This window comes from Nilaparvata lugens, chromosome 11 (assembly GCF_014356525.2).
Source record: "Nilaparvata lugens isolate BPH chromosome 11, ASM1435652v1, whole genome shotgun sequence".
NCBI lineage: Eukaryota > Metazoa > Arthropoda > Insecta > Hemiptera > Delphacidae > Nilaparvata > Nilaparvata lugens.
Window position 1 is genome coordinate 39,938,462 of NC_052514.1, and position 121,896 is coordinate 40,060,357.

A 121,896-nucleotide genomic window follows, 5' to 3' on the forward strand; every position below is an offset into this window, starting at 1 on the left:
GGCGAAGACATTATTCATCTGCTCCAATTTAATCTCGGTAATACGAGAATCTCGTGATTTGAAAACTGAACAAATGGTTTTTTCTAGAGTAGGATTCACTTTAAACTGTCCAAATTAGTTGAATGGTAAGTACAGTATTAATGTAATTTATAAGGAATGCTGACTGTTCGACTGAGATAAGCCACGTACTGATAAATTACCATGTGTAATTCCATTCACAAAAATGAGCAATTATATTGCTATCAATTGCTGCAATTTTGTTAGATAAATATTTGGCTGACTTTGAATTTTTATTTGCAGAATTCAATTACATGATATGGTTGAAATTTGCTTAACAAAGTGTGCAATGCAATTACAAATTGTTACGGAAAAAATTTGATTATGATAGAACATATTTAAAAAGTCACTTGTGAATTTTCAAGATGGTGAAGGAAGATTGACTTATTCTATAACACTGACGACTAACTATAATAATAACACATTTCAACCAAATACAATGAAATTCCAAGTCTTTTCTATTTCTAATACCTTAATCTATTCTCAATGATAAAACTGAGTAAAGAAATCATTGATAAATTCATTTCGAAACTGAAACCACATGGACTACAAAAAAGCTTCAAGGTTACAGAAAATAAAATATTTTAAACAATCTAAAGCAGGAAACACACAACCTCTAGCTATTCCCTCTCATACCGATAAGTGCAAAAATCTTGACATAGACTGCAACTGTGACAGAATGGAGGAGTCTGAGTCTGTAAAATACTTAGGTGTAATAATCGATTCCAAGCTCAGCTGGGCACACCAAATACAAAAATTGAGAAAAGAGTTAAGGGTGACATGTAGAAAATTATATTTCATCCGCAAACTCTGCCCTAAGCACTTGCTGAGAACGCTATATTTTGCACTTGTCGAGAGCAGACTGCAATACGGAATAACGGTTTGGGGAGGTGCATACTTTTCTGTTTTAAAACCAATCTTAACTGAGCAAAAATACATAATTCGCACTATAGCAAACAAACCTCGCTTAACAAGTTCACTGCCGCTGTTCAGGGAATGGGGCCTTTTGCCTTTGAGATACCTGTACTTCTATAAAGTATTACTAACTTTTTACAATAGGAGTGGACACCTTGTCAATCCACGGCGGGAAACTTGTGGACTCCGTTCAGCGGGAAGTCTACTTCCCCCAAAACCAAACAAAGAATGCTTTCGTAGATTTTATTCCTATGTAGCCCCTAAAATATTCAACAACATACCAATCGTAGCAAGAAAGCAAACATGCTATCTAAAACTCAAAAAAGAAATTAAAAAATGGCTGTTAACAATGGATGAGATCGAAGACCTATTTAAAAAAAAATAGTTCAATTCACAAGCTAAGATTGCACCCATAAGCCACAATACACAAACATAATTATAATTAAATAATAAAAGCTTGAAAGGTACGGAACGAACTATTTTCTTTTCTTTCTTTCTTACGCTTGCTTTTGTTTTTGACAATAACTGGCAAAGCTGCTTTTCATCATTCATCTCTCTCTTTTCATTTTCAACATAGATTAATGTTCATTGTCATAACCTCATTCTTCATCTTCTCTTGAAAAAAAAACTTCTAGTTTTACACTACAATATCTTTTAGACATAAGGTAGTACTGTCTCCATTATTCACTTTCTTTTTTTATTAAAATATTAATAACTTTTGTAAAAATTCCGACTGTAAGCTCTTTTGTTAGAATATTTACATTTCATGGTTTAATTTAATTTATTTTTAATTGATTGCATCAAATAAATTATACAAATGGACTTTGATGGCAACTCCCAAAATAGAATTTTTCTCGGGAGTGTCTTCTCAATAGAATAATTATTTCTAGTAGTAATGTTGTGTTTGTAATGAATGCTTATTGAGAAATAAAATTATTATTATTATTATAATTACTTACCAAGATAGACAAATATACAAATGTGAGGAAACGTACCTGAAAAATACAATGCGAAAATTAATATTACTTGAAAAGAAATGAAAATCGAAAACAATATTATTATTAGAATTGAAATACTGAAAAAATGTAAAACATACTCTACACACTTAGGCCTGGTCGCACAAACGCCGGTTAAATGTAAATCGTGATTAATTTCACGAGAACCAATCAGAGAAGAAGCCTTATGGCTTCTCTGATTGGCTCTCGTGGGATTAATCACGATTAAAATTGAATAGGCTTTTGTACAACCGGCAATTACTGTATTGAATGAAACGAGACTTGATATATTGTCAGGAACAATGATTTATTGAAGCAATTCTAGATGATAGTTTCGGCTGCTACACCGTTATCAATATCTAGTTAACTGAAAACTTGAAAATTGAGCAACAGAATATGAAAGTGTGATTGAAGGCAGCCCTACGATTGGCCATTAGCTGTTGACCAATGAGGATTGAGCTCTAATCGTTACTTGCTTACGATTAAAAACAGTTTGCACCCATTTGATTATCAATTGTTTTGTTTGTCCTGTTTGTTTAGTTTCGTAGTACTCCTTTTCATTTCTCCTTTTTTTAGTTAACTTGTTCATAGTATCATAGTTGTAGTACCGTAATGTAATTAAATATAATTATTGTCATCGTTGGTAATTGCAAAACCATTAGGTTCCATAAGCATAACTTTTAAATAGCTATGCGAACTTTGTTGTTCAATTAGTCTAATGCTTGTTTTATTCATAATCTTGCTTTCTTCTTTATAATTATAATCTCTTTCACCTCATCTCTGGAAAGTTTCCACTTTTATTTTTTTAGGTACCTACCTAAGTTAGTTACAATTATTATCAACTCGTTTGTAATTTTCTTTGTGTCTTTGTTTGATCTTTTTTTAATAACCTACCTCCGCACAGGTTTTAAACCTATGCAGGTATCATTTTCCCTCAAATATTACCCGTCATTTTTTATAATAGACATTATATTTATATATATTTATATATAATATATATATATATATATATTAATATATATATTATATATATTTATATATAATATTTATATTTATTATATTTATTCTAGCAGTAATGTTACTTTCTTATTAATAAACTATAAATATATAGCTACATTTAGCATCAACTTGCTAATGCAATAAGTAAGTTCCCTTATTGTTTTTCGTTTTCTTTGTTTGTAATGTTTTTTGGAAAATAAAGTTCAAAGATTTTCTAATGTAACTGGACGAGATCAAAACTCTTCACGCCAAGTTGACCTAAAAATCGTCACGGCTAGCCTACCTCTATATATATACTGTTACTCTCACATATATACTTTCAAGGTAGTTTGAGCTTCGTAAAGCTCCTCTCATATTATCCCCAAGTCAAAGCCTATCGTGAAAGTAATACTAGGATAGAAAAACATCGTGACACATTTACACACACTGTTTCTTCTCCAAAGAATGACGGTGTGGAAGGGAAAGGATCGGAGGGAAACAAAGATAGATGGATGAAGAGGATGAAACAGAGTGTGTGTGTATGACAGTGACAGAGAGAGAGAGAGAGTGAGAGAGACAGAGTTAAAGCAGAAATAGAGCAAGCTTATCTAGAGAACGTCATCCCCTTATACAGTATCTTTACTCATCCCAACCATCTTTCTTGACAACTACTGAGGATATCTGTTTATTTCACTTATCCTATAACTGATATTCTTTTGCCTTTACTGGTTGCACTATTTTTCTCACAGAATTTTCTCTAGAATTCACAGCATGAATCTTTCTCTGCATCGGTTCAGATGCTGCGGAGGCTCTTCTACATTCTCCATATAGATGAATATTTCTAGTTCTGAACACAGAATAACATTCAAATATTACACACAGTACCACGCTAATAAAGCTATATTACTCCCAACTCAGCCCTTTAAACGCCGTCGAGCTGACACTTTTATTTTATTTATTTATTGTTTTTTTTCTATCCTTAGTTTTAAAATTTATTATTAAAATAAACTCTCTTATTATTCTTTCAAATTTATTTATTATTCATAGTTTGTAATTTATTTTATTATTGCTAGTGTTTGCCCTCTGTCTGATAATTTGCGACTCCTCCCTGCACACGGACAAATCATCCAGGCAGGGAGAATTTATTCATGTCATTTATAACACTTTTATATTTTGTGAATATGTAATATTTTATGAATAAAACAATTTGATTTGATTTGATTTTGATTTGATATCTCTCAACAAATCTATGCTCCAATTATTGTTATAGTTTTGGGTTTATCCTGTTGATTCTCTCCCAATCATTAATTTATATTGTGATTGTGGAATGTAATAAATAAATAATACGAGTTCAACTTTATGCTACAACCAACCCGGAAGAAGTTTCTCGACTTCTAAGAAAATAGCACGACCACAATGAAATCCTCCTACAGTGGGGTCCACGTTATAATGACAGTGTTTGATTAGCAAATGGTATTGCTATCCTTGTCTATCATTCAACAAAGAAGATAGCGCTATCTCTTTCTCGCTTTTCTCCATTGCCAGATCGTCTATTAACAATGTAGAATTAATAATTAATCAACAAAATATTTCATCTTCTTATGAAATTGAAATTATTATATTGAAAAATATAATTTCTCGCTTAATAAAATATTATTGATTATTTTAAACGAGAATGAACCGTTAATATTACATCAATAAACCAATCAGCTACCGTCTATAGAAGGCATTGACAAGACAGAGGTTCGGCAACGTTGTTCTGCTATCTTTCTTCACTGCCATTATACGTGGACCTCATTGTACTCAAGACTCGCAAGAATGTTCCAAAAAATTCAAACAATTGAAGATAAATGTAAATTAATGCAATTTTTAAATGACTAAAATATGGATAACTCGGCAAAAAATGTTTCATGACTTCAATCAATTGACACGTTCGAAAAAAATCAATTATCCATTATTATTATTGAAAGAAAATCCAAATTAAATGCTGTAATTTCCATCTGTAATCAATTATGCAATTACCTGACAGTACAATTCAACCAGAAACCGTCAGGAAGAAATTATTTAACAAAAAATCCGACCTAACTAGCTAACCAATCTACAAATCGCTAGCACAAAAATATGAATAACTCTACAAAAATGTTTTAAGACTTCAAACAATTGAAGACACATTCAAATAATTTCAATTTTCCAATTACATGATAGCTGTATAGCAAAATTCAACGAAAAACCGTCAGGGGTAATTAATTCAACCAAAAATCAGACCTAACTTGCTAACTAAAGGGCACGCCACACCAAGCTCGCTACCGCGGCGGTAGCGAAGTTTTAAAAATCGCTAGCCATGTATTCAGGTTGAGCGCGCCACACCGAGCTCGCTACCGCGACGGTAGTACGGCGCACTACCACCTACGACCGCCTGCTAGGCGATTCAACAAAACTTCGCTGAGAGGTAGTACGGCGGACAAAGCGAGCTCAGTGTGGCGCGCTCAACCTGAATACATGGCAGGCGATTCGAAGAGGTAGCGCATGCGCACCTCTCCTCCTTGCAACACAACGCAACTAGTACGTCTCACCCCCCACTACTAGACTCACTACTCGGAGACTACCACTAGCAGACGTTTTTCGGTGTGGCGTGCTCAGCCGAGAAAACTACCACCAGCGGTACTACCTCGGCGGTACTGGCGAGCTTGGTGTGGCGAGTCCTTAACTAATCCACAAATCGCTAGCACTCAAGACTCAAAATCCCAAAAATATTCCAAAAATTCAAAAAAATGAAGAAAAATTTGAATAAATTCAATTTTTCGATTATCTGATGCTATTACAGCACAATTTGAAAAAAGTCCGTCAGGAGACAATTCAACACAAAATCCGACCTAACTAGCTAACCAATCTACAAATCTCTAGCACAAAAATATGAATAACTCTACCAAAATGTTTTAGGACTTCATACAATTGAAGACAAATTCAAATTTCAATTACCTGATATAGTTACAGCACAATTCGACCAAAAACCGACCTAACCGTCAGGAGTGAATTATTTAACAAAACATCCAACCTAACTAGCTAACCAATCTACAAATCGCTAGCACAAAAATATGAATAACTCTACAAAAATGTTTCAAGACTTCAAACAATTGCAGACAAATTCAAATAAATTCAATATTTCGATTATCTGATAGCTATTACAGCACAATTCGACCAAAAACCGTCAGGAGTAATTAATTTAACCAAAAATCCGACCTAACAAATCTACAAATCTTTAGCACTGAAATATGAATAACTCTACAAAAACGTTTCAGGACTTCAAACAATTGAAGACAAATTCAAATTTCAATTACCTGATATAGTTACAGCACAATTCGACCAAAAACCGTCCTAACTGATAGGAGTAATTAATTCAAACAAATACGACCTAACTATTTAACTAATCGACAAATGGCTAGCACTCAATTATGTATAACTGTAAACAAGGTGGTGTGAATGTGTGACACTGGCACTGGCACTGGAATGCTAACCAAGAGGCAGTGGTCCGGGACGCTGGCTGCTGGCTTCCGGTTACCATGGCAACGAGGCGTCACCGTTGCCATGACAACCACGGAGCAACCGAGAATCAAGATCTCGTTGCTACGCGAGAGGTGATCACAACAGGCAAGTGTGCGTTTTGAGAGAGGGATTCTGGAGGTGGTGGCTGAGGAGGAGTGGGAAAGGAAGAGAGTGAGGAGGAGGAGGAGAAGGATTGGGAGAAAGTGGACGATGATGAGGTGGAAGAAGGAGAAAGAGGAGGGGGTGGAAAAAGTGTAGGATTTATAAGGATGATTAGATGAGAAGGGAGGGATGGGAAAGGGTGTAGAGTTGAGTGGATTGAGAGAGGAGAGGAGGAGGAGGAGGAGGAGGAGGAGGAGGAGTAGGAGGAGGAATTGATAAAGTGGAATTGAACCTAGGAATTGATAAAGTGGAACAGCGAGAAGGATAGAGGAGGAGGAAGTAGAAGAGAAGATAGAAGAGGAGAAGAGAGTAAGAAGGAAGTGGAGGTGAACATGGAACGAGAAAGAAAGGAGGATGAGAAGAATCAGAGGACGTAGTAGGAAAAGGAGGAGAATCAGGATGTGAAGGAAGATGTGGAGGTAGAGAATAAGAATGGTGGGTGAAGAAAATGAGGAGACGGAGGTGGAGAAAAAGTAGAGGGAGAACAATGTGTAGGAGGAGAAGTATGAGAATGCGGAGGTGTTAGTGGAGGATAATGGGACGAGGAGGAGGAAGAGAGAAAGAATAGTAGGATGAGAAGGATATAAATAGTGAGGAGGAAGAGGAGAAGGAGGTGGAAGAAGAAAAGTAAAGGAAGATGAATAGATGTAAAGCTGCAGAACAGTTCTCACTTCGGTTTCCACTTTCTCTGAAACGATTTCTCACTCAAACCGTTCCCTCTCATTTGCTTAACGTTTTGCGAGATGCGCACTTTCGCTTGACCGACCAACCAATTGTCCAACATACAAGTTGCTCGAAATAAGTGCGATTGGTTGGTCAAATGCTGGGGTTTCATTCAGAAAGTAGGTAATTGTAATACTGCAAAATGCCAATTTTATAGTCAAGATTTTTCTCAGTAAATCAGTTGCATTTCAAATAACTGAGATCCCTTTGAACGGCACCTTCACAATATTTCCCGGTGATTCGGAACCCACCCAAAGCTTAATTATCATTCCTATTATCCAAGCATAAGAACTCGAATGTTCATCAGTCTTGGAAAGTGCAACAATAAGACCCGGTTGCACAAAAGCCGGTTAAATTTGAACCGTGATTAATTTTACGAGAACAAATCAGAGTTTTTTTCTTGAAAAGACGGCTTCTCTGATTGGTTCTCGTGAATTAAACACGGTTCAAATTTAACCGGCTTTTATGCAACCGGCACTGAGGCTAGCAATACAGCAGATAAAGTACTTTTATAATTATTATTAATCATCATCTTATTCTTCTGCTTCATCTTCTTCTTCCTCGTCTTCTTCTACTCCTTCTAATTCTTCATCTTACTATCCAACTTCTCCTTCCTCTTCCTATTGTTGTTATTCTTCCTCTCCTGTTGTTGTTCTCCCTCTTTTTCTTCTGCGTTTTCTTCTTCCCCTTCTCTTCTACTCCTTCTCCCTCTTCTTCTCCTCCTTCCTCTTCTTCACCACCACCCTCTTCTCCTTCATCACCTCCCTCTACTTCACCATTTTCTCCCTCTTCTCGTTCTTCCCCTTTTTCTTCAACTCTTCATCTTCACCACTACCTCTTTCCCAACTCGTTGTCTTTCAACCGAACTGAAGACATCGTTGTCTTTTCACTGTTTGCTAGCGGATAGCAAAGCAAAGCCCGTCAAGTTCCAAAGACTCGAAACTTTTCAAATAGGATTAACGCTTCCTCGCTTGCTTAAATAGTTCCCCTTATTCATTCCCTCCTCTTCCCTACCAACTCACATTTTCTCACACACTTCTCACTCACTCTGTCTCACTCTCTCTTTATCTCTCACCACACACCCCTCTCACTCATTCACTCTCTCACTCACTCTCTCTCTCACCACACACCCCTCTCACTCATTTATTCTCTCACACTCTCTCTCTCTCTCCCTCTTTATCTCTCACTCCACCAGACGTCACACCAAGGAATGGAGTGAGAGGGGAAATTAATAGATTTCCTTCGTCGTGTTTGTTAGCCTTGTTTTTGTACCAAGAGTCTTTCGCTAGCTGTGAAAACTCGCTGGTTGAATAAGATTGAAAATATTTCCCGGATATTCAGAGCTGTAGGCCCATTAATAATCTCATACCATCACCTACGCACAAGTCTAGGACTCGCCTAGGCATCATCTTAATTTCTAATTACTGGAGGTTATGGTATGTTATTAACATTTGTTCCAACTACGAATAAATGGGAAATATTTCAAGTCTATGTGCCGGTTGCATAAAAGCCGGTTAAGTTTCAACCGTGATTAATTCCATGAGAACCAATCAAAGAAGCCGTCTTTTCAAAAACGTCTTCTCTGTTTGGTTCTCGTATAGTTAATCACGGTTAAAATTTAACCGGCTTTTGTGCAACCAGGCCTTTATGTACTTTATTATTAATTTACAAAGGATTTTCTGACTAACAAAATAGAATAATCAATGTAACGAGAAATTGATAGTTGAATTGGAGGTCAAGGGAATAAATAAAATTATGTTTTTTGAAGCTTCAATTCTTCTTGCTCTTTTTGTCAATAGGCTTATTAAATTTTTGTTTATATCTTTTCCTACAGTTACGTTGAAAAGTGGCCATTGCTGCACTGATTACAGAACGCAAAGAATCACTTTTCCGCTCTAGTGCGGGAAAAATTTTTCTGCACTCCAGATTTGCAACATGGCAACGCGAAATACTTAGTAGGTTATATGGAGCAACAGTGCAGCAAAATCAAAATGAAGTTGGTAACAGTGACTGGGCTGCTATAGTGAGCAGACGTGCAACGAAGCACAACGCGCTAATTATTAGTATTAGATATTATAACCAAGGACAACATTTTTATTCAATTTGACAATAAATTAAGGTTTTTATCAATAATAAAATTACACAGAAAAAACATTTGATGGATTTCAGGCAATTTTACCCATAATTACCCACTTTTCATATTCAATGGTAACTGTAGGAAAAACTTAATGTGAAATACGTGCGCAAAGTTCCTCTGCTGCACTCAAGAAACCATTCCGCCCTCGCCTACGGCTCGGGCGTAAACGTTTCTTTCGTTGCAGCAAACTGTCACTTTGCGCACTAGTTGCACAAATAACTATTTTGTCATAGTCATTCAATTTCAGCTGTTTTACATCCATGAAATCAAGCCGGTAAACAGCTGATTGTAGAACAAATAAACATATGATTCTCATTACAGCATACTATACTGTAATAAAATCATATGTTTTCTTTACAGTCGAGTATGTTTCCTAGTTCCGAATTTGGAACAGCAAAACTGCCGCCTTTTAGCGCTCCAGGTGGATGTTTTGTCAACTACAATCAAGAAATTCCTGATTCGAAACTTGTAAACTAGGTTATGTTTATAAAATGCTTGTAGTAATGTCAGCACAAGCAGGTAATGTTTTCTGTTTCTGAATTATTGTTACTTGGACATGAATGTCTTAACGGCCCTTTCCGTCCTTGTAACTTAAGATACTATAAAATTTATAATTAGAACAGTAAATACATGCTCTGTGAACAAGTGAATAAAAAAATCAGTAGAAACCTAGATTTAATACATATAAAACATAAAATAAAAGTGTGTTTCAAACTAATCCTATACTAATACAAAACTAAATAAACTAATCAATATGCTTAGTTTAGTGGTGAATCGATTAAGGTTGCTGATCGTCTTTAGGGAGGTTACAATGTAACAGGTTACACCTGTGCAGAGTTACACTAATGTCTTATCTTAGCATCTCCATTACTTCCGGGTCGGTTTCCGGTTAAGGGTCTCCAGTCTCCTCTGCAACTTATGGCTTTCGGAAATAGCTTCCCAGCTCCCTACTGCACCCTACATGTATATATAATGTGGTATATAGTAGGTTCAATATAATATAATATATTATACATATCATGTATTCTGTTGTTGCTCAAGAGTTGTATCGATAGGTTATACCTTTATAAAAAGCAAATTATCAATTCTCTACTATGGTCAACCGTATGAAAATAGTCCGATGATGAGTGAACCGTTGTCAAATAAGAGTTGTTCAACATTGTCAACAACTAATTATAAATCAGAATTAATTGACCGAGCGAAGTATGGTCTAAGATTCAAGTCGATGGATTGGCATTTCTCTTTATGTTTAAATGTTGCGCGAAAACAACATCGTTGTTTACGGCGAAAATGCGGTAATAGATTTTCATGAAATTTGACAAGTATGTTCCTTTTTAAATTGCGCGTCGACGTATATACAAGGTTTTTGGAAATTTGCATTTTAAGGATAATATAAAAGGAAAGAGGAGCCTCCTTCATACGCCAATATTACCGTAAAAATCAGACATTGAACATCTCGAAAATGTATCTTTCCATCAACGTTAGTAGATAGTTGTCTACTAACTTTGTCTTTCCATAAGCTGAGGCCATGATTCTAGTTTAGAGTTTGGAGAATTCATTTTTTTTACATTTTTCTTTTTTAATCTGATGATCAAAATTGCAACAAATATTATTGAAAAGAAATTGATTTCTAAAATCATGAAAAGTGAGAAATGAAGTTTGTAGGAAATCAGCATTATGGTAGTTTATTTTGTTAATTTCAGCACACCGATTTTTCGCCAACACGACAACACAGAATGTTCTTTGTTGGGTTTATTGGATTGGCGTATCGACCGCAGCCAGACCTGATAACAGCGCTCACACTCACATTCCGGGAAGACACGTCACGGTACGATAGGACAGAAAGCTCTATGTTTATTTAGGATTTTTTCTAGACCTTTTAAATTGATGAATTATTTATTGTACTATTATACTATTTAAATTATTTTTGAGAAAACATAACAACAGGGTCAATGGAACTTACTGAGAGCGAGGTCTACTGTTCACAGAACTACTAGTATTTTTATAATAAACCTGACGATCTGTCAACATATTTGGGTACGGGTGGTGAGGAAGTACTCGGCCGTTTCTATTTCCATCGGACTACTTTTGTACGGTTGACTATAGTTGCTTCATTGCATATCACAGAAATTTCGGAATTTAATAAAATTATTTCCATTCATTTCCATTTCTATTCATCATATCAATTCTTTGAATAATTTTATGATACTATTTCTTCCTCTTCTTCTTCTTCTTCTTCTTCTTCAATCAATCAAGCAAGCTTCTTCTTCTTCTACTTCAATCAATCAATCAATCAATACATCTTCTTCATCATCATCATCATCATCATCATCTTCTTCTTCTTCTTCTTCTTCTTCTTCTACTTCAATCAATCAATACATCTTCATCATCATCATCATCATCATCATCATCATCATCATCATCATCATCATCATCATCTTCTTCTTCTTCTTCTTCTTCTTCTTCTTCTTCTTCTTCTTCTTCCTGGTTGAATAAACCAGGAATGAATATTACAATACTGAAATATTCGTGGTTTAGCTAACAGAAAGTCTGTCCATTTTATGCAGTAATGTCGATATTATTATATTGTGCAGAAGTTCCCAGGAACCTTGTACCGTAGTACACCTCACCTGTCACAATAAAGGTTAAGGATCAAAAGGTTCTTATATGGTGTATTCGATAGTCACGTCTAGTATCACATAGCCCTGTTAAACTAGTAGTTCTGTGAACAGTAGACCTCACTCAGTATTCTCATTCACAAGTACCTGATTGAAACTATAGACCTCATGGAAATACAGCAATAGACTGGCTTGTCCACACATCTGTGTAATCACTTGTCAGCTGATTTATGATGAATAATTCTATAGTCTGATATTTACTCTAATATTGGCGTATGAAGGAGGCTACTTTTTCCTTCTATATTATCCTTGAAATGCAAAATTTCCAAAAACCTTGTATATACGTCGACGCGCAATTTAAAAAGGAACATACCTTTCAAATTTCATGAAAATCTATTATCGCGTTTCGTTGTAAATGCGCAACATATAAACATTCAAGCATTTAAACAGAGAAATGCCAAACCGTCGACTTGAATCTTAGACCTCACTTCGTTCGGTCAATTATATTATAAGTATTCCTAGTTTCCCAGTAAGCATGGCCAATCATGAAAACGACTAAAACAAGTACCATGTTTAGAATTACTTTTTAATGATATATTTGGCTGCATTTTATAGAACGAATGTTTTTAAATTTAGAAGTCGGGTTGTCTCGATTAGAGGAATTAAAATTACTTGATCAATTCTGAAAATATATTGTTTGATGATTAAAATAGTTATTTGTATATCTAGAGTGAAAAGTGCTGTTTTTTCTCCCTGAGGGAAAAGTTTGAAGCCCGAGGCGAAGCCGAGGGCAACAATTTTCCTCCACCTACATCTTTATAAAAACTGCAAATAAAAATAATTTTTAAAAACGTATGTGACCAAACAATGTGTTACAACATAATCTAAAAAGTAAACAGAAACAGCTGGCTTGTAATCACAGTTCTCCTCCGACAGCACTATCTGTCGGCTAAAGTTGTAACAACAATGACAGCCAAAACTACAGCTATCATGAAGTTCCCGTTTCAAATTTGATTAGTTAATAAGTAATATTCGTTGGCTGATATTTTGAATAACATGGAATAAAAGAAAAAAATTTATAAATTTTTTTTAGTATAGTGATATGAAGTTTGTAATAATAATTTCAGCATACAAACATAAATTTTATATATCGATCAAATGTCTGGTTGAGGTATTGAAGTTGGTTTAATGACTACTCTATATGCTTCCTCATCTGAGCTTAGACCTTCTGACCTATTCCAAATGTACGTTTTTAAAATAGAGATGCTTCCCATGTTATTTAAATGGAGTCACTTTTACTCCCTAGGGAGTTTTTCTGTTTCTTAGTACCGAGAGCGAAAAAGTGACACTTTAGTATCATGTTTCAGGGAGTAAAGTAAGTACTTTTGACAGTAGGTGGAGGAAAAATATATTTTTGTCATAGTCATTCAATATCAGCTGTTTTCCATGCATGAAATCAAGCCGGTAAACAGCTGTTTGCAGAACAAATAAACATATGATTCTCATTACAGCATACTCTACTGTATCGAAACCATATGTTTTCTTTACAGTCGGGTATGTTTCCTAGTTCCGAAATAGGAACAGCAAAACTGCTACAAAAAAACGACTTTCAGCGCTCCAGGTGGAAGTTTTGTCAACTTCCACAAAATTCCTGATTCAGAATTTGTAAACTAGATTATGTTCACAGAATCCATGAAGAAGTTCAGCACAAGCAGGTAATGTTTTCTATTTCTCAATTATTCTTCTTTAGATTATTATGACAAAAAATAGTGTAAGTTACTTGGACTTGAATGTCTTTTGTAGTGCTCGAATGAAATTCTAGTCTCGGCTAACACCTCGACTAGAATCATCATTCTCGTAAAAGACCCCTTCCCGTCCTTGTGACGTAAGATACTATTTCCTAACGAATAAAATATAATTGAATATTTCTAACGAGAAAGGACGGTAGTTAATATTACATCAGATATACCGAGAAATCAGCCACCTCTTTTATAGAAGTTAGTGACACGGCAGAAAATCGGCAAACCGATATAACGTGGACCTCACTATAGTGTAAGTTAGTGTACTTGACAGATTCAAAACTCAATGAAAATGATAGGACGACATAGTTGCCACGTTTCTTTCTATACCTCTTTATTTTTTCTCCACCGCCTCCTATATAAATAGATGTTAATCCATTGAATAGACTATTAAATAGTAAATAGCTGTGATGTCTGGGTGAAGAATTAAATTAAATAATATAATTGTCCACCGCCTCCTATATAAATAGTAAATGTTGATCTATTAATTTCTCATCAAAACGCAGTAAGATAGGAATGTTAATTAGACCAACTCTCTCTAAAGCAGGAAACTGCTACCTAAGCTTAATATAACGAAAATTTTCAACCGACCTAATGAAGTAGAAACGCTAATATGCAAATATTGAATACGACCTGCGTATCGCTGAAATTACAAATTGGCGAATTAGAGAAACGCGAATGGCAGCTTCACCCTCTAGTACCACATATTAAAGGGCCGCTTTTCCAATCAATGAATCAGTCGTGTATGTATTTGACGGGGATACATTGGTCTAAAGTTGTAAGGTTGTACTTTTCTCCTATACCTGTACAGGTATATCTGAGAGTATACGTTGTAACAAGTATACCTGTGCGTATAAACACATATACGTTGTAACCTGTAATAGGGGTTCATCAGTGCAGTACTGTATCCACGTAGGGAAATCGCTTATTTTAATTAATTCCTTCAATTTATTCACTTGTTTACTCTCCGAAATTAGTTTGTACTCTCATCAATCTAAGCTTTCCTCTCTCACCATCCCACCCTGTGTCTCTCTCTCTCTGTCACTCGACCCACCCCCCTTCCCAGAAGTACGGTTAACTTTCTGTAATCACTGTTCTTCTTCAAATCATTATGTGTGTTTTCGTTTTCTCCCTTTTGGTATTTACTGTCTTGCTCCCACTTAATACTTCTAATACAAATAAGAGTCTGTCTTTCAACGTTTCCTAGTAGTTTTATTATTTCTCCCAAAAAGTTACTTGATTTCTAAACTACTTACTTACTTTTGTTACTTACTACTATATTTTTACTTATTACTTTACAGTTTTAGAGGTTTAAAGCTACTCTAGAACATGATACGCCATAGTAGGTAAATTTCCACACAGAAAACACTAAGGCCCGCCGCAAAGTAGACCCACGCTAATCCACGAAAAGCAACCCACGCCGTGGAATGTTTTGTAAACCATTGCTATAGAATTATTAATAATCAATCAGCTGACGAGTGGATTATTCATTGCATGTATTACACAGATGTCTAGAGAAGCCTAGCAATGGTTTACAAAACATCCCACGGCGTGGGTTGCTTTTCGTGGGTCTACTTTGCGTCGGGCCTTAGGGCCGGTTTTTGAGCTCGGGATTTAGCTTTAGGGAAAAGTTCTAGACTTTGAACAGCTGGAGTCAGAAAATTTGGCTTTCCAAAATGGGGCATAGTCGCAGTCTACGTTTAAATTATCGAAAAACTATAAAATTGAACACAAAAAAAATAAAGAGAAAATAGTGTATAAAGTTTCGGCTATTTTGAATTATTTAGGAATGTTTCATTTCGTCAAGGAAAAACGTTTCCAATTATAGAAATGAGAAAATGAAGATTATCATAAAAGTTCTCGAAGATTATCACAAAAAATCGAGGTTGAATGTGTAGAATATGTACTATATCAAATGTCTGAGACTAGTAGTTCTGTGAACAGTAGACCTCACGCAGTATTCTCATCCACAAGTACCTGATTGAAACTTTAGACCTTATGGAAATACAGCAATAGACTGGCTCCTCCACACATCTGTGTAATCACTTGTCAGCTGATTTATGATGAATAATTCTATAGTCTGATTTTACTCTAATATTGGCGTATGAAGGAGGCTCCTTTTTCCTTTTATATTAGCCTTGAAATAGAAAATTTCCAAAAACCTTGTATATACGTCAACGCGCAATTAATATACCTGTCAAATTCCATGAAAATCTATTACTGCGTTCCGCCGTGAATGCGCAACATATGAACATATAAACATTAAAATGAAATATGCCAAACCGTCGACTTGAATCTTAGACCTCACTTCGCTCGGTCAATAAAAATGTATAATAACGGGGTATCATTCGTGAGAAATGTGCCTTCTACTCAAGCCGAGTTCATACTGAACAAATGTTCGACAAACATGTTTGTTGAAAAAGTTTGTGCAAATTTTATTATGTTTGCCCGTGGCCAGTGTGGACGCGTCACCAAACAAAATATTTGTAAGTGGGAAGAACAGGTTTTATGTTTTACAGCTGTCAACACTGAAAATTGGAAAACAGTAATTTTTACTTTCCTTGCCCTATTACCATAGGTAAGGAAAGTATTGCTTTCCGAAAAAAAATTAAGGTACCCCAATTTCTAAATTTCTATACGTTTCAAGGTCCCCTGAGTCCAAAAAACTGGTTTTTGGGTATTGGTCTGTATGTGTGTGTGTGTGTGTGTGTGTATGAGTGTATGTGCGTCTGTGTACTTTCACTATAAGGATCCGACACGAAAAATTTCGATCAAATGCAATTCAAGATGGCGGCTAAAGTGGCGAAAATGTTGTCAAAAAAAAGGGTTTTTCGTGATTTTCTCGGAAACGGCTCCAACGATTTTGATCAAGTTCATACCTAAAATAGTCATCGATAAGCTCTATCAACTACCACAAGTCCCATATCTGTAAAAATTTCAGGAGCTCCGCCCCATCAATGCAGATAGATTCCCAATTATCAGGCTTCAGATACAATTTAAGCGAAACAAATCAAGTGGAGTAGATTGAGCATGAAAATCTCTACAATTAATGTTCAGTAACATTTTCACCTGAAATTGAAAATAAGCTTTAAATTCGAGAAAATGTGATTATTCAATTGCAAATTATTGTTGATTCTATTAAATCATTCACTATGAAGAGATAGCAGACCTCATGTGTGTCTCCAGCGTTATTGCCCTGTCACCAGCTGGCTCAAATATTTGAATAATAGACTTGAGATGCGCGAGAACACTAGCGTCAGGTGATCAATTTTCATAACGGCAAGGAAAGTTGTGTGAGTGCGCCACACCAGATTTTTGTTTGACAAATAATGATTGTCCAAACTTTTTAAAATGTTTGTCCCTGAGTTCCTCAACAAACATGTTTGCCGGACATGTATGTCGAACATTTATTCAGTTTGGACACGGCTTTAGGGGGTTTGAGTACTATTACGGGGTTCTGCAAACTTGAAATGTACTATTACGGTTTTTTTTCTTCCAGACTTTGCAACAATTAGGGGCCAAAATAAAGCACTATCACAGACGATAGTCTATGATTGCTACTATGTAGTACTTAAAGGCTCAAGTACTTATGTAGTAGGCCTACCATAGAGAAACAATAGCGTAAGTAGATATCCCATGATATAGGGTGTTTATGTCGCAACTTTTACTGTTATCTCAAGCCGATAGTCCACATAGTTATATCCCGTGAAGCTGTGTGACACTGGTAGTCTCTCATATTGTGCCGTTCATACACTCTCACCCCAACAAAACAGTAGAATTCGACAATAATCAACAGTAATCGGCTTGAGATAACAGTAAAAGTTGCAACATAAACACCCTATATCATGGGATATCTACTTACGCTATTGTTTCTCTATGGTAGTACTTAGTGGCTTAAATCTGTGGTATTATATAGGGGTCTTAGAAACGTTTCAAGAGACTGCAAACAAAATATACTATAACGGGGTGTACAATATCGAGGTTTCACTGTATTATAAGATCCACGTTATAAATTTAGTGGAAATAATAGGACAGCAGAGTTGCAATTTTTTGAGAATACAGATATTTGAGATTTTCTTTCAGTTACAAGAAAGAAAAGAGGTTTCTAGAGGGCACCGAAATTTGCACAAGATTTCAATTTTAGAAATTTCAGAGATAGGAGATTTTCTACCAGTTCCGAAAGAGAAAAGAGGTTTCTAGAGGGCACCGAAATTTGCACAAGATTTCAATTTCAGAGATTGGAGATTTTCTACCAGTTCCGAAAGAGAAAAGAGGTTTCTAGAGGGCACCGAAATTTGCACAAGATTTCAATTTTAGAGATTTAAGAGATTGGAGATTTTCTACCAGTTCCGAAAGAGAAAAGAGGTTTCTAGAGGGCACCGAAATTTGCACAAGATTTCAATTTCAGAGATTGGAGATTTTCTACCAGTTCCGAAATAGAAAAGAGGTTTCTAGAGGGCACCGAAATTTGCACAAGATTTCAATTTTAGAAATTTCAGAGATTGGATATTTTCTACCAGTTCCGAAAGAGAAAAGAGGTTTCTAGAAGCCACCGAAATTATCACGAGATTCAGATTTTAGAGATTGGAGATATTCTTCCAGTTCCAAGAAAGAAAAGCGATTACTAGAAGCCGCCATAATTTGCACAAGATTTAAATTTTAGAAATTTCAGAGATTTGCGATTTTCTACCAGTTCCAAGAAAGAAAAGCGATTTCTAGAAGGCACCGAAATTTGCAGGTTCCTGACACTGCTTGGAACAGAGGCCACCTCACATAGCCACCACTAGCCTACTCCAATTTCCTTTCCTTGCACACAACTCGAAAATTGTTGCCTTCCAAGAGTGCTGACTAGACTAATTTCCAGCGCCCCAGTCAATAAACCCTTCCTCTACCCCGTTTGCCATCTAAAGGCACCTCTCTCCCCACCACAACTATTATCGAAGGCATTCACATCTCTCTCTCCCACTCTTCTAATCTTTCTCTCTGATCTAAACTAATCTCTCTCTCTCTAACACTCTCTGATCTAAACTAATCTCTCTATCACTCACTTTTTCTGATCTAAACTAATCGCTCGCTCTCTCCCTCTCTCTCTGATCTAAACTAATCTCTCTCTGTTCTAAACGAGTCACTCTCTCTCACTCACTTACTCTCTCTGATCTAAACTAATCTTTCAATCTCTCCCTCTCTAACAATTAGAAGGTATCAACCTTCTCCTCTTACCACAATCATTGGTGAAGGCATTTACATCTCTTACACTCTCTCGACCCTTCCCCTCTCACAGTCACACTCTCAGACATATAAATAAGCATAATTTACATTAAATGTCAGTATTTCTAATTATTCAACGAATTTTGCAAAGTATGAAAAATTAATTAATCAGAATGAAGATTGAATGCAATTTGAATAAAGACAATTAACCGAACGTAGTAAGGTCTATGTTTTAACACGGATTTTCTTTTGTCTGTCTGTATGTAACGCGATTACGTCCAAACGCGTTGATAGACTTCGATAAGATATTGCAGGAATATTCCTTTTTCAACTGCGCGTCGATGTATATACAAGGTTTTTTTTTGAAATTTTGCACTTTAAGGATAATATGAAAAGAAAAGGAATTCCTCCATACTCTGATATCACTATATTTACTTTGAAGATAAGATCAATCAGACTATAGAATTATTTATAATCAAAGATAGGATCAATCGGACTATAGAATTATTTATAATCAAAGATAGGATCAATCGGACCATAGAATTATTTATAATCAAAGATAGGATGAATCGGACTATAGAATTATTTATAATCAAAGATAGGATCAATCGGACTATAGAATTATTTATAGTCAAAGATAGGATCAATCGGACTATAGAATTATTTATAATCAAAGATAGGATCAATCGGACTATAGAATTATTTATAATCAAAGATAGGATCAATCGGACTATAGAATTATTTATAATCAAAGATAGGATCAATCGGACCATAGAATTATTTATAATCAAAGATAGGATGAATCGGACTATAGAATTATTTATAATCAAAGATAGGATCAATCGGACCATAGAATTATTTATAATCAAAGATAGGATGAATCGGACTATAGAATTATTTATAATCAAAGATAGGATCAATCGGACTATAGAATTATTTATAATCAAAGATAGGATCAATCGGACTATAGAATTATTTATAATCAAAGATAGGATCAATCGGACTATAGAATTATTTATAATCAAAGATAGGATCAATCGGACCATAGAATTATTTATAATCAAAGATAGGATGAATCGGACTATAGAATTATTTATAATCAAAGATAGGATCAATCGGACTATAGAATTATTTATAATCAAAGATAGGATCAATCGGACTATAGAATTATTTATAATCAAAGATAGGATCAATCGGACCATAGAATTATTTATAATCAAAGATAGGATGAATCGGACTATAGAATTATTTATAATCAAAGATAGGATCAATCGGACTATAGAATTATTTATAATCAAAGATAGGATCAATCGGACTATAGAATTATTTATATCAAAGATAGGATCAATCGGACTATAGAATTATTTATAATCAAAGATAGGATCAATCGGACCATAGAATTATTTATAATCAAAGATAGATCAATCGGACTATAGAATTATTTATAATCAAAGATAGGATCAATCGGACCATAGAATTATTTATAATCAAAGATAGGATCAATCGGACTATAGAATTATTTATAATCAAAGATAGGATCAATCGGACCATAGAATTATTTATAATCAAAGATAGGATCAATCGGACTATAGAATTATTTATAATCAAAGATAGGATCAATTGGACCATAGAATTATTTATAATCAAAGATAGGATCAATCGGACTATAGAATTATTTATAATCAAAGATAGGATCAATCGGACCATAGAATTATTTATAATCAAAGATAGGATCAATCGGACTATAGAATTATTATAATCAAAGATAGGATCAATCGGACCATAGAATTATTTATAATCAAAGATAGGATCAATCGGACTATAGAATTATTTATAATCAAAGATAGGATCAATCGGACCATAGAATTATTTATAATCAAAGATAGGATCAATCGGACTATAGAATTATTTATATCAAAGATAGGATCAATCGGACCATAGAATATTTATAATCAAAGATAGGATCAATCGGACTATAGAATTATTTATAATCAAGATAGGATCAATCGGACCATAGAATTATTTATAATCAAAGATAGGATCAATCGGACTATAGAATTATTTATAATCAAAGATAGGATCAATCGGACTATAGAATTATTTATAATCAAAGATAGGATCAATCGGACTATAGAATTATTTATAATCAAAGATAGGATCAATCGGACTATAGAATTATTTATAATCAATCAGCTGACAAGTGGATTAGACAGGTGTTCTAGAGAAGCCGTGTCTATTTCTATAAGGTCTATAGTTTCAATCTCAGACCTTGAAGAGTTATGCATCTTCAAGGCATTCAGTTTCAATATTTTGTTTTGCATGGTATTATTATGCGTGCCCATCAGTATCAATATTCTTACATTTGAAAGAAAACTAATTTGATAGGTAATTGAAAATAATCAAATGAACTAAATAATGCTAAAGAAATTATAATATTTTTGATTGTAAAAAATTAATTTTCATCAGATGGAAAGATTATCACGGAACTGGATGAATTATAATTATCATATGGAATACAAATTCAAAGTTTTCAACAGGTGACATCAGATACTTGTGGATGAGAGAAAACTGCGTGAGGTCTACTGTTCACAGAACTGCTAGTATAATATTGCGATGTAACTACATGAATCAGCGGTGTTTCAACAAATGAAAATGATATGAAATTTCCCATTAAGATAAGACTAAGTTGTTGCACTCTTCAGTCTACCATCACTAACTTGTTGTGGGTTCGAATCCCACCAGTATGCATGGACGTTTGATCATCTCATCAAATCACCCTCTCACTTTTAAATACCCACGCACTAGCAAAACTCTCATTTGGGCATCGTCCGCAGTGAAAAAAAATTATTACTATGTGAATGAACTGATGGTCAGTTACTTTGTGATAGAATAAGTACATAGAGAGCTCGTACCAAGAATAGAGGGGCTAAGCTATTTTATACAGGCAGTCAATTCTTTCCTGTCTGAGTTCTCTCTCACTCCCTCTCAATCACTCTCACTCACTCTTCCTCTCTCTCACACTCACTCTCTCTCCCTCACTCAAACCCCCCATCGCTCTCTCTCTCTCTCTCTCTCACACACTCTCTCTCTCTCACGCTCTCTCTCGGTTGTTAAATTCCTAGTTGGCTTCCTTTGAGACTAGTCGTCAGTGAGATCTGATACCTATATTTGACTCCGTAAATACATTGTAGGCCTAGTGTTTTACAAATAGATATGATACATATATATATATATATATATATATATATATATATATATATATCTAATCGCCTTGTATTTACTTCTCTTTCTTCACTTCTTTATCTGCTAATTCTCATTTCAACATCCCTCTTCTTCTTCTCTTCTTCTTCTCTTCTTCTTCTTCTTCTTCTTCTTCTATCTTCTACTTCTTCTCCAGTCTTCTCCTTCTTTATCTTCTTCTTCTTCTTCTTCTTCTTCTTCTTCTTCTTCTTCTTCTTCTTCTTCTTCTTCTTCTTCCTCTTGTCTTTTTCTTGTTCTTGCTGTTGTTCTTCTTCTTCTTCCTCCCTATTTGTTTTTTCAAGACTCTACCCCTCTTTCTCCTCCCTCAGACAAAAGAAGGCACATTTGAATTTTGAAGCTTAAATGAGAGTGAACCAGAGAAAAATTTAAATTATCTTCATCTTCGTATAAATTATATTCATATCAGTTTATTATACCTATATTCTTCTCCTCCTTCTCCTTTTTCTTGTTCTTCTTCTTTTCCTTCTCCTTTACCTCCTCCTTCTTCTTTCTCCATATGTTCTTTTTTCCAACACTCTACCTCTCTTTCTCCTCCCTCAGACAAAAGAAGGCAAATTTGAATTTTGAAGCTTAAATGATAGTGTATCAAAGAAAAAGTAAAATTATCTTCATTTTCGTATAATTATATTCATATCAGTTTATTATACCTATATTCTTCTTCTTCTTCTCCTTCTCCTTTTTCCTGTTCTTCGTCTTCTTCTTTTCCTTCTCCTTTACCTTCTTCTTCTTCTTCTTTCTTCTTCTTCTTCTCCTTCTTTCTCCATAAGTTCTTTTTTCCAACCCTCTACCCCTCTTCCTTATCCCTCAGACAAAAGAAGGCACATTTGAATTTTGAAGCTTAAATGAGAGTGTACCAAAGAAAAAGTAAAACTAACTTCATCTTCGTATAATTATATTCATATCAGTTTATTAGGCCTGTAAAAAATTACCGTTCATGATTTTGTAAAAATTTTGATGATATCTGTGTTGAAAATTTGGCGGTTTGACATTGGTGAGGTCAAGGACTAGACGGCAGTTCAAAGAAAGATGTTAAGTTGGAGAAAGAGAGAGAGAGAACGAAGAAGGTTGTGGGGGGTTTGTTTGTTCGATGACTTGGTTTTTGCCTTGCAACAAGTACTTTAGCAACCCAGGTAACGTACGACGAGAAGGTCCCTTGCTGCCATTAGGGAACAATGAAAAGCCGGGACCTTCCCGTTGGGTGCTACCTATATAGATTATTTGAAGGCGGCTATACTGACTAGCATTTCTGACGCCCGTTTTTCATAGTAGAGTAAATTGAGTCTTGTTTCGATGTATTACTCCCTGAATGTCTGTTATGAGTTGAAATAAAAAATCAGAAGTTTTCCATCTTAATCACAGCACTTCCAACTCATCAAGGGACAAAATCTATGAGAAGGAATTTTGTAAAAAGATTTACAGCCATCTACAGTAGAATACCATGTCCAACTAGCTGGCAGTTGGCAATGTTTTAGTACTATAGTGAGGTCCTCGATAATTGACCGAGCGAAGTGAGGTCTAAGATTCAAGTCGACGGTTTGGCATTTCTCTTAATGTTTAAATGTTTATATGTTGCGCATTTACGGCGAAACGCGGTAATAGATTTTCATGAAATTTGAAAGGAATGTTCCTTTTTTAATTGCGCGTCGACGTATATACAAGGTTTTTGGAAATTTTGCATTTCAAGGATAATATATAAAAAGGAGCCTCCTTCATACGCCAATATTGGAGTAAAAATCAGACTATAGAATTATTCATCATAAATCAGCTGACAAGTGATTACACAGATGTGTGGAGAAGCCAGTCTATTGCTGTATTTCCATAAGGTCTATAGTTTCAATCAGGTACTTGTGGATGAGAATACTGGGGTGGGGTCTACTGTTCACAGAACTACTAGTATAATAGCAGTATTTGATTACCATTGGTGTTGCTATCCTTGTCTTCCATTCTACAAAGCAGATAGCGATAACCTTTTCCAGTTCCAAAACGTTGCCAGATCGGCTTTAACAATGTAGAAATATAATTGATCAACAAAATATTTAGTATCAATTATAAAAATGTATTATTTCATCATTAGAAAAAAACAAAATATAAAAAACAAATAGAACATAATATACGTTTATGTTGAGCCAGGACCTCCTATATATACTATATAGGAAGTCCTGGTTGAGCATACTAACCTGTTACTGGTGAAATACTCATACCATTTATCAGTTAAAAAATCTGGAGTGGCGCATTCACACAACTTTCCTTGTCGTTATGAAAATTGATCACCTGACGCTAGTGTTCACGTGCATCTCAAGTCTACTATTCCAAGATCTGAGCCAGCTGGTGACAGGACAATAACGCTGGAGACACACGAGGTCTGCTATCTCTTCATAGTGAATCATTTAATAGAATCTACAGTTGCCAACAGTTTGCAATTGTATAATCACATTTTCTCGAATTCCGAGCTTATTTTCAATTTTAGGTGAAAATGTTACTGAACATAATTTGTAGAGATTTTCATGCTCAATCTTTTCCACTTGAAAGTTTTTGTTTAAATTGTATCTGAAGCCTGATAATTGGGAATCTAAAATCAAGCTTTGCATTGATCGGGCGGAGCTCCTGAAATTTTTACAGATATGGGACTTGTGGCAGTTGATAGAGCTTATCAATGAATATTTTAGGTATAAATTTAATCAAAATCGTTGGAGCCGTTTTTGAGAAAATCGCGAAAACCCCTGTTTTTGACAACATTTTCGCCATTTTAGCCGCGATCTTGTATTGCATTTGATCGATATTGAATTGTTCGTGTCGGATCCTTATAGTGTAAGGATCTTAAGTTCCAAATTTCAAGTTATTCCGTTAATTGGGAGATGAGATATTGTGGACACAGACGCAGTTGAAAGTTGTGTGTATATTTTTGGCTTCAAAATTTTCTGGAATAACTTAATTTATTCAAAGTGCGGTGATATTAAGTGCAATATTTGACTATAATTTGGTATTTTAATCATTCTAAATTCAAAATTTCTAGCTAATATATATTCTTGGACAGAACTTTAAACTTTAAATTTCCTCAGTAAGAACATAACCTATTTTTTCGGACATTTCATTATTTATCAAAATTTGGGAACAGAATCGTTTTGGGCTATGCCCGTTGTTCTATCCCGATCATATTCATATGATTTGTAATTATTATATCAACGAATAAATAAATACACTCATACACACACACACACCTACAGACCAATACCCAAAATCACTTTTTGGACTCAGGGGACCTTGAAACGTACAGAAATTTGGAAATTGGGGTACCTTAATTTTTTCCGGAAAGCAATACTTTCCTTACCTACGGTAATAGGGCAAGGAAAGTAATATATTTTCCTTGACGAATAAAATATAATTGTTGAAACAGTTAATATAACATCATGCATACCGGTATATCCTCTATGGAAGGCAGTGGCAAAGTAGAGAATCGGCAATGTGCTTCGCCTATCTTTCTTCACTGCCATTGTAACGTGGACCTCACTATAGATCTATACTCAGCTGTCAGCAGCAAAATGTTTCTCAGTATGTTTTAAGCTGGTTTCTTCATAAATCTACTAGATTCTCACTGCTTACAAAAAGCCTACTAGTAGGCTGGATACAAAAATACTTAAGACTTGGAAGGATATGCGGAGTAGAGAAATGGAGGGAGATCAGCCAATTACAGTGATGAATAGAGGCATAGAAAGAAGCGCAGTTGCCAATTTGTCGATCAGAATCAGTGCTTTCAGAGAGAAAACTACGTAGGTTATGTGTATGTGTAGTTATACTTTATGTGCAGTGTGCAGAGAACATGATTGTAGTATTTGAATAACATGACTTGACAATAATAATATCGAGTAACCTGGCTGGCTCAGGTCTGGTGTCAGAGTTTTCAGGTCGCAAATGATCAATTTCAGGGCCTCTGAAATGACCTAACGACTGCTTTTTAGGAAGCCGGGACCGACGACTTAACGTGTCCATTGAGTTAATAAAAAAACTGCATTCTATTTACTTTAAGTAATGCATTCAATTCTGTCCACCTAAACTTAATATAGAATAGGATACAACAGAGAAGACCAACTCCAACATAGCATAGAAGTAACTTGCTTGATAATTTTTCTTTATTCAAACTCATCTGTTTACAACATTTAATTTAGGCTTAATAAAATAGTATCTAATGTTGTCTTGTCATATTCTTCAAGACCAAGGTGAGCAGAAAAATTTATCTACTGTATCTTGCTTCTTCAGAACAGCTCGTCAGATTCAAAAGCGACAGTATACAAACATAAATCCGAAAATATTTCCTGAAAGATCTATTGCCATGTTGATAGCATTCATGTTTTTAAATACAGTAATGTTTATCGAAGTCGAAAAATCAAATAACTTAGATTATTTGCCATGCTTGTTATTCCAAGCATAGCCTTTATGCAAATATATGGTACCTACTGCAAGAGTAAGTTATAAATAATGTTCAAAATTAAAAGATGAAAGGTAGTATACATGATGCATTGGATTCTACACAATTGGAATCATGAAAAGATGCAACAAAATCATAGATGAGAAAAAGACTAACAATCAACAAGGTCACTTTACGTCATGTGACGAAGTTGGTATAAAAAATTCTATACACATATACAATTCATTACCACAGCAAATATGACATGCTATAGAAAGGAATGCAACGTGTTCATAATTTTCTAATTTCTAGTTCTCTTCCAAACCAAACTGCAATTAGGTAGTACTTACTATTAAAAAATAACAAAATAAGTGCTACAGAATGTTAATTCAAATAAAACTCTAGTTAAATGTCTAGAAAATCTAGGTCAAGATAATGAAGGAGAATCATCCAGCTCAGGTTCAAATCATCTTCAACATAACCAATATTGTAAACAACAAAATGGAGTAGATTTTCTGTGACGATTGAGTTTTGAGCTTACCTTGTTTTAAGTTAATCCTATCCGGTATTGAACACACATTAGCAGCAATCACACATTATCCGAATTTACAAACATACTTTATCGGCATTAAAAGAAAACTAGAACCTCACTAATTGCTAATCACCCTACCACAAACAGAGATGCATGCATGTTGAAAACAAGAGGCGTGATGGGACATTGGAATGGGAAAACTACTCAAGATCAGAACTAAAACATGACTTGTTGTTTTGAAACAATTTTTAAAGCAATTCTTCTTCTTAAAAATCTAATTTTTGGAAGAAATCGCAAATTTGAAATCTTAGATAAGAATCAAAGCGGTAAACCGATTTTTTAATAATCAAAAACCAAAATGCATTTCAGTTGTTGTGTTGACTAACACAAGCATACCAGCTGTTTTTAGCAGACTACTCATCTTACATGTATACCAGATATTTATATGCAAAATGACGTAAATCTAAAATCGGATAATATTTGTTTCTTATGGAATAAAATATAGGGATTGTTGATTTATATCATAATTCCATTAAGATATCTTAATAACAAATAATATTATTTTTTCACTTTTTCACTACTAATGAAACGAATGTTTGACAGCATGTAACGCGGGTTTTTCAAAACCAATTTCTGGTACTTGATTTAAAGCTTGACAATATTTTGTTCTTTTTTTATTTTATTTTGACTTAATCCAATGATTTTTTTAGTCTTTAATGAATTACAACAAAAATAAGACTATATAAATGTAGCCTTTCACCAATTAGTGAGTTACTCTGTCAAAAATTAAAAGTTCAAATAAAAGAGAAGCCAATGAATTCCAAGAGATTCATTTTACAATGTAACAAAACATATTCTTAGCTATTTTAACCTTATCATGAAGTAGTGTATAATTATTCATCTATAAATTGAGAGCTTCATAGCTATAGGCCAAGTCCAAGCGCCAGTAATACCACTTATTTTAAATCATATATACGGTATCCGGTACGTTACCTATATAGCCTACATAATATGAATGAATATTATTGCATCATAAAATTTATTGATGAAATTATTTATTAGATAGCCTACATTAGGCTACTCAAAAGGTACCTATACTTCCTTAAGAATGATCCATTTGAATTTCCAGGACAAACTTTCAATTTCAGATTGCATTTTTTGATCCAATAAACGCAGCTCCTTTTGCAAGATGCAAGTAGCAGGACAGTTTTACACAACGTTACCTAGCAGTGTATGTACCTTACATATCAATTTTATTTATATTTTCTAGCCTTGGGTTTGACTCACTTGCAATTTGCAAAATTTGAGGTCTGAAACTAATATTCAGTAGTATTGGAGACAAGAAATGGCAATAGCTAGGGTCAGAAAAATATGTTGCAAAGTCTTGGAGTAGGCCTACGGTAATGCTGCGCTTTAAACTCTCCTGGAGACCTTATTTTGGACTACTTGAAAAACAAATTCAATCGACAGTATTATTATTTTTTCTTTTTAAAACCTTCAAGAAATTGATAGACTGCTGATGAATGGAACTCCAAAGTTTTGACATTATTTTTCTATTCCATCAACTTCTATCATACCGTACAGGGTTGCAGGCCTATACTTTGGGGAAATTCAAGTCATGCGATACATTAACACGCCATAAAACATTAGTGGGAAGGGCAAAAATGATTCTATTCAAACTAATGTAAAGTTCAAGACTTGCCATTCGAGAGCTACTATTAATAACATCTATCACTTTTTGACAATTACTTCTTTAAGATGACATTATCCTCCTGAACGAATACACTCTTGGAATCTGTGTTAACGATTCCTCATTGATTGCTGCAACATTTGCGTTTCATGGTCCCATGATCTGTCCACCTGCGATTTTCTGTTTGTGGAGCTATCTCAAATCAAACGTTTTCACAACTTGGCCAATAACTATGATTGAATCATAATAACAGACAATTCAAAATGAAATTAACAATATCCCAGCTGAAATGTTGCAGCAATCGTTCAGGAATCTCAAAACAGACTTCAACAGTGTATTTGTGCAGGAGGAATCCATCTTGAAGAAGCAATTGTCAAAAAGTGATAGATGTTATTAATAATTCTCAAATGGAAAGTCTTGAACTTTATATTAGTTTGAATAAAATCATTTTTGTCCTTCCCACTAATGGCGATGTTTTATGGCGTTTTCAAATGTTCCCGTTATTCTGGGTCACCCCGGTATATAGGATTCAAAAATGGCCAATGAGAGTGATAGTAAGCGTGTATCTATTAGAGCAAGTTGTGAAAAATATAAAAATGATTTACATATTCTCCCACTCCCAGGTCTATATGCCTACATTTTAGAGGCTCTTTGTTTCATTGATAGGAATGAAGATAAGTTCAACACAGGGGGTTGTTCCACTCTTACAATACTATAAATAGACAATCCCTTACAGATGACACCCATCAAACTAATATGTATGAGAGGTGAGTGAAAATAGAAGGAAGTCGCCATTACAACTCATTGCTTTCACAGGTGAGATTAGAGTTAAGCTGCGTCTACACCAAAGTTATTAGCAAAATGTTAATAACTTAATCCTTATAGATTCTATTAGATTGAACATAACTTATCATACACATATGTTCATCATGTGACCTCAGCAAGACATTCGATTGTGTTGACCACACAATCCTGCTGAATAAACTTGGTCTCTACGGTATGAACAGTGTAAGCCTCATGTTAATTGGGTCATACTTATTTGACCGTAAGCAAATAGTCTATGTAGGTCATACTAAATCTAAGGTAAAAATGATCAAGTTTGGTGTTCCTCAGGGCTCTATCCTTGGACCTGTACTGTTCACCCTGATGATAAATGATCTTGCATTATCAGTGACAACTCAGTCAATGCTTTACGCAGATGATACCACTTTTTTCAATTCAGACTCAATTCAGTTTTCAAAAACTCGCTTTTACGATGGAACATACTTTAAACCAAGCAAGCATATGGTTCAGGGCAAATGGTTTCCTATTGAATAATAATAAGACTCAACAAATGATTTTTAGCTTAAGAGAGATTCCAACAGATAATAGTGTAAATAATGTCAAGTTTCTAGGTATATATATTGACGAAAAATTAATATGGAAGCCACATATTGAGTATGTAAATAGTAAATTGTCTAGGGTTATTTATTTGTTGAAGCAATTAAAAAATTATGTACCGGTACCTGATAGCTATGTAAGGTCAGCCTATTTTGCATTTTTTCAAAGTATTCTTTTATATGGCGTGTTGTTTTGGGGTAATTGTAGCCATGTTAGCAGTGTACTTTTACTTCAGAAAAAAGCCATCAGGATATTAGCAGATGCGCGTAATAGTACTGAGCATTGTAGACCTTTGTTTATTAAGTTGAGAATCTTGACAATCATAAATCTTTATATATATATATATATATATATATATATATATATATATATATATATATATATACTGCTCTAATACATGTAAAAACAAAGGTAGAGAAAATTCCAAGACATACCATACATTCTTATGCAACAAGAAATAAGAATAGACTGAATATACCATTTCAAAGGCTTTCAAAGTCAATGAATAGCTACAATATTATTGGTCTGAAACTGTACAATAAGTTACCTCTAAGCTTAATAAATGAGTCTACAGATAGATTTAAAATGAAACTTTTCAACTGGTTAGTGAAAACACCAATGTATTCTATACAAGAGTTCTTGGATTCCGATATGATTATTGATGTTTGATTCCTTGATTGCTTAAAGCTTTTCTTTCTTGTTTTAACATTTTGACAGGGCCTTGTTTGTACGGTTGTTTGTATAGTGATGAATATTTGAATTCTTCTGGGCTTACTTTAGATGTAGTTATGTTTATGTGTTTATATATGTATATCGTATATACTTTCAATTACATTAACTTATAACCTTCTGACTTGCATAATGTTAGTATAGTTTTGACTTTGTCAATTGCCAATGTTGCTTAATGACAATAAAAAATTATTTATTTATTTATGTGTATGATAAGTTATATTCAATCTAATATAATCTATAAGGATTAAGTTATTAACATTTTGTTAATAACTTTGGTGTAAACGCAGCTTTACAGTTACTTGTTGAATGTGTATGTGCCCTTATTCCACTGAGGAATTCTTTTTGCATTGTGAAATTCACAGAAGTACGAGATTGATAAATTAGGACTTGGAGATCATTGACAAATCCATATAGGCCTACCCCTTATTATCAAAGCGGTTAGTAGGACACTGAAAAATGTAATGAAAAGAAATAGACAGCATAGAATAAGGCTTTGCTGCTTTTGTAGCTTGAAAATTTTCTAGCAAAAGGGATGTTGGTAAACTCACTTCATCTTACACTCTTTTCAAATCTCCGTTTTTTTCTAATTAAACGAATAATATAAATATAGTCCTTCCTGATAAGAGTTTCAAGAAGTTTCCAGCGGAAATATTTTGGATTCTACGTGTGAGAAGTTAGTTGATCAAAATTGCTTCCACTCAAAACGCTTCATCCTCTTCTTGATTTCCAATGTTCGAAACAGGCGCAACAAAATATACGTTTATGTTGAGCCAGGACCTCCTATATATACTAGTAGTTCTGTGAACAGTAGACCTCGCGCAGTTATAACGACGTTCCAAACCATAAGCACTTCCACACTGATACACTAACTATTTATTTGATCAGATCATGCTTACACAAGATTTAATTATCATATAACGTTTTCCAGAATTTAGCGCGAGAAAACCAGAAGACATCTGGAGCCCAGACGAGCTTTTGTTCTTAGCATCCTATTTAATAGTGCATAAAAATTGCATTCGATGAGGCATGCAATTTATAGTCTACACAGCTGTTAATTTTTTACCAAGTTACATTGAGATATTGTATTGCATGCAATTTATAGTTAACTCGACAGCTGATTTATGATGAATGATTCTATAGTCTGATTTTTACGGTAATATTGGCATATGAAGGAGGCTCCTTTTTTCTTTATATTATCCTTGAAATGCAAAATTTCCAAAAAACCTTGTATATACGTCGACGCGCAATTTAAAAAGGAACATACCTGTCAAATTTCATGAAAATCTATTACCGCGTTTCGCCGTAAATGCGCAACATAAAAATTTTTTTTTTCTATTGGTCAATACTATAGCCATCTAGTCTAAAGACTAATAAGCTATTTTTTTCTATCCTAAATTACTACTTGAAAAATTGAACAGTGAATTTCTCATTAGAAACTCTTACTGCTATTGTTTAATTAATATGTACACTTATTGACTGCACTATAGAAGCTAGATTCACTCAATCACTGCTCTGCTCTTTCACTGGACACTACTTGAACAAGCACTACACTAGTTCAAACGGTTTCCTCCTTTTGAGCCTCTATATATAAAAATATATAAACATATCAACATTTAAACATTAAGAGAAATGCCAAACCGTCGACTCGAGTCTTAGACCTCACTTCGCTCGGTCAACTATATAGGAAGTCCTGGTTGAGCATACTAACCTGTTACTGGTGAAATACTCATACCATTATTATTAGTTAAAAAGCGCTTCCCGGTGGTTTGGAACCAACCTACAGTTGTAAGTCCACTCATCTCCCATCATCATCCGTCTCATTACCCACGAACAAGCCTAGAGATCAAGTGGGCATCATCCTCAACAAAAAATCTCATTTTAAACCACTAATGTTGATGTTGTGGAATTTTTCAATAGTTGAAGAGACTTGAAATGTTAATTAAATAATAATTTTTATTGAAATAAAGTGGATTTTTTGACATTTCAAATCTCTTCAATCACTATTAATATAATTTCAAACACATACAAAACTTTGCTTTGAGAAAATTTATTTATTCATAATCCAAATATAATAACAAATGACATGATACATTTATATGGTTTTGCATTTACAGTATAATTCAATTATGAAGTAAATCCACAAAAATGTATTACAAATAAATAATAGTAAGCATATAAAGTATTTTGTAAACCATAACCAGATTTTTGAATTTGGGAATTTATCCATATACTATTAACATAGAGAAACAATAGCGTAAATAGATATCCCATGGTATAGGGCGTGTATGTCACAACTTTTACTGTTATCTCAAGCCGATAACTGTTGACTATTGTCGAATATTACTGTTTTGTTGGGGTGAAAGAGTAAGAACGGCACAATATGAGAGACTTCCAGTGTCACACAGCTTCACGGGAAATAATTAAATGAGCTATCGGCTTGAGATAACAGTAAAGTTGCGACATAAACGCCCTATACCCTGGGATATCTACTTATGCTATTGTTTCTCTATGCTATTAACTAACTATTGAAACAAATGTTACTAAACTTTTTTTAAATATAGTCACAGCCACTATGGTTGGTTCAATACAGTTTTTCAAATTCTCCAATGTCTGGCCCAAGTGTAATATTTTTTATCTTACATCTTATTTGATCAGTCAAAAGGGGTTAGGCAAAAGGTTTCGCGTGTGCACTGTAAAAAAGGATGGGGTCTCACATAGAAATACGATTGAAACTCATAAGTTCCGCTATGTTAAATTTTGACTGCTCAAATTAAGACATAATCTGCGTTTACACCAAAGTTATTAACAAAATGTTAATAATTTAATCGTGATAGATTCTATTAGATTGAACATAACTTATCATACACATGATAAACATATGTGTTCGTCAAGTTCCGTTCAATCAAATAGAATCTATAAGGATTAAGTTATAAACATTTTGTTAATAACTTTGGTGTAAACCAAAGACCTTAAAATGCATAGACTCACATACAGCGCTAGTGTCGTACTTGGAATTGAAATCCGCCATTGAGGGGGCAACCCATAAGATTATTACATACCAATGCCTTTGTGATCTATTGTATTACAAATATATATAGATATAATACTCGTGCTAAAATACCCCAATGGCGGCCTTCAATTTCAAGTAAGAGCTATCATTGGGAAGGCATAGGCATTGTGGGTCTATATCTCTTCAAGGTATTTGGTGTAAACCCAGCTATAAAGATAAGATGTTACGTCTGGTCTGGTCATAAGGGCACCATTACACCTACATACACTTTGATAATGTAAAGGTGCGTACAGATTTACGCGCCGCGAACATAAGCAATTCACTTTCAATCAACTGATGCCAAGCTTTTAATATCTGTATCTTACCGTTTCTGTAAAAATACAGACATAATAAGCTGATTAAAAGTGAATTGTTCATGTTCGCGGCGCTTATATCTGTACGCACCTTTAGATAAATAATATTATGTACTCTGTCCAGATATCGTACATATTGTTAAAAAGTATATGGAATTGCAAATATGGCACTCTGGTGTTTCTTTATTCATTCATTTGTATACAACAAGCACTCATCATCAAAATGATCTGTGATAATATTACAGTATGATATGAGAATAAACCTGACAGTGATTCACCTTAACGCTTTCTAATTTGTGAAACAATCGTAATTTGAATCATTTTGGTTTTATTTTTGCTGAGGGTGATGCCCTCATGAGCTCTAGGCTTGTGCGAGGGTAATTTGACGGATAAGTGAGATGAGATGATCTAAAGCCTCAGGTAGGTCCACTCAACAGTATTTATTATTTATTTTAATATTTATAATCTGGATTCAATGTTATTTGTGAATTATTTAAATATATAAATGTAATATTTTAAAGGAGAATAAACATGACTTCAAATCCTTCAATCTTGGCTAGATAGATCCATATTTAGATGAACGATTAGCGTCAAGATACGTGAAATCGCATATCGCAAGATATCGTAGTACATAGGTTGATTGAAGAAAAGCTAGCAATTGCTAATCCAAGTCATTTTCAAGCAAATTCTAGGATTCGAGTCAGCTGTATAATCGTATTTGTATAGCTAGAACTAATGGTTAGTTGCTACCATAGAGAAACAATAGCATAAGTAGATATCCCATGGTATAGGGCGTTTATGTCGCAACTTTTACTGGTATTCCAAGCCGATAATTCACATAGTTCTTTCTTATGCAGCTATATGACGCCGGTGGTCTCTCAAATTGTACCGTTCATACACTATCACCCCAACAAAACAGTAAAAATTGACAATAATCGACCGTAATCGGCTTGAGATAACAGTAAAAGTTGCGACATAAATTCCCTATACCATGGGATATCTACTTATGCTATTGTTTCTCTATTTTGCTACTCACTAGATCCTAGTTTCTATTCAATTGACCCATTATCAAAATATATGTAGGATATAGGTGTAATGAGGCCCTAACACTGGAAAACAGAGAACTAATTAAGAATTGAATATATATATGAAGTGAAAAATGATATTCCAATCAAATAACCACACCACTAATTTACATCTATTCAAAATAGTCAAATCTTGTTATTGTAATAAAAATTACAAATTTCACTTTGCGTTGATTTCACAGTTTACTACAGTAGTAATTTTGTTTATTTTGTGCAAATTTCTTATCAATTTTTACAGTTAACAGTACATTACTAACATTCTATCTAAAAATATTTACATGAATTCATTGAATATGAAGACAACTAGAGAAGATCCCAAATTAGAAGCAGTAAATGTAGGCCTCCTGAATATTTTATTCCAGTAAACTAGATTCCAAAATGTATACTTGCAGCACAATAAGAAAATTATAATCTGGGAAACAATAATGCAATCAGATATAAAACAATTTTACACTTTTCCCTTTATAGTGCTAATACAAGTATTACTCAAATGTAACATGTTGTGAATTAATATATAATACAAATAGAGCACTTGATAAATTTTATTTCATTTCAATAACTTGAAAAGTTTTGAGTAAAATCTATAAAATTGATAAATCAATATAAATAGAGCACTTGATAAACTTTATTTCATTTCAATAGATAACTTGAAAAGTTTTGAGTAAAATCTATGAAATTGATAAATCAATAAAGTAACCCATTTTTTATAATTATAAAATATTCATTATTACTTCAAAAATGTCCTCAATATTTCAATGATACAATACATTCAAATTCAGTTACATTCTATCCCAGATAATTTAAAATACATACATTTTATCAACGCTATTCTACCTCGACAAACATTTCCTACCTGTCTCAAGGGTGCTACTATTTTTAAAATAAATAGGGAAAATTAATTCCACCAATCTATAAACTTCAGTCTATTATAATACCCGACTCTCCCATCATTTCCAATATCACAATATATTTTGCAATGCGATTGACATTCTACAATTCCATACTATGTTCAATACTTATTTGATACTATTAAAAATCTTTTTTTTTTAAATATTCAAAATTTTTATTATTATCAAATGAAAATCCAAATAAATGCTGTAATTCACCCCGAAGACTTCTGCTACTGCAAATATTGACAACAGGGTAAAAAGCTAGATGGAAATTCGATGAGCGCTACTATACAAATCCGATAGTAGCGCTCATCGGATTTGTCGATAGTCAAATAGCTCATCGGATTTGATCGCGCTCATCGATAGTAGCGCTAATAGCGTATCGGATTTGTATAGTAGCGCTCATCGAATTTCCATCTAGCTGTTTACCCTGTTGTCAATATTTGCAGTAGCAGAAGTCTTCGGGGTGATTTACAGCATTTAATTTGGGTTTTCGTTTAATAATTAATTCATTAGCATTTGAATAATTGCAATATCTCAATAATTTCCATCTGTAATTATTCAAAACCCCACACTAGACTTTAGATCATCAAAATAGCGCCCAGTTAATCAATCGCCAATCAAGATTTGATCTCTCATCAAATATAATCTGAGATCAATTTGGTTAACAGGCTGCACAAATGATATTTGAAAATTAAGTCCCGAATTGAAATAACAAATTATTATAATTGAATAATGTCTGGATTGGAAAAAATTGAAAATTAAAATCAACTCAGGTTTCATAACTAATTGACTAGCATGGAAATCTTGTCTCAATAGTTCAAACACTGACTAAATAAAATTAATTCCCATAACCATTCTATACAATAAAGTCTAGTGAATATTATGTGCGATATACAAAAACTCTATTCACCAGTTGCACAGAATCCGGTTGAATCTAAATCGTGTTTTATTTCACGAGAACCAATCATAGAAGCCTTCTGCTTGGAAAAACCTTCTGTTATTAGTTCTCGTAGAATTAATTACGATTAAAATTTAACCGGGTTTTGTGCGACCGGGCCTATAGTTTTTAGTGAGCATACAAATACTAAAACTCAATTTTACTATAAATCTACAATTTATTGAAAGTAATAATAATAGTAACTAATAATAATAATTATGGTTCAACTATCAACTCAATATTCTATTCATGATACTTGATACTAGGGCCAGGTTTGTATCACACGTCTTATTAAATCTAATGGACCATTGAACAAATAGATTGAATGAGTAATCTAGAAACCGGGCCCAAATGACACATTACGTACAGATTGAATGAGTAATCTAGAAACAGGGCCCAAATGACACATTACGCACAGATTGAATAAGTGACCTAGAATCCGGGCCCAAATGACACATTACGTACAGATTGAATGAGTAATCTAGAAACAGGGCCCAAATGACACATTACGCACAGATTGAATAAGTGACCTAGAATCCGGGCCCAAATGACACGTTACGTACAGATTGAATAAGTGATCTAGAAACTGGGCCCAAATGACACATTACGTACAGATTGAATAAGTGACCTAGAATCCGGGCCCAAATGACACATTACGTACAGATTGAATACGTGACCTAGAATCCGGGCCCAAATGACACATTACGTACAGATTGAATAAGTGACCTAGAAACCGGGCCCAAATGACACATTATAGTTTATATAGTATAAAAATTTAGCGATATGAGAGTCATGCAACCCAAATTATAACACTGTTTTAAGTTTTTGGTTTCGTGACTTTTGAATCACTCAGTATAGTATATAAAATATATATAAATTTAATATAGAAAATATACAAATCGTATCACACAAATATGCATGACTGTCCATTACCTACCTCCCTTTGGTTTAGGGTTCGATTCAATGCTAGATTAGAGAATTTTCATTTGTCATTGAACAAAATCGTATCACACAAATATGCATGACTGTCCATTACCTATCTCCCTTTGGTTTAGGGTTCGATTCAAGGCTAGATTAGAGAATTTTCATTTGTCATTCAACAAAATCGGCCTATTTTCAAGATATCTATTCCTATTACAGAGTGAAACCGAAAAAATGTATTTAATTTGAAAAGAAAAAAATAAGTTGCTGAAGTTCAGAAGAACTTGTCAGTAGCAAAAACAGAGGAGTTATAGAATAAACGCCATAGAATTATGTCCTAAAACTTATATAATAATCTCTACACTCTACCAAGTTATGGGGAATCGCATTTTTATTGTAAATTAGAAAAGAACTTGAACAGGGATAAAATCAAATTTTAGAAGATAAAAACCATTTAGTATTTAGTATTTATTTATAGGTGATGTGGGAAAAAGTTGAAACGAGTTAAATCAAATTCAAGAATATAAAAACCAAGCTTCAAAAACCTTAAACAGGAATAAAATCAAAGTTTAGAAGATGAAAACCATGCAAGTTTTTAATATTGTAAAAAACTATCAAATCTGTTTGCTGAATTTCGCAGCAATTGTCGGATAATTACTTACTTCAACTTTACTACATACATACTTTTAAATAGTATTTATTTATAGGTGATGGGGAAAAAAGTTGAAACGAATTAAATCAAATTCAAGAATATAAAAACCAAGCTTAAAAAAACTTCAACAGGAATAAAATCAAAGTTTAGAAGATGGAAACCATGCAAGTGTGCGAGAGACCTAATATTGTAAAAAACTATTTATAACATTCATTTACTCAATTTTTTAGCAATTCTACAATAATTCACACAATATAAAAACAGGACTACTTTTAACCCTAGATAACAACATTCTTAAAACTTCATTTATCCTGGAAAAACTCATTCATTCATAAAAAAGTTAGAATTTTATTTTATATTATAGGAAAGAGTAGATTATTTGAAAATAATTAATGTATAAATAGGGGGATACAATTCACTATTTCTTACCAAGAATACAGAAAAATTATGATTACATTTATTTGAATAAGTTTGGTCTACAGCAAATTACATATTACCAATTTTCATTCAAAGCTTTACCTTCAAGCCTATTATTTTAGTAACTGAACGCGTCATTTTATATTTTCAAGGAGTTGAAGTATTCATCAGAAGTTACGTCTATAGAGATCAAAGATTGAGCTGGAAAATAAAAACTTCTTGTGTAATGTAGATATGTCAAAGCATCAATATTATTACTTATAGATCACCGACGCTACTTGTGTGAATTTGCTCCAAATGTCATACAATTATAAAACTAATTTCATTCTTGATATTTGATAAACTCAAACATTAAAATCCCTGATATAATCGAGAGATGTTGCTCTTTACTATAATTTACCATCGAAATTCATACTAATTTGATATAGTCTAATGAATTACTGGAATGCACTGTTAAACATCATACATTACTTTAAACATTCTGAGGCACTAAATTCTATTCTGCTTTTAAGAAAATCTGTATTTATTTTCAAACATTTTAGGATGAGATGCCTTCTTATTTTTAGCAAAATATTGTTCCGTCCTGTCATACTGGTTTCTGGTATTCACTATGGATATTCTAAACTTTTTTTAGGTACTAGATTAAGAATTGAATGAAAAAGACTAAGAAATTGTCAAAACCTCAGATTTATTGATACTTAGAAAGACCGGTTTCGGTTATTACACCATTGTCAATCTCTGATAAACTGAGTTTATCAGAGATTGGCAATGGTGTAATAACCGAAACTTCTTTCCAAGTCTTTCTAAGTATCAATAAATCTGTGTTTTTTGACAATTTCTTAGTCTTTTTCATTCAAAATAATTACCACAATATGAACTTCTCAATTACACAAGAAGTACTAGATTAAGGATTATCACAGTAAAATATAAATATTAACTTTCTTGATCAAATTATATATTTCTGCAGGTTGATCTTACATGAAGACAATTTCTAAAAAATTCTGATTTCATACGATTTGAAACGTCTTTTCTGTGCACAATAGTAGTTAAGGGTGGTACTGTGATACATGTTGATAGCTCTAAGAAATATTCTGAATTTATTTAATATGTGTATAGTAGTGGAGATGATACTGCGATAGATATCCATACTATTAAATAAAAATATACTGTCTTAGATAAAAAGGTTGTCACCAACTCTTATTTATTGAAATAACGGCCAACTAGTTCCGACTGTTACCCCATCTGTCAAGACTGATACTTCCATCTTATTCTGATACATCTATCTAGGACTGAATGCTGATTACTGGAGATTGGAGCAACCAATTTTTAGGGATTTTGGCAAACTTCTATTGCCCGTCACTCTTATTCTACTGAAACCTTAGGCCAGCCAATGACCATTATCACACTTTCCGATTCCGGGACGACACGACACGACACGACACGACAGGAAGCTCTCTGATTGGCTGATTGAATAATGGAGAAGAGAAACAGCCAATAGGAGAGCTTCCGATAGCTGATCAGTTAAGGCTGTGCAAAGGCTAAAAATAAACTTTCTACTGGTGATATTTTTCAAAAGTTTTTCGATTTGTATATCATCAAGCTATCAAAATAAAATAGTTTTCTCAGGAAACATTTTTTTCCTATCATTACTTTCTGAGATATAAGCGCCTAAAGTTTAAATATTTGGGACAGAACATTTCAAATTCGGTAAGAGATAAATCCATGAGATTTAGAGGATTGATTCTTCATGGTAATTTTTATGAAATAAAACAAAAAAATTCTGAAAAAATGAATTTTTAAGAAAGTTATTCAATTTACTAAAAATTACCAAAAATAACTTTTATTTATTTATTTATTCGTTGATATAATTACAAATCATATGAATATGATCGGGATAGAACATCAGGCATATCCCAAAACTATTCTGTTCCCAAATTTTGATAAATAATAAAATGTCCGAAAAAATAGGATATGTTCTTACTGAGGAAATTTAAAGTTCAAAGTTCTGTCCAAGAATATAATATTAGCTAGAAATTTTGTATTTAGAATGATTAAAATACCAATTTGAATACCAATAGTGATTTTATTCTATATTTTGTGAATATTTGAAGTTTAGTTTTTGTTTTAACGGAAGTTTCATTATCAATTTATCTAAATTTGAAATTCTTTGTTTTATTCTGATTCATAGTTTCAGATTGAAGATTTGGTGTTGAAATTGAAGTGAACATAACCTACATAATATTTGGACGATTTGTGACAAAATCAGGAAATTGAAGAAGTTTTGGGCAATAGCCTGTTTTTTTCTTTTCCGACTATTGTATTGTTCGCTCTATCTAATAAATAAATAAATAAATTAATTAATTATAGTCAAATTTTGCACTTAATATCACCGCACTTTGAATAAATTAAGTCATTAAGTTTTAGTTTAGTTATTCTTGGTCATTTTTGGTAAATTAAAATTAATATTTTTAAAAGATTTTTGTTTTATTCAATCAACCGTGAAGAATTTATCCTCTAAATCTCATGAGTTTGACTCTTACCGAATTTGAAATGATCTGTCCCAAAAATTTAAACTTTAGGCGCTCATATTTCAGAAAGTAATGATCGGAAAAAATGTTTTCCTGAGAAAACTTTTCCATTTTCATAGATTGATGATAAACAAATCGAATAACTTTGAAAAATATCACCAGTTTAAGGTTCATTTTTAGCCTTTGCCCAGACTTAACTGATTGATTGACATATCGAGAAGAGAATCAGCCAATCAGAGAGCGTCCTCTCGTGCCGTGCCTTGACGTTCCGGAACCGGTAAGTGTGAAAACGACAATCGGCTGGCTACACTCTCATTCTATTCAAACCTCACGTTCATGTCACTAAAACCTCGAGCACCTTGCACACTGGGATAATAATGGCCTCCACTAGACCTGGCCACTAGTGCCGGCTACTAAAATTACATTTATTGTCGATACTACAAACACCTTCTCAAAGGGATAATAGAGGGGTTTTACTAGCCGGCACTATTGCCTCTAAGGGCCGTTTGTACAGTATAGATTGCTACCTAAAACTTGTGTCACTAGTTCAAAGCCCTTCTTAAACCATTAAGAAATCCCATTCATTATAGAAATGTTTGTCCATTATGGGATTCATAACCATTCAATATGGGAGTTTTAGGTTTCCCCATAATCTGATCCCAGGATCCCATCAATAAACTTCAAGGGCTGGTTTCCGAGCTCGGGATTTAGATAAGTTCTAGCCTTTAAACAGGTGGAGTCAGAAATTTGGCTTTCCGAAACGGGGCGTAGTCGCAGATTTTATAAAAATCTTTATTTTCTCATTTCTATAATTGAAAACGTTTTTCCTTAATGAAATTAAATATTCCTAAATAATTCAAAATACGAACTAGTTGAGATTTTACACTATTTTCTCTTTGTTTTATTTTGTGCTCAATTTTCTAGTTTTTCGAAATTGTTCAAACGTGACTATGACTACACCCCGTTTCGGAAATCCAATTTTCTGACTCCAGCTGTTTAAAGTCTAGAACTTGGCCAAATCCTGATCTTGGAAACCGGCCCTAAAGGGACATTTAGTAGGGAAATTCCCTTCAAAAACGCGAATTTTAGTAGCCGGCACTATAGCCAGGTCTAGTGGACACCAATGTTGTCTCTGGTCCGGTTGCACAAAAGCCAGTTAAATTTTAACCATGATTAATTTCACGATAACCAATCAGAGAAACCGTCTTTTCAATAAAGCCTTCTCTGGTTGGTTCTCATGGAATTAATTACGGTTAAAATTTAACCGGCTTTTGTGCAACCGGCACTCTGTGTACAGGGGACTCTACTTTCACTTACAATATGCATCTCTGTAGTCTGTCTCTACATGCTGCTCCATGTTCTGTATCACTTCCGCTTTACTTCCGGTCTACTTCCGGTCTACTTCCGGTTCACTTCCGGTCTACGCCCGCCTGTCCGCAAAGCAGTTGTCGCAGACGCGGACCGGCTGGTCCCAGTTGCGGTGCGGCACCGGTCGCCGCTGCTGGCTGCACTTGTCGCAGACGCCCTGACCGCAGTCGCGGCAGTGGTGGAACGCCGGCCGACCACCGACTGCCAGAACGCCGGCCGCCAGCGACTCCTGGCACACACAGCACGCCTTCACGTCGCAGTCACGCACCCAGTACGCCGGTCGCGCCGACTCTTTGATCCACGCTGCACAAACACATCACAAATTCAATCAAACCTTTCACAGAAAGCATATTAGAAGCCATTAAAATCATACTAACATCCAATCATTTCCTGTTATGAAGAACATGTTAACTCGGATGTTGAAATGTAACCATACACATAACCTAGCTACATTTGGACTGTTGTATAAATTAGAATTGGAACCGTTTTGGGCGTAAGTTAGCCTGTGGTACTTTTCTGTAAGTTATCTAATTCTGAATGATTAAATAAATAAATGTTTGAATGTACTGAATTTGTTTCATAGATGTATTAGTATGTTATTTCATGGATAAATATTAATTTATTTCAATTTAAATTAAAAAATAATCGACATATTTATGACATACAACATGCAACTCAAATTTCAGTTTGTGATGAGATAAATATATAGTGAGGTCTATGTCATAATGGCAGTGGAGTTGTGATGAGATAAATCTATAGTGATATACACGTTATAATGACAGTGGAGAAAGATAGGAGACCATTGTTGCCGATTCTCTGCCTTGCCACTGCCTTCTATAGAGGATAGTTGATACCAGTAAATCTGTTGTAATATCAACTATTCTATCAGATGAAATATCCACATTGTTAAAAAACCATCTGGCAACGTTAGGTGCTGCCTGCAAAACCGAAGTTTGAGTGCTGGCAGCGAGTATCGATATTAATTTTCAATATAAAAAATTTCAATGAAGAAATGAATAGATGAAACAAGAATGAATATACATATGAAAGGAAATATAAATAAACATAGTATAAATGAAAAGGAAAAGTAAATTCAAAAGTGTAATTTGAAGCACTAAAATATATAAGTAGCCTAATTACTGAATGATGAATTCCATTATGTGGCTTAGAAAATAAATATTACAATATTATTATATTTGTGGTCAGAAGAATAAATTAAAAATCTCAGAGTAGAAGACAGAGAATGAATCTGAGAAAATTTATTTTAGTTTTGGAAGAAAAATAAAAAGGTAACTGCAATAAAAGAAATATAGGATAATTAAGTGAAGGTAGAATTTACTAGTGCATTATGTGTGAATGAATTGCGAGATATTCACTGACTTTATCCATTCTGCTATCTTTTTAATACTAGTTTTTGCTATTAAGTTATCTGGTATGAGGTTGATCAGTCTGTTGCTTATGTAAGGGAATTGTCTCCGGCATACAGTCATGTCTGTTCTATTGATTTGGAAATTACCCTGTATACGGAAATCGTAAGTTCTAATTTGTGGTGTAAATTGATTTATATTTTTAATTATATATAGTATTATATTCTTAACAAATAACTGTCTAACTGTTAATACTGGAAATTCAATGAAAAGGAGATGTGTAGGGTATCGTCTAGGTCGGCCAAGTGCTGCTTTTATTATGTGCTTTTGAATAAGATAGATTTTATTGAAATGTGTGTCCAATGCTCCACCCCATACCCTAATACCATATTGCAAAACCGACTGGGCATAAGCGTAGTATATTAACAGCAGGATATCTAGATCACCCAGCCCGTTTAATCTATGAAATTTATGGATCACATGTTTCATTTTTTTGCAAGTATTATTTATGTGAGCATTCCATTTGAGTTGTGAATCCAACATGACTCCAAGGTATTTTGTCTCTCTTACTCTCTCCAGTTTCTGACAATCACAGCCTCCATCTCTCTCCCGCAAGCCTACCCACTCACCACAATTGTTATTATGAGTGCAGTCTGAGTAGTGGATTTTTATTCCACTTCGAAATGCATCAGTAGGGATAGCCCTTTCTGATGGAGAGAAAAGCATGAATACACTTTTTTTCACATTAAGTGTCAGCGTATGATGATCAAGCCATGACTTCACTTTGGTCAGACCAGACTCAGTCAAACGCTTAGTCTCTTGCCAGCTGGATCCAGTGAAAATCAAGGCCGTATCATCTGCAAAGGAGATTGCATGACATCCGTTTATGTGGATTTTCAAGAGTTCATTGATATAGACTAAAAATAATATCGGCGAGAGAACAGTACCTTGAGGAAGACCATATTCAGACAATGTCACTTTGTTGGTTTCAAGGATCTGTACTCTTTTATGCAAGTAACCCTTAAATAAATTTAACACATTTCCCCGGAAACCTATTCTCTCCAGTTTATACAGAAGGACACTATGAGGAATGTTATCATAGGCCTTAGCCAGGTCTAAAAAAACTGCCAGAGTTTTTCTACTGTTTTGGAAATTTTGCGTTATAATTCTTACCAACTCAGTCATTGCGTCTTCGGTGGATTTTCCCTCTTGGAAACCGTATTGGTTAGCAGCAATAAATTTATATTTTTTAAAGTATACCAATATACGTTTCTTAATTATCTTCTCAAAAATTTTTGATAGATTGCTAATAAGACTGATGGGTCGGTAATTCTCGGGCGCCTTCCTGTCACCAGATTTATAAAGTGGAATTATTTTTGCAATTTTAAAATGAGATGGAAAATGGCCAAATTCGAAACACTTATTAAATAACATTGACAAGGGCTTAGCTATGTACTCAGCAATATTCTTCAAGCATATGTTGCCTATTCCATCCATCCCTGGAGAGGCATTACTTTTCAAGTTCTTGATACAAAGTAATACCTCATCATAACTCGATGGGTGCAAAAAGAATGAATTCGGAGAGTTGGCCGCTGAACAAGGTGAGTACTGTGAGTTTAAAAAACTCTGTGTAGACCTATCCTGGATTTTCTCTGCATAATTTCTTCCTACTTCCGAAAAATATTTATTCATAATAGCGGGGTCAATTTCCGGTGGTTTATAATTACGTTGCATCTCTAGAATCTCCTCTATGCAGTTCCAAGTCTTTTTACTATTTCCTTTGGAGTTTGTTATTTTAGTTCTGTAATAGTCAAGTTTAGTTTTTTTAATAAGCTTGTTCAACATATTTCTATAGATTTTATAAGTATTTTGTAATTGGACATTGAAGGGTTCACTGTTCAATTTTTTATGCATCTTGTCTCGTTCCCTGATGGATCTTATCAACCCTGGAGTTATCCATTTTTTTAGTGGTTTATTTCTGTTTTTAATTTTGATTTGAACAGTAGCGGATTTTATGTACCGCATCAGTTTACAGTAAAATTCATTATTTTTATAAGTAATAAGACATTTTAAAGGGTTAGTAACATAAATCAATGAATCAAGTACCTTCATGACAAATTTTAAAGAAATTAAACCAAAAACAATTAATTCAAATTTTTTCGATAGTCTATACTATTTTCATCAAATCCGTCTCATCCCGAACCTGCAGCACATTTCCTCCCTCAACTCTCCTCACCAGAATCTTCCCGTCCCTGATCCAAACAAATTTGTAGCCCTTGATTGTAGCTATATTTAATAATAAATAAATTTTATTTCACTTGCTCAAAATGCAATACAATATGAATATATAGTACATAGTATATATTTATGCATTATACAATATTATTACAAAGTATTTAAAAATAAATAAATAAAAAGTATATAATACATAACTAGCATATTACCTATTTGTTTATAAATAATAAACTGTAAATTTTAAAATTTGAAGGGAATTTTGTATTATAACCAAATGAATATAAAATATATCTTCTCGAAAATACAAATATATTATATTAATTGACATTGTACAACCAAAAAATAATGTATAATATGCATATTGATGAGGAGCTTCTTTGAGTTCCTCTTTAGTATCCGTTATGCAACTCCCTACACTTAAGCTGCGTACACATATTCGCGCTTCCAACCCGCACCGAGCACGCTCCTCCCTCGTACCGCCCTCGTACCACCATCGAACCACAGTCGCTCCGCCCACGCACCCATCATGAACGTTACGGAAGATGTTAGATCTTCTCGCGTTCCCCGGTCGAACCACTGTTGCTCGCCGGTCGATCATCAATCGCTCTGCTGGAGTGACGTTCGGTTGCGGAGCAGAGCGACAGTCTGTACGCACCTTTACATGCACTTACATTTAGCATAATCTTACAACTTCCCAGTCAATAGACTGTGACGAAGAATAAACAACTAAATGACCAATAGTGATATTTTAGTTGCCACAGATGAAAAATTAATGAATAAACCCCAATAATTTAATTTATTCTTCCACATGACCATGACCAATAAAACGAACAAAAAGTAACACACTTACATTTTGGATGTTCGAGCACAGAGACAACAGAGCTGATAGTATTGACGACCACTTCTCCACACTTGCGGGGAATCGTGTCATTAGCATCGTCCAAACTCAGCTCACTCGACACTGACGACTCATTCCCATTCACTACAACAAAACAAAGAAACAATACATGAGTAAAACACAACTCGACAACAGTATGATATCTTTTTTTAGTTGAATGTATTCTATAGATGAAAGCAAAATGGTACTGATATACTCAAAAGTCAACATCGTATCAGGAAAATGCCCACCCACTTGACCATGCTGATTGATAGAGTAATTTGTCAATGAAGTAAAAAATCTTAAAAAGATCTGCACACCCCAAATATTATTTAAATATTTACCTCTCCAATCTTGGTAACATTACCCCAGAAGACCAGACCATACCTTAAAACTGACTGGAACAAAGCATAGTATGAAGATTTCACATATTCAAAAGGTACACTTGACATCAAACCATAGAGAAACAATAGCATAAGTAGATATCCCATGGTATAGGGCGTTTATGTCGCAACTTTTACTGTTATCTCAAGCCGATAGTCCACGTAGTTCTTTCCTGTGAAGCTTTATGACGCTGGTAGTCTCTCATATTGTGCTGTTCATACACTATCACCCAACAAAACAGTAAAAATCGACAATAATCAACAGTAATCGGCTTGAGATAACAGTAAAAGTTGCGACATAAAAGCCCTATACCATAGGATATCTACTTATGCTATTGTTTCTCTATGATCAAACGCAGTTAGAGGAAGTTCAATCGAGACAACCTGTCAAAACTATATCAATATGAGGAGTCCACGATAGATCCTTATCCACAATCAATTCCAGAAATTTGGCCTTATTAGAAATATTATGCACACTCACATATTAATCATGCATGCTTTGTCATCAGCGAGAGGGTTCGAACATAATATATAAACAATAAATAAACTGGTGAATTACAAATTATTGACCGAACGGAATGAGGTCCAAGATTCAAGTAGATTATTTTGCATTTCTCTTTATGTTTATATTCATGTTCCGCATTTACGGCAGAACGCAGCAATAGATTTAATGAAATTTGACAGGCATGTTCCTTTTTGAATTTCACGTCGACGTGTATATAAGATTTTTTTTAAATTTTGATTTTAAGGAGAATACAAAAGGAAAAGGAGCCTCCTTCAAACGCCAATATTACCGTAAAAATCAGACTATAGAATTATTCATCATAAATCAGCTGTCGAGTGGATTATCAATAATTGCATGCAATGACGCATGCAATTAATATCTCAATGTAACTTGATAAAAAATCAGCTGTCGTGTGGACTATTTATTGCAAGCAATGAGGCATGCAATTGATAACTCGTATTAGCTCCCGATTATAGTATTTTCTCTGCTTTCAACTCAGTAAGCTGTTGATGATAGAAGCATAGTTGTTGAAGTTATTTATACACAGATATCTCGCCAACAAGTCAGCGCAGGACATAAATTCACTCTGATGGACAGTACTAGAGGAGGCTGTAATTTTTAACTGCGCGAGGTCTACTGTTCACAGAACTACTAGTAATGATAGAGGAATAATTTATTTAACCTCAAATCGAGCAGTGGAGGAAAACTAACAACAAAAAATTGGAGATACAAAGACCAACATAAAAACATTGTTTGAAGCCTTTCGCTGTGATGACACAAAAATGTATGAGGACATGACATGTCCATACACATTGTGTATCATGCATGTTCTAAAGTTAGTGGCCAGCCTTATGGACAAACGTGAACTACATTGAGTGCACAGTTTTTCTAAAACAACAAATCTAAATCTATAATTGACCGAGCGAAGTGAGGTCTTAGATTCAAGTCGACGGTTTGGCATTTCTCTTAATGTTTAAATGTTCATATGTTGCGCATTTACGGCGAAACGTGGAAATAGATTTTCATGAAATTTGACAGGTATGTTCCTTTTTTAATTGCGCGTCGACGTATATACAAGGTTTTTGGAAATTTTGCATTTCAAGGATGATATAAGAGGAAAAAGGAGCCTCATCATACGCCAATATTAGAGTAAAAATCAGACTATAGAATTATTCATCATAAATCAGCTGACAAGTGATTACACAGATGTGTGGAGAAGCCAGTCTATTGCTGTATTTCCATAAGGTCTATAGTTCCAATCAGGTACTTGTGGATGAGAAGTCTGCGTGGGGTCTACTGTTCACAGAACTACTAGTACTCACAGCAATCACTGTTGGCATCACTGGCAGCGGCAGTGGAAGTGAGTTGTGACGGAGGCCGAGACTCGTAGCAGATGTCGCACACTCTCACCGGTTCGGGCCAGCCTCGTTCGGGCACGGCACGCGCACGCGTGCTGCAGACGCCGCATACGCCGTCGCCGCACTGCCGACAGTGGTGGATGCGCTCTGAAGTGCCAAAGTACTTCCTACACACCACGCACACCTGCAAACAATCATGAGTTATTATTACATGTGTTGTTTGTTTCGCATGTGTTCATTTTGAATTTAATATCGGGGGACCGAGCTTTGCTCTGCAGTGCAAAAGCATAGAAAATTTGTAACGAAAGATTGAATTTATAGTTTATATTTATTTATTCATTTTCTCAGTCGTACAATTATTTTTACAGTTATATGAGGAGGCACAACAGGCTTATGCCCAAAACTGTCCCTTTTCAAATTTATACTACGGTCCAAGTCAAAATCTAGGTTAAGCTACTATCACTCATCAAAATAACAATTTATTCACACTTCAAAAAACAAACACATCATCAATTACAAATAGATATACTATGAAATCGATTTAGAATGATATACTATGTTTGCTACAATTTTGTATTAACTATTATTTTTGTATTAAGTGTATTTTGTAATGTACTATTCTACACTAACATCATCTATTTACTATTTTGGACTTTCTGAAGTAAACATGCTTTCTAAAAAAAAGGGAAATAAACGAAAATAAGTTTCTCTTGCTGAATTTTTCTTCTCGTGAGATCAGCTGGATGATCCCACAAACATGCACTCGTTCACCCTCTTCCATTACGGTATCGACAGACGACCAAATTTCCAGCTGTTTTTCCAAGGACGTATTTATCCTTATAATGTCCTTCAGCGAGATATCCAAGGGTTGAGACCTAGTGCAATCGAATCTTCATATCATAAACCTACTTTGTTCCAAATTTCGTGAAAATCGTTAGAGCCGTTTTCGAGATCCGTTGAACATAAATAACTACATAACCATATAAATAGATAAATATATATATATATATATATATTATATATATATATATATATATATATATATATATATATATATATATATACAGAAATTGCTCGCTTAATATAACCTTGATTTCGTGGTTGGGCTTCCAGTACTTGGGCGCAATGTAGTCGGCACACATGGCCGAGATGGCGCGGGTGGGAGGCGAGCCGAGACTGGCCACTGCGTCGGCCAAGTAGTTGACACTGTCCAGCACCCGTTGCGCCGAGTTGTGCGTGCTCTGGTTGGGCATACTCACCTACAACACACAATCAACAATTCAACATCACATCATTCCAATAGATAGACAAACAATTAAAAGAATGAATTCGAAGAAAGTTATTGCTATATAAACACACAATCATGTTTCAATTCAATTTCCTCAAGGCGATCCACCTGCTAGATAATGGAGTGTTGGTTTGGGGGTTCAAAAGAAGGAAACCATTTGAACTACACCTTTTCCAATTGTATTTGAGAAAGTATCAGTTAATTTGAGAAGGTATCAATTGTATTTGAGAATAGTCAATTGTATTTGGGAAGTCATCACATGTAATTGAGAATAGTGAATTGTATTTGTGAAATCGTCAAATGTAAATGAGAAGATATCAATTGAAAATGAGAAAATTTCTAATTGACATGTCGTGACTCTTCTGTAGCCTACAGTACAGGTTTGATTTGAGCAGGAAAGGATACTGTACTATGTACTCAGGATTCCAATTACTACCATAGGCTTTGCATGGGGGCAAATTAATATTTTCAATGGTGAAAGTATTTACTCTGTACTGTTCACGAATGATTAATGAGTATCACTTCTATGTATGTATTGGCAACGCGACTTTTGTCTCCAAACATTTTGTGAGATATTGCACTTGATGAAGATCAAATTCTCTATGTTCAAGGCGCAATTTAACTTTATCATCAATCAATTGAATCTCTTGATCAAGCAATTCGGCAATACTTCAATGGATTTTGAGGCTTCAAAATCATTTTTTTTCGAAAAAGTTTTAATGGAATATTAAATATATTATATTATTATTTTCATATGAGTCCAGTTATGAAAAATATAAGTACTGGAAGTAAACATTAAAAAAAATGCTATTCCTTATCCTGTACACCACAGTATCTAATTCTATATTTAATGTAGCTAGCTGATCATCATACATAAATACAAGTTGAAACTCACAGCTAAGATATATTTAAAATCATTTCCCAATTACAACTGACATCTTCTCGATTTCAAATCGTATGTTCTCAAATTTAAATGATACTTTCTCAAATGAAATTCACTATTCTCAATTACAAGTGATATAAAATACTTCTGAAATAAAATTGACTATTCTCATTTACATCTGAAGTTTTCTCAAATACCAATTCCCAATTACAATTTATACTTTCTCAAAGACAGTGGGAAAAGGTGCAGTGTAGTAATTGTTCGATTAATAGTGTTCAGCGAAAAAGCAGAACGGTGATTGAGTGGAATCTACCTTTTAGTGCAATCAATAAGTTACATATTATTAATTAAGCAATAGCAGTAAGAATTTCTCACTGCCATTACTGCTTCTACTGATACAGATGGCGACAGGTTGAGGGGTGGGAAGACCGAGGAAAATGGAGAGGCATTGTTCATACACAGACCCGGCACTAGCTGAAACGGGACACGGATATAGTAAGAGTATCTAATGAGAAACTCCTTTCTAATACTTTTTCCTACAGTTACGTTGAAAAGTGGCCATTGCTGCACTGATTACAGAACGCAAAGAATCACTTTTCCGCTCTAGTGCGGGAAAAATTTTTCTGCACTCCAGATTTGCAACATGGCAACGCAAAATACTTAGTAGGTTATATGGAGCAACAGTGCAGCAAAATCAAAATGAAGTTGGTAACAGTGACTGCTGTGGCTGCTATAGTGAGCAGAGGTGCAACGAAGCACAACGCGCTAATTATTAAGTAGATATTATAATGGAGGACAACGACAGCACAGTGCCACCACAGCACACACCACACAGCTGCCCCCCGCCATTCAAACACTACTACATTATTCAGGCAATTTTACCCATAATTACCCACTTTTCATATTCAATGGTAACTGTAGGAAAAACTTAATGTGAAATACGTGCGCAAAGTTCCTCTGCTGCACTCAAGAAACCATTCCGCCCTCGCCTACGGCTCGGGCGTAAACGTTTCTTTCGGTGCAGCAAACTGTCACTTTGCGCACTAGTTGCACAAATAACTATTTCAAGGCCCAATTCACACTTAAATGACGTGGCGGTGGCGTGGCACAGACTTTTTTCCACTTCCATACAAACAATTCAAACAGAAACACCACTCCAGTTTGCATTAGACCATATATTGAATTGAATTTATTTATTGCTTCATACAGTGTATAAAATATCTTTGGAAATTAAACGCAGGATAATGCTTGGCAACCGTGCGTACTTTGCATATAGCAAACTGCTCAAGTCGAAACTCCTCACTAGAAATACAAAAATGAAGATTCACAGAACGCTCATAAGACCAGTTGTCACATATGGATGTGAAGCATGGATGATCCTGCAAGAAGACTGCAAAGCGTTACTGGTGTTTGAGAGAAAGCTGGTGAGGAGGATCTACGGTCCAGTACATGAAAATGGTGCATGGAGAATAAGAAAGAATGCCGAAATAGAAGCCATCCTGCAAGGTAGAAATATTCTCCGGTTCGTCAAGGCAAGAAGAATAGGGTGGCTTGGACATGTTGAAAGAATGGCCGATGAACGAATGCAAAAAGGAATGATGTATAAGAAACTGGAAGCTGTAAGAAAAAGAGGGAGGCCGAGGGTTCGATGGATGCAGAATGTGGAGAGAGACTTGAGAGCGATGGGAGTGAGAGGTTGGAGGCGAAAGGCAGCAGACAGACACGCTTGGAGGCAGATTGTGGAGGAGGCCAAAGCCCACATCGGGCTGTAGCGCCAGGATAAGTAAGTAAAGTTCATACAGTGTATGATTACAAAGTATTTGTTTAAATGTTCCACAAAAATGAACAGAAACAGTTTTTCACACAAACTAATATAGAGTTCCATATTATTCTTTCTACTCATAATAAAAATGCCCAAGGTATTATTGCTGGCATGTCAAAAGTGCATGATGATATTATTCTGATAGCACAAAAGATCTTAGTCTCAGCATTTGACACATGAAATTGACGACGTCGTTTATTTCCGGACCATCACTAAGGCTCAACTCACACTTACGCGACTCAGGTCGAGGAGAGACTCGACTCTAGTCGAGAGCATCTGTTTCAAACTCAGACCAGTCGACTCTAGTCTCCGCGACTGTCACCATTTGAAAACACATGCTCTCGACTAGAGTCGAGTCTCTTCTCGACCTGAGACGCGTAAGTGTGAGTTGAGCCTTATATTTAAAATGTCGTTTAGGCGATTCAGAGAGTATTTCCGCAGATATTTTTGTCTGAAATCGCTATTTAAATCACAATGTAGAAAAATGTGCTCCAGCGTTTCGTCTGCTTCGAAGTCACCACACAGTAGACAAGGCACTTGAGGGTTGATTGTATACTTGACATCTTTCAAGTGGAGAACGATGGTTTCAGTATACATGGAAATCCTTATCTGGCTAAACAATCTAACTTTATGATGTGGTAAGTTAGATTTGAGATATGGAGCGATGTCGTAGGTTGTCAACTGATGGTTGGCCTCACGAAGAGGGGAATTGACTGCATCCAAATTATACAATTTCTGACGAGAAGACTTGAATATTTCTGCTGTATGAGCCTTTGCCACTAGCGCGTCTTGTTGTGCCCATTTGTCACCGTACAGCCCGGTCCAGTTTGCCATTAGTCTTTTGCTCGAGCAAAAGACGGATCGTTCGGTTCAAGCAAAAGACGGATGTAAAATTGCGTCCACACTCATCCGTCTTATGTCATCCGTTTTCCTATTTTTGTGCTCACAAGCTCAGTTCTTGATATGGTTCATTGAGTCTGAATTGTATACGGTTGACATATATCCGGTAGATAAGTAATAATTATATCGTATTTTTTCGCTGATTCAACTGGATAATGCTATATTTAACAACATAATGACAAAAATATTACTATTAACCGCTAAATGGCTTTGTTTACATGTCTTATCTCGAGACACAGTGATTGTAAATGGATTGAAATTTTGTAGATAGAATTCTTATCAACAATATAGTACATCTTTATATATATCATGACTAGCCGTCAGGCTCGCTTGGCTCGCCATATCCGTCTAGCCAGGGGGCTCCGCCCCCTGGACCCCCGACTGGATCGTCCAAGAATGAGATCAGCAGGCTCACTTCGCTCGCCTGCATTTTTCATTTGAGCATTTTTATCATATGTTAAGACAATCCAGTCAGGGAACCAGACTATACATCTGGCTAAACGGATATGGCGAGCGAAGCGAGCCTGATGGCTAGTAATATAATATTCCCAGGATTGAAGTAGCAGTGCCCAATCAAATTTTCCGCGATAAATGCATTTAAATCTTCAACTTGGTGCCAACCTAACAAAGTCAACTCAACTTAATGCCAACCTGACAAAATTATTAATTTAGTTGCCAGTTAACAATACTGTTTCGAAGAGGTACTCTATCTAGATTATAGTTCTATAGTAACATATGATATGGAAATTTCAATTATAATTAACGGGTTGGGAGAAGAAGAATATACATGCTAAAAGACGAACTTTAAACCCTTAAATACAACCCTTAGAGTTAAAATATTGCCAAAAGATTTCTTAGTGCGCCTCTAAAGGGCCAACTGAACATACCTACCAAATTTGAACGTTTTTGGTCCGGTAGATTTCTAGTTCTCCGAGTGAGTGAGTGAGTGAGTGAGTCAGTCAGTCAGTGAGTGAGTGCCATTTCGCTTTTATTTATATATAGATAGTAAATCATAGTATCAACATCAAATTCTGTGAGAATCAAGAAATAAAAAAAGGGTTAAATGACGTTATATAACGTCAAACAAATATACAAACAGGATCGGGGAGATGGTGTCGCCCTGCATCACTCCTTGTGTTATTGGAACCTCCTCTGTATAGCCACTAGCAGCACTTATTCTCACAGTAGCCTTGCGATAGAAGTCCTGAATAACTGCAATCCATTTCCTGCTTATACCATATCTGTATAGTTTTTCCCACATCAATGAGTGGTGTATGGAGTCGAAAGCTCGCTGGAAATCTACAAACGTTGCATACACTTTCCTCCCCTGTTTCACAATATTAGATCATACATGTTTATATGGGAGTGGTGTGGAAATCTTGTTTATAAATATTGAGATAATGTTACACTTGTGGTACAGTGTTGAGTGTTCAAGTCAGATTTGTTTTTTCTTTTCCTATGACTGTATTCGGTTGGTTCAGTTGTTGGTTGTATTGTAACTTTTATTGTATTGTTACTTCTGCCAGTGTTATGATTTTGTTACTTCTATTGTATTGTTTGTATTGTGACTTTTGCCTATAACTGCATTATGTTTATTGACAATAAAATGAATCTTATCTTATCTTAAGTGGCGAAAAGTCAGTGCCACGCCACCGCCACGTCACTTCAATATGAATTGGGCATTTGAATAAAAAATTAGATCATCAATCTTTAGGCTAGATAGCTGTAGTATTAACAAACAAAAACAAATTCGATTTTGAATGTGTGTACAGTAAATTGGAAAAGAAGCAAATTTGGGCAGAAGCCTATTGGGCTTTTCTCAAGTGTCATCGTACATACGGTAATTGAGTGAATAGAGAATATTCCCATTATTTGGGGTCGGCTCTCCTAACACGCAGTCGCCAGTTCGCACGATCCTGGGTTGTTTCGTCCGTAATATTTAATTCAACTTCACATACACAATAAAAATAACTTGTCATACCTGAAGTTTCTCAAGGGTGATGTCACACCATGCCGAACATGACACAATAATTGAACAAAAAATGCAATGCTTGTATAGAAGATGTGGGAATGCGTCTGATGTGACATGGTCCCACCTACCTCCATGTAAGTCTTCTCACTGAGTCGGCCATTTTGTTAGTTCGTATCCGGCTTGGAGTCACATCACCCTAAACGGGTACAAGACCAAAGTATGAAATAATGATTACTCACCCCCGGCCAAACGTGTTGTATTTCAGTACGCACAGCCCCTGCTTCGGGTTGATTGTTACCATACCAAAATTGGCGGCTTCTGTATATTTCACCACAATTCGGGCATTCGATCACAGATCTGAAACAAATATTTTCCACTTAAAAAAGCATCTCATCATTATCAACATTTTCCTCATAAAATATAGTTTAGATTTGCCCAAACACTATGCAAACCATTAGAATGGAGGAGTACTCTATTGTTAGATTGTGGCAAAGAGAATAAGCATGAATGAACGAATGGATGAATGAACATACCCGGACCATGCATACTTTGCCAGGCCGAACCAGGACGAGTCGCTCGCCGAGGTGTAGCGAGCAGTGACGATCTCCTCCTTGCCATTCTGGTAGCACGCCTTGCACACATACACACAGTTGTCGTACTGGTGCTGGTATCTAAAAAACAAATTAGAACAAAAAATGAATAAAATAAAAGAATACTAAATTAGACATATTTATTGAGAAAGATTTACAGATTTACGGACCAGTCTGTAACAATGGGGAATGGAGAATAAGGAAAAATCAAGAGTTACGTGACCTATACCAAAAAACAGAAATTGTTAACGAAATAAAATACAGGCGACTGAGTTGGTTAGGTCACGTAGAAAGGATGAGTGACTCAAGAGCAGTAAAGAAGGTCTTCAGAGAAAATCCAGGAGGAAGGAGACTACGAGGACGCCCACGAAAACGCTGGCTAGAAGATGTGGAACAAGATTTGAGGAGGCTGGGTGTCCGAGGTTGGAGAAGAAGAACTGGCGACAGAGAGGAATGGAGAGGCATCATAGAGGAGGTCAAGGCCCTAAACGGGCTGTAGCACCACGGAGTAAGTAAGTAAGTAATTAGACATATTTCCAAATATTTAGGAAGAAAGTTTGAAAACTAGACGGCAGGTATGCCATGAAGAACACTAAAAAGTAATATAATATAATAGATTAGTAGTTATGTGAACAGTAGACCTCACGCTCAGTAAGTTATATTGACCTGTTGTTATGTTTTCTCAAAAATTAATAAATAATTTATCACTTTAAAATGTCTAGAAAAAATTCTAAACCAACATAGAGCTTTCTGTCCTATCGTACCGTGACGTGTCGTCCCGGAATGTGAGTGTGAGCGCTGTTATCAGGTCTGGCTGCAACTGTCTACAACGTTGATGGAAAGATACTTTTTCAAGATGATCGATGTTTTTGAACGGGTAGTATTATAGTCAACTGTCTACTAACGTTAATGAAAAGGTACATTTTCAAGATGTTCGATGTTTTTGAACGGGTAGTATTATAGTCTACTAGACAGCTGATATATGATGAATTATTCTAAAGTCTGATTTTTACGGTAATATTGGCGTTCAAAGGAGACTCCTTTTCCTTTTATATTATCCTTAAAATGAAAAATTTCCAAAAACCTTGTATATACGTCGACGCGCAATTTAAAAAGGAACATACCTGCCAAATTTCATGAAAATCTATTACCGCGTTTCGCCGTAAATGCGCAACATATAAACATTAAGAGAAATGCCAAACCATCGACTTGAATCTTAGACCTCATTTCGCTCGGTCAATAAATTTATTCAACAGAGCATACAAGTACAGTTGAATGCCGTAAAACAATATAAAAAATCTGGTGATGTACACTCACACAACTTTCCTTGCTCATTGAACTGTAACATTAAACGAGAATATTTTAGAGAATAAACAAGAATTCAGTCGATTGGTACCCGAGTTTTTAAGATTGGACCAATATTACGGTAACTGAGATATGGCAGAGCCTTAGTGATAGGTGACCACTGAAAGTTTGTTGCAGTGCAAATCAAGGCAGGCTAATAGAGTCGCCTCAATGATGCAACAATCCAACAATCTCTATTTGCATTGCATGTTAATAGTAAGCGATTTTAGGTCATTTCAAACAATAAAATAAAGTTACTTGACCCTCTAAAGGTGGGTCACCAACCATTGAAGCTGCCATATCTCAGTTAATATTGATCCAATCTCAAATCTGGTACAAATCGATAGGCAATCAAATTTACTAAAAAAAGTTATTCTTGTAAAGCTTTTGTAAAACCATAGAGAAACAATAGCATAAGTAGATCTCCCATGGTATAGGGCGTTTATGTCGCAACTTTTACTGTTATCTCAAGCCGATAGTTCTGGTTTCTTTCCCGTGAAGCTTTATGACGCTGGTAGTCTCTCATATTGTGCTGTTCATACACTCTTACCCGGTCAAAACAGTAAATATAGACAATAATCGACAGTAATCGGCTTGAGATAACAGTAAAAGCTGCGACATAATCGCCCTATACCATGGGATTTCTACTTACGCTATTGTTTCTCTATGGTAAAACCAACGGTTTCTGAGTTATTTAAGAAACAACATTTTAAATAGCCGCCATTTTGTTTTATGAATTTTCAAATAATAACATAATTTTTTGTAGCTTTGTCTAGTTGTTATAAATGATTGTGCAAAGTTTCAATTTTGTATGTTTAATCATTATTTATAAAAAATATACAAGTGAAAAAAAAACAAAATGGCCGCTGTGTGAGTAGCTGAAGACTTCCGGACAATTTAAATATGATATTTAGATATGTTTTTTACCCAGGAACAATGCCCTAGACGCCTAGAGTATTGGTAGGGAGTTCGTTAACACCCTGTATACTGGTTTATAGACTTATATGCAATAGCTTACAAAGTACAGCACCGATGAGAAATGAATCGACAACAGTCTCACTTTTGAACCAAACTTCCATTAATTGCAAACCAATCAATCTCTCATCAAATTCTTTATTCAAAAAAATAATTAAACAATCAAATACAATATTGTTTCCTAATTTCTAATATGTGTTCCCTATAGGCTACCCTGTGTGGGGACACTTGAATATATAATAAAATATTTATATACAAATTTAAATATTATATCATGAAGAACAAATAATTGAATATGGTATTATATTGAAATAAATCAATATGTCAATATTTATAATCATTCTTGCACACATTCATACGCACTCACATTCACATATGCGCACACATTCATACGCACACACATTCACACATGCGCACACATTCATACGCACACACATTCACACATGCGCACAAACACACACACACCACACACACACACACACACACACACACACCACACACACACACACCACACACACACACACACACACACACACTTACATAAAACTTAAAACTATGTACGGAGTAGTTGCTGTTTTTTTTCATATTTAGTTCAATTTTATTCATAGTTAACGTTTCGTTTTTTTTCAAAGTGCTGATGTAATTAGACCATAAATGAATGCGTTTTGAAGAAAGAGACAGTGATTGAAATTTGATACTGTCTTACTGTTTACGCATACCGGACGGGATTTGTGAGTTCAATGATCTTTGATTGTTGCAGTGTTCATGTCGTGTAATGTGTAAATTATACTAAATTTAGACCTATATTAATTTAGTAAAAAATCATTCGGGTTGTCTAGTTGTAAAATGAATTTCTTGATTTCTTTTCTAAATAACTGATGTGACGTTATTTTCCTTGTTGTTACTGGAAGTGAATTGAATATTTTTATAGCTATGTATTTGAAGTGTCGTCTGGAATGTTCTAATATTGGTTTTGGGAGGTTAATGTCATGTGAATTCCTGAGGTTTATTCTTTCTCTCATCTGTTGAATATCGAAATTATTTTCAGCTAAATCCAGCAATGCTTTGAATAGAAAAGAATGTCTCACTGATAATATTGATAGTTCTCTGAAGAGCATCATTGAACTATATTGTTTAGGTTTATTACAAATTATTTTTATATATGTTTCTGACCAGTAATCACAGGTTTAATATGAACATTGTATGCACTCCCATAGCATATTATTCCATAATTTATTCTAGAACCAATAATTGCATGGTATAATTGTAACAATACTTCTTTTGGACATAACTGTCTGAGGTAATAGAACTTCCTTATGTATACAAATAACTCATTTTTTATCTTCTGTACATGATCTGACCAAGTGAGCCTACTATCCAATATGAGGCCCAGATACTTAACTGTACGTGCTTGTTTTATTGTTTCACAGTTAAACAATATATTATTCACCTGTTGCGCACAATCTAATTTATGGAAGTAAATACTAGTTAACTCCTGATCCGTGTTTTGAAGATTAAATTGTATTATATTAGATTTGTCTGTGTTGATAGTTAATTTATTTTCGCAAAACCACCACCTAAGGAGCTTAAGATCCATTTCTAATTTATTTTTAAGTTCTTGATTTGTTTTGGCCGAATGAAATATAACTGTATCGTCTGCAAAAGATGTAATCTTTCCCTGTAAGTCACCATCCGTCAAATCGTTAATAAAGACCAGGAATAAAGTACTTGATAACACTGATCCTTGAGGAATACCTATGGTAATGTCCCCGGGTTCACTCAACGTCCTGTCATCATGTCCATGAGGTTCGAAATTGATTATAGTTTAAAAATGTGATTGCTTGCAAAACTCACCGGCACTTTTTCGAACTGGAATGCGGCGTGCCGTCTGCCGTATGACCCATGCTACGCTGACAACGGCCCTCACACGACAGACACACACTGCCACACGTGAAGTACTGGTCAAGGCACAGTGCCTCCGTCTGCGTGCTTATGGCCCCACTAAATTTGTCGTTCAATGCCTGCAAAACAAGAAACAAAGCTTAGTTTCAAACACGGTCACAATCATCAAGATGCTAAACTGAAATACAGAGCTCATATGAACGCACTTTCATGGTGAAATTACTTAGCGGCGTCTAGATATGCTATGAATGGGAGCATATATAGGCTATAATGAAGATGAATTTATTTATTTTATTTATTTATTTATTAGAACAGTCACAAACACGATATTTGGAAAGAGAAACAGGCAATTGCCCAACTGTTCGAAGCTGAAAGCTGTTCAATCTTTGCTTAACAACTTTATATTGTGGTAGGTACTGATTCAATCATTATAATCAATATATCGTATTGCGAGTCTACACATGAGACTACCCATTTACCGCTTGTGGCCTTTCTCCGTTACTGTCCCTAACAATTATATAGCGTGTCCTCAGATGTGATGATAGATGACGCCTAAGTCCTCCCATTCTATATTAGCCCAGCCTATACTTATTGTTATTCTAAACAATTAATCGCTCATTGGACTGCTATGCCCCAAAATCGCTCATTGGAAGTAACCCTGCCAAGCATATCATACTGGAATGCGAGAGACAAGGATAAAGGTTCTGTTTGGCTGCAAGTGTAACCGGTGGAGGTATTTTTAACCCTACACCACACCTGACATCATTTCTGTAACCGGTGACATATTTGTCTCCATTTAGTTTAATCTTCCAAAATATGAAATATATAAGAATACATGTGGTTCGATAGTCATTCTTGCAGACTATACCACCGCTGGCCACCAATGTAAACGGAGGGGGGTTGTTTCTTCTCTTCTATAATATCTACCAAAACTATGCTATCAAATCTCTATTTGAATCCTTGGTTGGTTGGGAGCTTTTAGTGGATTCGTTCATTCAAATACACAGATTATTATCATTAACTAATTGTCACCTATTCTAGCAGCTAGCAACTACGAGTCAGGAACTTCAATGAAAAATACTAATAAAATTTAACTTCAGGTTTATTGAACTCTAAGTAAATAGAACGAATTAATAAAAGTCAAGTAACATGTCAAATTTTCAAACAGAACAAAGTGATTCAGCAATTGATTCACAAAAAATATATTCAATACCAATCTACACATTTTGGGAACCTGCTAACTTGCTGCATTTAAATTTGGGCCTCGGTCATTCTATGAAACTAAATTTTGAGCTTAATAAGAAAAACAACAAAAGTTCAGCACTCACCATTTTAACAATATTCAAACTTAGACTCTTCAGAAACACTCACATACGCTTTAATAAAACTCACTATACTTGAACTCACACGCACAAATAATTTCCTGATTCTACTCCTACTAACTCTATAAAATTTGGTTCCCTATTCAACTAGATAAAAATTACTGATAACTGAAACATAACAATTTGTACCTCTGAATGGGAAATGGGCTCAATCAGAGGACCGAGGCTCGCACACCGTTACATGTTTTTCCAGTTACGTCTCAATTCCCACTGTGGCCTTTTCACTGAAAATTATTCCCCCTCCACGAGCGTTGAGCATAACTTCCAGTGGAAAAGCCAAAGCTGCAAAAAGGTCAATGCTCGTACAATTTTCAAATACAGTGGCTTTTTCGACATGAAATTGAAACTGCACTTGGAAAATGCACGAAAATTGCTTTAATTTTGACAACTAAGCAACAAGTTAGCAAATTCAAACAAGACAGAGTCAATTCTCACACTAAAAACGCAGGGTTCAACAAACAGTAAAATCAAAGTTCATTTCAGTTCAAAAACCTGAAAAATAATATAAGATACACACAAACAACTACAATAATACCCACTCAATATTCACACTATTACACAAGCAACCAGAAGATGAATGGGATGTTAGTATAGGGAAAAAACTCCTGGATCTTGTAAAGGACACAGGTATTGGTTTGCTCAACTAACGTAATTGGAACACACAATAAGCTACGGTTGACGTGTGAGGCTCTTTGAAACTTTGGATCCTTGAATCCGACCCTTCAAAAACATAACATAACTTACAATAATAGCCTAGTAGTTCTGTGAATAGTAGGCCTCGCACAGTTATATCATAGAGAGAAAATAGCATAAGAAGATATTCAAAGACAGAAAATCGGCTTGAAAATATTGGAACACAAACAACCAATACCATGGGATATCTTCTTATGCTAACTTTTATCTGTGATTTTCCATGTGCAGTAATGCTGTAGTGAATATCTTTCATCTTATTTGCATGCTCAATTTGATTGTAAATAGAAGTGGAGCCTGTAGACTGATTTGGGCGTAGTGCCTCAAGTCTTCCTTGTAATGAATAACTAATGAGTAACTAATAAATAATTGTAATGAGTAACTAATAAATAAATATGAATAAATAAATGAATAAATAGTAACTTCAATTCGACGGAAATATTTGAGCGTGGCATGGACAAAAATATCCTTAGAAGAAGCACTTGAAAGAGTCAAAAGTACAAATGAAGGAGTTAAGATTGGAGTAAATATAAATATCCTGGCTTTTGCAGACGACATTGTGAAAGAAGAAGACTTTGTATACCTGATACAATCAAATATTTTGATTGAAGAAACTGAATATGTAGGACTAAAAATAAATGAAAATAAAACCAAGCTCATGCAGATAAGTAGAGTTCAAAATATAAACGGACACAATGAACAATCTCTGAAAGTAAGAGACTATAATTTTAAAAAGACAGAAACTTTCACGTACTTGGGAGAGACACTCACGCACAACAACTCAGAAGAACTGGAAGTGACCAACAGAATAAGATCGGCGAATAAAAGCTTTTACGCATGCAATAAACTGCTTAGCTCAAGACTCCTCTCACATACATCAAAACTAAGACTACACAAAACTATCACAAGACTTCAGAAACATGGATACTGAATAGAAAAGAAGAAAAAAAGACCATTGTTTTTGAAAACAACATTCGAAAAATTTTTGGTCCAACACTAGAGAACGGAGTATGGAGAATCAAGCACAACTATAAAATACGCCATATATTCAATGAAGCAGACATAGTGGGTGAGATTAAAAGCAGAAGGTTACGGAGGACGGGACACATTCTGAGGAAAGAAGAAAGCGCTCTGACAAGCAGTGTACTGAGCAATAATCCTATAGGAAGGAGACCAGCTGGAAGGCCAAAACCTAGATGGTGGGACCAGGTCCGGAAAGATATGAGGAGGATGGGCCTAAACCTAGCTCCGCAGTGCAGGCTGGATGCTTGTCTGACTCGGACTAGGCGCTGAGACAGCAAATAATAGCAGCGTTGGTGGGAATGCGAGCGGCCGCAGTAACGTCTTCCACCCAGCAATGGTCAGCGTAGTTCCGCCTAGCGGACAGACGAAAGATCAAACCAGTCGGTTATTTGATCCCTCCAGCCAGGCTCAGCCAAGCAGCCGAGACAATAGAACAATGGAGTGACGGTCTTATTCGCGTTCATCAGCAGTTTTCTTTCTCACGATTATTTTGATTTTTGTGCTACCTATAATCAATAATAACTCCAGTCACCAGTAAAAAGTTTCCAGAAACGTGGTGTACTACCATATTAATGACTTTTCATGATGATTTTTAATTATTTAAAAACATTGTTAGAATTCTGAGCCCACAGGCTAAACTTGGGGTCGCTGAGAACGAATCTTCTTCTTTTTATATTTTTCTACTTCTCTATAAATTCATAAATTATCAGATATTCATTCCTGCTCGCAGACGTAGAGTTTTGTACTCTCAGCAAGCAGTATTTTTCTATCCAAATTCACAAATTAGTCCTGGTTTAGCATGTTCGAATTCTTGTTTGATGTTATTGTTATTTGTTTAATAAATTAGACTTTTATGTAATTTATAAAATATTAACTTATTACTCTAATATTGTTAAGCTGTATTATTTTTTCTCATAATTTGTAAATATTGTGAATTGGATTGAATAAAATTTGAATTTGAAATTTGAATTTGAAAAATCTGCAATCAGAATTTCTCTGTCACGAAAAAACCCAGCTGTAGGTCTTCCGGCAACCGTTAACAGTCATCCTGCAATGCGGCCGAAATACCTCCAAGTGAGACACCCATCTCGAATGACAACAACGCCAAGCTGTGAGAAACCATCCTGCACTGCGGCGCTAGGTTAAAAGAGGAGGACGCGGGTGACCGGAGGCTTAGTTGATGAGGCCAAGTACCGACTGTGGTACGAGTGGCCACCGCAGTAAGTAAGTGTAGACAAAATAAACTTCAATTTGACGGAATACCTTGAACGTGGCAAAGACAAAAGTAAACTTCAATTCGACGGAATACCTTGAGCAAAACCGTAATACCATAGACAAACGTGGGCTCCATTGTAATAGAATAACTTGAATTGAAGAGAATACCTTGAGCGTGGCATAGACGAAAGTGGGCTCCCTGGCCGACCGCACAGTGGTGTTATCCAACTGGCCGTTGACCGCCGCATGGAACTCGTGGAAGCTAGTGGGCGGCACTTCCGTACGCACACCCACGTAACGCACCGAGCTGAATGCATCCATTTCCAGCTGCAACTGCGCAAACCGACTGCGCACTATGTCTTCGGGACTCTCGTTCGCCGCTACAAACAAACAAACATCAATTTGTCAAAGGCAATAGAAAACATCTGATTTTAATTTGATGCTGGCTTTATTCAGAGTCCCGGGTTCAAATCAAGGTCCGGGCAAGATGTTTGTCAGAATTGTCAGGTCGCACCTGATCAATTTCAGGGCCTCTGACATGACCTAACGACTGTTACTAGCCAACCGGGACCGATGGGATTTAACGTGTCCATCCGAAACAAGGAATGTCCACTACCTCCTTAAACAAAGTCATAGTGCAATCTGGTGACGTCAGCACAGGTAGGGCTCCTACACCAATGAAAATTTGTTGATTTTAGCTGATCTATATCAGCTAGTGTTTTTATTGGTGTAGGAGCCCTACCTGTGCTGACGTCACTAGAATTAACTATGGCTTTGTTTAAGGAGGTAGTGGCCATTCCCGTGTTTCGGATGGACACGTTAAATCCCGTCGGTCCCGGTTGGCTAAAACAGTCGTAGGTCATGTCAGAGGCCCTGAAATTGATCAGGTGCAACCTGAATACTCTGACATCAGACCTGAGCCAGCCAGGCCACTCCATACTACCAATTGATTTGATGGAAACTTCAATCAAACTGGTTTATTTACACAATACTTTCATCACATTTTGGTTCAGTCTTTTTTTTCAAGTTTTCTTGAATTCAAGGAAACTTGAGAAAACTCCACTTTACATCAGTTTTTTAATTCAAAATATAATAGCTAGATAAATAGTTTTTATGTAGTTTTTTTTAGAAAACAATAACTTTCATCACATTTTGATTCAGTTTGATTTTTTTCAATTGGATTGTTTCAAGTTTTCTTGAATTGAAGGAAACTTGAGAAATGTAAACTCCACTTTATATCAGCCTTTGAATTCAAATATAAATAGTTTGACGTTTTGAATAATAATAATTGCCTTTCCTTTTTCCTTCTTCCTTCGTCCTGGTACCCCCAGAAGAAGGGAGTTTATTATAGGAAATATAACAAACAAAAATGAAAAATACACTTATAAAAAGAAATCTTACAAACAAAAAAAAGAAGAATAATACCCAAAGCAAGAATGAAAAATGATAACAAAATTCCTTTTCAGTGGAAAATTTCAAAATTTATAAACCAGACAAAATATAAATTCTCCAAAACCTTCTAAAGAAGGTTTGACTGGAGGAGTCAAGTTTCAGATTATTAAAAAAAACATAGAAATAGTACATTGATATAACCAATCAGTGATCTCAAAATAATAATTTTTAATTCAAATCATATCAAAAGAAAAATAGTAATAATAATAATACTGAGGATGATGCCCACATAAGCTCTTAGGCTTGTGCGTGGGTAATGAGTGAGAGGGATGATGATGAGAGATGACGACTACTTTTTAGATAGTCGGGACCAACGGCTAACGTCTACTCCGAAAGACGGGGTGGCCGTATCCGTGTGATTGTGCTGTGATCAAAAACTTTTGGCCCCGGTCGAGATTCGAACTCGGGTTCTCTTGATTATTAGACCGGCGAGCCACCCAAAGGAGTTGAGAGGTCTGGTGATCTGAAAATAGCAATGACATACCGTAATTTGACAATTTATTTCCAAATTTTTACTCACACGAATGCAGTGTCCTAGTATTATGTGTTTCGTGAAACAGTATGACAGCTGGACCGAGGGCCGAAAGGGGCCTGCCCCCCTCAAGCCCACCCCCTGCTCCACCACCCACAGCGGCCAGCGCCCCCTGGAAGTGCTGAGTGTAAGCTCTAGACGCCCAGCCCAAAAATTTGAATATGTCGTTGTGTAGACGTTCAGCGCGGGTACGATACACCACTATGTCTGACACTGCTAGGACCTGGAAAAAATATAAGTTATTTGATTAAGAAAACTATAAATGAATAAAATTTATGTATTGTAAAACTGATAAATAAATATTGCATAATGATATATATATATATATATTTTTTTAGTTGAACTGAATGAGAGTGATAGTAATTGACCGAACGTAGTGAGGTCTATGCTTTAACTCGGATTTTCTTTTGTCTGTCTGTATGTAACGCGATTACAGCCAAACACGTTGATAGAATTCGATGAGATTTGGCAGGAATAATCCTTTTTCAACTGCGCGTCGATGTATACACAAGGTTTTATTTTATAAATTTAGCATTTTAAGGATAATATGAAAAGAAAAGAAACTCCTCCATACTCTGATATCACTATATATATATCATCTACTTTGAAGATAGGATCAATCAGACTATAGAATTATTCATAATCAATCAGCTGACAAGTGGATTATTCATTGCATGCATTACACAGATGTCTGGCAATGTCTATTTCTATAAGGTAGGGTTTCAATATTTTTTATGATGCGTGCCCATCAGTATCAATATTCTCACATTTGAAAAACAAATTTAATAGGTGATTGAAAATGAAATAAAAAATGATTAAATGAACTGCTGAAGAAATTATAATATTATCGATTGAAAAATATTTTTATCAGATGGAAAGATTATCACGGAACTGGATAAATTATAATAAGGGATAACAATTCAAACGTGAACTGAGTTTATTAACATAAGTGAGTTTTTGATCTTGGAGAAAACAAATAACAGTTTTTAAGAGTAAATTATGATTCAACTGAATCAACTAGAACAGGTGACATCAGATACTTGTGGATGAGAAAACTGTGTGAGGTCTACTGTTCACAGAACTACTAGTATGATATGAGATGTTAAATCATCACAAATTCACAATAATTAATAAGGGACAGACCATATTAAGCGATTTTTCAAGCGTTTTTTCAATCAGCCAATCGGAGAGCTTCTTCCTGTCCTGCCGCCTCTCAAAACACCGTCTGAAAACGCCTAATATGGTCCAGCCTTAAAAGTCATACATTAAGCAAGAAGATTAAAGAAAAATGTAGTAATTGGAATTGATGTAAAAATTATGATAATTAGGCCAATTCTTGGATCATATATTACGTGAATAATAGCATGATTCAGTGAGACATATAACTCAAAGAACTGTAAAAAGCTTACAAAATTACAGAATTTCCAATAAGATCTTGGATGATACCCAATTCAGCTCATGCTTGTACATGGGTACTTGAATCGAATGATCAAACAGCCATTCACTTGATGGATTCGAACCCAAGACAAGGCGAAGTAATAGCAAACTAAAGTTGCGATGTTTCAGAACACTATACCAAGCTGGCAAATGACTTGGAAAGTATGCAAATGAATAAAAAATTAGAAATCAAGTAATTTCAAATCAACTTAATAAGTTTTCTTTATATTATAAAATGTTCATGTTGACATTAACAAAAGTTTTCAGACAGCCGTTTTCGAGAAAATCGCGAAAACCCTTGTTTTTGACAACAATTTCTCCGCCATCTTGAATTGCATTTGATCAAAATTGTTCGTGTCGGATCCTTATAGGGGAAGGACCTTAAGTTCCAAATTTCAAGTCATTCCGTTAATTGGGAGATGAGATATCGTGTACACAACACACACACACACACACACACACACACACACACACACACAACACACACACACACACACACAGACCAATACCCAAAACCACTTTTTTGGACTCAGGGGACCTTGAAACGTATAGAAATTGGGGTACCTTATTTTTTTTCGGAAAGCAATACTTTCCTTACCTATGGTAATAGGGCAAGGAAAGTAAAAATGATAAGTTAACAACATTACATTCAACAATAAGTTGAGAAGTTGTGTTTATTCAACAAATAAACATAAAATACAGCAATCAAAATACTGTATTCACTTCAAAGTTGAAACTGTCATCATTCCTTATACTATAATATCAATGCTTCCCATTCAGTCAACGCTGCCAGTTAGAAGTGAATCTCACTGCAATTTATTTGCCAACTGATAACCCAAATAACCTACAAAACACAGCAATGATGACGTCACAGTATGCTTCTAGAAATGCGCGGAAATTGTACGAAATAAAGCTAATCTAATCGAAAACTCTTATCTGCTTTAGCTAGAGAGCTAGACCATGAAAAGTGGATTATCATCATCTCCATATCAATCAATGCTAAATTAAGTGAACTGCATAAATGCAACTGATCCCACGCGATGGAGCTGTCAAAAGTTTATGAATTATGTGGTCCGGTCATTGTCCGTAATTGAACTTCAATTAAATTTTAATTGCTGATTAGACGGAACGTTAGGTTACATAATTAAGGGGCCAATTCATATGATGTGCATAAATTCATTTATATCAATATTCAATTTGTTATATAGAACACTTTTATTTAAATTAAAATAGCATCAAGATACCCTTTTAATATTTTATTAAAAATAAATATATATCTATATAATAAGAGATAGTAGGGTTGTGTTTGTTCGCATCAAGACATGCCAACTTGTGGATTGCATACCGGAAAAACGGGAATGATTTAGATCTTCAAATTTTGCACATAGATTCTAAAAATATCAATCTCGTGCACCTCGAAACCTGAATTTCAATTTTGCTTCTAGATTTTTCAGAATTAATGTTGAAATGGGACATGAATACATAACTATGTTAATGTAGAACTATAATCTAGAGCAAGGTACCTAGAATACGTATTCTAGGTACATTGATCTAGAGATACTACCTCTTCGAAACAGATGGTAAAAATTGCTAACTAAATTAATAGCCAGTCCAATTTTGTCAGGTTGACATCAAGTTGAGGAAGGTTGCTGAACAAGATTTGAGTTATGTCACTTTATTATGTTAGTATCAAGTTGAAGAATTTGTCTATACTATAACAAAGGAAAGAACTGGCTTATACACGTACGGGATATGAAAATTATGTTTGACGCATCATCACGTCTAAACTACTGGACTGAAATCAACTTTGAATTTTGCATACAGTTTCTTAATTAACTGAGGATGGTTCTATGCCATCTATGCCAACTTCAAACTCTTCAATATTCCACTCAGTCAAGTTTTCAGTTTGTCAAGTTTCAAAATGGACCCTTGCGGGGCACGGGTTACCTGCTAGTAACTATATAAATTGAATGTAATCATTCTCTGTTGTATATCCATACTTTTTCACTGTTAAAATTCAAGTAATCATTCTATTATATTCGGTTTTTAATCAAATCGAATTGAAAATTTCTAGTTTATTTATTTCTGGACTGAAAAGTGGACTCGAGTCAAATTCAAGTGGATAGCATAACCTATAATTGTTATTCATTCATAACTCTACCTTCATTGTATTATCATTCCTCCCATCATCATCACCTAGGCTTAAAATACTTCTAGAAAGTCGCCTTTGTAAAAAAAAAATGATATACAAGTTATATGTAAAATAATAATATATAAATAAATGTATATATTTATGTTCAATAAAATATAATGAGGGTACCTTGATGTTATTTTTATGTCAATTTATTTCATTCATTTTATTTAATGACAAAAATACGTGGTGGATGAAAAAGAGTAAGAGTAAGAGTAAGGCACTTACTCTTAACACAATTTTGAACAATATAGTCCAAATTTTCAGGTTTTGTCCGTATTTCTGTTTATGCCAAAGGTTTTTTCATTCCATGAATATTTATTCCGGAAGGAATAAATCATCAATTTTTAATTTTGAAGGTATAAATGTATTGGGCTTTATATGAATGCATGCATAAAAATGTATCTATTTATAAAAAGAAATAAGAGACTTAACAATTCAAAAACAAATGAAAAAGTACAATAAGCATAAATATGTGACACGCACATTATGTAATAAATCTAGTAGATTTTAGTTTAATTGTTTGGAAATTGAGTCTAAAATGCCGGTAAAAGATTAGTCTGTAGTATTTGAAATTAGTGACCTAATTTAATAGCTTATATAGCCAAGTTATCTAGATTATTCATATCATGGAAAAACTTGAAATAAGAACCTTAACCTTGTCAGTATCTACAACAGTATTGAATTTACTGAATAATTTTCTACAAAACGTTTTTAGTACTAGGCTAAATACTATAACAGCAATGTCGGTTAAAAATTAGCGTTCACTAGTTGTCATTCATGACCTATTTTTAACAGCTTCTATTGCAATTTTATAATGTAACATTCAACGGTAAAATTTGAAAGTAAAACCAAGACCTAGTCAATATTTCTCATGTTCCAATTTTCAATAAAACGCTTTCAATACTGAATAGTCAGTTAATATCCATAACAATATTCCTCATGTTTCAATATTGAATAAAACGCTTTCAATACTGAATAGTCAATATCCATTACAATATTCCTCATGTTCCAATTTTCAATAAAACGCTTTCAATACTGAATAGTCAGTTAATATCCATAACAATATTCCTCATGTTTCAATATTGAATAAAACGCTTTCAATACTGAATAGTCAATATCCATTACAATATTCCTCATGTTCCAATTTTCAATAAAACGCTTTCAATACTGAACAGTCAGTCAATATCCATAACAATATTCCTAATACTTCAATTTTCAATAAAACGCTGCGAATACTGAATAGTATTCGTCTAGCATCAATGCAAACGACTAGAAAATAATGTAAATTCAATCGAGAATAAATAATAATTCCACCACTGCAAACAATAGTAGAGAACTGATAACAATTGTTATTCAGATAAGAGTTGCATAATAAACAGTCCGATGTTTTCATTTTTTTTCCCGAGCAAAAAATGTAAAGCTTTCTATCAAGCCACGACTACAGCTAGATTCGCTTTAAACTGTCAGCATTCTTCATAAATGGGCAAGTAATGCTACCCATTCATCTAATACTGACAGTTTAAAGAAAATCTCTCTGTATGCTACGCCACTGAATGTGGCAAGTATCCAATGTTTTTCAAAAAAATTTTGTAGTGACTATGACTTCATCTTCATTATGTTTTTGATTGATAATAAATATAATTAATGCATCACGTTGAATAAAGATTGATTATAACATAAGGATTAAGATAATAATTTATTCCAAAAAAACAACATTTTTTCATAAAGGTCAGTATTTTCATGATAAACAATCCATATCATCTTGAAACTTTTTATAAACCTGGAAATTCCTTGTTATTCTTATCAGTTCAAGTGTTTATGTTTCTGACGAATCAGAAAATGAATTGAAACTTTGAATAGAAAGCTTATGAAACCATCAACTATTATAGTTGATATCAACTATAATAGTGAGATATCTTCATTATCGGCTATCTACTATATTATGCCTACTCATATTTATTATGTGCCAAGCTTTATGGATAAGTGGGTCCACTATCTACTATTGTTGTGCCGTATTTTATTTGTTTTTCTCTGAAATATTCTATTCTATCTTCTCCGCGAACCCACCACATTCGCCGTTCCTCTATGTTTCAACCCTAAAGGTAACCGTCCTCTGGAACCATATTCAACCGATCCGTTCGGCCGTTGGATCGGACGAATCTGCCGGCCGAATATGGTCGTCCATTGGAACAGTTTACGTCAGTCTAGTTCAGTAGTTGGCTGGTTGCCAATTATTAAATTAACTATTATCATAGCCACCAAAATTTTTCATAAACAATGATTATATTAGATGGAAATTACTAAGATATTGCAATTATTCAAATGTTAATGAATTAATTATTTATTATTAAACGAAAATCAAAATCAAAGGCTGCAATTCACCCCGAAGACTTCTGCTACTGAAAATATTGACAACAGGGTAAACAGCTAGATGGAAATGATTGTATTGAGATTTTGAAAATTGAATAAACAAATATCCACTAAATTAGTTATTCGTTACAATAATCTTACCTTCAACAAATATTCACTAAATTAGTTATTCATTATTAAGCAATCTTTGTTCACAGATTCCTTTGAACATCTCAACGATGATATCTTTTGTCTCGCATATCCCACAATGGAACATACTCTTGGACCAAACTTATCAACTTTTCATTGCCTATAGTTACAATTTTATTAAACAGAATAACTTCAGACTGTGGACCAATTTTAGGTTAGGAACACTTTGTTGCCTCAGCTCGACTAGTTAGTTCAGCCGGATAGAGCCGGAAAATACCATTCAATTCGGAACGAGAAGTTCCGGAGACGGCCGTATGAACCTGTTGCAATGGACGAGCATCTATTGCTTTCTTTGTTGGGGGATCGTTCGGACAAGTTCGGGAGTTTTCGGCCGATGCTAGTTAGGACGAAATCGGTTCCAGTGGACGGCCCACCTAAGCCCTTCGCAACATCATCCATTTTACACAAACGTCAAATCTTGAATTCAAGAAAACTTGACTAATGTAAACATCCGCTCACCTTCAACAAGGTGAGAGTTAGGTAGAGAGTTAGTGGGGAGGATATTTTTAATATTCTTTCCGAAGAATGGACATTGATATGTCTAAAGCTCCGCCAATTTATGTAGATGCATAACAATATAATTATTATCTATAGTTATTATATTACAAATTGCTTTTTCATATCATATACAGTTCAATAATTATTTTCTTAGTCTATATATTATGTAAATTCATCTATAATTTTGCTGTGTTGTAAGCTATTGTATATAAGTGTATAAGCCAGTATATATTGTAATCTACATAAATAAAGTACTCAATCAATCAAAAACAAAAACCTGGTCCACTGGTTCTCCTACGAAGTGGACCCAGCAATCCTTCAGTATCGAGACAGATGACCTTCAAGAAAACTTGACATCCACTTACCTTCAACAACAACCTGGTCCGCTGATTCTCCTGGGAAGTGGACCCCAGCAGTCCCTCGGTGTCGAGACAGATGACCTTCATCCTGGGGTCATAGGCGGCCCACACACCCAGCGTGCACGAGGTCTGTTCACAGCTTGTCCTGAACACCTCCTCGCCCCGGAAGAAGGTCTGATTCAGCGTGAACGACTTGCCGTCTCCCGTGTTGCCGAATATCGAGACCACCTTGACGCGCGACCCCGGGTCACAGCCGAGCTTGGTCACAAATTCGGAGCCCGACGAGACCTGTCATGAAAAAAATAATTTTACTTCCTTTGGAATACACACAAGCAATAAAATTTAAGCTACATACTATTTAAAACACAATATAAAATTTACTGCAGATATCCTACACTATTAAACGAGCAATTTCTGTTTATATATTTAGATGTTTATATAGATGTATAGGCTATGTATGTGACCGGATCTCGAAAACGATTCTCACGAAATTAGGAAGAAAGTAGGTTTATGATATAAAAATTCGATTGCACTAGATTTCAACCCTGGGATAACTTGCTGAAGGACATTAAAAGGATAAATACGTTCTTGGAAAAACATCTGGAAATTTTTTCGTCTGTTGATGATGAAAGTGAGTGAGCGAGTGCATGTATGTGGAACTGAGACAAAATTATGACTCAGCTGTTGAACTTTTGTAATCATTCAATCAGTGCCGGTTGTACAAGAGCCGGTTAAATTTTAATCCTGATTAATTCCAGTAGAACCAATCTGATAAGCTCTCTTTTTGAAATGGTCTTCTCTGATTTGGATTAAAATTTAACATGCTTTTGTGAGAGAAATTTTTGCATTCCTCTGAAAATTAATCTCAATCCACTGTGATTAGATAGAACCTTTCTGTATGAACTATAAATATATTATAATTTCTTCTTTCGTAATAAATTGTATATGCTTTTGTACTCCAGAGCGGAGCTGCTCGGTGCCCCCATATTAAAGTAGTTACTTGTGAATACCATGACAAATAAATTCACTTTATGTGTAGTTGAGAAGTTGATATTGTGGTAATTATTCATATTAAATAAAAAGACTAAGAAATTGTCAAAAACCACAGATTTTATTTAAAGTTGGAAAGACCGGTTTCGGTTGTTACACCATTGTCAATCTCTGATAAACTCAGAGGATAATAAACTGTTTCTTAGTCTTTTCATTTATTACAAATAAATTATATTCTAAAAAAGTTATAACTATTAGTCTATATTTATACAAGTTAGTGAAATTTTTGTTTAATTTATGCTTCATGAATTCATTATTAACTAAGCTATAAGGACCGGTTTCTATCTACAGGTGTAATGCACCATTCAATGTATAGATATCAAAGAAACCGATTTGTAGGACACATATTAAATTTAATGAACTATCAGTTGGTATGATGGTCCATTACATTTAAAAAATGTTCTACAAACCGCGCATTAGGCTGCATTCGCACACAACAGTGACAGTAAAAATATAATTGCCATAAGCTCAAACGGTATTATTCATACTCACCTCACTCGACTGAGCTGAATGGGAATAGGTCAATTAGAACTTGTTGGTATTATACAGGGTGTGTTAATTAAGTTTCAAGACTGATTTTTTCCTGCGTAGCGGAGCCCTTCCAGACCGGTCTCTTCAGCCTTGCTTGGTTGGGAGAGTCTCAGGCAAGCGACCGAGCACTCGTCAGTTGCCGGCGAGACGCTGAAGTGACGCATCACGCGTCAAGTCAATGTGTGTGTTTTTTTTTCACGTCGAAAAGTCGCGACAGTGAAAATGCAGCGTTTGATCAAGCAGCGTTATTCGGTGAAGATCTGTGTCAAACTTGGCAAGAACGGCCAGGAAACGTTCCAGATGCTTTAGCAGGCTTACAAAGAAGACACAATGTCCCGGGCTATGGTTTTTGTGTGGCACAAGCGCTTCAAAGAGGGCCGCGATGACCGTTCTGGATGGCCTTCAACTTTGCGGAATCTGGCCAAAGTGCATGATCCATAAAGAGTTTGTTCCGGCTGGACAGACTGTCAATGGACAATATTAGGCGGGAGTGATCCGTCGTTTGACGGATCGAGTCCACCGCGTCCGTCCGGAGAAGAAAAATGATTGGGTGCTGCACCACGACAACGCTCCCGTGCACACCTGCCTGGCTGTCACCGAGCTTTTGGCCCGAAACAACGTGGCAACGCTGCCGCAGCCACCCTACAGCCCAGACGTCGCCCCAGCGACTTCTTTTTGTTCCCCCAGATGAAGAAGGACCTGAAAGGGAAGCGGTTTGGCACCGTCCAAGCGGTCGAAGCGGCTTCGACGAGGGTTTTAAACAACATTCCAGTTGAGGAGTTCCAGAAAGCCTTCGAACAGTGGAAAACTCGCTGGCAGCGGTGTGTCGACTCAGAAGGAGCCTGTTTTGAAGATTTTTAGCCCGCTGTACATGAATCTTCAATAAATTTATTTTCCTGAGATAACACACCCTGTATATTCACTGTCACTCTTGTGTTCGAATACAGCTCTAATAAAATGATTATTTAATTTTCCTACAGTTACGTTGAAAAGTGGCCATTGCTGCACTGATTACAGAACGCAAAGAATCACTTTTCCGCTCTAGTGCGGGAAAAATTTTTCTGCACTCCAGATTTGCAACATGGCAACGCAAAATACTTAGTAGGTTATATGGAGCAACAGTGCAGCAAAATCAAAATGAAGTTGGTAACAGTGACTGCTGTGGCTGCTATAGTGAGCAGAGGTGCAACGAAGCACAACGCGCTAATTATTAGTATTATATATTATAACCAAGGACAACATTTTTATTCAATTTGACAATAAATTAAGGTTTTTATCAATAATAAAATTACACAGAAAAACATTTGATGCATTTCAGGCAATTTTACCCATAATTACCCACTTTTCATATTCAATGGTAACTGTAGGAAAAACTTAATGTGAAATACGTGCGCAAAGTTCCTCTGCTGCACTCAACAAACCATTCCGCCCTCGCCTACGGCTCGGGCGTAAACGTTTCTTTCGGTGCAGCAAACTGTCACTTTGCGCACTAGTTGCACAAATAACTATTTTAATCCCAATAGTATACGAGTTATGTAAGTCTTTATCCTGTTCATAAGAATTATCGATAACAATAAACTCCTTGCACACAGGGACAATAGTGACATCCACTAGATGCTGCCTGTAGTAGTGGCAAAACACAGCACAAAATGGCATTATCAGCGTTCAAATTATTTTTCATATAGAAAATTGAAAGGATTTCAGTAGCTGCCACCTGCCACTAATTACCAGCTATAGTGGACGCTAATATTGTCCCTGTGTGTTAGAAGCATACTTTGCATTTGAGAGCATAATAGAAGTGACAGCACAAAATAATATTGCTGGATGCTAGAGTCCTAATTTTGAGTTTCAAGTCTCATAACATCATACTGTGCTTAATGTATGTCAAGAGGATACATAGTACACTGGCTTCCCACTGGTGACACTCTGGTGACATCCACTACAGTACCATAACAGCAGCGTCGTGAACTGTTGGATATCCCCAAGAGACGTCTCCACCGTTCACAGGCCAGTTATAGGATTTCTGCCCTGAAATACTTCAACAAGCTGCCTCCTGGTGTAAGGCAGAGTTGGTTGAGGCCGCCTTCAAGAGAACCGTTCGGAAGCTACTGTGTGACAAGGCATATTACAGTGAGCTTATGGGAGGAAAGGAAATTTGAATTTCTATTCAAAGTGGTAACTGGTTAGAATGGTTGTGTGTTGAATTACGTGTTTTGAGTTTTATGACACCATTGATACTATGGGTACGCGACTAGGTGCCACCCCGGATACTTGTCCCCTTTTAAAACCGGTTTTTAGTGGACAAGTAGACATGAGCCATACCCGTCTAGTTGTCTCCTTTCTGAGGAGGTGATAACTAGTCGGGGGGGGGGGGACACCCTGTCGCTAGGGTGCGAGGTTTCAAGTTGTCGTTTACGGTCATGACTAGTTGGCACCTCCGGTCCAGTAGGTGGTAAGTAGTCGGGGGGTCACCCTGTCGCTAGGGTGCGAGGTGTCAAGTTGTCGTTTACGGTCATGACTAGTTTGCACCTCCGGTCCAGTAGGTGGTAAGTAGTCGGGGGGTCACCCTGTCGCTAGGGTGCGAGGTGTCAAGTTGTCGTTTACGGTCATGACTAGTTTGCACCTCCGGTCCAGTAGGTGGTAAGTAGTCGGGGGGTCACCCTGTCGCGAGGGTGCGAGGTGTCAAGTTGTCGTTTACGGCCATGACTAGTTGGCACCTCCGGTCCAGTAGGTGTCAAGTAGTCGGGGTGACAACTTGACGGCAATGGCATATTTTTACGAGGGTACAAGTAGTCGTCTACGGTCACGACAACCTATCCCCTCGACTCTTTCTCTTTTTCTCGGCTCTTCATTTGAAAGTTGGAAAATGAAGCCTAAGTTCAAGTTCTATATGAAAAGGCATTAAGATTCCTAATTTTGTGCTAGCGCAAGTGTATGTAAATAATTATTTATCCTCATATTAATCACCAGACTACATGTAATACCTCAGTTGATAACCAGACTGATAGCTTCATCTGCCATATCATTGATGGATGAAAATTTTACTGTTCTAGCATTAGGCTCAATTTACTCGTAAACGGTGCGTCTGACGGGAAAATATAACTGAATAAAATGTGTTTAGAATTGTGTTCTACATCTGGTTCAGTCATCAAAAGGGCTTATTACTCATTTTTTTCTATTTTCAACCAACTCGAAAAATGTGTCCTAAAAATAGCTAAGACGGCGAATATCTCCCGAACCGTGCGTTTAACGGGAAAATGTTACTGAACCAAAAGTGCTTAGAATTCAATTCTACATCATAACCGTTAATAAAAATTGCTTGAACACTCCTCCCTACGCCGTGGGGGTGTAAGTTGTGCCAGCTGGTGCTCTGCAGGTGACAAGTAGTCAGCGTGCAAGGTGTCATGTAGACATGAGCCATCCCCGTCTACTTGTCTCCTTTCTAAAGAGGTGACAGCTTGTCGGGGGGACACCCTGACACGAGGGTGCGAGGTGTCAAGTTGTCATTTAAGGTCATGACTAGTTGGCACCTCCGGTCCAGTAGGTGTCAAGTAGTCGGGGGACAACTAGACGGCTACCCGATACTATAAGTGAGGGTAATGGATAAATCAAAACTTAAAAAGTTTAAACTCGAATGCTTCTATTCCCACTGATACACGTAACTTACTGTGATTATTCTGTTCAGTATCAATTTTCTACTGTACTGTAAATAATTATAGCTGATTTATAGAGCAAGCGGGGTGACTATGGTCAAATTTGAAAATTTGTTATCATATTGATTTCCTTGGAAACAAGTAAAGCTATTATGAAATAAAAAATACCCACTTATTCTCCACTATTTAGTGATCATTTTGACATATAAAACAAAAATTCAATGTCAAAATGCTTTCTTAAAAAAAATAAGTCGGATCCTTTTTTTAATTTTTTTCTTCTCCAAACTCCTCGGTCCAAATATATAAAGATGTAGTCCCTGGCATCTAATTTTTTTGTATGACTAAGCCTGGTATGTAATAAAGAGGTTCTGTGAGTTTCAGTTATATATCTTATTGTATATTTTTTAAAGATTTTTTTGTAAACGCTACCAAAATCTTGACTGCGATGGGGTGACTATCATGGTCAAAGCTAAAAACAATTTTGACTGAGTGAAAATTCAGAATTTTATTTTTTTAATCTATTAAAGTTATTAGTTGGTGTAGGTGTAGGACTTATATAGGCCTGACCTATTATGATTTCTATAATTTTAGTTCTAAAATCCTGATTTTTTAACACACTTGATGTTGTGCGGACTTTCAAAGCCCACTACGGCAATATTAGCGCAAGAAAAAAAAATTCAGCCATTTAATAGAAATGATATTTCTTCTTGTGATATTTCTTCATGATAAACTGTGTTCATTAATCTATAAAAGTGGTTAGTTTAAAGTGTGTAGGACTTCTTATATTATTTTAGTATTTTCATAAATAGACTCAAAGTTTTGCGGTTTTTCATCACCGAAAAATTTACGACAATTTTCCAAAGGTTATAACTTTTTATCTAAAACTTATAACTTAACGATATTTTTTCCTAATAAACTATGTATATTCATCTTTAAAACTCCCAATTTTCAAGTTTGTAGTGCTTATTATTATTATTATATGATTTTTTGTTTAAAGTGCCCACTTTATCTAAATCTCAACTTTTGTATAAACCTACTTAGAAGTAACATTTTTGAATAAAAAATTATACCAAATTGTAGCCAAAAGTCTGCTCTTTCTGACCATTGTAGCCCCACATCAGTGAAGAGAGTGTATGCAGTAGTAATAGGTTAGGTGTGACTAGAGTCACCCCACTTGCGGGGTGATACCTAATGGTCAGCCAAAAAAAATTTTTCTCCAATTTCCTTCTAGATTAATTATTTTTCTATAACTTCCAATAAGCAACCAGATTGGGGGTATAAATATATACCATGAACCCATGAACATAGAATTATGTTGAGAATTAACAAAGTTACGAATGAAAATGTGCGTTTTTTGACCATAATCACCCCACTTGACGACATATCCCTAATTTAAATGATTAATTCTTCACTGCATGAAATATTACAAGAATATATCAATTATTAGGTTGCTAAGGTAAACTAAATAGTAATCTGCACCTGCTTACTAACCTTCATCTGCTCATTTCCATCCAAAAGTAGAAAACTACGAGTTAGATTTCCATTTTCAGTCGATGCGCCCAATTTCAAAGAAGTAAACTTGTCTTCTTGAAGAACATTTGTCAGTGTTACATCCGGCCTAAAATACTTTGGGGTTTTACTTTTGAGTTTTGGCTGAGAGTAATTATTTGAGTCGGTATCCAATCCTTCACGATTGATCATGAAACCATCCAGAGATTCCATAATTGCAGATGAATTGGAATATCCTCCTGAATGGCCAAAACCGTGTGGAAGATCGTTGGTAGGGAACTCCATAAAATAATTAAACGTCTGTCATCACTTCAAAATAATAAATAAAGCAAAACACACGATTGCACCATAAGTATAAACAGTACACTAGTTCATTGCTCCTTTGTTATCGAGTAACAATTATCAGAAGTATACATACAGGAACTCCATAAAAATGGAATTTTCATGCAGGTAAATCGCAATTGCAGAGAAAATCGCAATAATCGGAGTAATTAACAAACGTCCGCAACAAGTAATGTAAACGTTAGCCTTGAACGCCAAATATTAAAGTAAAAACTTTCTATTCGAACACGCTGGAAAACCTTTTGTAAAACATGAAGTTCTATGCAAGATAAAACCAACTTAAAACTTTGATTTATGAAGTTGATCACTGAAATTTTTGCTTTACTAAAATATTTACTAAACAGAATAAATGAGTGATTCACTAGAGATTAATTTACAACACAATTGCAAAAGTGATAAAGAAGAATTAACAAGATTTGCCGTCTTCAAAAACACTCTACACTGCATTCAACAATAGTTTCTGAAATCCTCAAAATACAAAACATATGATTGCCATCTTTCACTGCCTACTCGATTGGTTTGCTCTTTGTTCATGATCGAGACTAAGCTTATTCTGAAGGCGGTAGAAGAACGTTCACTACGTCACGTCCCGTTATGAGCATACTAAAACAACATGGATGTCTTCTGAAAGCGTTGTGTGATTTTAGTTTTATTCTTTATACAACAAAAATAATTTGTTTTTAAATACAAGTCTAGTTGCTCTAAAATAGTTTTTACGTATTTATTTGAATGATTGAAGTTCACCGAGTATCCAGTCAACTCATACTCCACGGTGATTAACAAATTCCTTTGCCTCTTGCTAGGCTTGGGCTGTGATTTTGTTTCTGCAAGACCGAGTCCTATTTTTAAAGTGAATGGTGGGTCTATGCCTTTGACTTGAATATTATTATTGATTTTCGTCTATTTTTAATTCTATGGTTGTGTTCTGTTGATTTAATTAGGTCAATGCGCGTTTTTCTTCAATTAAACGCAATGAATGTCTGTTGTTTTCACGCAATTCACATTTTACGCATCTAACCTAAGTTGGAAAATCTGACTACTACAGTCTATTGTTTGTAACTCCAATGTTAATTTTTTGATGACAATTCAATCCTGAGCTTCTATAAAATTCTCAAAGCTATTGAAACTTTATTTCCTTTGTATATGACATTATTGTGAAATAATATCCCAATTACAAAAAAAAACTAAAGACTTACTCAAATCTCCTTTGTTATTACATTTTTCGGCATTAACATGATGTTTTTCTCATTGCTTTAGTTATAAAAGAATACAATTTATTTTAGTTTAAAAATAGCTATTATTTATAATAAAGAATAATACTTTTGGTTTTCTTAATAATTATTTAAGTAAGTTGATAAATTTCATAAGTTTACAAGAAGTAGACAACAAATATTTTCTTAGCAAATTTACGTGTCTCAACTATTTGCCTTGATACATAATTAACAGTTTATATTTTTTGACATAATTATTAGTAATTAGTTTTGACATGATTTGTTATTAAAACTCCTGAGAGGCCAAAGTATGTCCTTCCGATTGATCTGGACATTTTAAAAATTAATTTGAGTTATTTCTGGACTACTCTCCAGTTTCCATCACCCACTCATCTCTTAAAACAAAAAGTTTTCTAGCACCTCAAAATTCAATGTTTTCTGCATGACATGAAAGTCATGGATTAAAAAATCACCATAGGTTTAAAAATAATCTAAGTCAAGCATCAATAGAAAAGATACATTCTCCCCGTTATTTTAACATGATATTCTTAATTATTAATACATTCCATAATTGAGAGAAGTGATAGCTTATAACTTACTTGAAAAAAAAAACATTTTTTGGAATGTTTTCAAATTTATCAAAAGAAGAATTGAATTTCCTTCAATTCAACCCTAAAACTTTTTTCGTACATTCAAAAATACTTAAATTATACATTTAAAAAAGACGCAGTTTTGCACAATTTTGGCAACGCTGTTATTTCTTCGGATGGAGGACCAAGTTTTTACTTGTTAGGAAAATGTTTAACCAGACCTAGCCTAGGTCCAATCAGTTCAATCTTAGTCATAATTAAATACCAAGAAAACTAATCAGAAGCCTTTTCTAATTGGTTCTCATTAAATTTAATCATGATTAAAATTTAACTGGCTTTTGTGCACCGGGCCTTTGTTTAACAGGCTAAGTTTGGTTATGAGTGAGTAATTTAGATATTATCCTTCCCAAGTCATCTATAAGTGAAGGAGTCACCTAACGTATTTGTTGCTTGACCCGAAATTTTTTAATAAAAAATACTTTAGAGCATAGGCCTACTTTCAATTTACTTCAGGTTTGATGGTTTGATAAAGTTATGTATGTTAGGTTTCGACAACATATTTGAAAATATCATCCAGGGAAGCCTCTAAATATATCACCATGTTAGATATTTCTACCGGTACTTAGGTACTTAATTGACAACTTGCAATGAGAAAACTATTTAGAAAGAATTGAAAAAAATGTTAGGAAAACCCCTTTTTTCTAAGTTTGTTTTCTTTTTAATTTGGATTTATTTACCAGAAAACACAAAAGGATCATAAAATGGTTGAAAATTTAATCATTCAGAATTTACAGAAAAGTACTACAGGCTTATAAGCCCAAAACGGTTCCAATTCTAATTTATACAACAGTCCAAATGTAGCATGTGTCACTTAACATTCTTCAATTACACACTCAATTTACAATTAAAAACACAAAAATCATTTTTCAATAAAAAAATACTTCTAAATTATACGTACTTTTAATCCAATTCAATTGACTAGTCATGTTTACTAAGAACCCTTTGTACAGGGAAACTTGAATCAACTGGTGGTCTTGTATCAAAATGGACCACATTACAGCAAACGAAATTTAACATTGATTCAATCAAGCTTTAGGCCGCATCCACACTCTCACCAAGTGCGTACAAATGACGACGTTGATGGCTGCTTTTCCAACGCTCGTCTTCACTGGCCTTTGCTTGTCATCGCTCCGAGTGAAGTCCAGTCAAGCGAAGGCGATAGGCCAGCCGAGCATCCACAGATGATCACATTGCAGGCAAGATCAACCTGACCAAGCTTACCAGCTTCGCCAGCTTACTTGATACTTGAATCCTTCGTCGATGACCATCTGAGATGACCAGACAGACTGTGTCAAGGAAGACGAGGGGCACGTTCCCTCAGATTCTGGTGAGGCCGTGGATTTCGTTGGGGAATAAAGGCTCATCCTCCAGTTCCGTCAGCGAATAGATGGGCCGCTCTACCATTCGCTCCTTTATCGTGCGTTTTAAAGCATTTTTTTTCAGCATCCTTAACAGACCTGGGGAGCTGATTGAACAATTCAAGAGCCGCTATGTGGAAGCTCCTTTGGGTCCCTGTCAGTCTGCTACGGAGTATATCCAAGTTCCCTGCCCCTCGGGTTTGGTGAACATGTACACTACTCCGTTTCTTCAGGCTGTCCACTTTGTCTTTTACATATATACAGACCTGGGGAGCTGATTGAACAATTCAAGAGCCGCTATGTGGAAGCTCCTTTGGGTCCCTGTCAGTCTGCTACGGAGTATATCCAAGTTCCCTGCACCTCGGGTTTGGTGAACATGTACACTACTCCGTTTCTTCAGGCTGTCCACTTTGTCTTTTACTTATATTAATGAGCAATACATGTACTGGCTGAACATTGTCATAATTCTCAGTTTTCTGAAGAGTGGCCTGCAATGTTCCAGGCGGTCCGAGAAGGTTATGATCCTGGTTGCCTTTTTCTGAAACAGTAGCACGTCCGATGCAGTCGAAGCATGCCCCCAAATCAAAATCCCGTAGGTTATATGGCTGTGGAACAGTGATAGGCTGTCAGCAAATAATCCATTGTCACTACATATCTCAGCTTTCTGAGTAGATGAAGCACTCTTGAAAGTTTCGTACAAGTCTGAGCCATTTCAGCTTCCTGTCAATCCAGAATCCCAATAATTTTACTGGCTCATTTTCAACATTCCCAGCGCTTCATTTTTCAATGAGCAAGTGAGAATTTGGGATTTGTCTTCATTGAGTTTTAGGCGATTTGTCAGGAACCAGCGACTTGACGAAAGTGTAGACAAGGCATAAGCTGAGATTCTGTTAAACTGGAACTGTGCGAACGGGATTGAATGTTTTTAATGAAAATTTATAGCTAAAATCGTAATTGCCCTTCTATTCATGTAACCATAAATTATTGTCATCAGCAAAAAAACTCGAATTTCCTTTTGCTTTGCAGATATACCTGTCTCCTCCAACCTTAATGCGGCGAGGTATGAGGACACATAATGTCAGGAAGGGACAAAGCAGGCCTTCACAATAGATCGGCAAACCAGAGAAAAGATGATAAGAGCTTGGAGGAAAAGAAAGAAAAAGACAACAGCAGTACACGTTCAAGAAAATCTTGCTCGTCGTCGACTACGTCATCAGTCGTACGACAGACGCGCGCCAGTCTGGAGAGAATCGCCTCACTATCACAGAGCAATGTGCAGCGGAAAGCCAGAAGTCTGTCGCCCAAAGGAAGAGACGCCATGAAGAGGATCACGCGTCAGTCGTCTCCGCTCCCTTCGGAGCTCCCTTCCCGCCGCAACTCTGTGTTCGAGGAGAAGAAGTCGTCACCTATCGATCGTTTAATATCGAAAAACAGGTCGGCCATCAACAAATCACAACAGAAACAACAAACCGAAACCAAAAGTGTTGTGGACAAAGTTCGTGCGAAAAATGAGAGGTCAAGGAGTAGCTCCACCTCCAGTAACCAGGCCACAACACAAGCCAAAAAACAACAACCGAAATTGTCCAAGGAACTCGATGCATTGAGAAAGGATCTGCAAACCATCCAGCGAAAACAGTCGAGGAAGATACTAGCGTCGGCGATAGCACGCAAAAAAGGAGGAGCCGGAAGCGCGAGGATAAATCTTATCGAAATCGCCGCCAAAAAGCGTCTGCTAAGGAGTAGCAAGCTGTTGAGGAGCTCTAAGGTTCAACAGGGTTCCAAAAATAGTGACGGATCAGCGACTGATAAAGCTGCGACGAAAAAGGTTGTGCGAAAAGACGCTGTCAATAGGTCGAGGAAGGTTACTAGTAAACCACCTCCACCTCAAGATGGTGGGGACAGTGTTAGTCCTAGTACATCCCGATCGTCGATGGTGCGGAGCTGCAAGAAGACCGATCCGAAACCTGTCGAGAGCAAAGCGAAGGACGTTTACGAGCTAGACACAGAGGATAAGGATGCAAGGAGCGGTTCGGAATCTGTGTCTTCCCGGAGTAGTGGCAGTAATCTGTTGAGAAGGAAGCAACCAACTGTTATGAAGATGGACGCCAAATCGTTGGCCATGAAGAAGAAGAAGAAGAACACTGCGTCGAAGAACTCGATAGTGCAGAGGAAGTTGAAGCTGGCGAAGTCTCGAGGACTGAAGCTGAATCAGCTGATGGCGAGGAAGTTGATTGAGGGAAGGAGGAGGGCAACTCAAGATGAGAAAGATCAGAAGAAATCTCGTACCTCGAGTGTTGACTCTCGGATCCGCGAATCCCGGTCCCGGAGCGAGGGAGAAGGCTGTGTGTCACCGGTCACCAAACGCAGCCAATCGTCTCTGTCGATGGTTGATGAATCCTGCCTCAAAATCAAGGAGGAACTCGACTGTGAGTCTCCAGAAGAGTCCAAAACTGACACCAACAGTAACTTGTTCCCGGTTGACAGCGAGACACCTTTGATCGACCCCAAAACACACCCGAAGTTCACTGTCAACTCCCCCACAGAACTCGCCAACAAAACTGAATGTTTGTTGGAGATGACTAAGAAATTCGGGGATGAAGTTTCGGTAAAAAAAGAGGAGAATCTGGAGCCATCGAAGGATCTTGATAATCTGGACTTATTCGTTGATATCAAACCAAAAAGGTTGAGCACTGACTCAAAATTCGACGCAGCTGAGGAAGCCCCAGCCAGCGATAATTCCCAATTTAAGGGTAAGTTTCGAAGAATGGGTGTGATGGTAGATAATAAGAACCGGTTACAGCGTACAATATGGGTGAGGAGATCGCTAAGAACGGTTCAAAAAAGCTCCACAGACTCGGGAGAGATTTTGAAACTTCTGAAGATGGCTGAAAACGATGAAATGGACTGTGATTCGGGCGACCAGGGTAGTGTGGATTCGGAAGAGAAACAAATGTACGAAGATGATACATCGTCTGATTTGTGTTTGAAGATGGAGGAATCACCTTGTAAAAGTTCGGAACCATCTACAACACTCCCCGACTCAAATACGAGGCTCTCTTTTGATGGAGATAAGTTGAATGGTAGTGACGATTCAAAGTCTTTGAAAACAGAGGAAGAAGGAAGAAATTGTGATGGTTTATCAACAGAGGAAACTAAAGATGAAGTACTTGTCTCACCACCACCAAAAACAATTAAAAGTATGTGTGTGGTTGAAGGCAACAGGAAATCAGTGTCTCTAGTTGATGAAGAATTCAACGAGTTTGTTGAGGATAATCTGGATGGAATATCTGAAGCATCTACAACACCTCTAAAGAATAAAAATTTGGAATTAATATCGAAAGAAATTGATTCCATTGAAGGCCTGAATACTGGATTGAAAACGAGTAGTGATATTGAAGCTGAGGAGTGTGCAGCTAGTGGAAAAGATGTTGAGTGTGATGCTCTGACAACTTCACAGGTACAAGATGCTGAAATTGAAAATAATAATTGCAATACATCGAAGATCCTTGATGCTGTAAACAGGGTAGAAGTGTCCTGTAATGTTGTTGAAACAAGTTCCGTTCCTGAGAAAATCAGACGTTCTAATGAAAGAGTGTCAGTTGAAGGAAGTTTGTTTTCGACCTCCACCGAGTCTCAAACCAAGGTTGAGGAAGAAATCGTCGCCGAAAAATCGTGTTCTGTAAATGAATCTAATTTGTTAACTAATGATAAATCACTCCTAACTGATTCAAATAGTTCTGAAGGAGAAAAGAATAGTTCTGAAGGAGAAAAGAATAGTTCTGGTTTGCTGTTGTCAAACCGCAAGGAAAGTACTGATTTCCAAACCGATCTGTCAGAGAAAAACTCAAGCTCGTTCACCAAAGATAGTAGTATTTCCAGTAGTAGTAGTAATAACAGTAATTGTAGCGAGGATGTGGTTCATTTCGAAAACAACGAGGAGAGCAGAAAAGAGAGAGGTGGGAGTAGAAGAGAGAGCTTGGAGAAGTCGTCCAGTAATCAAATTTTGAGTCCAATCGATCCCAAGATGTCAACTTCTGACGATGACAACAGCGAAATCAACAAGATTTTGGGTAGAATTTTGGATGACAAATTGGAGGAGAAGTTACAAGATGAGGGTGTGGATAAAAGTGCAGGAATTGAAGAGATGCCAAGGAAAAACCAGGATGATCATTTCAGCGATAACTCTTCCTCGAATAGCTCTTACATTTCGGCAGTCACTGATCCACCCTTGTCTCTGGATTCTGTCGACTCTGAATGGCATCAGGAAAACCAGGCCGGACTAGAGGAAGTACGAGAGTCTTCTGAGCTGAGTCAGTCTCTGCTAAATGAAGGACGTGAGTCTGCTAAGCTGAGTCAGTCTGTGCTAAATGAAGGATGTGAGTCTTCTACGGTGACTCTGCTAAATGAAGGACTTGAGTCTTCTGCGGTGACTCTGCTAAATGAAGGACGTGAGTCTTCTACGGTGACTCTGCTAAATGAAGTACAGGAGTCTTGTAAGGTGAGTCAGTCTGTGCTAAATGAAGTACAGGAGTCTTCCGAACTTCAAGAGTCGTCACCTATGAACCAACCTGAGCTAAATGAAGTACAAGAGTCTTCTCAGACAGTGTTAGACGAAGTACAAAGGAGTTCTCGAGCAGTACTAAATGAAGTACTAGACAAAGTGTGTCAGGATGATACTCAAACCACACCGATGCCTGTTGAAGAAACTACAGACAATGAGACACAAGACAATACCGAAGGAGAACTTGATAACAAGACTGAAGTTGAAATTCGCGAGGCCGATTTTCATGATTTGCAACCCAACTCGCAAACTGGTAATAAACCGGACGAAGCTTCGCTAGAGTCCGCGGAAGATCGTGCAATCAAAGAGTCCGTTCTGGGAGCGCTCGGATTGAAATCGTTGCACGCTCTAGCCAGTGATAGTTGCAAGGAAGCCGAGAAGAAAGTGAGTACGGGGACTCTGAAGGCGGTGATCAAGTTGAACCGGAATGGAGACAAGAAGTCGGGAGCGAGGAAGATGTTCTTCAAACAAGGAGAGATGGCTGAGAACGGCATGGCGGGCCCGAGAGAGAGCGGAGGGAGCGGGCTCGAGTACAGGATATGTTCTGAGGTGAGTTCGAGTTCATCTAAATACTATAAATATTTAAAACAGTTTGATAGATAACTTTCAGTTTATTTATAAAGAATTAACAATATTAATATGTAGGATATTATTCTATAAATCAATAATTTCACACATTTTCATTTTCTTGATCTATAGCCTACATTAAGCTTTTCTCATAAAAACTAACTTTTTTATTTATTATTGACCGTGCGAAGTGAGGTCTAAGATTCAAGTCGACGGTTTGGCATTTCTCTTAATGTTTATATGTTGCGCATTTACAGCGAAACGCGGTAATAGATTTTCATGGAATTTGACAGGTATGTTCCTTTTTTAATTGCGCGTCGACGTATATACAAGGTTTTTGGAAATTTTGCATTTCAAGGATAATATAAAAGGTAAAAGGAGCCTCCTTCATACGCCAATATTAGAGTAAAAATCAGACTATAGAATTATTCATCATAAATCAGCTGACAAGTGATTACACAGATGTGTGGAGAAGCCAGTCTATTGCGTATTTCCTTAAGGTCTATAGTTTCAATCAGGTACTTGTGGATGAGAATAATGCGTGAGGTCTACTATTCACAGAACTACTAGTAATTTTGCACATTCACATTTTACATTTTCTTGATCTATAGCCTACATTGAGCTTTTCTAGTAAAAACTAACTTGTTTATTATCAATTAACGATGTTGCTTTTTGAATTAATCACATGATCACTTTCATATGATTATAAACATACGTCAAAATAGAATTACCATCGCTACAAGCTCATATCCTACAAATAAAGAATTCAATTATTAATTAAAAATTCAATTAGCCCTAGCCCTATTGAAATACTTATTAGAAATTTTTCAGTTGATTAATAGCACCAGATCAGTAGTTCAACTGGAGTTAGATCAGGTGGTGATTTAAACTTGAAATGTAACAAATCAAGGTTCGTATAAACGTGAGCGCTACTAACACGTCCGTTTCACTTTCCATCAGCTGATGCTATGCTTATTATAATCTGTATTTATTCAGAAAAAGTAAGATAGGCCTACAGATAAAATAAGCTCATGGATAGGGAAATGCGCGTGTTCGTGGCGCATAAGTCTGTACGCACCTCTACAATAAATCCAAAAATAGCTTGATTTATTCCTCGATTAAAGTCAATTTGAGTCGAACAGCTATTGAGCTAATTAGCTATTGCAAAATAATATTGTTGCTCTTGGTAATTGTAATTATCGAACATATGGGCCTAATTCTTTTAATTTTATATGGGTCTACTTTAGGTTGTATTTTAGATATTTTAGTCTCATTCAAAATTTAAACTTTTTGAATAATTATTAAGTTACTGTTCTAGAATTTTTAATTGTAGACTCTAATAGTATCTATTTGATTCAAAATTTGCTCGTTTATCTGAGTATTGAAGAGCGTAAATTTATTTTGAAAAGTGAAAGTTACATAACCAACATTTTGATTTGGACAGTATATAGTAGTATAAATTGGAAATGGGACAGTTTTGTGCATGAGCCTGTTGTGCCTTTCCTCATGTTTAGTATTTGTACACAATGTGATAAATGAATGAATAAATAATATTTTGTACTTTTTATGTTTTAATTGCTTGATTATATATTTTTTTAAAGGAAATAAACTTATTTATTATTATAAAATTAATTTATTATCTCATATGAAGTGTGCGATTATTTAATGATAATTTTTATATTGATTTCATTAATTTTTCAATTAAGTTTTCTTCATTTCGTTTTTAAATTTGAATGTGTACAAGGAATCCCTTCTCAACATATCTCAACAGAGATTTCATTCATTCAATTTTCATTCACTAGATTCCATCCCATTCAAACGTTTTTTCTTGCCGATTTACTACACCACCCTAATTAATAAATAATTGATTAGTATTATTAGAGCCGTTATCGAGATCCGGTGAAATACAAACATATGAACATCTAAACATAAAACATATAAACAGAAATTGCTCGTTTAATAGTATAGGATTTAATGATAATTTCTATATTGATTTCATCAATTTTTTAATTTAGTTTTCTTCATTTTGTTGTTAAATTTGAATGTGTACAAGGAATCCCTATCCCTTCTTAGCATATCTCAACAGAGTTTTCATTCATTCAATTTTCATTCACTAGATTCCATCCCATTCAAATGATTTTACTACACCACCCTAATTAATATAAATAATTGATGAGCATTTAGTTTCCGTTTCCACCCTTTTTGAATGAACTTACACACGCACGCGCACCCCTTCACACTCATAGTCAGTGTGAGTTATGCTCGACTACCCAACTTGATTATACATTAACAGCTGTTTAATAACAATACTCAAGACGAACACTGTCCCCACAATTACCTGTTTTTCCAGTGCAACTACTTTGCTAAATATCTATTTTCGACCAGAAAACTACCGTTAAATACATTAAATTATGATGATTTTGATCCCCCGCTCTGTGTCTAATAAGTGACTTCGATTTTTATTGATTAGGATGGTTTCAATTTATTATTTATTGCTACTTTTTTGGGTTTTTTTCCAGAACGATCAGTGTGAGACGAACTCTTCTGCCGGTGACATAGCTCGCAAGTCTCATAGATCTTCTTCTCTTGGTTAGTACCAGTTACAAGTTCAAAAAATTGTAAAATTCATTTATTTTTCATCTTTGACGGGTTGTGACATTTTGTTGTTTATTATGTGAAAGAGAAGATTGGATATAGATATTCTTCTCCAGGTTAGTAAGCTAACCTGGTTAGTTAAACCAGTATACAACTCCAGGTTAAACAAGTTTTAAAGTTTGTTTTCAACTTTTTTAGGGGGGTTGTATTGTAGTTTCGTATATAGTGAAAAGTGAAAAACATTTTTTCTCTCCAGATTAGTGAACTAGTCTAGGGAAACCAGTAGAAGAGAGCTCTTAAGTTAGTTTGAAAAAGTTGTGAAAGTTAGCCTCCGTTTTTTGGGGGGTTGTGATTTTGTTCCGTGTAGTGTTGAAAGTGAAAACTATTTGGATTATTGCGTCATCAGCGCTTGCATGGGTTTCATCAGTTTTTTATAAATATTTCATCATTTCTTTGTGGATTACTTCGTGATTTTGGGAGTCTCAAACAGTAAGCCTGATTTTTTATTTACCGTGTGCAGTTGTCAATGTTTTGATTTAGCGTAGGATTTTATGATTTATTATTCTAATTTTCAAATCTAATGTAAATGCTTTGATTCAGCGTAGGATTTTATGAGTTATTATTTTATTTTGAAATCAAATCAGGGTCTTGATTTATATAGAAGTTTCCATTTAGAATTTATGGAAGTTTTCATTCAGAGTTTGGGTTGTTTGTTTTAATGATATCTGTTTTCAATTCAGTGTTCAATTTTATTCAGAGCTTGGGTTGTTAGTTTTAATTATATCTTATTTTCAATTCAGTGTTATGGTTGAATGAAAGTTTTAATTTAGATTTTATATTTTATGATTTAATATTATGAAAGTAAATGAAAGTCACTCATTGGTGTTGAAGTTTGAGAGCGGTGAATGGAAACAAATTGTCAATTCAAGTAATTTATTATTCCTTCGTTGTCAAAATAAACAAATTATCAATATTTAAATGAATTATAAATTATTGCACTCTTTAGTCAGGCGATGAGATCTAAAATTTATACGATAAGATGTAAAAGGTTAATAGTTATATTGTATTACTTGTATTCAAATCTATATTTTTTAGGAATGGATCTGAGCATATTAGATATATTCATAGAAAAATGAAACTCACTTATTTCTATTAGAATACCAACCAAAAATCCTCCAATTAAAAGCATTTTTTCATCTCTATAATCGTACAATGATAACGTTATCTATGATTTTGAAACAATTTTCTAGATACTGTTGGTTCTATTTAATTCCACATTTAAAACTCACTATTATTTAGAAAAATACGGTTGTTTAAAATGAAGTGAATTGGAGTTGTATTGGTCAATAAATTGATCAATCTATTACAAAATATATTATCTTATAAAGTAAATGGAAAGTATAATAATTATTATCAAACAAAAAGCCCAATTAAATGCTGTAAATCACCCCGAAGACTTCTGCTACTGCAAATATTGACAACAGGGTAAACAGCTAGATGGAAATTCGATGAGCGCTACTATATAAAAATTATTTGTCAGCATGGGAATCGAACCCAGTACCTCCTTATTACCGGTCAGGAATGCTTACCCTTCACCAAACTGACAATCTCTGGATAGCAGCGCTCATTCATGCAAATGCAACTTCCAATTTATTTTCATCTGATAAAATATTAGATATTGTTATTGTTGATTGATTGATTGATTGATTGAGTACTTTATTTATGTAGATTACAATATATACTGGCTTATACACTTATATACAATAGCTTACAATACAGCAAAGTTATAGATGAATTTACATAATATAGACTAAGAAAATAACTATTGAACTGTATATGATATGAAAAAGCAATTTGTAATATAATAACTATAGATAATAATCATATTGTTATGCATCTACATAAATTGGCGGAGCTTTGGACATATCAATGTCCATTCTTTGGGAAGAATATTGAAAATATCCTCCCCACTAACTCTCTACCAATTGTTGTTAGATAGAAAGTTGATATGCTCAGGTTTTTTACTTCAATTGTTCAAAACAGTACAATATTGAGAGATGGATAAACATTCTAGATGGATGAAATATTATATATTTTCTCTGAATTCTATATTATTAATATTAACTAGAAACACAAATATTATATTTTCTAGAAAATTTGAGATCAATTTTAGCATAGACAGACCAGCTAACGCTCAAAATACTACAGTACAGATAAAATAACCGCTCATAAATTATTTATTGGTGGGTGAATGGGCAATGCTCTACAGTCTACAGTGTTTCGATCACAAATTACTCCGCAATTACAGGCTCATTCATTTCTGCTTTTCCCTATCAGTCCAAGTTGCTATCAGGACGAGATAGCGGCCGGACGTGCTACTCTGCTCCGTCTTATCTGTTATTTCGAACGGCTAGTTTCTAATTAATTTTCGACTGAGTCTACCAAAATCAATTTTATTTTCTAAACATAAGTTTTTTCGTATGATTAGATTCGTCTGAACATGGCTTCTTGCGGTACATGTAATAAGGAAATTTCTGAAAAAGAAGTTGTGAAGTGCAGTGGTGTGTGTAATGGAACTTTTCATCCATCTTGTTGTAGTGTAAAAACTGGTGAGAACTACAGGAAAATGGGCGTTCGTAAAGAAACTTGGTTATGTGACATCTGTAAAGCTAATAAGAAATTGGAAAATAAGGACGATACTAGTGGTGCAGTTACTCAGGATTTCATGAAGCAATTATTTGATGAAAAATTCGGCTCTCTGTCAAAACAAATGAGGGAATTGCAAGGTGATGTGGCAGGTATGTCTGGGCTGTTGGACGAGGCGTTAAAAAACATAACCGATCTTCAAAACGAAAATAAGAAACTTATTAAAAACTTTGCTAGTATTGAAGCGGATAATGCAAATTTGAAGACAAGAGTTTCAGTTCTTGAAAATAAAATAAACGAGATGGAACAATATTCTAGGCGTATGAACATTCAGATCGATGGTATACCGGTTACACAGGGTGAAAAGGTGGACGATATCGTCGAGAAGTTGGGAAATCTTTTAGAAGTTGCTTCTCCGATTGAAAGTGTACTTTCTATGCACCGTGTACCGTCAATTAACGCTAAGAAGTGTCAACCAATTATTGTGCAGTTCTCAAACCCTATGCAGAGAAGAAAGTGGCTGGAAGCATACCGCAAAAAACGAGATGTTACTTCTACGGATCTCAACCCTGTCCTCCAACCAAAAACCAACATCTATATCAACGAGCATCTGACGAGGGAAAATAAAACTTTGTTGGCGGCAACCAAAGCTGTGGCCAAGGAGCGAGGCTACCAGTTCGTATGGGTGCGGCAAGCAAAAATCTACGTTCGGAAGGAGCACAACAGCAAAGCAGTTAGAATTTTTACTCATGATGGGTTACAAAAACTTGTTTAAGAAATCCCCAATTCTCATTACAGGTATTTTTCATAGAGATCCACTGTTATTACACTGCATTATTTTGGTTTTAATGAAGAACTGTAAATTTATTCTCATGTTATTTACTTTTAGGATATTATTAATTTTATTTTCCTATGCCTGGTTGAATGAGATTATTAGATTATTGCCTGCTCTATTAGAATTCAACTATATACGTGCGTATTACATTACACATAATGTGTACTTATTTAAAATAATAATCAATTGCATTTTACACTCCTATGATTAATGGAAGAAGATAATCTAGATCTAGGTAATACTAACATCACATTTGATTATTTTCAACCCGATTTCTTTTTGCCTGAGGCTAATTACTATAGTTTAGGAATTATCGTTCAAAATATTAGGAGTGTACGGAAGAATTTTGACCAGTTCTTAGTTATGTTAAATATTGCAGAAAAACCTAAAATAATTATCCTTACAGAAGTTTGGATTAAAGATAATGAGATTGATCTTTACAAGATAGACCACTATAAATGCTTTTATAAATGTAACTACTTGAATAGATCAGGTGGTGTAATGGTTTATGTTAATAAAGAGGTCTCTTGTACTGAGCTGAAAAACGAATTTACAACTGCTGACTGTATCTCTTTGAATTTTAAATTTGAAAATTTTTGTATAGTTCTTCTTGCCGCTTATCGGCACCATAATAGCACACCAAGTATATTCATAAATGAACTCAAGAGTTGGCTTGAACAAAATTCCAGCATTAATTCAGTTTTCTGTGGAGATATAAACCTGAACACTCTCGTTGATAACGATGATGTAAATGATTACTTGAATCTGCTAGCTTCATTGGGTTATACATGTAGTATAAGAGAAATAACTAGACCTGCATCGTTAACATGCCTTGATCACCTCTTTGTAAGATCCAGTCCACTTTTAGAGTATCAAAGTGCATTGTTCACAACCGACATTACTGATCACAGCACTTTAGGCGTCATGTTTAAAAAATCAAAGATAAGAGATAGTACTCAGCAAGATAGAAATGGAGATCAGTTAGTGGTAAATGAAAAAATATGCTTTATGAAATTTAATGATAAATTAAATCTTTGTGACTGGTCAATAGTTTACAATGCACCAAGTGTTGATAGTGCTTGGAATGAATTCTTAAAAATCATAGAGGAATGTAGGAGTGGTTCTGTGGTCACTACGCATGTCAATTCTTTAACTAGAGCAAAAAATATTAGTCCTTGGATAACGAGTAATATTCATAGGCGATTGCTAAAAAGAAATAAACTATACCACAAAGTTAAAAATCGTCCTTTCGATTTGCAACTAAAAAATTATTTTAACGCCTTTAAACTCAAGTTAGCTGACGACATAAAAACTACAAAGATAAACTACTACAGTCAATTATTTGAGAAAAATCATAATAACAAAGCTGCTCAGTGGGGAATAATCAATGATATAACAGGTAGAAAAAGAAAGAATAAAACTTTTGAAAGTATCTATACAATGAATAACAATACTGTTGTTACTGATTCACCGACTATTGCCAAGGAGTTTAATGAATATTTTATAAGTGTTCCCAATAATGTCAGGGATGACCTACTTAGGAATATAGACCCGAATCATCAATTCTCACCAGAAGATTACAATAGGGTTTTTAAATACAATATCTCTGAAAATTCTATCTTCTTACACCCTGCTACGGAAGAAGAAATTCTCCAACTGATTAGATTAATGCCCTCAAAAAGATCGACAGGATATGACTCACTCACAAGCGATATTTTGAAACACATTATTCCTATTATACTGCCTATTTTATGTTACCTGTGTAATGCTAGTTTGTCGCAAGGAGTATTCCCACAAGTCTTGAAAAGAGCAGTGGTGGTACCAGTTTTCAAAGGTGGAGATAAATTACTATTGAATAATTATAGACCCATAGCGCTGCTCTCTATCTTTTCTAAAATATTAGAGAAACTGATGAAAACAAGATTATTGAAATTCCTGAATAGATATGAATTTTTTAGTAAAAACCAATACGGCTTCCGTGAAGGTTTTGATACTGAGCGTGCACTAGTCGACTTTATGAGAATTATATATAATAATGTAAACGATGGGTTGAATGTAAATGCTTTATTTTTAGATGTAAAAAAAGCTTTTGATACGGTTGAGCATGGTCTTCTATTAAATAAGTTAGAATCTACAGGGGTAAGGGGCGTGGCCCTACAATGGTTTAAATCTTTTTTAAATGATAGAGTTCAATGTACAAAAATTAATAATACCTGTAGTTCTTTTTCAACAGTAACTTCAGGACTTCCACAGGGATCAGTTCTTTCTTCTATTCTCTTTATAATTTTTGTAAACGACCTATGTGATGCCAATTTAAATGGAAAAATATTTTGTTATGCAGATGACACGGTATTAGTTAGTTCAGGGAAATCATGGGATGAACTGTACAATAGAGTAAACCATGACTGTAAATTTCTTCAACAATGGTATCTTAGAAATAGATTAGCAATCAATGTCGAAAAAACCAAATTTATTAATTTCTCTTTGCGCGCACCAAAAATTCACAATCAACCTATTATTTTCCATCTAAATAACTGTACATATGACTTATTATGCCAATGTCCTCCTATAGAGCAGGTCGAAGAGATTAAATACCTTGGTATTTTTATTGATTCAGCCTTAAATTGGAAAACACATATATCTAATCTCAAGAAAAGTATCAATACCTATCTTTGTAAATTCTATCACTTGAGAGAGCTGTGTGATACAAACACACTACGCACAGTATATTATGCCTTAATAAATTCAAAATTAGAATACGGCATTGTATGTTGGGGTGGAGCTGCAAAAGTGCACTTTAGTCCACTACACAAATTGCAAAAACATTTCATCAGACTAATACTATTCAAAAATCGAAGAGAGAATTCGTTTCCTTTATACAAGAGATTACGTATTCTCCCAATTCGCCATCTTTTTGTTTTCAAAGTCTTAAGAATTTTCTTTATGCGAAGTGGAAACGATGGATTTTTCAGGCCCAGCTTTTCTGAAAGAAGAAGACTTGACCTGGTATCAAGACTACCAAGAATAAATTTTAGCTTCTTTTCTAAATCTTTTGTATACCTAGGCCCAAAACTCTTCAACGCTATACCACATGCTGGTAGAAGAACTAGAACTTGGAAAGAATTCTCAACAATAATTAAAGACTGGCTATTCCAATATCAAGATATAGAAAACTTTTTTTCAATTCTATCCTGAAAATCATACACTGTTTAACCTTCCGGTTCTCAATCACACGAGCAGTCGCGTGTTGTATTTTGTACAACATCCAATTTTCCAATTGTTATGTACTCTGTTTACTGTCAAAACATATTAATTAATTGTATAATTACTTTTTCAATCTTCTTGGATTATTTCACGCCTATGACTACTATTTCATAACCCAAGCAAAGCCATCAATTCTGTGTTATTGGTTCGTTTACAGTCTCCGTATACAGTCTTTCCCTATCTTATGCACAGTGCGATTTCTGCACTGTTGCACCTAAAGACTGAACCATTGCTCGGTTGATACTGCAACTCAGTGGAGTGATGGGGGGAAAGTTTTGGAATGCATAGGTGACTCATTCACTGACACCACCCCATTCAATAGTTTTGTGCAGCAAAAAACTGAAACTGTTGTACTTTTCTACTACAGCGCGACTGCCGGAAGGTTAAACTACAATCTTTCTATTTCATTTTTCATTAATTTTGTAAATTATTATTTAATTTTCAGATGATGGACCCAGTGAAAGCAGTTTGAGCATTTTGCCTCCCTTGCAAACCGACAGCATGGCTCCTGATGCGACCTCTGATGATAAAAGGTTTGTATTTAATTTTAATTCTGGTTTTTGTATTTTCAACACTATTTTATTCTTCGTTAAATAACTCTATTCAATGTAACCTATAATGAGAGTCATTTTTAACCGTCAGCATTCCCTTGAACTAATATCAATGCTTCATATTTAACGAGTGTTGACAGTTTGAAATGAATCTCACCTTAAAGCCCACCCATCAGGGATAATCGTACTGAAGTATACTGATGTATACGGAATGATTCTGACGTATGTTAACAACATTAATTACCGTATCTTATTGATATATCTAATATTGGGGCACCGAGCTTCGCTCGTTATTTATTTATTGATAAACAGAATACAATTCCTCAAAATGATTGGAGAAGGACTAACAGGCACATCCCAAAACTGTTTCTTCTCAGAATTTTGATTTATACACTAGAAATAGTCCAAAAAGTAGGTTATGCTCTAAACACTTGAATTCAGGCCCAATTTTCAGTCCAAACATTTGAAAACAGAAAAGTTGCTGAATCAAACACCACAAACTAGAATAGTGTATACTTTTTACAGATTCTATGACTAAGGAGTTCTTTTTCAAACATCCGGTATATTCAGGCGAGGTGGAACTTCCGTCAAGGACTCCCCACCAATAGAATCATAAGAATATTTTTTTTTTTTTTTTTTTTTTTTTTGGGTGATAGTGCGGATGCGGCATAAGAGCTCACCTGTGTTTTCTCCCAATTATTTCAATGATGAGGCCCTGAAGTTGATCAAGTGCACTTGAAAACACAAGACCTGAGCTACACAGGTATCTCTCGAAATTTATTCATTGACTTGCTGGCCCGGCGAACTTCGTACCGCCAAATAGTTGATGCATCTCATGACAAACTTTAGCTGGATGCACACCTGAGGAGGCGCGATGCGGCATTTTGCATCCAGGTGCTTTTTGCTTATTGGTTTGGATGGAAGCACTCACACACACTGAGTCGGGCATGGCGTGGAACGGTGTGATAAGGCAATCTCCATAAGATCAACACTTTGTATCACCAAGCCGCGCCTCCTCAGGTGTGCTTAGCCTTAACTTAATCTGATGCACTATATTTTTATGAAAATTATCCAACAAACAGTATTTACATTTATATCTCAATACGGACTTTCTATATGCTTAGTAACTTGTGCAGCAGTATTTTTAGATATTGTTGAATGTAGCTTGCTGGGAAATTGAATGGTATATCTCCTTGTTGCTGATTTTCCCGTGCATATTCTAAATGTACAGAATTTCGAGTTCTACGACCCAAGTTTGGATGTTGTTCGTACCGCGGCATTACTATTAGAATTAAAATTTTGTGAATCAGTAGAAAGAAACTAGAAAAATCTGGTGTGGTGCACTCACACAACTTTCCTTGCCGTTATGAAAATTGATCAACTGACGCTAGTGTTCCCGCGCATCTCAAGTCTACTTTTCTAAGATATGAGCCAGCTGGTGACAGGACAATAGCGCTGCAGACACACGAAGTCTGTTATCTCTTAATAGTGAATGATTTAATAGAATCAACAGTTTGCAATTGAATAATCTTATTTTCTCTAATTTCGAGCTTATTTTGAATTTTAGGTGAAAATGCTACTGAACATTAATTGTAGAGATTTTTATGCTCAATCTTTTCCACTTGAAATTTTTTGTTTAAATTGTATCTGAAGCCTGATAATTGGGAATCTAAAATCAAACTTTGCATAGATGGTGCAGTGCTCCTGAAATTTTTACAGATATGAGACTTGTGGCAGTTGATAGAGCTTATCAATGACTTCTCTAGGTATGAATTTGATCAAAATCGTTGGAGCCGTTTTCGAGAAAATCGCGAAAAACCCTGTTTTTGACAACATTTTCGCCATTTTAGCCGCCATCTTGAATCGCATTTGATCGAAATTGTTCGTGTCGGATCCTTATATTGTAAGGACCTTACGTTCCAAATTTCAAGTCATTCCGTTAATTGTGAGATAAGATATCGTGTACACAGACGCACATATATACACACACACACACACACACACACACACACACCACACACACACACACTCACACACATAAAGACCAATACCCAAAAACCATTTTTTTTGGACTCAGGGGACCTTGAAACGTATAGAAATTGGGGTATCTTAATTTTTTTCGGAAAGCAATACTTTCCTTACCTATGGTAATAGGACAAGGAAAGTAAAAACAGATCTACCGACGGCTTTTGGATGACGCAGTGATTATAACAGGTGATTTTAATTTCTGTGCGTGGCCAGCTCACAAAATATTCCCCCATAAGGATTACATGTAAACTTTGAAGAACCGTAGGAAAGAGTCCTGAAGTTGGATCATAAATTTGATAGGCCATAAACCTGCTCCTGAACATAACAAAAACAACTAAAAAAATTCATCGAATTCGGTGCATACATAAAAAAGTTATTGAATGTCAAAATTTGAGGCTCGATTTTTATTTATATAGATAAGTACTTGTATGAATTAATGAATCAATAAATATTTTTAATTATTTTCATGACCTGAACAACGCAGTTTTCCCTCGATATTGATTCATTGATAAGTACTTGTATGAATTAATAAATATTTGTTATAATTTCCATGGCCAGCTAGCCAGGTTTCCCACAAAATTAGTACATTGATAACTACTTGTATGAATTAATAAGTCATTGAATATGTGTAATAATTTACATGAACTGAGTTAGCCAGTTTTCCCTCGACATTTGTTCATTGATAAGTACTTGTATGAATCAATCAATATAATTGTAATAATCAATGGGTTGTTTCTGGTTGCAGCGGGAAACAATCGAGCCTGGTGATCCCTGAGAAGGCGTCCTCCTTCTCGATCCACCCGGGCCGACTGTGCTCGGACAACTGTCGCTACTGCTTCGGCAAGTTCGGCTGTCTGGACACGCCCTGTCATCTCGCGCAGCTCAAAAATGCCGAACGTCAGCAGAAAATATTGGCCAGTAAGTATTTATAAACGCAATTAGAACCGAATTCACCAAAACGAAAACTTTGTTTGAACGTCAGTTGATTCTAAATGAACAAAAAATCATGAATCAAAAGTCATGGTACAAAATCAATTTTGAATTGATTTTGAACCAATTCAATTTTTGAATTTGAATCAGTTTAAGGTTCAACATTAATTTTGATTGTACATAATTACATTATGTAATAATTGATATAATGTAGAGTCATTGTTTCTCCAAAGTAAGGTTAGTTTTCAAACATCTATTTTCAATATTAGAATTTAATAAAATTTTATCAAAATAGCTGTAGTGAGGTCCACGTTAATCAATTCAAAATCATCTGACTTAGAACCAAATGCCGTTCAAATCTAGTTTTCGTTTTTTGTGCATTTGGGCCTTAGAGTCTAGTATCAGTGAGAAAATCGTACAATTTATTTTGAGTGTTATATTGTTTCAAGCTTGTTGCATTATATTGTATCGTACTCCTTCAAAAACAATTAACAGTTGACACTACACCTTCTAGGAAAAAACCTTGATCTGCGAAATTGAAATCTTGAATAGTGAAATTTACGTTATGAAGTCAGTGGAATGATAGGAGCGCAATGTAGCCACTTTTCCGTTTTCACCTTCATCTATAGTACCAACTTAGTTGTGATTCGAGTTGTGAATCGTGGTACATCTTGATTCTTGTTGATAATGCTCAATTATACCTCAAATATACTTCTTCCATCAAGATATTTTTATGATTTAATAATAAGTTTTCATAAATGAGATTGAATATTCTGATGGTATATTTCTTTGTATTATTTATTATTATTAAACGAGAATTCAAATTAAATGCTGTAATTCACCCCGAAGACTTCTGCTACTGCAAATATTGACAACAGGGTAAACATCTAGATGGAAATTCGATGAGCTCTACTTATTCAAAATTATTATTTGTCACCCCGGGAATCGAACCCAGTACCTCCTAATTGCCGGTCAGGAATGCTTACCCTTACACCAAACTGACAATCTCTGGATAGCAGCTTAGATTTAATTTGGATTTTCGTTTAATAATAATAATTAATTCGTTGTGAAAGGTAAATTGGTTGAGAGGGATTACTATTCAATGAATAAGTACTTGGAATGTTCTATATAAATGTTGCTATTTCTGCTGCATCTACTCAGTATTGTGTTCTGTATCATGTACACTGTATTTTTTATGTTTTAAGTTTAGTTCATACGTAAATTGTTGAATGTTTGGTAGAATAAAAAGATTAATAGATTAATAAACAGATTAATAACCTTGAAGCAAGAGTCTTCCTCAGTCTGAAAATGACCAACAGCAGGTAGTCACTGCTAAAAAGTAACTGTTTCCACTCCAAAAGTGTTTTAATTCATAAAATGAAAAATCTCTAATCTTGAATACCTACTGAATCGCTACAGTAAAATAAATTCTCTTGCATTCCAATCAGGAAAAATAGGTTTAAAAAATCAACAAATTTAAAAGGTTCTCATGTAGTCTATTTTGTATAATGAGTCAGCAATGGGTCAATATAATACTATATATGTTATTGAATTGAGCATGCTTCATTGATGAATGAACTTTATTTCATTTATCTCTTAATATTATACGATATATTTTATTGAATTGAGCATGTTTCATTGATGAATGTACTTTATTTATCTGTCGTTTGTTTTAGACGAGCCGCACCTGAAAATGGACTCGTGCCTGTGTGACGGCTGCTACCGCTTTGTGGACCGCAAGGCGAACAGCACAAAGCGCATGCGCAAACAGCCGCAGAGTGGAGGGGGGTCACAGCCTCGCAGCAACCTCAGTGATGCTCAGTGCTCAGTGAACGGGTGTCAGCAGCCGTCTCGCCACTCCATCAGACGCAAGTGGCTTCTCAAGCTCAGAAAGAGTCTTGCCAACAAGGTATCATCGATTAACTATATCCATTAGGTTTTATCTCAGAACATCCGTTAGTTTTCATCTCTAAACCTCCTATAGTTGTTATTTTCAAACCTCTTGACGCTGTAGGTAAGACGTCTGAAGTTTCTTTGTAAACTCAGGAATAGTCCTGCCAACAAGGTATCATCGATTCACTATCTCCGTGAGGTTTTATCTTTAAACCTCCGTTAGTTTTTATCTCAAAAACTCCGTTAGTTTTTATCTCTAAACCGCTGTTAGTTGTTATTTTAAAACCTCTTGACGCTGTAGGGGAGACGTCTGAAATTTCTTCGTAAACTCAGGAAGAATCTTACCAACAAGGTATCATCGATTCATTATCTCTGTTGGGTTTTATCTTTAAACCTACGTTAGTTTTCATCTCTAAACCGCTGTTAGTTGTTATTTTCTAACCTCTTGACACTGTAGGTAAGACGTCTGAACTTTCTTTGTGAACTCAGGAAAAAACTTGCCAACAAGGTTAGCATACTATTGATTCTCAATCCCTGTTTAGTGTACTTTCTTTACATCAGAACCTCTTATACTGAGGTGCACGTTGTAATGGCAGTGTATAGTATATAAATAATGTTCTTCTCTTTCACTCCTTCTGCAATCTTTCTACCCTTCAAATTATTTTTCATCCTGCTTGTCTGTAAACTTCTGCATCTATTCTATTTATATCATAATCATCCTCTTATTTTCATCCATATTTCTTTTTCTTCTTCTGTCATTATTCCACCCTCCCGATAGTTATTTATACACTCCCTCACCTTTTCTTTCACTTTGTACTCAACATCTTAATTTCCATTTTTATTGATTTTTACTGCCGTTTCTATCACTTTCCTTCAACCTTTCATCTGCTATATTTTGGATTCTCTCTTGTTGCTGCATCTTCTTTTTCTATCAGTTCTATTCTTTCTATCAGTAGGTTTTTTTACAACAGGTTTTCTCTCTCCGAAAAGAATGGACATTGATGTGTCCAAAGCTCCGCCAATTTATGTAGATGCATAACAATATTATCTATAGTTATTATATTCCAAATTGCTTTATTCATATCGTATACGGTTCAATAATTATTTTCTTAGTCTTTATTATGTAAAATCATCTATAATTATGCTGTATTGTAAGCTATTGTATATAAGTGTATAATTAAGTTTGTAGAGTGAATGCTGATGCTATGGAGCTTTTCCATAATTGAATAGACTTGGAATGTTGTCAAAAATCCACTTAAATTAAATAAAAATTAATATTTTACAGGAGCATGCTTTCATGTGTGCTCACACATCATCAACATTATGAAGCAACACACACTGATTAGTCATTGCAATTAGACATGTTCTTCATAAGCAACTGTGTGAAGTATTGTGACTAAACGTGTCTTGTCTTGTCTTGACTAACTAGTGTGTGCCTTGCCTTAGTCTTGCATCAGTCCGCTGTGGCCCCCTATGTTTCTTTGATGTTCAATACTAATCGAGGTGTCAACATCATAAGGTGCGTACAGACTTTCGCTCTGCTCCGCAACCGAACGTCACTCCAGCAGAGCGATTGATGATCGACCGGCGAGCAACAGTGGTTCGACCGGGGAACGCGAGAAGATCTAACATCTTCCGTAACGTTCATGATGGGTGCGTGGGCGGAGCGACTGTGGTTCGATGGTGGTACGAGGGAGGAGCGTGCTCGGTGCGGGTTGGAAGCGCGAATATGTGTACTCAGCTTTAGCATTTAGCATAATACCGGTTCCATTATTAGAAACATTGGGGGGCCCAGAACAGAAGTCTCTTCTAATAAGTGTATAAGCCAGATATATTGTAATCTCCATAAATTAAGTACTCAATCAATCAATTCATCCTACGCTTCTCTTTGCCAATTCTTTCTGTCCTCTGTTTTTCCATTTATGAAAAATAAGAAAATGGATTCAAGTTTTCTTATTATACTTTTCATGGTATAGTTCTCATTGAAATATAATTCATATTCTCGGTTGAATATGAGAAGTCTTTCAAAATAGAAATGAGTGCTATATTATATAATCTTCAATAATACATTTGTTTTATGTTTCAGTTGGATATTGATTTGGAGAAAAATCCTCATCTGCCGTTTCCTTTGTGTGCTGAGCATTACTACTGGGTGAGTATTCTGTTAGGTTATCAAATTTGTTACAACAAAATTTGAATATCCAGTTGGAAGTTATTCTACTCAAATAGTACACTAATGTATTATTGGAGTAACCAAAACATTTCGTGACAACTGTTAGTTATCGAATTTGTTACGTACAAAATTTGAATATTCAGTTGAAAGTTATTCTACTCAAATAGTACAATACTGTATTATTGGAGTAGCCGAAACATGTCGTGACGAAAAAATTTAAAAAGGGTACTCAGATTTATATTTTTCCTACAGTTACGTTGAAAAGTGGCCATTGCTGCACTGATTACAGAACGCAAAGAATCACTTTTCCGCTCTAGTGCGGGAAAAATTTTTCTGCACTCCAGATTTGCAACATGGCAACGCAAAATACTTAGTAGGTTATATGGAGCAACAGTGCAGCAAAATCAAAATGAAGTTGGTAACAATGACTGGGCTGCTATAGTGAGCAGAGGTGCAACGAAGCACAACGCGCTAATTATTACTATTATATATTATAACGAGGACAGCAACAGCACAGTGCCACCACAGCACACACCACACAGCCGCCTCGCCATTCAAACACTACTAAGTTATTTGATGGATTTCAGGCAATTTTACCCATAATTACCCACTTTTCATATTCAATGGTAACTGTAGGAAAAACTTAATGTGAAATACGTGCGCAAAGTTCCTCTGCTGCACTCAAGAAACCATTCCTCAAGTAAACGTTTCTTTCGGTGCAGCAAACTGTCACTTTGCGCACTAGTTGCACAAATAACTATTTATTCACAATAGTACATTCATCTGAAGGTATGATCACTGGATGCGTGTATGTGCAAGTGCACGTCAGATCATGATGCATGAGCCAAGGAATAAAATCTGGAAAGAACCTTTGAAACAAGCTGTGACTTGTCTGGAGACAAAGCTCACACTTGACGCAACCAGCAAGTGCACGCGTTCAGTGTGAGTGTTCCTATTAACAAAACAAACAGAAAACACAGATTGCAAATCTACAAATATTTCTAAACTAAATTGAATTAAACCAATGATAAACAATTATTGAGAAGTCCAAGGAACTATAAAATTTTGAGATAAAAAAATCAAAAACACTATTACTAAATACAGTTGATTATATCAGTATATTTTTAACTAGTAGTTCTGTGAACAGTAGACCTCACGCAGTTTTCTCATCCACAAGTATCACCTGTTCTTGTTGATTCAGTTGAATGAACAAGTTGGATCATTATTTACTCTTAAAAACTGTTATTTGTTTTCTCCAAGATCAAAAACTCACTTATGTTAATAAACTCAGTTCACGTTTGAATTTTTATCCCATATGATAATTTATCCAGTTCCGTGATAATCTTTCCATCTGATAAAAATATTTCTCAACTATTTTAAAATTAATTTTTTTCAATCAAGAATATTATAATTTCTTCAGCATTATTTAGTTCATTCAATCATTTTTCTATTTATTTTCAATCACCTATTATAAATTTGTTTTTCAAATGTGAGAATATTTATACTGATGGGCACACATCATAAAAAATATTGAAACCCTACCTTATAGAAATAGACATGGCCAGACATCTGTGTTATGCATGCAATGAATAATCCACTTGTCAGCTGATTGATTATGAATAATTGTTTAATTAATTGTTTAATTGAATAATTCTATAGTCTGATTGATCCTATCTTCAAAGTAGATTATATATAATATAGTGATATCAGAGTATGGAGGAATTCCTTTTCTCTTCATATTATTATCCTTAAAATGCAAAATTTCAAAAACATTGTGTATACATCGACGCGCAGTTGAAAAAGGAATATTTCTGTAAAATCTCATCGAATTCTATCAACGCGATTAACCTTAATCGCGTTACATACAAAGAGACAAAAGAAAATCCGAGTTGAAACATAAACCTCACTACGTTCGGTCAAGTATGCAATTTATTTATAGGCTATAGCCTATTTTTTCTTTTCCGATCATTGTATTGTTTGTGATAACCCAATAAATAGAAATAAAATAAATAAATTATTTCAATTCTTTTTCTAATGTGTGTTTTTGTGTGGTAGGTGGATTACCTGACAGCGTGCGGCGTGTGCAAGAAGCGACTGACTCGCAACCACATGTTTGCCGTGGGTTCGGAAGCCAACCACATGAATCAGCTGTTGAACGAGGATGGCATCCCGGCCCGCCTCTCCGAACAGCTGTTCCTCTGCAAACTGTGTCGTTACTACTGCAGCATCCGCCTCAAGCACCCTCCCTCGCAGAGCAGCAATCTGCCCAGCAGCCACAAGCTCTTCCTCAGGGACTATCGCCGCAAGTCAGTAGACAAACACCTCTCACACTTCTTCTTCTTCTTCTTCTCTCTTCTTCTTCTTCTTCTCTTTTTCTTCTTCTTCTTCTTCTTCTTCTTCTTCTTCTTCTTCTTCTTCTTCTTCTTCCTGTTCACTTCTTATTTTTCTCCTCAGTTTCCTCGTTCAATGATAATAATAATAATGATATTCATAATAATTGACCAAGCGAAGTGAGGTCCTAAGCTGCGTACACATATTCGCGCTTCCAACCCGCACCGAGCACGCTCCTCCCTCGTACCACCATCGAACCACAGTCGCTCCGCCCACGCACCCATCATGAACGTTACGGAAGATGTTAGATCTTCTCGCGTTCCCCGGTCGAACCACTGTTGCTCCCCGGTCGATCATCAATCGCTCTGCTGGAGTGACGTTCGGTTGCGGAGCAGAGCGAAAGTCTGTACGCACCTTAAGAAATTTAACAAAATCCAGATTTCTCAAGAATATTACGGAGCTCCTGCAATTTTCCCAGAAATGAGACTCATGTCAGTTGATAGGCTTATAAATAGCTATGTAGGGTGTCGTGAGGGGCCGAAGCCCAAAAAATCCCGGATACAGGAGCCGACCCCTGTATCCACCTTCCACCCCTGCAGTATATAGGCCCAAAGGCCTCTCCTGCAGAACTTGCAACTCTCCCGCGCGTGCGAGCTGCTACTGGAAACTCAGGCCGCAGTGATAGTATGATCAGCACCATGATACAGTGATAGCGTGGCACCATGATACAAGTATCATAGCACCACTCACTGTCCTCGGCCTGCCACCAGCACTGTTTCCAGTGCCAGGGGCAGACCACTGGAAATTTTCCGCCTAGTGTTAGTCCTCCTACTTCAGTCTACTGGTGCTACGAGGGCACCACTTCTAAGGGTTACTGTGGCTATTTATCAATAAAAATTTTTATCCAGCTATCCAGGGTATAAATTTGAAGAAAATTGTTAGAGCCGTTTTCGAGAAAAACATGGTTTTTTAGACATCATCCGCAATTTTTTCCGCCATTTTGAATTGAATTTTATTGATAAGCTTCGCAACATTGAATCGTCACAATCAATAATAAAACAGAACATTATATTGCAAGGAAAACAACACTGTACCTTGGAGCACCCCGTGGAAGAAATCAATCTGTAAAAAGGGTCAAAGAATATGTTTTCAAGATTTGAAGCTGATTAATCAAGTCTTTCAAAAGTTACTGTCGAACATACACACAGGCGGACAACGACTTTCGAATTACAACGAAAAGTAAGAACTCGCTAACGCTCGTTCAATTAGTCGCAGAGCAGCAATCTGCACAACAGTCATAAGCTCTTCCTTAGTGATTATCGCCGCAAGTCAGTAGAGAAACACATCACACGTCTTTCTTGTTCTCCTTCTCATTTTACTCCATCGTTTAATATAAGCAAGAAGAAAAATGATACCGTAGTATAAAAAGATAAGGAATAGGTCATTTATTTTCCAAGTTTCAAGCCGATTGCTGTTAACTCCTGTTTATTATTACTGTTTTGGCCGGGTGAGAGGGTTGGGTTTTTAGGTTAGGTTTTTGTATCTTCGATTTTTTGTTTTTGACTTTTTCTTTGCTGCTCTATTTGAGGTTAAATTATTTTTCACATGACAAGCATGTTCTATGGTTAGTGGCCAGCCACAGGGCGCAAAATTAAATCAAATCAAGTCAAGTTTTATTCAATGATATCAATTGGCATGTAAAAGGCAGTTCTACTCAGCACAGTATCAATGGTTGGAGCTTTTCTCTCAATATTTCAGTTTTATAATGCACAAAACTCTTGCCATTTGGCCGACTCTGGCTACAACAATATAATATAAACAATCTCACTTTACACATGTGATGAAATAAAAATGATATTAGTAATAATGAAATTGTCCCAACATGATAATCAGCAGTTGGATTAATGGAAACAAAGATGACTGCAAATCTGAGTCGGCTAATTTGGTTAATAGTGTCATCTTTTAACCAAGAATTATTATCCTATACTATTAAACGAGCAATTTCTGTTTATATGTTTGCATTTCACCGGATCTTGAAAACGGCTCTAACGATTCTCACGAAATTCAGAACATAGTAGGTTTATAGTATAAAAAATCGATTGCACTAGGTCTCATCCCTGGGAAAACCGCTGAAGGACATTAAAAGGATAATTATTATCCATCTTTGGAAAAACAGCTGATAATAATTATTATTTCGTCGTCTGTTGATGATGGAAGTGAGTGAGCGAGTTCATGTGTTTGGGACTGTGTCAAAATTATGACTCAGCTGTTGAACTTTTGTAATCATTCAATTAGGTACTTAATGCCGGTTGCAAAAAAGCCAGGCTATTTTTAATCCTGATTAATTCCAGTAGAACCATCTTTTTGAAATGGTCTTCTCTGATTTGGTTCGCGTGAAGTTAATCGGGATTAAAATTTAACCGGCTTTTGTGCAACCGGGCCTTTGTGAGGGAAATTTTTGCATTCCTCTGCGAATTAATCTCAATACACTGTGATTAGATAGAACATGAACCATCTTTTTGAAATGGTCTTCTCTGATTTGGTTCGCGTGAAGTTAATCAGGATTAAAGTTTAACCGGCTTTTGTGCAACCGGGCCTTTGTGAGGTAAATTTTTGCATCCCTCTGGGAATTAATCTCAATTCACTGTGATTAGATAGAACATTTCTGTATGAACTATGAATATTATTATAATTTCTTCTTTCGTAATAAATTTGTTATGCTTTTGTACTCCAGAGCGAAGCTCGGTCCCCGATATTCAATGTTATATTTGGTGTTTTCCAGAATCCTGGCCTACCTAGACATCCTAGTGAGCGAGAGCGACGATGAGTCGACGACTAGTACGCATGCGCAAGCATCTGCACCGAAGGCGACATCAACGTCATCTAGCGGCCAACACTCGAACCAACTTCCCACCGCGACCCCCAGCGACCAACAGCCCAAACCAAAGAAACGCCGCTCCAAGTCGGCCGGCGGCAGCAGTCAGTCAGTTTCCAAGAAACGAAAACTCGACGTAAAACTGGAAGGCAGTGACGCAAACTTTGATGCGCCTCAGATGATCGATTACAGTTTTCTGGAAAGCTACGACCGGAAAACGGGAGGTGGTGAGTTTGAAGATCAGAGTTCGATCGGGTTCAGTAACATCGCGTCACTCCTCACCAACTCATCTATTGATGAACGGCAAAGCAACCAGCCTCGGGCACGGGTCGACATGTCCAAACCGACCCGTATCCAAGTGAAATTCGGCAACCTAAACATCGGCAAATTGAGTAACCTGAACATCGGACAAGATTCTCGCAGCATCTCACGCGAGAAACAGTCTTCAGCAACTAGTCCCGCTGATCCCCCTGACCGTCCCCCGTATCTACCAGGGGAGAAAGAGCTCCCCCTCAAGGGTGAACTACGCAATGAGACATCCAATGATAGCAACGGTTGGGAACGGCGCACCCTGTATCTCCAGTTCGACGAACAAACTAAGAAGCTGTGGAACGATTTGCAGCGTCCCTACGGCAACTCAAGCAGTTTCATCAGGCATCTAGTGATGTTGGAGAAGTACTGGCGGGAGGGTTCGTTGGTGTTATCGGAAACAGCTGATCAGAGAGCGGTGAAATACAATAACAGTGTGAAGAATCGTGTGAAGGCGTTTGATGGCAAGTCGACAACCATTCGACCGGTGACAGTCTCCTCTGTGGCACCCCCCACCCCTGTGACGACGACAACATCGGCAGAGAAAATGGCAACACTGTCAACAGCCACCAAAACATCCTCACTGTCGGAGACACTTTCAAACCTTCCCGCCGTTTCGATCATGTCCTCAGCTGTGGCACTGCCTCCTAGATCGGCATCCGCCTCGCCGGTGCCTTCTGTATCACTGACTCTGCAGCCGGGTTCAATACCTCAAGCGAAAAGTGAACGGCCACCTAAATCGACGAAAGCTAGTGGGGGAGTGAGAGTGATCGAAGTTGACTCGGGTGAGGCGGCGAAGGGAGGCAGACAACAACCAATGTCCACCCCTCCCCCTCCACCCCTGCTCAAACTGGACGCAAACCTGTGGCAGAAGATGCAAGGTCAAGGTCAACCCAATCCTCAAGGTCAACTGATGGCGGCCCGCCAGTCTGTGCAGCCTCTGAAGGTGATTGTGTCGAGCAGTGGCGAGAGCCCCAAGATGATCTCAAACTTGATAGCCGTTCGCTCCGCGGGGGGAAACCTCAAACTCAACAAAGTGCCCCAAATTGTTCAGTTGGACAACAGTAGCTCCCAGCTGCAACTGAAGATGTTGAAGCCTGTCATCAATCCCTACCATCAGATCACTACTAAACCTCAACAACAAACAAAACCGAGTGGCATCCCAAACACACAACCTCCAAAACAGGGTGGCATCCCCAACACCCAACCTCCACTGAAGAGGGAAAAGTTTTATAAGACAGAGTACACCAACGTGAGGAAATCATCCCTGGTCGACGGCTTTGTGCCGATGATTTCCGACGTGCGCTCCTTGGCGGGCATACAAGGAGTATGGAACAACCCCCCTCCCCCCACCCCACCACCAGCCTACCGCAAACCTCCTCCAGCCTCGACCTTGACCTCGGCCTCGGCTAAACCTCCAACCACCTATTACACACCGATCCTGCCGAAACTGCCCGGCTCCATGCTTCCTCCAAGCTCCGCGTCGTCTTCGAGGTCGCGAGTTATCCACTCGATCACCCTCACCAACTCGGCCATGACCATTGAGAAGGCCCCGCCCACCAGCGACACAAATACCCCGCCCCTATTGGTCGCCGAGAAACCTTCCATTTCTGTTTTCAGAGAAGAGTTTCCGAACTGAGTAATGTATAGTTGTCTATCATTTTGTGTGTATGATTTGTAAAAAAGTGTCTGGAGGATTATTTAGTGAGATTAATTACATAGAATTACTAAGGCCCGGGTTCCGAGCTCGGGATTTGGCTAAGTTCTAGACTTCAAACAGCTGGAGTCAGAAAATTGGATTTCCGAGTCAGAGCGTTAACGTAGTTGAGGACTTGATAAACACTGGAGTTTAGGGATCAATTAAATTTCGTTTCAATTAAATAAAAGAGACGTTTGAATTAAATTCGAAAAACTAGAAAATTGAACACATAATAGAATAAAGAGAAAATAGTGAAAAGTTTCAGCTATTTAAAATTATTTAGGAATGTTTAATTTCGTCAAGGAAAAACTTTTCCAATTATAGAAATGAGAAAATAAAAACTGCGACTACTGTTATAAAAGCTGCGACTACGCCCCGTTTTGGAAAGCCAATTTTCTGACTCCAGCTGTTTAAAGTCTAGAACTTAGCTAAATCCCGAGCTCGGAAACCGGCCCTAATAGTCTATTACCCTTGTCTAAAAGAAAACAAAAGTAATGGTTCTAGTAATTCTATGTTAATCAACTTCCAAGCAGCCCTTTTAGAAGTATAAAAAGTGTCGGGAGTATTATTGAGTCTCTGAGATGGATTACTAGTATCCTTATTGAAAAGAAAACAATTTTGTGTTAATAGACTTTCAAGCAACCCTATTGAAATTAATGTATAATACATTGAGAAACACTTATTGACATGGGCTACTTTTAAATTAATAAAACAAAATAAATCTTATAGCACCCTTTATTTTTAAAAAAAACTTTAAAATAGTTGAACAACTAGTTTCGGTGATATCACACCATCGTCAGGTTATAAAATATACATAATATATAATAAAAAACTTTAAAATAGTTGAACAACTAGTTTCGGTTTACACCATCTTCAGGTTATAAAATATACATAATATATAATATTTTATAACCTGAAGATGGTGTAAACCGAAACTAGTTGTTCAACTATTTTAAAGTTTTTTTTTTAAAATAGAGGGTGCTATAAGATTTATTTTGTTTTATTAATACATTGAGATTAACTTGAAACTAGCATTCAAATCAAATCAATTTTATTGCACAAAAACATAATACAGTAATCTATACTACAATAAAGGAAAAAACTGGCTTATTACAAGAACGGGATAGGAAAATTACGTTTGACGCATCATCACGTCTGCACTACTGGACTGATTAACTTGAAATTTTGCTTATAGATTCTTAATTAACCGAGGATGGTTATAGTCCTATTTTCAACTCTTCAATATTTCGTTACGACAAGTTTTCAGTTTGTCAAGTTCTAAAATAGACCCTTGCGGAGCACGGGTTACCTGCTAGTCACTGATAACATTCAAAGTATAAACATGTAAAATAACTTGAGACCCGGTTTTAGTCACTACCTCCGTAAACGGAGGTAGTGTTTTAGTACACTTATTGATTATAATGTATCATTAAATCTACAGGTTTAACCTATAGATTTAGTGATCCATTAAATTTAATAGGTTTCCTAGAAACCGAACCTCTAGCTTTGTGTTAAAATTCGACAATAGTAAACTTTTACGCTCACATGAAGTCTCATTAGCTTGACTGATTTGTTAGAATCCATAACATCAATTATGAAATGAAATGAAGATAAGATATTGAATGGAACTGCAATGAAATGAAACTAAGTTATTGAATTAATGAAACTGCAATGAAATGAAAATCAGATATTGAATGAAACTGCAATGAAATGAAAATCAGATATTGAATGAAACTGAAATGAAATGAAAATAGGATATTGAATGAACATGCAATGAAATGAAAATAAAATATTGAATGAAACTGCAATGAAATGAAACTAATATATTGAATGAACATGCAATGAAATGAAAACTAAGATATTGAATAAAAATTATATTAAATTAAAAAATATATTTATCAGGCGGTGTTAGGATAAAGAATTATATAATTATGCTACTCATCCAATCAATGTTGGCAGAAATCTTTTTTTGATGGTTGAGCAATAGAGGGTTGGTTGTATACATTTTATGGGAATTTCAAATTGAAGATTAAATGAGGTGAAGCTTTCTGTAAACATTTCTGTAAAGTTCACAGTCGACACTTTTCTAGCAGACATACACACAAGTTAGAATAAACCAAAATTTATTGTAAATGAAATAAAGTGTAGTATTGTGACATGTTGATCATAATAATATGTTCTATGAGCATGTTAATGTAAGACCTATTAATAGTGAGACGTGATTGGTTGAATTGAAATGAGTCCAACTTGAAGAGGATTGATTATTTTTGAAAAAATTAATTTTTGTTTTTTATTTTACTCATTGATTATGCTAATTTTGAAAATTACTAGGAAAGGTATCAAATCTCAAAAGTAGATTCTTTAGTCTTGACTTGCTTATAATTTTTTGAGTCTTGTCTATCAAGTGAAACTTGGTAAAATTAGTTCAGTTGTACAGTACTGCTTGATCTCTTAGTAGACTTTATTGATTAATTGATTGATTACAAATTATTTATTTTTTCTATTTAAAGTACTTCTGATGTTATTGAAGTAGCAACTGTTGAGTTAATTAGACTTTAGTTCCTTCTTAACATTATTGAGCTTGATTTATTTGCTTTTATTTCGATTACTTTTAGATTTTTTAATTTTTCAATATTCTTCCTGATCTGGATTGATAAAAATTTAATAATTTGGCCCCATTTTTAACCTTATTATTGACCTTAAACTCGTTACTTTATTCCTAGAATCATAAAAAATCAAATTTTTATCCAAATATTGATAACCATGAAACAAGCTGGTCTAAAGCTGCGTTTACACCAAAGTTATTAACAAAATGTTGATCCTTATAGATGCTAATAGATTGAACATAACTTATCATACACATGATGAACATATGTGTTTGTCAAGTTCAATCTAATATAATCTATAGGGATTAAATTATTAACATTTTGTTAATAACATTGGTGTAAACGCAGCTTCATTGTATTTTACTGTACTTCTCTTTATTAGTACCTTAGTTTTAACGTGACTTATCTATTAAAATAAGTAATGATTCATTCATTAAATTAAGGTCTATTTATTTATATAAACCTTCAACTCGTTGCTTTATTCCTATAATAATAATTATAATTTTTCAAATCATTATCTTAATATTAATAACCCTGAAACAAACTGTTCTTATTGTATTTTACTTTTATTTTTTATCAGTACCTTAGTTTTAACGTCACCTATTTATTTAAATATTTTCACTATTATTCATTTTTTGTTTTTCTTGTTGTACTCATTCTGTTCTCGTATTCTACGTCTCATTATTCTATCAGTGTATTATATTTACCAGATATATTTTTCTTCACAATTTGTTGAGAATCGTATATTTTTGCTGCATCAAACTGTTAGTTTTATTTGTGAATTGAATTCTATTTTTATGAGTTGAATGTTAACTGCTGTTGAATAATCCAATGTAGGATTGACTATTTATGGGTACATATTTTATGTTAAATGAGTTACATTTAATTTTCTAGTATAGTTGATATATTCTAATAGTAATGCTTCAATATTAGTTACAGTATTTATGAATGGGTCTATGTAATCGCGGCTCTTAGTCTACTCTTTCCAATGTAATATATCATGTGTGCCTTGTTCTAAGAAAATATGGAAGATATTGAATATTTACAAAAACTATGTATCAGAACGTAATGTGTGGTGCTTGATTGTTCAATCAATTTGCAATACTTCATACTATTTCTCTTGCAATTGTTATTATTGACTGTGATTGAACCAATTTTAGTACTTTCAAGCAATAATTATGAGAGAGCATAGTTATTGTTTAATGAAAAAGTTACATCAAATCTGGAAATGAAAATTTGAACGATTCCTTCATAATTTGAAAGTATATTTTTTTCTTATTAGTTCATACGTTCAAGTGCGATTATTAAAACAAGTTTATATCCAGTAATATTGAATATTACAATAATTAATATTTAATGTTTTATCAATTAATTAATGTTTATTGATCTAAATTACAATTAATTTTGAAAATCGTCCTATTTTCGGGTTAATTAGTTTAGGCTAAATAAATTGATTCTCTTTTGTACATTAAAATTGGTTGGTTTGAAGTTATTCTCATGTATACGAGAATAGTATACATTTGATTTTGTAATAATTTATTAAATAACGCCTTTATAACAATGGGGACCTTTAAGTAACTATTTTATTTCAAAACTGTTCAGTCAAGTAAAACAATATTATACTTTTTACAAAGTATAATCATCTAGTATTCTTAGTTTAGAATTTTAGTTTAGTAAATGCAAAATGTTAAACCCATAATTGACTTGCTTCAACTTCTAGAATTATCAGTCTGAAGTTGTGTAAAAATATTTTGTAAATAAATCTACTTATAGTGTATAATTTATGAGAAACTAGATTTAAATTGTAAGAATGATGTGTTGAAAAATTTTATTGATCTATTTTTTTTAACACTATCCAGTGATATATCTATATTTGAACTAAGAAATGTGTGAAAGTTATATATGGATCACAAGTTTGGTTTTATTATTGATTTGATTTTCTCTTGTTAAGTTTTTATACATGAAAATGAAAAAAATGTCATTCTATGTTATGAATTCATCCCCTGGTTATTGTTAATGTAGTGATTTGGAAGGGAAAAATAGGTTAATGATAGACTGATTAAAGTAATACTTGAAAAAGAAACATAAAAAGGGTTGACCTACAATATTATTTATCTTATTTACTATTTTAGTTAGAGTGATCGGAATTATTTGAAGTACAGTTGTATTCTGGTATCCTATATACGTTATTTTCGAATCAGGTTTTATCTTTGAATGCAATGATTTTATTCTTGTCATTTTATGTGCACTTACAAATTTTCTTTCATCTATCTTGCTACTGATTCCTTATTTACTTACACTTGTTATTTCGACAATCTTATCTTATAGCTTTATTATTTTTCGCAAAAAATTGTCAGTTTTATTAGCTTGTTTTTAGGGTGTCAAAATTGTCATGTTTAAAATTGCTGAATGGAATTTGGTTGAGGGAAAATGTTGAAGTTTTGTGACACTAATTATACTAAAATATTATTTGAAGATTAATTTATTAATTATTGTTAGTGTCATAATTTTTACTTGTTTAAAGATTTGGAAGACTGGATATGAGGTGCAGTGTAAAAGATTTAGACAGATGACTAAAAAAAAAATTGTAAAAACCCCTATGACTATTTTTTTCTCTGGTTCACTTGAATTTTATTCTCAGAGTTTCTTCTGAATATTAGAGTTTTGCATATTTCATTCATTTGTAGACAATAAATCTTACATTTATAAACTCAGGCTATACTTCATTACACTCTGAAATTCAAAGATTTCAGGTTGAAATTAGACAGCTTATGAAAGTGCACCATGTTGTTGATGAAATAATATTATGAACAGATCAATTTGTAGTTTAATAATGAATTAATTAGTGTAGGTTATCAAAGCAATAATTTGACACCCTGAAAAACTATAAGAATGAAGCTGACAATTTTTTCTTATTTAATGTTTTCAATTCTTCTATCTTATTGGTCTTTAAATTATTTTTCTGTCAACCTATTAAATCTACGAATTCTAATCATATTTCTTGACATCAATTTTCAATTATTGTATTATTATCATATTCTTAATAACCATCTACTGCGAAACTATTGTTTTTATCTTGAACGGTGTATTTATTTTTGTTTTAATCAGTTCGATGATTTTCTTGTGTATATATTTATTGTTAATTTGCTAAGTTATCAAATGATTGTATTGTAATGTCGCCTGGAAGGTTTTCTCTCTCAATTTCCTCTGTCTCTATATCTGTATTATTGCTCTTGTTAGAAAGCCCATAGTCTTATTTAGGCAACTAAACTTTTAATTGGATTTTTTCCAAATATCTATCAAGCTAAACAGCCACATTTTTTATTTTTTCTTCCATTCCTTTTTCGATCTCTCTTTCTCTTACTTTTCAATTATATTTCTTTTTTACTTTTCTTCTTCAATTTGAACACTGTATTTCACTTGTTTCACACATTGATACATTGCTCACTGTATTGGAATTCCACAAAACCTCTATCCTTATCCTTAACCTTGACCTCATTTACATCCTGTTACCTAAATTATTTTACTTTTAATTTATTACTTGTACTTTATCATTATTTTTAGATATAAATATTCAGTAAATTTGTAAATTATTTGAGAATTCAGTTAGGGGACAACTTTTTAGATTGTTCGATTTTCTAAAAATAAATTCTATCTTTGAAAATGTTGTGCATTGGTTATTTTTACTTTCCTTGCCCTATTACCATAGGTAAGGAAAGTATTGCTTTCCGAAAAAAATTAAGGTACCCCAATTTCCAAATTTCTATAGGCCTAAGTTTCAAGGTCCCCTCTGAGCCCAAAAAAGTGGTTTTTGGGTGTGTATGAGTACACATACGTCTGTGTACAGGATATCTCATCTCCCAATTAACGGAATGACTTGGAATTTGGAACTTAAAGTTCCGACACGAACAATTTCGATCAAATGCAATTCAAGATGGCGGATTAAATGGCGAAAATGTTGTCAAAAACAGGGTTTTTCGCGATTTTCTCGAAAACGGCTCCAACGATTTTGATCGAATTTATACCTAAAATAGTCATTGATAAGCTCTATCAACTTCCACAAGTCCCATATCTGTAAAAATTCCAGGAGCTACGCCCCATCTATGCAAAGTTTGAGTTTAGATTCTCAATTATCAGGCTTCAGATACAATTTAAACAAGAAATTCCAAGTGGAAAAGATTGAGCATGAAAATCTCTACAATTAATGTTTCAGTAACATTTTTCATTTAAAATAAGCTCGAAATTCGAAAAAAATTTATTATTCAAATTGGAAACTGTTGATTCTATTAAATCATTCACTATGAAGAGATAGCAGACTTCGTGTGTCTCCAGCGTTATTGTCCTGTCACCAGCTGGCTTGGATCTTTCAATAGTAGACTTGAGATGCGCGTGAACACTAGCGTCAGGTGATCTGACTTGACGAGGCTCACACCGTTGTCAGTTTATTGTAATGCTAAGGCCGTTTCCACAGTGATAGTTTAAACTAAATTTCATTGGATTTCACTGGATTACATCCAATCAAGTATCATTTGTTATAATGTGATTCATTTTGAGTTTAATTCAACAGCTGATTGAATTCAGTTTAAGCTTTCACTGTGCAAACGGCCCTTAGATGCATTAATTTTGATGGAAGCATTCAAAAGTTATCGTCGACCCTACTACTCTAAGGGCCGGTTTCCGAGCTCGGGATT

The 121,896-nt window shown here is 35.3% G+C and overlaps 2 protein-coding genes and 1 long non-coding RNA gene across 4 annotated transcripts; 1 reads left to right on the forward strand and 2 right to left on the reverse strand.

The window, feature by feature from the left end:
* Positions 1–37,176: 37,176 nt before the first annotated feature.
* On the reverse strand, positions 37,177–40,147 carry LOC120353698. Its single transcript, XR_005572524.1, has 2 exons — positions 38,137–40,147; positions 37,177–38,038 (listed from the first exon to the last, which is right to left on the reverse strand). It is a non-coding gene; the product is annotated as an uncharacterized LOC120353698 (long non-coding RNA).
* A 2,700-nt stretch (positions 40,148–42,847) lies between these two features.
* LOC111043924 (zinc finger FYVE domain-containing protein 1) lies at positions 42,848–82,614 on the reverse strand. The gene is made up of 11 exons (XM_039438429.1): positions 81,764–82,614; positions 75,045–75,326; positions 67,980–68,214; positions 66,176–66,387; positions 61,650–61,816; positions 57,420–57,557; positions 57,126–57,243; positions 51,110–51,280; positions 49,986–50,205; positions 47,749–47,880; positions 42,848–43,599 (listed from the first exon to the last, which is right to left on the reverse strand). The coding sequence occupies exons 1-11, from the start codon at positions 82,064–82,066 to the stop codon at positions 43,349–43,351; spliced, it is 2,229 nt and encodes a 742-aa protein (XP_039294363.1). The 5' UTR covers positions 82,067–82,614; the 3' UTR covers positions 42,848–43,348.
* Positions 82,615–82,709: 95 nt separating this feature from the next.
* On the forward strand, positions 82,710–115,374 carry LOC111043912. Of its 2 annotated transcripts, XM_039438428.1 has the most exons (10): positions 82,710–82,980; positions 86,369–89,768; positions 89,841–90,452; positions 92,990–93,059; positions 100,256–100,343; positions 103,135–103,307; positions 104,996–105,228; positions 107,299–107,364; positions 109,441–109,691; positions 112,499–115,374. In XM_039438428.1, exons 2-10 carry the CDS (start codon positions 86,418–86,420, stop codon positions 114,537–114,539), a joined length of 6,885 nt encoding a protein of 2,294 aa, XP_039294362.1. In that variant the 5' UTR covers positions 82,710–82,980; positions 86,369–86,417; the 3' UTR covers positions 114,540–115,374. The 2 variants fall into 2 exon arrangements, with proteins under 2 accessions (XP_039294362.1, XP_039294361.1); XM_039438427.1 differs by having other exon boundaries at positions 86,369–90,452.
* The last annotated feature ends 6,522 nt before the right edge of the window (positions 115,375–121,896 follow it).

Coding starts and splice junctions, on each gene's coding strand:
- LOC111043924 (XM_039438429.1), bottom strand. CDS start 82,066: ATGGAGTTCCCTACCAACGATCTTCCACACGGTTTTGGCCATTCAGGA. Junction 75,327..81,763: donor ATGGAAATGAGCAGATGAAG/GTTAGTAAGCAG, acceptor TTTTCATGACAG/GTCTCGTCGGGCTCCGAATT. Junction 47,881..49,985: donor TGATGCCAACAGTGATTGCT/GTGAGTACTAGT, acceptor GTTTTGTTGTAG/TGAATGGGAATGAGTCGTCA.
- LOC111043912 (XM_039438427.1), top strand. CDS start 86,418: ATGTCAGGAAGGGACAAAGCAGGCCTTCACAATAGATCGGCAAACCAG. Junction 93,060..100,255: donor TCATAGATCTTCTTCTCTTG/GTTAGTACCAGT, acceptor TTTAATTTTCAG/ATGATGGACCCAGTGAAAGC. Junction 109,692..112,498: donor CTCAGGGACTATCGCCGCAA/GTCAGTAGACAA, acceptor GGTGTTTTCCAG/AATCCTGGCCTACCTAGACA.